Raw genomic sequence first — 144,179 nt, 5'->3', positions numbered from 1 at the left:
AAGAAGTGGCAACATATGACCTTGCCTTATGAAAAAGGGGGTTTTACAGCCCCAGATCTAACACTGTCCTGGAACGCTGCACAGGCCCAACACACCACCCACTGGTACACACACCTAAACCCGCCCCCACACGTTAAAATAGAGAAAATGGCAGGGGATGGTACCAACATTATGACCTTACTATTACACTGCACACTCCACAAGGACACCCCGTTTGACCCAGTGGCCACCACGATCACGGAATGGAACAATATCCTTCACTCTAGTCAAGAGCAGCGCCCATATTATAAGTGGCTCCCCATATGGCAATTTCCCAGACTCCCCCCCACATAAGACCAACATCTCTCTCAACTTTGGGAGAAACTGGGCTATCGGGCCCTGACTGACCTATACCCTGATGGCACATTTGTCACTCCTCAAACATGGCGCCCCGGGCACCCCAACTCTGCGCTTGACCTGCTGCAATACTATAGGCTGAGAGCAGTGATACGGGTAATGTGGCCCTCGTTCCCAGAGGAACCTCCAGACACACCTGAACTCCAATTCATAGCAAACTCCACAGGCGGCAGGGGCATAATATCCTCCCTGTACAAAATGCAGATGGGAAAACTAGAGAATATATCACTCGAACCACGGGAAGCATGGGCCAGGGAGCTTGAAACGGTGATCACTGAAGAAATGTGGAGCAAAATGTGTGCACACACGCGCAAAGTCTCACTTAATGCTAGGTTTCGCTGCATACAATACAAACTTCTCAACAGATTACACACCGCACAGAATAGCGAAATTCACACTTACTTCGACTCATACATGCCCGAAATGTAAATCAGGCGAGGCAGATCATGGGCATGTGTTTTGGTCCTGTGCTGCGCTAAATATGTTTTGGGTGGAGGTGACAAAGGTGCTCTCGGAGATAATCGGGTCCCCAGTAGAGCTGGACCCATTAGCCTTGCTGTTCGGAATCTGGACTGGGAAAAATGAAAGAAAAATGTCAACATTTTTAAATGTAAGTGCTATTGTCGCCAAAAGATGCATATTACAATGTTGGAAGCGCCGTATCCCCCCCCCACCCTCAACATGTGGTTGAAAGCCCTCACCTGGGTACAAATGTGCGAGGAGGAGTACATCGAATCTTTGCCCATGCCATCCCACCCCAAAAATGTGTGGTCAGAATTTTGCAGTTATCTGAACAGCAAAGACGAGATCGAGTGTACCTCCACCCCACTACCAACCCAGTCTAACTCATCATGATAAATGACTCATTCGTGCTATTCCACAATGTCAACCCCCCCCCAATCTGAGCTGTTTGTAATAGTTGTGATGTAATGCATATACGAGCTATTATGATGTTTGCTTGTTTCTGCGCAATCGGGTCTGTACCTGTCTCAACCTTCTGCCAATAAACACATTTTTTTTTTAAAAAAGAAAGGATAAGTGTTCTCCTCACACTACTGTCCACGAAAGTCGCCACTGAAATACAAAATAACCTCTGCTCAAAACACCACCTACCATCTCCTTAATAAATACTTCAACAGCAAATCAGAACTAGCCACATATGTTGTTCAACCCATCTGTATAGAATGTTTATTTTGCACACTGTTAAAACTCATTATATGAGTACAAGAATCTATCTCTGCAAAACATGTTTTTATATGCACTTTATTAAGCTTCATATCAGTTCTAGGCTGCCTCTATGAACCAACAACTAACTATATGTCACAGATGCTTCAACATTACCCATACAACAGAAATAGTATCAAGGGTGTTTATTGTCAGTTCTACAAATAATGTGAGGTTTTGTTAGGATGAACTCCGGCACACCAACGGTCATCCATCTCTCATCTCTCATCTCGCATGTGCGTCCTGCCTCCTTAGTCCAGACTTCCCTATTCCCCTGACTGGAAACTAGAGGTCGGAAACACTTGCTCTCTAGTTCTAGCTGTTGGTGAAGACCAAAAGGCAAAAGCTTTATCTATCTGTTCTCTCTGTGTATTTTCTAAGAATTCTGTAACCTACCACATACCCAGTTTTTTTTCCATGGGATTAGATGGTTCAAGTGTGTCAAGGTCAAGGTCAAAAAGGCTGGTTTACCATCTCTCTCTCAGTCCCTCTCTTTCTCTCCTGTCCCTGATCTGATCTATTCTACGCTCTCTCCTTCTTCCGTCATGCCTTACTCCCTCTGGTCATCTTCCCACTCTCTCCCTTCTGCTACCCCTTCTCTTTTTCTCCCCCTCACACTTTCTGTGTTTCTTTCCTCATCCCTATCCTATCCTCTCTCCTCGCCCCTCTCTTCTCTATTACCTTCTCCCTACCCACTCTCGTATTCACTTCATTTTCTTTTCCCTTCTATGCTCCACTCTTCTATACCCTCTACTCTAATCTTCACTCTTTAGACCTTGCTTCACCTCTCTTCTGACTCCACTGTTCCATCTACACCTCTGTGTATTAATCCTAATACACTCTCTCTCTGCCTATCTCTTCTATCTAACTCCCCTTCTACTTTACTCCCTCTCACCACTACTCCCACTACCACCTTGCACTCTATCCATACCCTCTTACCATACCCCATCTCCTTCTAAATTTCTTTCTTTGTATCACTCACCTTTTACACCCCCTTCTCACACTACACTAAATATAACTGGTACAAGTCTCTCCCACAATGAATACCTCACCTGTACTCTGCTCCAACTCTGCCACCAACTCTTCACCACCCACTCCACCGTCCGTCCGTCCTTTGCCTGGTCTCTCAGTCCATCACCACACCTCCTGACCTCAAACCTTCCTTCCATTTACTCCCTTTTAATAGTGCTCTTATCCTTGTTCTGACTCCCCCACATTGATTCCAGTGCTTACCTAACTCCGTGGGCCAATTCTTTTGAGGTGCTCAGACTGCTCATTTCCCCTGTGGCTTCCATTAGGTGGTGGTGAGTTTAGGTGCCAATTCATTTTGGGTAGAGTTTATATTTCTCTCCTGTTCTCCTGCAGTTTCTCCAGAGTCCCAGTTCCTTGTCTGCTTCTCCACCTGGGGTCTGCCTGAGGTTTGGAGGTCGGGTGTTGGATGTATCATTTCTGTTTGACAGAAATTCCATTCCATTCGTGTTAGTGATTCTACTCCCCTGGCTCAGGTATGGTTTTCTTATATGCTTTCTGGTGCAATCTGGGAGTTGCAGTTCTTAAACAGAAAAGAGAAAACTGTGGGAAGAAATATTACTGGGAGGCATCAAGCAACAGAGGGTGGTACCACCATTAACATTCAAGGTACTTGAGGGGTGGACAAGGACTGGGTTCCCTTTCCTAACTTCCCCATGTCTTCTCCGGGACAGGTCTGCCTCTAACTTGATCACAGGTAGCCCCACTTCCTAAGTTGGGACGGTCCTAGACTTCCCACAACAGGGTCAATTTACATATGACAGCTGTTATATTAGATTAAGGACAAATCAGGTATTAAAGGTGATGACAGTGTGTGGCCATGTATTGTAAGCATTGAAATAGCCCTTACCATATGTAAACATAATATCAAGTAGTTTTATGACTTTCTACAAAAACTCCACCTTAATCGTCACTCAACTATTTCATGCCAGAACTCCTTAGACATTTTATGTATCTGATTAATTTATTTTGAGTGTTAAGGAGTACTTTATCCAAAATAGTGTTTTACAAATTTTTACTTAATCTCCTATATGCGTAATATAGCCCCAGAGAAAATAAATGCCCATTTATAATGTTATGCAACTCTACCTATTAGTTGTTACCTACAGCAGCCACAATGGGGTGCATTACTACTCATGTAAGGCCCAGTACCCAAGTTACATACCCAAACGAATGAACAGACTTAACAGAGGCCACAGAACCATGACCTGGCCAGTAATGCTGGCCCACCAACAAATCTATAACTATTATCACCCCACACAAATTAAAAGGGTGGCAATATCGTTTTTAAAGTTACAAAAACGATGAGGTTCTTGAAAGGTAGAAAAATGGCCACCATAAAACATGAAGATGCAAACTACTAATAGTACCTCATCCATTCCATGGATAAACACCCATTTATAAGCACAAACAATGTGCCACTGTCTGGACATACAGTAGTACTGTCACAAGAGTTGGGTACCTATATGTCCAGCTTGATCATGATATAGGATGGTGAAGTCCTGATAGGAATATTGAGCCCTCCCATCTACAACTTGTCTGGGAATTCCAAGGTCCTGTGGGAGCATTACTTCTAGTTGGACCAAACAGTGTTAGATACCTAAAAGCCCACTGTTCACCTATGCTCAAGATGCTCAAAAGGAAACCAATTACACTCCTGCTTCCAAAGTCCCTAATTAGACAAAGGTTGCCACAACATCTCCTCCCAGGTACTAATACAAAATAACAGCCTCTAAAAAACACACAAACACTTTACTGCAACACAATATATTCTTCCTTTTCTCCAACATACAAAAATGCTAACCAAAACCCACTTCCTAAGGAAATGCCAATATGCAGCTAAAACAAAGAAGAGTCACCTCCTGTAAATCATTAATAGAAAATGTACAAGGAAGAGAAGAACAGCCACCACAAAATAGTTCTTATTCCTCCACCTCTATCAAAAAAGAAATGCAAACAATTAGCTTCCAAAACAATTTCAACTGGATATCAGCCCCCAACACATAGAACCGACATGGAAACCAGATCTTCCAATGTCAATGTGGTCCGAATAAATAATTTAAAAATTAGTTCTACAAAAACTGCTCTTTCATAGAGTCCTCAAAAATCTCATGAGAAAATCTCACAAGTCACGTTACTCACTTGCCAGTTGCCAAAGAAAACAGTTTCAGAAGCAATCATTGACAGCACATTCAAATTAAAAAGATAACCATGTACGCTAGTCTTAAATAAAATTAAACCATGAACAAAATTGGTTAAACTAGACATAACATGCCCAATGTTGATGTAGATAACTTTTGCAACGTATTTACTTATTAGTTTTATTTATTGGATAGTTGTAAGTCGCCTATACAACAAATGGTGTTTCCAATTGCCACAAGACAAAAATTAGGGGGGGCAGGGAGAAAGATAACGGTTCTACTAGGTCTTGTGACATTCGGATTGTGCAAGTGTAGTAACAAGAAGTGTGAGGGAGAGGGGGGAAGTATCAGTAGGGCGAAATGCGAAGTGCTAGGGTGGGAAGGGAAGTGCAGGGTAACGAGGAGAGAGTGCAAGAGAAACGGTAGGTGGAGGAGGGGGGGAGAGGGCCACAGGGGCTAGGCGAGTGCTAAGGGGAGGTCAAGAGGGCAGGTGCCAGGGATTGCACGGGGTGCAGGGAGTGAGGGTCCACATTACAAGTACGAGGAGGGGTGGTGGTCATGGGGGAGGCTGGTGCCCTCAGATGGAACCAGGAAGCCTGTCACTGCGGTAGACAGGGGTCCTAGCTGGGGAGGGGGAGAGGGAAGGAAGAAGAGAAAAGTAGGAACTTAAGGAGATCCGCTCAAGCCTGAGAAGGGCAGGGAGACCATTCCAGAGGGAGGCTCCTGCAGAGGAGAGAGATCTACCCCCCCACTCTCTGCTTACAGAAGCATCTGATCTGCAGAGAGGTGGAGCTAGAAAACCGAAGGGCTCTAGCAGGGAGGTATTTAGGTAGAGAGTTGTAGTTGGATTTTAGGGCTGGAAAGATGCAGTCCCTGGGCTTTAGGCCAATGATAAGTCTTGCAGTCCTATTCTAGATTGGTTAAAGGTGCAAAGGGAGGATACAGGAAGATTGAGGAAGAGGCTGTTGCAGTAGTCCAGCCTAGAGAGGACCAGAACTCTGGAGACAATGAGTTTCTGGGGGAAGGTGAGGAAAGGGAGAATACCTCTGAGACTACCTCTGAGGAGGTGTAGCTGATAGTGGGCCTTCTTGGCAAGGTCTGTGATGTGATGAGAGGAGCGCGAGGAGTCAAAGATGACACCAAGGTTTTTTGCCTCAGAAGAGGGTAAGGGGAGGGGCCCCATGGAAGGCGACCAGCGGTAGGAGGTGTGAGAAACTCATGGTGACAACAAGTAAGACAGACACAAGTGATCACAGTACAAGGGTGTTTACTGAACAATGAATTCTGTATGTGGGCTGGAAAAAATGCCTAATCTTAACCTGAATCTAAGATAGGAGCACGTGTCAGGCATCAAATGAAAAATAAGGCGGTCCTAGTGGCGCTGTCTCAAAACAAAAGGGGCTTATACTAAAAAACCTATTGCCAAACCTCCCAACTAATACAAAAAGGGGTGTGGGATAGTTCTCAAGAAAAGAAAGAAGGGTTTTTAAATAATATGTCAGGATGCAGTAGCCTGGGTCTCCCTTCCCCACGTTTTGGGACAACAGATGCAAGCTTGGAGCACAATACAGCCTTGGGCTTCTCCAGCACGAGACTTGGAGCACAGTATAGTCTCAGGCTTCTCCAGCACGAGACTTGGAGCACAGTACGGTTTCGGGCCTCTCCAGTACGAGACAATAGTTCTGATGGCTGTTCTCAGGACCGTCTCGTTTCCTTAGAAAGTCTCTCGCCTTCGGGCCTGATACATTCAAGCAACAACAAAAACAAAAGTTCCTTTAACAAATTAAAGTTTGTTTGCAATGTTCGCTGGGTGACGGGATCACCCCTAGGTCTCCAATCTTCTTGGAGTCGACCCATCTCAATCGTTTCACGCAGGGTGACGATTTCACCCCTATGCCCCCCTCTTCTGGGTTCTGACTCTTTTTGTATCGTATTCTACAAATATTTCAAAGTTCCTTTATCAAACAACTTTGGGTGACAGCTTCATGCCTGGATCTCCCTTGGTCGGGTCCGGGCCCCTTTTCTCTTTTTTATATCCTCAAGTGATGTTTTCACCCCTGGATCTGCCTCGGTCAGGCTCGGACCTCTCTTGGCTTCATATTCACTTTACTCTCAAGTGTTACAGGATTCACGATCCTTGCTTTCTCTTAATGCAGGATTCACTTCCCTTGCTTTCAAAGTGCTTGTAGATCAAAGTATTTCGATTGTATAGGGATTTTGCTCGACCGTCTGTATGACCAGTTTGACCTATTTCGCTGGCCCTCCTACGGCCTTGTGGTAGATGTAGTTTCTCTTATATGGGGCTCCACAAGAGTCTCTTGAATTAGCACCCACATGTTGCCGCTTTCCCCCTGTATCTGGTCTCCCCTTCACACTTTTAATAGTTCATTCAAAGTTCATCAGCTTTGGTTTAAAAGTTGCCACTTTGCGATTCCTACTCAACACAGCCGGTTCTTATCAGTTCTCCCCTCGACTCACCGGCTGTGATGAACCGCTTGGCTGTTGCCTTTCTGGAGTCAAGGCCGGTACCAGAGGTGCGGGAGCTTCCCTCGCTCTACTTATCGGCATAGGTTTGCCACGTGTACCGTTGACATCTGCTGCAGGACACTTGTGCTATTGTTTGAAGTATTAGGGTCCATTGTTTGTGGTGTATGCGATTGTTTGTGTCGGAAAAGGGGAACGTTTGAATGTCACAGCATCCTACAGAGTCGGAAGGGTAAGAGGTGTTTTATGGGATCATATGCTTCGTATTTGGGCTTGTGGTGCTCTCGGAAGGGTAGGTTTTGGAGGGTTTGTTAAATGGGCGAGAATGATCAGGATGAAGAACAGAATATAGGGTATCATGGGAACGATAGTGTTCTGTCATAGTAGGTTGAGATTTTGGGAAATGACAGTCAGGGGGACAGGATTGGTAGGGTTTGCATGGTAAACGGGAATAGCTGGGGTCATGACATGAACAAAGGGGATTGTGGGAATCATAGTGCTATGTCTGATCAAGTCGGGAATGTAGAAAATGATAGTCAGAGGAATGGAAAGAAGAAGGATATGGATATTCGAATGAAGACCAGTGAAACAAAGATTCTGGGAGTTATGCTTTTTTGGTGTAACCGGGTTTGGGTCCTTAGAGGATTGATTATGTACGAAGGGTTTGTTGGATCTGGGCCGAGAGATCTAACAGGAGAGACGGAGGCAGATGCAATACGTCCACCATGTCCTGGCCACCTGAATAAGGGATTCACAAGATTTTCCTGGAAGAACACCATCAGCTTTCTCACAGAGGGAAGGGGGGGAGCTGTGGTCCCAATATGAAGGATCTCAGTCTTACTGGCATTAAGGCAGAGATCATTGACAGCACACCATGCCTAAACAGCATTCAGCCAGGCAGGGATGAGAGAGAAAGAAGAGGAGGCAGTAGAGGGAAGCTTGAAAGAGAGCAGTGCGTCATCTGCATAACTCTGGAAGTGAGGAGGGAAGTGCCAGGAAATGTAATATCTAGCCAAATAAAATCCCAATAGTCAAGACAAACTAATTTCATTAATACATTTAATACAAACACAGGTCATTCCTTGTGAACTGGATGGTCTCCAGCCAGCCTTCTGACTGGAGATCTCCAAATAGTCCTTTAAGATGAGCAGCAGTACCCTCGAGATAGATTGGGATGCAGATTCATACTCATGCATCAAATAACTATGACAACTGAATAGTTTGGCAAAGGGAGTCCGTTTAATGACAAGTACGTAAAACAGGGAGTACAATGAACACCAGCAACCACTCGATCTTTTCTCTTGCTTCCAACTCCACTTAATTTCAGAAAAACACAGTATTTATAGCAAAAACTCGTCATTATTGACGTGCAATCTTAAAAACCTAACATGCAACGTAATTGGTTATAGGAAGGTAACTTTATCATCGGTACTCTATCTGTATGTGGTAACGGGAAGAGGGGATTGGATAATCAATGTCAGGTGGGGCAACTAAGCCCTTCCATCAAAATGGCCACTATGAACATCAATAAAAGTATGATGTCCCATTGGATCTACTCTCTACAGGACCCTAGATTACTCCGTCCAGTATGATTGGGTTGGCATCAACCCCACTCATACTTTTCCACTTACGTCTAGCAGCATGCAGAATCACCAGCCAGGTGCAGGGATTTTGTCTGCTCCCCAGCTTCCTTCCCATTATGTTACAAGCAATCATCACCTCAGTGATCATGTGTCAATTACTGCTTTTTAGCTTGGCCTTGACTCTGCTTCTTGGTCTGAGAACTTTTAAGGAGTATGGGCATGGCAGTGATCCATGCGCAGGTGTGAAGGTCTCACTCTTCCAGCCTGCCTTGTCACGTGACTAGGACACTGTGAAATTGGCCTCTTCTTCATGAATTTTCGTGTATTTGATTTAATTCTGCCAGTCTTCTACCATCTGTGGTTTATCTTGACCTTTCTGAACAGGATACTCTGTTCTTGTCTCCTTAACTGTATCCACTATTGGCCTTTTCCAACCAGATACAACCATGGCTTCTTGGCATGGTTACCTTCAGCTGAGTTTCTTGATTTGCTTGCTGCAACACTCTTCTCTTGAGACATTTAGTAACCTTTGTTTGATTCTGCTCGTGTCCGTAGTGGAATTATAGTCATGTATAAAGTGCTTTTGAGGTATATATATTTATATGTTGGCACTTGCTGCAATCTATTTACTATTAAGCATAAGCAAGCTTAACGATTTCTTTGCTTCTTGCGTTTTCTTGCATCTGTACAGGCTTAAACTAACTGAATATCTTCATCGTGTATATGGCATACGTTTCTTCATCTTGGGTTCAAGATATCATTTATCCACAGTATCTCCTTTTGACTTTGTTTTCCATCAGCATTTTCTGGTCTTATATCATCTATGTGTGTGTCCGTCCGATGTTTTATGATGTCACTATTCGTCTTCTTTTATTGTCTTCTTGGCTTCTTCATGTATTCCATTCTGACAATGGGTGCTGTTACTCTAATAGGCACTGGCAGAGCCCAACCGCTGCTCTTTGCTGGTTTATTTGTTCTTCATACGTCACATACTTTAGCTGGAAAGTACTGGGTACTACAAAGGGGGTGGCTGGAGTGTGGATGACCCTTTGGCACTTCCTCTTCACTCCCCCCTTTGGGCGTTTCATCGACCACTATCACTTCCTTCTTTGTATCCACTTTAATTTCATCCTCTGGATCTAGACATCTAGGTCTGAAGAAATGCTTCCTTACGGTCCATGTCTTTATGATTCCCTTCAAGTATCCTACTGTTCTCACATGCTCATCTTTGTTCCATGTCATTAGTTGACATTCTCCACTTGGATTGCAATAGATCTACCTTACCACATATTTACATATTTTCTATGTTTTCTAGGATACAGGAACTTTGTTCCTTCTGGTGCATAATTGCTGGCCTTCAGAAGATCTCTTATTTCTTCATCAGTCAGGTCCTTGGGCTTCCATCCTGACTCAACATCAATCATGATTTTCATCCCCATGGCCTTTTTTTGCAGTTTTCTGGCACTGAGAGATTATTAGCTTGATTATACAGAATCCAAGCAATATCATCACCCACAGGGCTCCTAGGAACTTGAATGCATCTGCCATCTATTGTGAAACCCATGAAAACAGTGCTCCAAACCAACTGTCATCATCAACTTCGTCAACTTCATCTATCATCTGATTCTGTAGTTCTGTCACCATACTTATGGCTTCTGTTAATTCTCCGATTTTTGCACAAACGCCTCCATCCATAGCTGTGATCATGTCTAGGACATATCTGTTCTGGAGCGTCATTAGGCGAATTGCTCTTAACTCTTCTTTGATTGCATTAAATCCTTTTATGGCCATGTTGATGATCTGCAGTAACTCCCATCTGGTTATCTGAAACCATTTAGTATTTGCTCCAACCTGAATTCTTGGCATCAGAATTGCCGTGAACACTAAGGTTAAGCTGAACAACCTATGTTAATACGGGATTGCATCAAAGGCTTTTATCGATTTGGCAGAGAAGTAGTTTTCACTCTTCATTCGGCTTATCAGTTCCACAGATCTCTTCTTCCTCAGGTGAGCATCTGCTTTCAGGAAACTGTCAATATTCAGATCACTTCTTGGAATCACCAGTGCTGGAACATGGACATTCACCAATGTACATATACCTCCCCAATTCTTCGGCAATTTGATATATGCTTTGGATCCACACGCCCAATAATGATCCATGATCACTGCAGTTCCATGCATCATTCTTGTAGCATTGAAGATTCATCGACAGTTCTGATTCTCTCCCATTTTTCTTGTGCCATTGTTTCTAAAGCATAGTTTGGAACTATCCAAGGGCACTATCTGCAAGGGTCCTCCTCTGTCTGTGACCCATGTCAGTAGTCTTGCAAGCCTTGGCCATAATGGTTCGCATATGATATGATATGATATGATGATATGATATGATATGGCATTTATAATGCACCGATACACAAGTGTTTCAAGGCGCGATGAGGCAAGGGAGGGGGAACAAGGGGAGGACAGACAATGATCATACTAGGCCAGGTGTCATTCAGATCGCGCAAGTGCATGGGATGGAAGAAAGGGAAAAGTGCATTTTCAATTGTTTCTTTATAGTATCCAATGATCATCCATGCTCTGCAGATCACCACTCCTTTCTCCCATCCTTCTGGAGAAAGCACTGTCCCCCAAATTTGCATTTGACCTCTGTCCTTCCATCTCCGAGCGTCTTCTGTAGATTTTCCTTTGATGTTACATTTTTTGTTTGTTTCTCTTCCGATCTTTGCTCCTTTCACTCCAGGTTTCTCATATCTGATCACAGTGTTCTTCATTTTGCCATTATTTCTCGTCTTTATTCTTGGACATAATCATCTTCATCTGGATCAGTTGCTTCAGTTGCCCATTTGAGCGAAGCATCATGTCCCATGAGCGGACCTCTGGTAGTGCACATTGCTTTATGTGATAGGCAGTGTGCTGTTTTGACATGTATCTCAACAGCTACAAAGATTTGTGACTTCCCCATGCTGTACGGTATGAGTGCACAAACAAAGCATTCTTCATCTGATGTTTGCCTTCCAACTTCCTTCATATGTTGGTATCATATGTTGTTTCCCAAGTGTGCTGTGCTAACTAGGTAATCATTCAGTTTGTTGTTGTCTTCTTGTGTGCTTCTTCTAATTCTTAAGGTCTTTCTGTAGTTTGCTAAAACCGCATCTTTGAACACATCCGTATAGCTTCTTCTGGCTTGTTGATTTATAGGAACATCCATCCTGGTTCCCTGAGTAGTAGAAAGCTCTGTTAGTCCTTCTTTATCCCTATGTCTCTTCCTGATAATGGCTATAAACGGCCATATTGATTATGCTATTATCTTTGCACGTGATTGTTTTGCAAGACTTGAGCTTGAACCTTTCATCACTGGATCAGGTGTGCTCATAGGTGCTGTCTCTGTCTGTTCATTCTCTTAAGTTTTTTGTCTCCTTAAAAGTTCAGCTTCCTCCATTTGTCTCTCATCTTCTTTTAGCGTAAAACTTCTCGTCGTTTTTTGTCCAGGCTTTCCTCATTCTCTGAAATGTGATTCTGTAGACATTGACACTAGACTAGGTGTGTATGTGCCCATTATCTGGGTAGGTTTACCTTTCATCAATCCCTTATCTGATTTACTTTACCGACCCTGTCTCCGGCGTTTCAATTTATTTGTTAACACAAGTGCTGTGTGTGTGTGTGTTATTGTTTATCACATCCATGTCAAGCTCAGTCACTCTATCATTCTTTCTAGAAACTGGAATGACTATGTAAGGTCTTGGCACCTTTGTAGGTCTCAGGTGTACATCATTAGGTGGGTGCACAGGAATCTGAACGCTTTGTGCACCTATAAAAAAATGCATTTCTAATCGTTAATGACAACAGTATGATAATGAACACAATGCATGTGTAAATTATACACTTTTAGGTAATTTTACAGCATTTGTTCCTGGGCCAATATGAATGTCTCTCCTCATGGGGGAGGATTAAGCTGCTGTTCTGGCTTCCCATCTCGATCATCTAAGGAAGCAAAACTAATTATTTTAATACATGCTAAACAGGGTCACTATATCTGGACTCTGCTGTCTCTGCTTGCAGGTCACGAGTGCTGGACCGATTATCCTCTTGGTCCGAATAATAGACTGTCTCTTGGGTCTGGAAACAGTTCTCTTTCCACTAACGAAAGTTCCAAATGAGGCAATAAGTTCAGTAAGTCTTAAATTGCATGTTCCATAAAGACCAATTCCCAGTCTATGCCTCTAATCTGCTTCAATCCAGACGACATGTTGTTTTCTTGTCAGCATAAACAAAAGTTAAGTCCTTGGCAACACCTTCACGATCTGTCCCTCAAAGGTAAGTTTCTACACTCTTCTGTGATTATGATAATGACTGGAAAGTTCGACCTGAATCACAATGCTATGCAGGAGCATATTCAAATGTGTAGTGTTTGCTGGATCTTTGATGAAAGTGAGGACGCCGACATTGGCATGTCTCCCCACAAGGTCTGGAAAGTCTTCAATTAAGCGAAAAAATACAGCATTAGCTAGTCTGTTATTTTCTTGTGATAGGGACATTTGTCTTGCCCTCGCTGTACTCCGGAAGTAAAAGAAACTGTTCTGCAATCACCGTGAGCAGCCTCTTTATTGTCTTTTCGTTTTCAGGATCTTGAAGAAACTCTCTTATGTTCGTGAGCCTTCCCACCAACGACGGGTAGGACCTCAATACTAACTCGAAATAGATCAGAATGTCTTTGGTGAGGTCACTATTGCGTGATACCATAAGTGAGTCCAAACAAGGATTCTGTGGCAAAGGACTCAGGATACTGTATTCTCTTCCAGTTTATATGTCCTTGATCAAAATTTGGCATAGCTTTTCTTATCAAGGCTTCAGTGTGCCTCAAACCAAAGTTCAAAATCAACAAGCTATTTTGTGGCTTATAACTAGGATGCACAGAGTGTTCGTGTTTTGTGTCCCTCTTCCCTTATTTTGCTTAAAAGAAATGTCCAGAACTAAGTCACAACTTTGCACATAAGTTTCTTGCCTTTTGCTTGGCTGGTCATACATCCTTCTTCCTCGTCATGGATCTTGTCTGCACATGCTGTGGTTCTTCCTCGTTGTCTGTAGCCTCTTCATGGTGGGGTACAGGCAGAGGGATTTCCCCGATGTATGGCTTGATGTCACCAAGGAAGATCCAAGCTTTTCTTCCCTGTGACTTGACTGCAGACGGTGTGATGTCCCCTACAATGAACGGGCCGTGGAACCTTGGCTCGTCCCACTTTTTTCTTGTGTGATTCCTCACTAAGACAGTGTCCCAGGGAATAATTGAGGTACACGTAATTCTGAAACTTTATCTGTTGTAGCATCTCCTTCTGTGTTCTGTACTGCCCCATACCTTCTTGTCGTCACTGCAGCTGTCCTGAAATTACAGAAAAACAAGATGTCATGCAATTCAAGTAGTTTTGCATTTCCAATCCTAACACTTCTCCTGTTGGCTGAGCATCACATCTAGTTCTAGTTCGAGGTGTTAACGGCGTCTGCGTCATTCTGCCCGTCAAAATTTCATGCGCCATGAGATGGTGTTCAGAACCAGGTTGGTTTCTGAGTGCATACAGTGCCAGTGGAAGACAGTGTAACCATCCCTTCTTCAGAGTAAGCTTCAATTTAGCTATCCTTTCGTTTAACAAGCCTTTGAGCCTCTCCATATTCCATTCCCTTGAGGATGATATGACGATGAAAACTTGTGCTTTATACCAAGCAACAAGCTGATCTGTTCAAATACTGCATTAACAAAATGAGCACCATTATCTGACCTCATCACATCACACACTCCCCATTTGGGAAACACCTCCCTCACTAGAAATCTGGTTGCACAAGTAGAGTCTGGATGTGTACATGGACCTGCTTCTATCCATCTAGAGAATGAACACACCACAACAATTAACTACCTATACCCATTACATACTTGAATCATATCGACATAATCAATATGCTGAAAAGGCCCATCAGGCCTTGGGATGATTCTTCTAATCACACGTAGTGTATGCCCAACCGTAAACTTCTGATAGATTATGCAATTTATCATAAAAAATGCAACTTGTTCTGCAAAGTTCGGTATAAACTAGTCTTCGGCAATTGTTGCTCCTAGATTCTCTTTTGTTATGTGCGCTGGATAGTGTAACTGTTCCAGTGCTATCTTCAATAAGGCTATAGGCATCACTGCTTTACCAGTGCTGTCTTGTCGCCACAAGAACACCCTCTTCCCTTCCATAGGTTCTTTTCTTCCTGTGGTGCTTCTCCTTGGAGCTCCATTAACTGAGTTTTGGCATGTTGCTATAGCCTTCCTGCTCACTTCGTGCAACAATAATTTTCTCATACACATCAGACATTTCCACATTCATTATTATTTCATCTTCGACTGCCACACTCTTGGCTTCAGTGCCTGCTGCTTGATTTCCATGTGTGATAAAATCTGTCGCTTTCGTGTGGGCTGCACATTTCACGACCGCTATGCCCACTGTGAGCTGTAGTGCCTTAATGAGCCTGTCCAATAAGGTGACATGCTGCACTGGCGTGCCGTCCGCTTGGAGGTAGTCCCTCCTTTTCCAGCACGCTAAGCTTGCATGCACTGTTGATGTCACATAGGCGGAGTCACTGTACACCGTTACTTCCTGATCTGCATGATTCCCAAGTGCGAGTATCAACGCCAATAATTCTGCAGCCTGTGCTGAATAATGAGAGGGTAACCGTGCACTAATGAGTACTCAGAATTCCCCATTCGCCGTATGCTTCATCACAGTGGCACCTGTATATCTTCGTCCATCATTTTGATCGATCCTGGATGAACCATCAATGAAGACGATTTCTCCTTCTGTCAATGCATTTTCTTTCACTGTGGGAATCTCATCATAAAATTCTTCATAGTTTGCGCAATCATGTATTGGCTCTCCTTCAGGGACTGGCTCTGCTATAAACATAGCTGGGTTCACTATTTTGCATCAAACTATTTCAATCGTTGGATTTGATATGACCACTTCATAAGCAGAAGCTCTTTGAGATGTCAATGCGCCTTTCGGTTTCTCTAAAATGACAAATAATGCGTGCTCGACGAATAATATCATTAGGCACCCCATCACAATCGTTGTAGCTTTCTGTATGGTGAACGCTGTGGCAGCAAAACTTTGTTTGCATAGGAAGTGACCTCTCATTACTGGGTCCAAATTCCCACTGTAGTATGCCAGGGGCTTGTACCCCAACGTGGTTTTCTGTGTAAGGACTGCTGTCATAACACTGCCATTCGTGTGTGAAAACAGAGAGATTTCCTCTGCATAATTGGGAATCCCTAAAACTGGTGCTGTGCAAATGGCCTTTTTTAGTTCATCAAACCCTTCCTCCATGGTCTTAGTCCACTTTATTGTTTCTTTTGTTGCCTGTGCTTTCTTTATGGCTTGTAATAAGGGCTTAGTATACGAGCTGTAATCAAAGACCCATGCCCTGATGTAATTGTATAACCCTAGAAAACTCTGAATTTGTTTTATTGTTTGTGGCTTAGCTGTTTTTGAGATGGCTTCAGCTCTTTCAGGGGTAACCCTTTTCCTTTTATGTGAGGTTAGCTGGCCTATGTACAGCACTTCTTGTTGACAATATTCTAACTTCTCTTTGTCAACTTTATATCCTTTCTCAGCAAGTATAGTCAATAGCTGAATGGAATTGCATCTGCACTTTTCCTCTGTTGTGCTGCAAATTAGAATGTCATCCACATATTGCAAGACAACATTCTCTAATGTAATATTGCTTAAGTCCATCTGCAGGACCCTATTGGCAATTGAAGGAGACTCACAATACCCTTGAGGTAGTCTTGTACTTTTCAAACTTGTCTGAACGTAAATGATGTCAAGTCCTGCAAATCCTTGTGCAATGGGATTGAGAAAAATGCATTTTTCAAATCAATCACCATGACATAACGTGCCTCAACAGGTATGTTACACATAATTGTTGGCGGGTTCGGGACTAGAGGGAACTGCGCCTCTACTATCAGGGTTATCGGGCGAAGATATTGTACTAGCCTCCAAGATTCCCCTTCCGTTTTTTCACTGGGTAAACCAATGAATTGCATGATGGTTCTGAGGTCACTAAGATGCCCTGATCCATCATGGCAGAAATTGTCTTAAAAATCCCTTCATCTGCCTCCCTAGACATGGGATACTGTCGTGCTTTTGGCAAAATTGCTCCTGGTTTCAATTTAATCTTCACTTCTCTGACTCCTTTAAGTAAGCCTACGTCATAATGGTCTGTAGTCCATACTGAGACAGGCACCTTTGCCATGTCGTCAATAAAATATTCAGGACGTTTTTGTGCCAACATCATTCTCTGAGGCACTTCTCTTTTAATCATTTCCACCCAATAAATGAGATTTCTCTAAAATGCCATCTCATCTTCACCTATTTGCTTTTCAAATAGATTGTCATCAGTGACGTCAGTCAATCTGTAACCTTCCCCAATGGCGATTATTGCGCACCATTGTCTGCCTTCATCATCACAACCATCAAGCAAAGCCATCTCTCCTTGCACTATGGCTGCTTGTATTGTTAAGGGAAACACTCGTCCCTTTTCCTCATGCATAGGTATTCTTGGTCTGAACAGAAACTCATCTGGGGTTCTCATTGTTTTGTCTGAAAGGCCTGGTAGCCATGACATTAACATGCGCACTTCATGTGCGAATATCTCTAGTTGTTGCCTTCTTCTTTCCATTGGTGTTGTTATGCTGTGGTTAACATGTGGATGCCGTTTTCCAATAAGTTATCAAATGATAAAAAGATGTGTATGGGGTGCTTTCTTATGATTATGGCATGGTGACGCTAACGCACACATGACCGTGCATAAATGGTCACATTGTCTGTTGACATTACTTAAGCGATAGATACAAATCCAGTCAGTCTATCTCATGCTACTGCAGGAGCAATGTGCACAAAGCGTGCTGAGGAGTCTTATGCAGGTAAATAGTAGGGATGTAACGGTATAACGGTATACCGTTAAAGATACCGTGAACCACTTAATTAAACAATAATAACCGTCACATTGTTTATACCGTTATACCGTTCATACCGTAAAGTGTGCTTTTCAATCTGATTTGGAAAGGCTGCAGTAAGCAAGTGCTGCGCAGTCTTGGTCTTGCACTGTTGGATGTGCCGTCTGCCAAGTAGTTTCAGTTGGAGCAGTTTTTAATGCCATTCCATAAACCACACGTGCCTGACACAAAATCAATATGTTAGCAATAGGAAGAATAAATACAGTGCCAAGAAGGAAAAGGGTTTACTTTGGGTTGGCGGCTTTGGGGTTTATATATTTATAATGGATAATGTTCTCTAAACATATGGCAATGGGGGATTTCCCTGGTTCTATCATTGAATTTACATATAATAAGTCATACTGCGAAATTCACTCATCTCTGTGGGTATTCCCTGCTGCCATACCAAAGGGTAATATGTCCGTGATTACTGAACACCTTTTGGCCCGCAAGTCAACTAAAGGCTGTAACGTAAAGAGAGTGCGTCTGTGTGTGTGTGTGTGTGTGTATGTGTGTGTATATGCGCACAAGCCTATACTACCATCAGCCTCCATTGATCGGTGGCATGCAGGTTATCAAGATGGCAACATGTTCATCTTCACCAGTAGCCAGTGGGGGAGCATAAAGCCTAAATGACCACTTAAGAAAAGCTATTCAGTTTGCTTTGCCAGTTGCAGCAGGGCCCCCCTCCTCCTCTCCACACGTGTGTTTGTGTTTGGTGGAAGCAAGGCATTTCAGTGGAAAGTATGTTGAAAAGCCCAATTCTGGCCCTGGGTGCCTGGTTTTGTTTGTGATGCTAAATCTGTCAATTTATGACCTTTTAGAAAATATTTGTTAAGATTATTTAACTCCACCTGCTATACCGCGATAACCATGATTACCGTCATTTGGCAAGAAGGTTATCGTACCGTCATAAAACTAATACTGTGACACCCCTAGTAAATAGGCAGCCACGTTGTACACTATTTAAACTAGCTATTATTGACAGTTTCATGAATGCAACTCTATGATTTCTGTTTTAAACACAGCTTTGCTGTTGTCAGAGGTTTGGCAGCAGCACACTGGCCTGTGTAGGAAATACATTAAGTGGTCAGACATTGGATTTCTTTGAAAAGGCACTTTATCTAACAGTATCTTCTGAATTGGGTGTTACTTTAGAAAGAGGTTTACCTTTTGTGTTTTCTGCAGCTCTGACCACGCTTTTAAACAAGAGGTGTTTGGTACTTAACTAGGTGACCACTGCACTCAACATAGTAGATTGCCAGATCAGCGGTTACCGCTTTTTTACTTACTGTCCACACGGTTTCACAGCTAGGTTGTGGTAGTTGCACTGGTAGTGGAGATTCAGCTTTATGTTGACAAATATGTTGCTAGTAAGGTTTGTGATAATGATTGTCCTGTTGTGAAGTACAGCTGGTACCATCTTGGTTATTAGCCTGGCTAGTCCTTCCATGTGTTGATCGTTTTGTTTTGGGAACGGTGGGTTCCAGCACAGTTTTCCAAAATCTTGGAACACCATATGTTAATGTCATGCTAACTGCCAGGTACATCCATTGACCATATATTTCTTTTGTCTTTTCTTTTTTGAACTACCACCATTATCAACAATCGCGCATTGACATACGTTGATTGCCCCTACGAAGTTTGATGTCTATTGATTTTACAGTTTCTGATTTTGATGGCTTGCACATATAATTATATCTATGTTATAAGGGACCATTTTTATGCTTGCCACAGATGATCAAAATTCTTATGGATCACAGTGATCCGATTGTGGTTTGCAGATTGAATTGATCTATTTCGGACCTTGCGCCCTTTCAAATGTTCTCTACGTATTATACACAGTTGTCTAATTTGACCGGATGAACAACTACGCAGTCTGAAATGCATTGGCACACTGGCAATGACCTGAAATACTTTTTGTTTGAGAAAAAATACAGATTGGGTCTTGAAAAAACACTTGATGCAGTGATTCTTTATAGTGAAACACAGATGAAAAGTACATGAACATTTACAAATGTCTTCTAGCAGTTTGAGCTAGACTAAGGGAGTGCAGCCATGACCGTCAGCTCTCTAGCCTAGGTCTTGTTGTTTCTTATGAAGTGGAAGCACTACCTAAGTCTTCTGAAACGGTGTTAAATATCACGTTTAGTAGAGATTTGTATCAAGTTTATCAAATGCTGTATTTGCTTTTATGGGCATCGTCCATAATAAAGTTCTGAACAGAACAGAACAAAACAAAACATCTAGGTTACTCAATGATTACTGGGCCAATGATTTTAACAATTTTTTTGCCGGGCAGAGATTACCAAGGTTTTGTTTCTTGAATTGTGACTCAAAATCAGTTTGTGACAGAGGTACCGTGTGGTTAAATTGCTGGAGAAAGGTGGTGAAGTCCCACCAAGCGACATTAACAACCATATCTGATCAGATAATGTCAACTCTGATATGAAATAAAAGTTGATCTCTTTTCATAGAGGTGAAAGGCCAAAGTGTTGCCTTTAGTGAGCGATTTAGGCTGCCTCAGGTCATCAAGTATATTGAATAGAGGAGAAGATTATGTAAGTAAAGTATGAGTCTTCGTTTTTGAATTTTTGATAGTTTCTGCCATTTTAAGAACATGCGTATCCTCCAAAGATTTTAATTATTGCCAGTCTATTTTCGGTTGCAGCGTTTTAAGTTTTGATGCTGCTATTACCTTAGCATGCAAACTACAAAGGCTGCTTTGGATTTTTTTTTGTTTGTTTTGTTCTGAGGATGCATTGGGGAGCTAGTGTGTCATAGTTCTCTAATAGGCTGTTACTGAGTGAAGTAAGAGATCGTAGTCTGCTTGCTGTCTAATGGTTGTCAGTTGAAAGGCTAGGGCTATTTGGGCCAGCGTCTACGGGATTACTGACAATTGCAGGCAAAAATGACGCTGCTTGTGAATTGTCTGGGGTAGTTGTCATAAGAATAACATAGCTGAATCACAACATGATCAGTCCAAATCAAGTGTGTAGGGGAGCCTGCTGAGGTATTATGGTCTAACGTAAGAATCCCCCACCCCAATGGTATTTCCCTGCTGATGGGTGAGGCCTATGACATTCTGGTGGAGAACTAAAATAGAGCATATTATCCTATACCTTTGTACAATTACGGTATTATTAAATAACGGAATAGCAATTTGGAATACTTGTGTTAGCACAAAGTTGTTTAGAACTGACCAGGGGCCTGATTTACAAAAGCGTTTCACAAGGGTGCAATCCCATAGAAACACCCTTTGTAAATTAGGTGCCACGTGTTTTGAATTTCCTATACATGATAAGTGATCGGGATTGTATTTGTATTTGTTTATTTATAACGCGCAGACCATCAGGCCCGGGGGCATCAGGGCGCACATATTAAATCTATAACTCATAAAGAAACTGAAGTCTAAATTTAGACGATTACACAGAAACCGGTTAGCCTGATATTGGCCCTGATATATATTAAGCAAGTTTACAGAAATGATTAGGTCATGTTGAGACCATTTCTATTTTTTACTAATAAGAATTGAGGAAGAATATTTTTTAATAATTATTTCATGCTTATTTTAGTCATAATTTGATTTAATGCCCTGTTTTAAATTCTTCATTCTGAATCTACTGTGATTTGAAAGTTTTTTGATGATGCGAAAGGACTGTGTTGAGCGATTCTTGATTACTTACATTAATGAAACTATTTTGTTTAATGGAATTTATTATGGTCTGTTCTAGTTAAACATCTGTATTTATTTAGAATGAATGCAACATTTTCACACGGATACTGTAACTACATTGTGCATACAAATCTCAGCTGGAGAGCTACACATTCCACAGCAATGTCTGAAGCGCATTTTAGGCATGGAATCCTGCGCAGAAAATACATTCTCTGGTGAGAAGAGCGCACACCAGGATTCGAAAGCAAAGCAGTGAGGCCGAAAATGTGCAAACTCAGGGTCAGATGATTGAGGATAAACATAATATCAATGTTTACATTTGCCAACATTATCTTTTTGAATGAAGGAAATCTTAGTTTATATGCTGGAGTATTTTGTGAAAGACGCCTACACTGCCGCCGAGTCCTAGTTAATCTATTCTGAACTACTGCTTTGTGGCCTGAAGGACAACATATCGTTCAGGGTAGAAGACTGCTCTCAATAAGCCATCTTTCTGTAATACAAGGAAACCCTCATTGTGGATTTGCAAGTAGACCACGGTGGCATGCAATCTGCTCTCAATGAAAGAAGTGACGCTAGGGTCACCAGTAATAGAACCACATATTACAGTTGTAGGACCACTTCTTTTAATTGAGTGCTTCAAGCACACCTGTACTGCAGGATCGCATTTTAGCAGCTACGATTCTCCAATGAAATTTGGAAGACTTGACAGCTCGGCACCCTGCTGCCTTCTGAGCATATGCAGTAATATAGAGGCTTGCATTGATTTTCTTTTTTATCCGCCCCCCTTCTTTATGTATGAAGCTCAGGTGCCCCAAAGTTGTTCAAGAATAGGAACGCTGTGTGACCTCGCGCCTGAAATTGAATGCGGTTTCTGCAGGCAAAGGAGCGCTCCCGAATTGTTGTTTTCATTGCATTATTAATGTGTATTTATACAGTACTTCTGTGCTTAGTAGATGATTACAGCAACATATGCAATCACCCAAAAATGTTATCAAAATGCTAATTCGCGGACAGCACGCTTGTTGTAGCTCGTGCCCTTCATATGTAAAGCAATATTGCTTCAAACAGTGAGATTCAATTCTGTGGCACCAGGCGTGCTCTGTGCAGCATGCAAGGTCACGGGCAGGATTTTATTTTGATATCTGAGATTTACATTTAACAAAAAATGGGGAACACAAAGCTCTTTTGAAAGTCAACGAAACATGGCAGGGCCTTATAAAGCTCGCGTCACCAAAAGTGTACTGCCCTGCCCTGCCAATACACGAATAATGCGTGTTTTGAACCTCTTAGCTGGTTTTAAAGGTTCATTAATATAATTATTTTTTAGGAAGACGTATAATGTGATCCGTGGCCAGAAAATGAGGAGGCCTTCGTGCTTATGATAGGTTATTTATAAGGCGCTTAATAGCCAAAGGTTTCTAAGCGCGGTGCCGGGGATCAAACCTCTGTTGCTGCGTGTCGTTTTGCTTCAAGGAGAGCGCGTTGCCACTGAGCTATCCTCCCCGGACCGCTCTGGCGCTTCTCTTGTAGACCTCAGATTCGAATACAAGCACTACCCAAATCTGCCCTTCACCCGGCTCCTAAATTGACTATTATTTTATTAATTCATAGACACCCGTGTTATTTGCTGCGACACAGAAATGCAATATCATGTGCTATACAGTAGACAAGTTGTTATCCGTTTCATAAAAATACATTTGTTGCGTTGTATTAATTTCCCCCCACATTGGATGATATAATTAATGAGGGTCCTTTATACATTCTGCAGAAAATGAGGCGGCCATTTAATATTGAGATCACGACAGTGGGCATAATTCTTCAGATGAAAAACAATTCCAGACATGCACTAAAAGCCTCATTAATGGCAATTAATATGCATGGATTTATTGCTTGGTTTTGGATATGTGGTGATTTGCTTTAGGCGAGCTTTTCATGAGTCCCTTTGAAATGTGTGCATGGTTTAGTTTAAGGCTGAGGTACATTAACGCAGCAAGAGCCGTGGCACGAATCCCGCTCAGCTCAGAGTTAATATATTCAAATATACATGCACTCACATAAATTAACAATTATAAGTGTGTTAGCAAGAGAAACCGATTAACATCCAGTTGTTAAAATGACCACTGGGCGCCGGGATACAGGAGTCTCCTCTAGTAATTTCACTTGTGATGGAAGTTGCCCATTTTTAGAGCTGCTGTAAATGAACGAGGGTCCTGGTAAGTAAACCAGAGCACGGGCGCGCGTTCACGTTTTTGGAACGGAACGCTGATAATTGCATTGGGCGGGAATGCACGTCTGTGATCTGCAGCGATGGTGCACTGACTTGATCCGTTGTGAAATGGACAGCTACCCCTGGAGAGCTGGACTGCGACCACTTCTCTCTTTATCCGGGCCATCCAGTGGGCAGCCTATGGTAAAGACTGTCAATGACTGGTGTTGTGCCAGTAATGGGCAGGCGGCCCAAGGGTGACTGCTCTGAAAGTATTTGGCAACCCCCAGATACACGCATCTGTGCTTCTGCGTGTATGCGACGTGTGTGGCAAATGGGACACCGTCTTCCTGATGCTCTGAGTTATTCATGAGGGAGAGTGCTCAGCTAACCACAACATCCAGCAGATGGCACATGTAACTACAAGCATAGGAAAAGTCAACAGTTTGGGCTTGTCTTTAAGTATGCGATAAGCTTTTGCTAGGCGCTGATATAATGATACTTCCAGACCACAAGATGGGCCATGGTCCGAATACCTGGACATATGACAGCCGTGCTTGGCAAATGCCCATCTAATACCCAAGCACAAGCATCAACTGCTTGCTTTGTTAAAGTTGTTTTTTTAACAGGACTTTAGTGCAAGGAATAGTTAATAGTCAAGTAGTTGAAGGCACACTTGGTTAAGACATGTTTATTACACCAGTAGCCATTTACAGCAGCAACTAAGCCATTCACTGCCAGCAGACTGCTTGGAAAAACACTGGCAGGCTAAAGTTTGATGCTTCTGATTGATACAGCAAGCTCAAAGAGAACCCAGGAGGATGTCTCTTGGGCGGTAAGGGGCAAGCAGTTATGGGAATGGCCGTAGGGTTAACATGGCCAAGGGCAGTCAGTGGGAGGGTAAATAACCAAAACAACAGCCACAAGTTCTGTGTCCCTCCTCACATGTCCCCCAGACCCTTTTCTGCACTTTAACCTGTTCCTCATTCTACATGGTACGCAGGAAATAAATGCTATGTTGTAATAACGGTTGACCCTGTAACCATTTGATGTATGCCTGTAGCCCAAATCTAGATTCACATTCAATGCACTTCAAGAATAAAGCAATACATTAAACGTATACAAGAATACAGCTTGGTTACAAAATAAATGGTATGGTTTGCCGCCTGCAATGCCAAAAGAGTGGGAATTACACTGTTAAACTGTGTGCTGATAACTCAATATAGAGTGTGAATGAACACCCTTATTATCTATCCCCAAAAGATTCATTCCTACATAAGCTGGATCAGTTGGGAATTGATAGACTAATATATACAGATGACCACGTAAACCTATCTTACATCATCGGATTTACAATAGCAGTTAAATACTCTTGATGGCTTGTCCCTGAAAAACGAAACTGTGGCATGGTAGGTTTCACATTACACATCACCTCTTTTCTTTAATGATTTCTAACCAGTGAAACCAAAATGTACCCACCCCCCCAAAACATCTCCTGTTTAAACAACGAGTCCCCTCTGAGTCTGATACACCTCTGCGGATAACTGCGGACTTACCCGTATATCATGCCCACCATCTCCAATAAGTCCTCTTTCCTTACTGCTTTGCTGAAACATAAATTAAATGTCTTTAATATTTGCTTACTGGATGTCATTAGGTATGGAGGTGTCAGACGTTTGGTAGGTTTGGTGATTCAGTGGGTACATTTTGTATGCTTCACTCAGTGCTGTGGAGGAAAAGGGAGTACACCACTCTAGCGGAAAGGTCCTTTTGGTGCTCAGTGGATTCCCTTCGTGAGGATTGATTCCATCCACCTTTACTCTGCATCTACAGGAGTAATTATAATTGTTCTTTATAATGCGCTTAATACCAGAGATTGGCTTCTAAGAGCGGGATCCGGATTCAAACCTGTGTTGTGCTGCGTTGTCTTGCTTCCCCTCAGTACAGGTGGCAACATCGACCCTGGGGAACTTATGATGAAAGAGCTTTTGTGAATTTGTCTAACACCTGTAGAGAGGCTGACGTCCAGTCATTTATAGAGCCCACCCACTCACCTCCGTCATACTTGAAGAATAGCAAGAAAAGCACTGTGCATGAAACCTGGTATCATCCCAATACCCCATTGGAGATATGAGAGACGTTATGCACTCAGACAACCGCATCAAATGTATCAAGTTTGTCGAAGTTGGGACGTATTCCTCAATTGTATAGTGCTAGCCCTCGTCTGTATCGGAACACTTGGCCATCCAGTCAATGGGTAACCATTTTAGAATCGGTCACTTGACTTTTGTTTACCCTTTGTTTCCCTAATTCCTGTTCGTTCCCATTTGTTTTCTTTCTAACAGTACATTGTTTCTCCATTGGCTTAACCTATTGACAGTCCTTAATCACATTACGAAGTTCACCACCCTGACATTTGGTTATTTTTACAACCCTCTGGTTTTGTGCTCCTTAGCTGCCAGACAGAATAAAATGTCTATTGGCAATATTTTACTTACCTGTTTTTTGATTGAGGGTATAATCTGGGCATTTATGCCTTCTTCGTGGCGACTTGGCACAACCCTTGTATGGGGTTTAAAATGTTGCCATTGTGTAAAGATTGGCCCTACCCCACAGTCTGGGTTGACTGCTGTGAGGATGTAGTTGGTAACTTGGCATTCCCATGACCAGGCTGGCTCAGTAACACTTTCCTGAATCGGGTGACATTCCCATTGGAGGGTTATGCACAGGGGGTGAATTTAGGCCCTTATTCGCATTGTTTTCCAATGGGATTTTGTCAACCAACACCTACTAACAATTTCCTTTTCTACATACACCTCTCAAACTCCAAACCAAACACAACCAAAACCTATAGCACAACAAACCACACAAACTTCACTACATCGCAACAACAAAACTATAATACACATAGGCCCTCATTACGACCTTGGCGGAGAACCATGGTGCTATTAGCACCATGGTCCATGGCGCTAAGTTGCCAACTCCGCCATGGTGGTTGGCGGACTTACCGCCCCATTCCGACCTTGGCGGGGCGGTAAGTCCCCAATCCCCATTTACCCTTCCCCATTCCCATTTTTGCCCCATAGGGCATAATGGGAGTGGGGAAGGCGTTAATTACGCCACCGTAAATTACAGTGGCGTAATTAACAACAAGGTCCCTTAGCGCCATGGATTTTAACACCTGCTAAAAGCAGATGTTAAATCCGCCATGGCGCTACGGGAACTCGTACTCAGGCGGTAAGGGTCGGCGAAGTTTACGCCGGCGTAAACCCCTTACCGCCTGGGTCGTAATGAGGGCCATAGTCTTGCACAACAGTACACGACGACTACCGGCCGTAAACACCCCAGGCCAGCCAACGGACCCACCGGGCTGAGGCCGTCAACAGCACATCACTGCTCTCTTGCACTTTTCCTGCTTCCTCCCACTAACTCAACCTCCCCTCCTCTTTCAGAGCCGCCAGAGCGCCAGGGGACCACTCCAGTGGTGATAGTGCGCGGTGCAAATGTCCTTTAACATTAACATTAACATCCCCGAACTGATGCGGTAGCCATGAGTCTGCGACACCACTGTACATAGAAGAACCATAAGTGAAGTTTTACAGATCTGAAGTGACGATGAAGATGAAGATGAGAAGACACATAGATGCAATTAACTCAATCTATGGACATCTAAAGAATGAGAATGTGACTGAAGTGAGAAAGTAAACATATATGTGAATATGAAGAAGAATCAAATACCCTAAGAAGATAACTGACAAGAGATGTAGTAAATGTATATAGGCAGAAACGCAAGGTAGATAAAACAACGTACAAGCTTACTAAAGTAGGAAATAAAACGTGGATATAGCAGCCGTGTTGAGAAAATGGACGTCGGTATGGTGTAATAGTAAGCAAGAAGCCTCGAGAGGAGAACAACCAAGGCTGCAGAGCTGACAGGCACTGAAATACAGATTCGTGCAAGAACAAATGGTATATGATTCAGCTCAGAATCAAGGATGCCACAGCAAGAGGCAGCTCTAAGGCTTGGAATGAGTCAAACAGGATAAGCCACATACGCAGGACTTATTTCTCTTAGATTAAGTAATGGAGTGAACAATTGCAATGCCAATTATTGTTAAATCAAAGATGCAGAAAGCACATGTAGAATTAAGCAACCAAGTCTCCAGTGGACAAGAGGAGTAATAGCACCTAATACAATTGAATCAAATAATCTTAAATGGAAGGGCAAAATTGACAAAATCATGGTCTATTCACACGTGATTCAGGATTGGAAAACAAGGCCTATTTGTAAAGGCTCCAGACGAAGATAACAATGTACCTTTACTCCCTTTAAAGTGCAGAGGAAGCGAACAGTCAGCAAGGCCAACTACAAAGAGGAAGCCTTGGCCTAGTGCCTAACTGATGGGAGATGGTAGGCTAATTAGCTAAGAAAGGCAGTTGTCTGACATTGTTCCCCTTCACCTGGTTGTGTTGCTTACATGCTGCTAACGAGCCAAATGTCCAAGGTTGGTAAAAGAGTGCCAACCAATCATGTGGGCCTATGCAATTGTGGACCATACATTGTTACAGAAGCCTAGCCACTGCTAATATTATGTAATTATCTATATTTTATGTAGTTAGAGGTAGTTCAAGGCTTGCCTACCAGATAAGAGGCATTCAATGATGATGCTAACACATATACAAACTATAAGTATATGTTTTATAAGTAATGTTTCCCTTAACCAACCCCTCTACCCAGTAGGTTTCTACTGTTAGCCACGTAGGATGACATCATAACTGACGTATATCGAGGTATGAAACCCTTTGTGTAACTGAAATGCATAGAGAGTGTGTGAGCTGCAATCTGTTTTTTCCCCAGGTTTCCCTACTCTATTGAACTGACAATAAAGTAGTATTTTGCCCTATTCTTTGAGTCTGTTATGTTATTTGGACCTGCAATAATTTATTGTGGTAATCCCATTCTGCACTTGGAATGGTCCAAGTGCTATTTCACACATCCTTGGAGGCATGATGGAGAAGGCTGACCAGGGTGCTCAGAGGTCTGTTCTAGAAGAAGAAGAAACTCCTGAGGCTATATAGGGCCAAGGGCACTGAGGACTGGAGCAGGGAGTCGATTAATTGTGTGGATTCCCTAATCAATGAGGCTCTGGAGAGAGTTTTGAAAAAGGAAATGGAGCCAATTGCTGAGGTTTTGGAAGCTGTTAAAAGGACCGGTACTAGGATTACCCATTCGTTAAATTGGGTTGGGGATCGATATTGGCAATTTAGGGTATGCTTTCTGTTAAGCCCCAAAAGGAAACACAGTGCATGAGATTTCCTTGTGTTCATCTATCCCACTTAAAGGATGCTTTCTTGAACATCCAGGAAGGATGTGCTTCTTGTACTTTTATGACCCTCTTGCCAGAAAGAGAATACAACATTGTCTGAAAGAGCCTGAATGGCTCCAGGCCCATCCTCAGGGTTTGTCAGGGATTGCTCCCCACCTATTTTCATGGTAATGTGGTATCCCTGTTTAGTGATATTTGGGGACACATATGATGATAAACCTGAGGGAGAGTCCATCGTGGTTAAAATATTATTAGGGATGGTTTGGCAGTCCCCGTTTTTATGTCCTCGGTCTCACGAGACATGGGTCACGGCCAGCTCTGTCACGAGCTTCGACACTCTACTCCCTGATGGTTACAAGATCATCTCGGCACCCAGATCCAACCGTTCTCGAGTGCCTGTAGCCTTGATCTTCCCAGATCTATCAGCCACCTGGTCAGATCACCTCCCTCTTCTCTGAGTGGGTGGACCTCTCCTTCTCTCTCCTGGCCTCGACCACTCAACTCCTCCTTCTTGGTGACTTTAACATCCACCTGGATGCTTCCTGTCACTCCTCTGGACTCTTGCCCGACATCTGCGACTCTCTCTCTCTTTCTATTTTCCTCTCTGGCCCGACTCACTCTCAGGGCACACTCTGGATGTTCAGATCTCCTCAGACCTCCTCCTCTCTATCCCCCTCACCACTCCTCTCTCCTGGGGTGATCACTTTCTCCTTTCCTCCCATCTCTCCATCTCTACCCCTCAGGCCAAGCCAACTACAGCACTGCCACCTACCTTCTCAGTCATCCGACCCATTAAGCGTGTGTCAGTTGAGGCTTTCACTGCCACTTTCTTTCCCCCTTATCCTCCTCCTCTGGCTCTCATCCAGACACAGCCCTTTCCATGCTCCACTCTTCTATATCTGATACTCTTGATGTTCTTGCCCCTGTTATGAGGATACACTTGAAGCCCAAAGCCAAATGCAACTCCTGGTCTGACTCAGACCTCTTCACCCTTGAACGCAAATGCAGGGTGGCTGAGAGGAAATGGCTAGATTCTTGCGCATCCTCTGACAAACTGGCCTGCCGCCTGCTCCAAAGGCAAGACCGGCTCTCTGCCTGCACTAAGAAGAGAGCCCACATCCAAGCCCATGTCTCTGTGGCATCTAACAATTCAGCCAAACTCTTTAAAATCTGCAAGGAGCTGGCCAATCCTTCTGCAGTCTCTACCTCTGCTGTCCCCTCCCAGGCCCTCTGGACAAGCCTGGCTTCTCATGTCATCTCTAAAACACAGGACCTCCTGTCCATCCTCTTGTCCTCTCCTCCTCCTCCCTCTACTCTCTCCTCTACCTCTGGCCCCCCTGTGGCCACCTCTCCTCCCTCTTTCTCTTCCTTGCCTCTGTCCTCCCCTGACAAGCTTTCTAGAGAAGTCCGATCTATACAAGTCTTGTCAAAACAGGTTCTTCCCTGTTCTTCCAAAACCATCAAGGACACATTGACACCCTCGCTCCTGCCCTGGCTGACGTCTGCAACCACTCCTTCACCACTGGAGCCTTTCCTTCCCCCTGAAGCACTCTTTTGTGTACTCTCTTCTCAAAAAACCCTTAGCCGACCCCTCCTGCCTGGGTAACTATCACCCGATCACCATCACTCCTTTCCTATGCAAACTCTTGGAAAAGCTGGACATCTCCCAGCTTCATCTTCACACTGAATCTGTTGGTTGTCTTCAAGACCATCAGTCTGGCTTCAGAGCAGTCAGAAGCACGGAAACTGCTCTCCTGAACATCCGTGAAGACCTGCTCTCTAACCTTGATTCTAATCTCCCCTCTGTCCTCATCTTACTCAATCTCTCTTATGCCTTTGACACGGTCAACCATGCCATCTTGCTCAATCGTCTCTGTGATAACCTGGGTATTGCTGATCAGGCCCTGGCCTGGCTGACCTCGTTCCTCTCTGATTGGCCCTCCCAGGTCCAACTTGGTTCCTTCCTTTCCTCTATCTCACTCTCTACCTGTGGTATACCCCAGGGGTCTAACCTCTCTACCTGGCTGTTCAACCAATACCTGGCACCTCTCGCCTACTGCATTGCTGCTCTCCAAACCTTCAGTGCTATGAGGATTACACTCAGCTCGTTTTCAGGCTCCCCTCTGCCACCTCTTCTCCTTCTCCCATCTCTGACTGTCTGTCTGCTATCCAGGAGTGGTGTGCCGCCAATGATCTCTGCCTTAATGCCAGTAAGACAGAGATTCTCCTCATCGTCACAACTGGTCCCTCCTTTCCTGTCACTCTCTCGCCGGCCTCCTTTGGCCCTTTTCCTGCTCCCACCTGTGAGGCTAAGAACCTCAGGGTCATCTTCGACTCCACACTCTCTTTTTCTCTTCACATCTCTGACGTCTCTAAGAAGTCGCACTACCAACTGCATCTCCTCAGAGGTAATCTTTCTTTCCTCTCCTTCCCCCCAGCTCACTATCTCTATAGTTCTGGTTCTCTCTAGGCTGGACTACTGAAACAGCCTCTTTCTAAATCTGCCTGCTTCTACTCTCCGCCTTCTGCAACTCATCCAGAACAGGACTGCAAGACTTGTCCTTGGACTCAAGCCCAGGTATCGTATCTCTCCAGCACTGAAATCTACTCATTGGCTCCCGGTGGCTGCAAGGATAGGATTAAGTCCAAGACCCTCTGCATTGTCCACAAGGCTTTCTGGGGCCTGGGTCCTCAATACCTCCAACTCTTTTTCATAAATACCTTTCTACTCTAGCTCTTGGCTCCTCCACCTCCAGCTCCCTCAGGGTCAGTCGCTTCTCCAAGCAACATTTTGGTGGTAGATCTCTTTCTTCGGCTGGTGCCTCCCTCTGGAAGAGCCTCCCTGCCTCTCTGAAACTAGAGGAGAACCCTCTCAGGTTCCGGAAACACCTCAAGACCGTCCTCTTTGCTTCTGCCTTCTCTCTTCCTCTCCCCTGCTGATTTCCTGTCTGATACTGCTTTGGTCACCTGGCTACCCTCTGATTTCAGGCCCAGGTCTCTATCCACCCAGTTGCACACCCGCACTGCCTCTCGGCAACCCTTGCACTTGGGTCTGTATCTATAACCCTACAGTCCCCCTACCTGCACTTTTGGACACTATCGCCGGAGCGAAGCGTAGAGGAGCAACAATTCAGTGTGGATCCACAGAGGAATTAATACGCCGCGAGGAATACAGCGTTCCACGTTCCGCCCTAACAAACAAAGGGAATGGCGCTCTGAACCACGCGATTTTGTGTACAAGACGGTCCTACGTCCTGACAAGCCTGGAGCACTACCAACAGAGACACATAGCCTCTATCCTGGCAGAATTTGGAGTCATTATACTCATCTTGGCTCCCAGATGAACAACGTGGCGGCTAACACCACCCTTACATCACTTACAGAGTGAGGAGAATAACGAATACTGTAGCATCAACCATATGATACAGCCAGGAATCACGATGAAAAATGCATAAAATTACCATCTTCACCGTGAAATCAATACAGGGCCACTGTTTCTATTTTCACGGACTGTACAGCAGTACCTTAAAGGAGGATTTGAGCAACCAGCAATCCATCCGTGTTTCTCTTCTTTCTCTTTTGTCCTTGCTAACTTGCAATTGACACCCCCAAGAAGATTGTCCAGAAGAAAGTGGGTAAACGTTTGTAAACACCACTGAAACCGGTCGACACAGAGCCTTAAACAGCTGTTGGTTCATTTTTCCATCTTAAATGCCCCCCTGGGTACTTCATTGGACTAAGGAAGGGGCTATTTTGTCTTCAGCTCATTCTTTGAGTTTTTTTCCAAGATATTTTAGAATGAACATACATTCTTAGATTATCAATCCATAAGGGTTGGGCAATATCCCCATTCCCTGTTCTTCTAAGTTGATGGCTCACATCATTTTTTATTTAAGATCTACACACCCCTAGTCAATTTCTACAGGTCAATAAAGGTGTATAGTTCCACAAGTAGATTGACATAAGGGATCTTATTGCGCTATAGTATCTAGCCCAATTTTTACTGCTCTCATTTAGGACACACTTTATAATCACATAGTGTGCTGTATTCTGACATGAGACCCATCTGAAACTTACATGATAGCCGCATAATTGAATTGGTTAACATTTCCTTTACGTTTTCTGTCCCTATTAGATAAGCAGCACACCAGCGCACAGGGATAGCTTAGCCTTCACATCTATCCTACTGTATCCCTACGTATGCACCACCCACTTTTGAGCCTCACATCCGAATAATTGTGGGATGTTCCCTACCTTGGGACAACCCCATATGTTATTCTTTTTAAGTGAAATGTTTTGTTGCTTCTGAATAACTATTGGTGGGGTAGATATTCAACCTTCTGTGTTTTAGATTAATTGTATGGACACCCTTGCACCTGCCACCTGCTGGCCGCACTTCTTGTTTTTGTTTTGATCCCATGTACAGTACTGCCCCCTCCCTTTCCCCTGGAACTTTCCCCTCCCTGCACTTGCGCGATCTCAATTTCACTTGGCCTTGTAATATCATTGTCTCTGTCCTCCCTCTGTTCCCCCTTCCTTGCCTCGTCGTGCCTAGAAACACTTGTGTGTAGGCGTGTTACAAATTCCATATCATATCATATCACACAGAACCTCCTTATTGTTAGGGAATGTGCCCATTTGCAGCTTTTGGCAGAGTACTCTGACAGTGTTTACCACAGCAAACTTGAAGCAGCTATTCAGTAAGATGTAGGCTGAGTTCCCTCATCCGAGTTGGCCAAAGTCTTCAACCGTTACCAATACAGTGGTTCAGAAGATATTGTATCTTCCTTCAAGCATGGCAGAGGTTTCTCAAAGGGGGTGGACCGGGCCTGGGACACCTGTCTGGACCGTGTCCATAATATGTCAGGTTCTGTTACGATTTTCAATTTGGAAGAGGATGCACATTTTGAGGCACATTTGCTGGACTCTAGAGAGGTTAGGAACTGGGTGCAGAGGGATTTATACTTTCCTAGGAATGCTAATATATTTGGCCAGGAAATATGTAAGGGCATCATGTTTAGTGTCAGTCCCAAGTTGGCAGACCTGGCTGACCTTCTAAGGATTCAATGTAAAACAAAACAAACATTTTTTGAGGAGAGTTTTGTGAAGAACCTGTCTAGAAATGTCAATAGTATCTCAGACACTGATAAATATCAGGTGTCTATGCAAAAGCTCTTCTCTCTGCATGCTGCTTAAGGCCATTTGGGGGGGAGGTTGCTCAGTCAACTGGAGTTCCATGTCGGCATGGCTAGCCCCAAGCAGAGGAACAATGGTCAGGACTTACACTTTCCCAATGCCACCTCTTTCCATCAACAAATGCGCCCTTCAGGGTAAGAGGTTCTAGAGGACATGGTTCCTGAGGGAATTTCTTCCCGGCTTAGAATTTACCTAGGACATCACAATTGCTGCCTTTTGGTGGATGAATTAAACAAACTGGAAACAGTGTTGCATTTTTCTGAGGACTTATAGGTTATTCAGAATGTATGAGGGTTTGTGCTAGTGTTTTCTAAAGTGCCTCTTCAGCACACTTAGACACAGGAGATCACCATCAGCACACTTAGAGACAGGAGATCACCATCATCATGGAATCACACGATCATTTCTCACAAAGTTGCATCCTTTGTTACAGATCCCTTCCTTCCAGGAGTGTTTGCGAGCATGCTCTTCCTTGTATGCAGGAATGACAAGGGCTTTTTTTGGTTATCAATCTACGGAATCTCAACAGATGTCTCATCTGCCATCAATTCCATTTGAGAGGCGTGTTGCATCCAGGAGCTTGGATTGTCAGGTTGGACTTCAGCAGTGCTTACCTAATAATCCTGATATTCAGGAAATTCCTTCAGATCCCTTCGGAGAGGAAGAATTAACAGTTGGCCCCCTCTCCCTTCAAGCTGTCTCAAGTCCCCTGGTGTTTCACAAAACTGTTAACATCAGTGATTAGCTTTCTCAGGGAAAGAGGACTGCTGTTTATTGTTCATGTATATATTGCGCCTTCACAATATGTCACTTCATTTGTTGGGGTTCAGTATAAGCTCTGAGAAGTAGGAGCTGTCTACCACCTAGAGGTTGGTCATTCTAGGATTTCAAGTAGAATATGACCTCCACCTTGAGTCTTCCCAGATCCAGGATACGTACGATTCTAGATAAATGAAAAGTGTGCTGGCCTTGCCAGTGATTTCTCTCAGGTGCGTAGTCAGGGTTCTAGGTTTGCTATCCTAGTCAATTCAAGCTATTCTTCCAATGCATCTTCATTGCATGGCACTTCAGAAACAAAACATTCAGACTCTACGCAGAGGTTTAGAGTTGGGTGTCCCTGGTCCATTCAGGAAACACTTTATCGCATTTGTAAAGATTCTGGTAGGCTCATTTGCTGATTGCAGTTTCCAAAATACAGGCCCGTTGTGCCATAATCCTCCGCATGGACAACATTTTGGCATATAACGAGAATCAGTGATAATCACCAGTTCTGTTAGGATTGTATGTGTTATAATCGCTGGATAAAACACAGAGGGGGACTCAATATTTCTTTTAAATCCCACCATCCCACCATATTTAGGACTGGTGAAATAATATAAACACACTTCAGTCCTAGAATATGTGGGGAAAATGTTGGATAGTTGCTTTAAAAAAACATTGCATGGGGAGGGGAAGGAAATTGGGAGGAGTGTGGAGGGTGATGGGATTGTTTTTTGGTTATTTACTGTATACACTGGAAATGTCAAAAAAATATATGTTTAAAAAAAACAGAAACATACTGCTCAATGTTTATTTCCAGCGATTAAATCACTTGATACCTTATGTTAGTTGGTGGTTCATAGCAGTGAGGACAGCTTGATAAATTTCCAACAGCTCTGCCACCTGGCTACTTTGGGGACCTATTTTGTAACCAGCAAATGGTTCTGGAAGATCATTTAGCAACGCATTCCCAATGCCAACAACCAATTCTTTCTCCCGATCTTCAGTAATATGGTAGAACCACCCATCCACATAAATTGTGGGTATCACCTGACAAGTGTTCTCTTCATATACCTTGTGCGGGGAGACCAGGTATGCCTCCATATTTTCATTGGTGATTAGACATTTTTCCCCAATGCAATGTTCTTCAGCACAATAATGTAAATCTGCCAAACCATGAGCTGTTGCTCTCTTCTTATTTTGACAGAGCCTTGCATCCACAGGAAAGCCCTGCATTAACTGAATCCAAGTTGTAAGTCTTGAATTAGAGGTCTTCCCAGGCCAAATTCTATCATTTGGAGGTATTGTTAGAGTTAGTGGGTGGTCTCTACTATGAAGTGCTCCCCCTAGATAAACGGATGGTAGTTTATCAATGCCCATGTAATTGCCAGAAGTGCTTTCTCACAATCATTCGATTTTATCTTCTACAGAGGATAATAATTTGCTGACGTAGGAGATTACTTTATTGATTTTGTCAAGTATTTGGTATACGTGTCATCAAGAAACTAGACTCTAAGAAATACTCCTCATTCATGAGGGAATTTTGCCTCTTCCTAATCTCACTTCACAGCAGCCTTCAATAAGTGGACCAAAGGTCAATTGATCTCTGCATAATCCCCAATTAATTTTCAACTATAATTAGTTAGTTGAAAAAAAGGCTTTGTAGCTCACTGAAAGTTGTGAGGACCTTTAATTTTAGTACCACCTCGATGTTAGGATCAGGGGGAGAGGTCATGAAGGATCATACAGCACATAGTAATGTAAATCCAAAGCTACATTTATTTAGAAAGTCAAGCAGCTCATATGAACTGGGCAGCACTGGCAGCCAACCGACCCCCTGGAACCTTGCAATGCTCCAGACCTTGCAGTGGTTCCAGGTTCCAGACCCTGACAGGGAAAGTTCACAGCTTTAATGCAACTATAAACCCAACAATTGCAATGATAACTTAAACCATAACATAACTTGAAACACTGCATAATGATACCAATGCAGGTGCAACCATTCCTAACACCTACCTTCCTCCCATTGCTCCCAAAGCATCATTAAACAACAACATTTCTCTTGCATAACACAGCCAGTCTCTCTTTGTTCCAAACACCTCCACCTCTGACCAAAACATATGCTCCCAAATCCTTGATGACCACCTGGGCTCTGAAAAGCTAGAATCACCTTTTCTCACATTGACCAGTAGTTTTATCTTAATCACATCACCAGGTTTGGCCTCAAAGCTTTTATAACAGTTATTTTCATAAAATCTCTTCTTAGCCCTGTAAACGCTGACCACCAGTCTCTCCCTAGCACACTCCACATCCACATTCTCACATCGTGACCTGGCCATCCATCCTGGGCACAAATGGGTATTGGGTTTTCTGCCAAACAGTAATTTAAATGGTGCAATACCCATCACCACATACAGAGCCAACCTATATTGAAATATTCTCTCTATGACAGCTCTTATCCAATCCCCTCCGGTGGCTACTGCAATTCTAATCACATTCATCAATGTGAGGTTAAATCTTTCCACATAACCATTACCTTGGGGGTGGTAAAGAATAGTTGTCACTTGCTGAATCCCATACCTCTCCAAAATCAACTTGAACTCCTTCCAAACCAATTGAGACCCATTGTCTGACAGACAACAGCGAGGAAAACCCTCTTGCCTAAATAAATGCTCCAAGAACCTACCGATACTGCTACTGCTGACCTACTTCAAAACATATACCTCCGGCCATTTGGATAACAGATCCATGATAACCAGAAGATTAGTGTCTTTGGCACCCCTGATGTTGAAGGGACATATCAAATCCAATGAAATTACATTGCATGGGACCTTGGGAATGTCTCTTACCTTCATGGGAGGTGTGTGCACCTTGATTCCTTTGTCCCCACTGAGACACTCTGAGCAGCATTTTACCATTTCTTTCACACACAATTAATTCCTCACCTTCTTGAAAGCATTCACCTTCTCATCACGAAACGCAAATAAATTCTTCTTCACCAAGTCAAGTATCACCTGATAAGAATCATCAGCACAGCATACTGCATCCCATTCACCTCTACTGATACAGTACCAGAAATATTTCTGCAACCTCCCCCTCATCTTCAAAATCCGGCTCACCACATACCTGGTCACGTAATGCAGATCTGGAGAGAGCATCAGCAACGACATTATTCCTACCTTGTATATGCTCCATTCGATACTGTAGGCCTAGTAAACTACTGACCCACTTCATTATCCTTCTGGATACTCCTTCCAAAACCTCCTTTTGAAAAAATACTAATAAAGGGTTTATGATCATGTCTTATTGTGAATTTGCTGCCCCACACACACATTTACCACACACACATTTAAATGTTTTGACCGTGCATGTACAGGCCAACACTCCTTTTTCCACAACAGAATATCTCCCCTCTGCCTTTTATCAAAGTCCTGAAGGTGAAGGCTATGGTCAGTAACTCCCCCTGCCACTCCTGCATCAATACAGCCCCCAAACCAGAGTCACTGGCACACGCATAAATTACAGTTTCCCGTACTTCACAAAACCTGACAACACAGGAGCATTGACGATATGCTGTTTGACAGATTCAAATTCTTGTGAACATAATCCATTCCAATGAAAAATAGCCACCTTCTTTGTTAGTTCCTCATGTTTTTAGTCTTGTCTGAAAGTTTCTCAATCAATTTACTCAAAAATTCGACCAGACCTAGGAAAGAAGCTACATCAGTTTTACTCTTTGGGCAAGCCATGCCCTTGATTGCTTCAACCATGTTTGGGTACTCCCTCCACAGAAATCTCATGCCCCAGATTAGTCACTTTACTCACCCTAAAGGTGCACTTCTATCTGGCGATAGTCAGTCTTGCCTCTTTCAATATTTCCAACACCCTCTTTAGGCGTCCATCATGTTCATCCACATTTACATCACATGCCAATACATCATCTTGATAGAACAAGACCCCATTCTCACTGCCCAGTAACTGGTACATGACATTCTGGAATACACTGACTGCCGATACCAAGCCAAACGGCATCCTTCAGCATCTGAATAGGCCAATGGGTGATATGAAAGATTTGAGGTCCATCGAGTCCTCATGAAACTCAATCTGATGGTAGGCTGCACTGAGATCCAGAACGGAAAACACTCGAGCTCCAGCAATCTCTGCTAAGATATCATGAATCCTAGGCATAGGAAATCTTTCCACCACAACATTGTTATTTACATTCCTCAAGTCTTTGCAAAGTCTTACTGAGCCGTTTGGTTTTCTCACAACAACTATGGTACTAACCTCAATGGAAGACTCAGTCTTCTCCACAATGCCTTCCTTCTCCATTCTGATGATTTCTTCTTCCACTTCATTACGTAATGTCAATGGTACCATCCAAAGCTTGTACAAAATCAGGGTTGCCATTTCTTTATTTAATGCAGTGCACAAAACCATTGAAACATCCCAGTTTCTTTTTTATACTTCAGGATGCTAATCTTCAATTTATGAATTTCCATGGTGACCTCCAGAAACTTGGACAGCAAGAACTTGTTCAGGGTGGCATGCATCCAAACGAATGGCCAGTTCCGCTTGGTCATCCCATGATAACTTTCCTTGCCACATATACTAGACTCATGGCTACTCCCCTTGAACTGTAGTGCAGCATTGAATTGACCCATAATGTTAATGGGTATGTCACCATATGCATTTGATTTTAACTGAGGTTCCTGAGGGGTGCAACAAGTAACTGTATTTCTCCATACCTGTAACCCTGCAAGAGTGTAATCTGCTCCACTGTCCACCAACATGTATACTCCTACTCCATTTATGGAAATCATGGCATACGGTTTGCTTCTCCTCACCCTTCCTGATACTGCTTGTATGGAGTTTATTACCACTTTCCCCATACCTTCATATTCATCCTCTTCATCCTCAAATACTTCTCTGACTTGACTGAAGGATTTAAAGTTCTTGCAACGGCGAGCTACATGTCCTTTCTGTCCACACTCTGGAGACACAATGTGATCTGCTATACAGTCTTTGTCATTGGCCAGGTCGGTAGTACTGCCACACCTATAGTACTCCTAATCTCCTAATCTGTGTAAAATGTGGTTCCTTGGAGGGACCCCATATCTGTCCCAAGTTTCTGTTGCTGCAAGATATGGCATCACACTGTGTTTTTCTTCCTTTCTTTCCATTCTTCCTTCCAGAAGGCATCCATTGTCTCTGAGGCACCTTGGAAGTCTTGTTTATTGCTCCTTCATCGGGACCACCTTTGTCAGAATGAAGTGCTATAATACAGCTTTCAGTGTGTTCTATGCACTTTGCTATTTCAATGGCTCTTGCCAATGTAGGATTGCACTCCTTCCACATCTCCTCTCATATCTTATCATTGGTGCATTTAATCATCAGTTGGTCTCAGAGATGTTCTTCTTGACAATGTGTGAATTGACATTTTACTGCCAAACCCCTCAACACTATGATGAACTATTCAATGGATTCACCCACTTTTTGGTCCCTGGTGGCGAAATGATAATGTGCCAAAATAATGTTCTCCTGCACCTCGTAATGCTTTTCAAGTTTGTCAATAGTCTTTTCATACAGGCCCACATCACCCAAAACAGTTGTTTACGGAAACCTCTTTAATATGTCCTGCCCTGCCGACCCAACACAGTGATATAATAATGCCTCTTTCCTATCATTGGAATAATTGGCCCCAGAAACAGCCAAAACATATTTGGTGAACTCATCTCTCCAATCCACCCATCGTACCTTGGGCTCACCTGGAGAAGGGAGAAAGAAAACGGGCCCAAACATGTTCGCCATCGATTTAATTGTTGGTTATTGGTTGCATGAGCAGTCTGCCTATAGAATGGGGCAGGATGCAAAACTGTAAATTCAAACTTTAACTCAAAATAATGTACTCAAAGGAGCTTCTTGCATGTTCACTTTAGCTGTGCAAGCAATAATCACTAGTAGCACTAATTCAATTGTGGAGCAAGGGAAATAAGAATGCAGTCTCTGTGCTTAATTCACACATTATTGTTACTATATTCCACAAAGTATTGCAAACACTTCACTACATGAACACTCACAGGATGGCAATCTTTATTCCTGAAGCCGTCCCGTGCTCGCCGCAATCGTCACCATGGAGACCAGTATACAATAGATGGAGATTACCTAAAATGGCTGCACACACTGATTACATTCTTAGGTGCTTTCTTCTAATGTTCCTGTTTACTGTGAGCGCGTGCTGCTTGCTCACCAGCTAGAGCCTACTCTGGAAATTTACACGCTCATGCTGCAGTCATTGCGGTTACTTTGCTCTTCACTCCTAAAAGTAATTTGATCCGTGTCGCCGCAGGAGTATCTCAAGCCAATAGCACTTTCACCTTCAAAATGTACAAGCAGATGCGGGCTCATCCGCTATGGGTCTCAACCACTCAAATCATTCAATTTGTTGCTGCCTGAGGCAACTGCTCCTCTCCTCTCCTTTATCCTCATCACCAGTTGTCAAGATTAGGTGGTGAGGTCATCAAGGATCATACAGCAAAGAGTGATGTAAAACCAAAGCTGCATTTATTTAGAAAGTCAAGCAGCTCATATGAACCGTGGCTTCTGGCCAGCACAGGCAGCCAACCGACACCCTCTGGAACCTGGAACCCTGCAATGCTCTAGACCCCCCAGTGGTTCCAGGACCCAGACCCTGACAGGGAAAGCTCACAGCTTTAATGCAACTATAAACCCAACAATTGCAAGGATAACTTAAACCAGGGACGTCATCTAGGGGTCACCAGAGGTCGCAACTGTGACCTCTGAGGTCTCCCTTGCGACCTCGGTGGTCTCCCTTGCAACCTCGGTGGTCTCCCTTGCAACCTCTAAAATAAAAAAAAAGTATATATATATATATATATTTATTTTTGTAATGCAAGCTCCTGGGCTGTGACCAGCACCATGTATGTGGCTCTTTACTTCTTTAGTGGCTGGCTTTCTTGTACAGGCCCCTTAATAATAATAAGAAAATAAGAACAGGAGTGCCACAAGTCTAACACTTTCAGCACTGACCCTAAATAAGAAAGAATAGGAATACCAAATAATGTGTCTTTCTGGAATTCTATACAAAAATTGCTAGACTCAGGCTTATTTCAGGCACACATCAGGGGGTGAGTCACTGATTTAGTCTGTTCTTAAACGCCTCAACTGAGCCTTTCAATCTTCTGAGGTCGATAAATGAGTAGCAACACAGGTTGGGTAATATTGGGTGTATATTTTTTCTATATAGAGCACTTAAGCGTAAGTGCTATATAATAACACATCATTATCATTTGGTCATGGACATCTGCTTGCATTCACAGTAATTTGGTAATATGGGCCTATACACACTGATCGTAATGATCCTAATGGAGATCCATTCTTGTATGAAATGTACATCACATTATAGTGATATCGTAACCATATTATTCGTAGTGTACAATGCCATGTGAGGCCACTTCCTGTTTTTTCAACGGGTGAAAGGTCATGTTCCATCACTTCCCGCGATGTCACTTTGGGGTGGGGTCAAATGACATCACTTCCTGTGATGTCATCAGGGGTCAAGGGACGTGTGATGTAACTTCTGCTACCCCAGGCATTTTGGTGAAATTAAGTCCCTGACTTAAACCATAAAATAACTTGAAACATGGCACAATGATACCAATGCAGGTGCAACCATTCTTAACCCCTCGTTTCCTCCCATTTCTCCCAAAGCATTCCTAATACTCAACCTTCTTGTTTGGGGGATTGAGAGCCTCAGCAGGGATTTCATGACCCAGAAAGTTCTCTCTCGGTTTGCACCATTGTGATTTCTGGAAAGATAATTTCACACCAGCGTTGTGCAGCTGCGCAAGAATATATCAGATGTCTGGCAGATGTTATTTCGAAGTTGAATTTTTTATCAACAGATAATCCACATTTTCTCTTTCAGTCAGATCAGGCATGGATTTGTGAAGGAAGATGTTGAACTAATTTCTTGAATTGATGTATCGGAAGGGTGTCCACATCCAAGAATATTGTTGCCCCCGAAGGTAAGGCCAAGCTTATACTAATCTTCCCTATTCACGGGTATTAGCCAATAACCATTTGTCAGGCCAAGGGCTGAATACACCTTTGATCTTTGGATCTGTGCCTGTCCTTAGTCAATAAAGGAAGAGGTCACCTTGACATATCTACCTATTATTCAACTCTCTCAATTCAGAAAAAGTCTCAATTCTCCATTTGGTTTTAGGATCCTCAGTGCGGGTTGTGAAGTTACTGGAATTGGACAAATTATCGTACAGGATTCCATGTTGTGGATAATCTCTGTGAGTGACTGTACGGACCCAAAAAGTGACTGGTATTGTCTTGCAAACACAGGAGAAATGTCATGGTCCACAGAAATTGTTGTTGAATGAATAGCTGTCACATGAGTCAACTGAGAAGATACTCTGCAATGCCAAGAATATGTGTTTCAGTTGTTGTCATTGTTCATCAATTTCACAGGCACCAGCCAGACTGATCTGTTCTTTGACCATCTGCTGTTAACCTGGAAATACCTCTGGTTTTGATATTTCAGAAGTATTTTTTGTTAGTATTTAACTGGACAGGGATTTTCTTGGATTTAAGATAGCTATTATTAACTCTAAATACTACCTTGTTTTCCCAGCTGTAATGGGTAACATCTTCTACCCCATAAAGGTATGAACAATACACCAGGAAATGTTGTCCCTGTTAGGTAGAAATCTTTTCTGGTTGATTACAGTTGGTCTTGTCGTAATCTTCAGGAATTGGATCTATAATTTTATTTTCTAAATCATTCAAATACTATTAGGAGTTCACTGCCATTCCAATAGAGGTGTCTGAGCTCAAAGTGACACTTTGAGGATCACTGTTATCCATCAATATTCGAATGGTGCTGCAATTTACATCAAGTAGTGGTGTTTGATGTATGGAAACTCCTTGTTGTTGGAGGGTATCATTCAAATTAATAAATGCTTCCTGATTTATCAGGGTTTGTCCTCTCTTGACTTTGATTGGTATTGTAAATTGTTAAGCCTTTCCTGGGAGAGTAACCTCTTCTTTTCCTCGGACCTTAACAGCATAAGGCAACAATTGAGCTTTCTCAACAGTTACCCCCCAAGTCTTGAACAACTTTTATGATGAATAAAATGAAATTAATTGCAAATCGATGGAGAATATGACTACCCAGATAAAATTCAAAAGTGACATCTCTAACAATCCAACCATTATGATCAATAGTTTTATCAGCAATTGCAATTTTTAACATGCATCTGCTAGGCAGTACATGTTTAGAATTTTAAGTTTCTGGACAAACTTCCCATTCGATTTTCAAATTAAAAGAGGGAATGCTCTGATCATTTTCAAGTCACGCAAAAAGTGGTTTTCTTATGCATCTTTTATATACAGGCTTTTTCACTCCATTTATCCCAATGGGGAAGAATGTGTTTTCACCCTGTGAATGGATGCCTGTCAAATTATGAATACTTTTTTCTGGACGTTCTTCTTTGCGGTCCACCTTAGTGTAGAACTTCAAGGTATCCCCTTCCAACGTGGAAGTCCACTTGTTGTTTGGAGAGAGACCCATTTTTAGGGGTTCGGATGAGGCGTCCTCATCCTTCTGTTCTCCTACTGAGATAATGATGATCTTGGGAAACTGATTTTTAAAAAAATGAAATTCAATTTGGCAGGGGCATCGTTCAATCAAGTGACGAGTGCCGTTCGGGCTGATATAATTGGCACTCTTCAGCTTGATGGGATGGTTTGTTTGGGTCAAGAGAACCTGCTTCACACAATAGATCTGAGGGGACAGCCTCTGAAGGAAATTATTCCCAGGTAAACAGGTTGCGCCCTCTGGAACCACAATGATCACTGGATGTTTCAGACAATGGACCTCATGCCGAGTTTGCCGGTCCGGATATAAGAGTGCCGGTAAGCCTACCGGCACCCTTGTTTCCAGGCTGGCAAGCTATGGGGTTGCCTGCCAGAGCTGCTGTGCCCGACAGGTCTGACCATGATGGGCACAGCTTGCCGGTGCTTCTGTGTCCCCACTCCCATATGGGAATGGGGATTAACAAAATTACCAGAGGCTGACTGGACTTGTAAGAGCCCGGTGGCTCCGGGAAGTCAGGTACCAGTAATTGTCTACACCTCCGGCGGCAAATGCCAGTAGCAACGGCAGGCTTACCGCCGGACCCGTAATGAGGTCCAATGTCTTCCAGGGCCTCAACCCCATTGAGGGAAATATTCTTTCCGTCAAAGTTTAGACATTCTCCAGAAGAGGTTTAAGCAGAATTGTATGACTCTTTCCCATTCCTAAATTGCGTTGGACAAAGGTTTGTTTGGACATCAAGGACACCTGTGACCCTGTGTCTACAAGAGCTAATAAATCACACTGACCTTGATTATGAACAGAAACATTGAATCTGCCTTCTTAAGGCTCTAGTTTACAAATAAATTGTGAGTAATTGACAGGTCGACATGAATTATCTTAATATTTATTTCTTGAATTTGACCTTGCGTTCCCACCCTGTATGTACTTCCTTCTTTGAGATCAGGGTCACGTGAGTTGGCTTGGGAACCTGTCTTAAAAAAAAAACACACATTTGGATATAAAATACAGAGTGGGTGTATCCATATACTATTTGCTGTCTTCTCTTTTCAGGACAATCTTCAGAATCCCTTAGGAGGGAGGGTACCTCTACTGTTCTGGACCTTCCTGGTTAATAGTTTCTGAACTGGTGGACTCCAGCCCTTTAAGACAAGGTAGCAATACCCTTGAGATGGATGGGGATGCAGACGTTACTCAAACATCATTAATCAAAACTACTCAGGTAGTTGGCAGAAAGGTATCTGTTTAATATGAATTATCTAAAACAGGGAGTACAATGTACATTAGAGGACGTCTCAGCGTAAGATTTGTCAATGTATCTTTAAAAAAGCATTCTTTTATAGCAAAAATCATCATTGATGACGTTAACCTACGTTTTACTAACATCATCCTATGTGGCAACCTACAAAGACCTAGTGGCAATTGTGATAGGTTCTTAAGGAACCTCTAAGTATATCATCCATACTCGTCTAAGAGAGTGAAGAAAAGTGATAGGTTTCTTAACATCAGGTGGGGCAACTAAGCCCTCTCCTTAAACATGTCACTATGAGCGTCACTAAATACACATCCCATTGGTTACACAAACTATAGGACCCTTAATCACGCGGCCCCCTACCATTGGTTGGTAATCTAACTTCAGGCAGTACTTTTCCACCTATGTTAGCAGCACGCAGGCTGGTCTTCCAGGTGCTGGTGAGCTAGTCTTAACCGTAGCTTTCCACCAATATTCATATATCATCACCTCAGTGGTCTGCTGTCAATTAAGGCTTTGAACTTGCCCTTGGGAGTGTTCTTTTGCTCTGAGAATTCAGGGGAGTGAAAGCACACTCTGCCCTCATGCATAGCTGTGACCATCGTGTTGATCTAACTTCATCTTTCCATGTGACTGAAGACCACAAAATCAAGCTCTAGTGCATTTAAAATACTATTTTCTAATAGATCTCTGACATCTTCCTTGTTTTTGTCCATGCCTTCTGAACAGGAGTTTCGTTCTTTCACAAGATTTGTATCCAATGTCTGTTTATCCCAGTCTGATACAGGCTTGGCTTCTTGGGGCTGATCCAGTCTTGCGTTTCTGAGTTTCACTTTTGTTAATCCAATTTCTTTTATAACTGCGACACACTGGAAAGGCCTACCTTTCTTGTCCAGCACTGCTGTAATATGTAGTGGAAACATCCCTTCTTTACTCAGTTCAATATATATATGTACATGGTGGTGCATGCTGCACTCTATTCACTATAAAGCTAGTCTCAATAATACTTTGCATTCTTGCATTTTTTCGCATCTGTACATGATATCTTCATATTTTCTATAGCATAAGTTTCTTCATCTTGATCCCAAGATGTCATTTATCTTTGATACCTTCTTGATGCATTATAGAATATCTGCATTCTCTTGTCTCTGCATCTCTTCCATGTATGTCAGCTTAGCTTCATGGATGTCACCATTCTTCCCTTGCATTCATTGGTCCTGCTTCTTCCAGGATTTCATTCAAATAGCCATCATACTGTCTCATATGCAGGTTTGGCTTTCTCAGTGGGAACCTTACTTCCAGGATTCTCTTCGGTATCAGTATTTTCACTGGTACCGCACATGTCTCACACTCTGGTTCCCAACATATAGGCAATATGGGTGAAGTGGTAGAGGTGGGGGTACTTGGCTCCTTCTCTACATTTCTCTTTTATCAGATTGGCTTTTGTGTTTTGGGGTTTAGTCACTCTTCTCAGTCCCTATTTTGATACGATTGAATTCAGGCTCTTCTATTTTGACCCACTGTATTTGGAAGGTGTCACAGTGTCACACCATCTCTGAAAGAGAAGACTTTCGTTTGTGGGTTTTCTGGGTTCTTCTCTCTCTCTCTCTCTTTCTCTCTCTCTCTCTCTCTCTCTCTCCTCTCTCAATTGTGACTTTTTATTTTTATTTTCCCATTTACTTTTGGTTCTAGTTCCCAGTGCAAAGAGTTGTTGTGAATGTACGACTGTATCCTTAATTGCTGGGTCTCCACTGTCCTTGATTCTGGGCTCTATTGTCTTGGACCCTAGGAGAAAAAAGAGGGAAGTTGTTTAGGAAATGTGGATTACGAGGGTAAGCATTTTGGAAATGAGGATTTTGAGGGGTTGTTGAATGTATTCGCCACAAGAAATTTGGATCAAGATTTCCCATGTGAACTGTCCATTGATTTTGATTCCCTCCCGGTTATGGGGGAGTGTATCTGTATCCCACGATGCGTCTAGAACCCATATACGTCAAAGAGAGGTCTGTATTTTGGATCATGAGATGAGCATAACTTGATTGGGACTCGGCAGAGGGCCACCTTGTTGGTCATTCTGTTTGGTGGTAAGTGAGGCATGTTTCTACCCTTCTTACTCTATATCCAAAGGACAAACACTCTTCACCACTACCACTTTTGTGGTGGTTGGAATTGTGGGTGAATTGAGAATTTTGGTATTTTGTTTACTTCTGGTAAGTTTTCGAATCTCATAAATCCTTCTAGCTTGAGAAGTCACCCAGTTAAGATTTTGATGAATCAACAACGTCTCTCACTAATTGGGTGAGCAAGTATATTTGAAGAGCATGAACAAATGTGGTAATGATCTCCCTACTGTTGGTGTTTGCCTGGGGAGAAGTCTGTGTGAATGAACGCTTCAACTCCTGTGCAAATTCTCTTATGCAGCTTGACCGTCCTCTTGGGGGGTTCTGTGTGTAGACAAGTGATATTGGTTTAAAATGGTTGATTTATAAGTACCCCATATATTGTGGAAAGAAAGAAGCTGGAAAATTCAGGGAAGGACGCTAATTTTTCATACTCCATGTTATTGACGTTACTCTTTATTCCAAATGGCTCTTTATTCCAAATGACAACCTAATTCATTGATACAATTCTAGATCTACGCACACAGAACATTTTAAAATGTTGTCATAAGGGGTAATTAGTATCTTTGAACCTGAGCTCACGCTCCCTCAGAGTCAGAGCTACTGCTGGAACCCCAATTCCTGTTGTCATCTGGTCCCTCCCTATTATGCTGATTTTTGGAAGGCCTTCTAGTTGCATGGGACACAGGCTCCTTCCTTTGTTCATTTCTTTGGGACTTCTCAGAGTTAGTTTTCCAGGATCCCTTTTAGAGGTTGGATAATAGTGGGTTTCTTACTCTGGGGATTGAAAATAAATACTGTCTCTTCTCTTAGATGACCTAGAAGAGTCCTCACAGTCTACCTGCTGGGAGGAGATGTTTAAAATACCATTTTTGGGCTGAAGAGTTTGTCTTTCTATCTCAGCCACATTGGATGGATGTTTTCTCTCCAGGATCTTTTTCTGCAGTTCTAGGTCTCTAATTTCTTCTTCTTATTTTTCCTCCAGTCCAGATGTATTTTCATTCCACTTCTGCTCCCTCCTGACATGCTAAATGGGGCACCCTCCCCCCTTGCTCCTGTTAAGGGAAAAAGGTAATCAATGTCATATAAGGAAAGCTCAACTTCCTGACCAGACATATTTGGGAGACGGGATGTGAGACACCTCACAACTCCTTGTTTACTAGAGGGCCCAGTCATATTACATCCCTCAGCATGCATATGGGATGTTTTAGGTAAGTGGAATGAGGCCTTTGGCAGAAGGAAACACTGCCCACTATCCAAAGCACTATCCAAAGCACCTGTCTCTTGTGACTGGCCGCCTGGTGGTTGTAAGGTCATTTTAATGGCCCCTTACGTCTTGCTTATTATGTTTATGGTGGACTAATTATTACCTCAAATCACACATACTGGACGGATTAGCTTTCAGCATTATGCAAGGGGAAGTTAACAAGTCCTTTTTAGTTTATAGTTCCTACTGTAAAAGTTCATTCTTGCACTGGCAACTTTGACTTGCGCTAGAATTGTCATGATTTTTCTTTCAACAGTACAGAATTAGTTTTCAGAGAATTCTTTTATTTTCGACTGTCTCTTTCAGGTCAGTCTCTAATTTTTACAATTGGTCTTGTAGGCACAAATTTGTATCTTTCACATAGGCAAGCTCTTGGGAAGAGACCAGACTCAAGCCCCCATTTTCACATGCCTGATTTACTTTTTGGATCAATTGCTCTTTCTCATGAATTAGGGCGGCACATTCTTGTGTGAGCTGATCTTGCTATTGTTTTTTGACACTAAAATTAGGATTAATTTGATCAATTTCAGTTTTGAGACACAACTTCTCAGATAATTAGTTTATTTTCTTTTTAAATTCTATCATTTGTAATTTCAGTGTCATGAGATTGTCCAACAGGCCTTTGTTACAAGCAGTTTGGTTGTTAGATTTCCCCCCAAGTTTATTTTGGGCCGCCATACTTTAATTAAAGGTGTCTTGTAGACTCAAAAACTGTGTCACTTGGTTCGGAGGCTCATCACGATGTGTGTTGATTTCACCTTTGTTTGATCAATTACATTTAGCTGTTGCCATGCAGAAAACTGTCTTTCCTACAGTGCTTCTTGCAACCTCAAATTGTCTTCTAGTATGTCATTACACAACTGCTAGGCACATCAGCAGGAGTTCGGAATATTTCTGGGCCACTTACTGGCACTGATAACCTGGACATCCCTCTCTGCTTACCTGCACTCCACCTATTGAAGGTGAACATACAGATCAGCAGAGAGGGATTAAAGTTTTTGTTCTTTGACTACTGACGTCATATAAAGCCTCTGTAAAGAATTCCTTAATGGGCCTTTTTCATCTCAAATATCTGAACCCAGAGAAGCCATCATTTCTGTCTTCCATATTTCAATATCTGCGGCTATCCAATCCCGTTTCAAATATAACTTTGAAAGAGCATGGGCTTTAACCACAGACAGTTCTATGTCAGACCTCTCTCTGTTTAAAATATAACAATCTGCATCCAAAATTCTCACTAAACAGAAAAATTAAAAGCTTTTTTGCTAAAATGTTACCACTATTACTCAGCCACTTCCAACTCCAAATTTAAACCTTAATCTTTCCTATTTAACTTTAGAGTTCTGTAAACACCTTATTATCTCCTTGTGAGGCTACAGTATCAAAACGTTTTATTTCAAATGCAACAGGATGTCATTACTGCAAGGCATTGGTATCCGATTACACTAGGCCATTATTAAGTGCAGTGAAGGAAGCACAAAGAGGGGAGAAGACATCCAGTGGACAGCAGAAATGATTAAGACATTTAACGAGCTGAAGGAAGCAATATGCACAGCTCTAGTGTTAGGGATCCCAGACTATCAAAAGCAAGTCTTTCTATTCTCACACTCCGATGGAGTAGTTATGACTGCAGTACTGACACAGAAGACCAGCCTGGGGTACAAGCCACTAGCCTGTTACAGTGGGAAAGTAGACACAGTAATGAGAGGACAATATCCATGCAAAAAGGCATTGGCTGCAGCCGCATTGGCAGTGTACAACCCTACGAGTATTACACTGGAATGCAGCACCAGTCGCTATGTGGAGCATGCTGTCTTTGCAATACTGGAAAGACTGAAGAGCACACTGACAACACAGAGGGTTTGGGGGTATGAGGTGTTGCTATCTAACCTAGCTCTCAACATAGTGAGATGCAGACTTGTCAACCCAGTGACCTTTCTCGCCGATGTTTTACAGAAGGGTGACTATGCACACGATGGCACGGCAAACCTAGAAGAATTCAGTGACACTCGCAAGGTACTGGAGGACACCCTTGAGGGAGGAGACATACTTTACATTGACGGGTCTTCAACAATTGACCAAACGACTGGGGAAAGGCATACTGGCACAGCAGTCATGAGACCGAGAGAGGACAGGACAAGTGACGTAGTGACGAGCGAACGTTTGCCATCACATTATTCAGCACATGCATCAGAATTAGTGCCCCTAATATTGGCATTGGAGGGCAGCAGGAAGAAAGAAGTGACAATTTACTCGGATTCAGCCTATGTGACATCCACAGGCTATCATGGTGGATGAGGAGGGGCTTCAGACGTGCTGATGGGTCACCGGTGCAGCACGCACTCCTATTGGGCAGATTGGTAGAGGTAATCGATCTCCCAGAGCGAATAGCAATAGTGAAATGCCAAGCACACATGAAAGGGGAGGATCCTATCTCCATGGGTAACAAAGCAGCATATGCAGAGACAAAATGCACCGCCTATTATGGGGAAATTTTAGAAATGGAGGCTTTGTCCCACACGCACAATTATTCAAGAGGGGTACAATATATTACCAGTGAGACAGATTATGGAGCTGCAGGTAGCTGCACACAGGGAGGAAAGGGGACTGTGGCTAAGGAGGGGATATACAGTGTCTCCAACAGATCCGCTATGGTGGCAAAACAACACAGGGAAGGTGGTAATGCCACTTGCATTATTGCACACAGCACTGACACAATTAGACTATACAACTCATACATGGAAGGAGGTGCTTGCTGCTTATATTGGAGAAACATGGTCTGTCCTAACTTGGAAAAACACATGGTCGAATTCATGATTAATTATTTAGTGTGTAAACAATATACTGCAGGTCATACATGAAGGGTAGATAGAGGAGCCATAACTTGCCTAGTGGATCCATTCCAACACCTGCTCATCGACTATGTCGACATGATCCAAGTCTGCTAAGGGTACCGCTACATGATAGTGGTCGTGTGTCCATTTTCCCGTTGGATTGAGGCCGGTCCTTGTTCCCATCCTGATGCCCTTAGAGCAGCGAAATTCCTGGTCCAGGAGATATTCCCATGATGGGGCGTGTGTGAGGTCCTCTGTTGTGACAATGGCCCTCACTTCACCAATGAGATGTTCCAGCATATTACAACCTTGCTCGGAATGCAACACAAATTCTCCTGTGCCTATCACCCACAAGCAAACAGAATGTTTCACTGCCTCAACGGCCTGCTTAAAGAAGCTATAGCCAAAACTAAAAGGACTTTGAACAAAAACTGGCTACATTGCCTTCCTTTTGCCTTGTTTGCACTGCACAATAAGCCCGGGTCCAACCAACATGTAACCCCACAGGATGGCGCATACAACCTCCCATGGCTCCTTCCACTAGAGCAATAAAGGATGCTGAGAATGTGGCTGATGTATTGGGTCAGTAAATGTATGGGTATAAAACGTCCTTGATTGCTAGTGCCTCTTTTGTTTGTCGCCAGCTGCAAAGACAACAGGAGAGGCCTGAAGCCTGAGAAGAGGGCGACAACATTAAGAGCAACAAGGACTTATTTAAGCAGCCACCGTTCTACCAGGAGATCAGGTTCTCCGGAGGAACTTTTCCCTCAAGTGGGATGCCCCACGGTTTACTGGCTCCCGTATAGTAGAACATGTGACTGAGAGAGCTGTCATACTAGTTGTGAAGAACGTTTGGAATCACCTCAGTGACATCAAGCCCTACAAAGCAGTGCCTCTCCTAGCACCAACATCGACAGGGCCAATGATCCTCAGCAAGAAGAGCAAACAAATAATTCAGAATCAGCACTGCCGAGCAGAAGACACCCAATGGTGCTCGCTGCCGGGCAGCAGAGTTAGGACAAGGACTTCCTACACATCCAGAGTGAGGGTGCACTGTCTGTTTGTCATTTTCCTTTCTGCACATATTCATTGTGAATGTGCAACTGTGTTCATTGCATTTCTTCCATGCTTCCCACTGATCCCCATCCTGAAACATTCCATGGCCAATTTGTCCAATTTGTTAGAAGATCCAACAGACCTCCGGGTGGCATCCTACTGTGTATTACCATGCCTTCATAGCATACCTGGCCAAAGTTTACCCACAACTAGAAGAGGAAACCAATACGTCCTTGCAGTCCTCAGAGACCCTAGAATTAATGCTGTGTGGGAACAACTGTTCATTTTTGCCCCTGTTAAGGATTTTAATCAGGTGACACACACCTTGGTCTCGGGCTAGTATGTAGCGCACAACTGAGATGCTTTTCTCCTTATTTTATGCAGATTCAATTTGAGATGGTACACAACTCGTATCACACCCCCTTTTCAAATACTTCGGGTCACAATAGACCATGAACCATGCTGGTTGGTGAAATACAATATTTATTTATTTTAAAATTCTAAAGAAATCATACAATTGTTAATATGGGGCAGCAATCACCAATGGGGTGATAACTACAAAGAAAATATAGGCAATACACTTGGTTTAACCTTCTAGTGGTACATATACAAAATGCCAGGGAATAGGAGCACTTTTTGATTTAGGAAAGATTTCATCCAAGTTAGGATTTTCCCCTGCAATGTTCCCTCAACCCACAAATAATCAATTCTGAGTGATTATAAAGAAGCAACAGGTAATCAGGAATAAAAGGCAGGAAACAAAATCAAAATACGACCATTCAGTGTTATGAAATGATACTTGGAAATGGACAAATAAATTATTAATGTGTGTTAAAAACCTTGAAACAAATACAATTCCTCACTAAAGCACAATGCAAAGATACTAACAATCACAAGCAATGGATTACCAAGAGCATACAATTCGAAAAACTAGAGGAAAGTACAAAACGGATTGCAGCCAAATGACACCTGTAAAAGTTGCATTTCCTTTCAATTTCCGTGTAAATTTACTCAAACGGTTTCTTTAAAAAATGGGTGAATTATTGCAAATCCTGATGCGGTTTTTAGTCTGGGGAACAGAGGTACATAACAGGGATATTACAGATTTAATTTTGAAAGAAAGGCAAATGTTACATGAAATGAATTATCTAGACTATATTGTTGAAGAGGAACACAGTAAGCACCAAAGTTGATTCGCAAGGTCAACCTTACCACCTCAGTGCTCAACCCCAACAATAAAATATACAGAAATTAGTTGGATTACTCAAAATATAACTAAGGATTTACAGTTTACACCAGACAAAAATGAAAAGAGAGATGGTGCTAGTACTAGAATCAAGGGCAGTGTTGCACAGAACATTCTGACAGTTTTAACAAGTTATCAAGATAAGGATAGGATGGCTTAGAGTGTGGGATAAGGACAAATGCAAGACAAGACAGACTATGGATTTCTATGAGGTAGGGATTATACTTACAGTCCACTTTTAGTTAGGGATTTTTGGACTGTCAACAGGTTCTGGTCACCACACGGCAGCGCGCCTGGCAAAGGACAACTGCACAAAAGACAGCTGGGCAAGGTCGGTTCACAGGATGGTAATTCTGGTCACTGGATGGCACAGGTACTGCTGGATGCAGTTAGTGGGCAGCAATTAGTGGTATCAGAATGCTTCCCAAAGACTACCACAGCTTTCTCCCTTTGGTTATTTGGGATTTTTGAATTAAGGCCTTGCTGGGAAAGTCAGCAATGCTTTGGCCTTGTAGTTGGCCTTGTAGTTGGAATCTGGACTCAGCAGAATGAATGGAACAGGAATGCTGGTGCAGGAAAATCAGGAAGAGTGTCTGTCCAGTCTTGTCAGGGACTCTTATTTATAATGCATAGTGACATCATTAAAGTATATGGCTGGGCAGGTTTAACTACGCACGCCTCTAACCGACTGGATTGGTCAGGGGTGCTAGTCTCCACCTCGCTCTCAAATGGTTGGATTTCAGGATAACTTGTCATATTTATGAGGTGAGTTTTACAATGTTCAAAAACCTCCCACAGTTACTTTAGCTAAAATCCGTTTTTGCCACAAAAGGTACATTTATACAGTTGAAGTCTCTTAGCAACTTACATAAACAGGTTAAACATTTTATGCATAACATTCCATTTCAGCTCTAAATTCTGTGTGACATTGTTTTGTCCAGTTAATACTTTTTAGTAATTTTGAGTATGAAATGTTCGGCTTACAATTCCATAACTTTATATATGTGTGTGGATTATGATAAGGGAGGTAAGTATGAAAATTCACAATGGGATCATGGATACTTTTCTTATAATCCCCTATTCTTTGCATTTTTGTTCCCAAGGTGTCAGTGAATTCTACAATGTCTCAAATTATACCCCACAAAATCACTTTTAAACTGCAAAATTTAACATTTTTACAAAGTCTTGCTGCAGAGATAAACGTATTTACATTTTTATTAATCAATAGTCTTTGGAAACAAATGGCAGTCCTTTGTCCGTCACTGGACCATTTTTTTCCCTCTTCAGCTGCCACCAACTGTCATGTCCTCCAGAGCTAGGTGGGGGTTTCCCAGCTTGATTGAAGGTTTATTCCCCTTCCCTACTTCTCACTTCCTTGTCCTGGGAGTTCCATTGTCAGGGGGCTCAGCCCAGACCAGATTCTGTCCAACCTAATAATTATCACTGGGGTGTTAGTATCTGCTGAGAGTTTTTTGGTGGTTCCCTTTTCTTGGGGGAAGCCTTAGCTCTGCCAACCGGAATAACCTGTTTTTGAGAGCTTGCAAAATGTAGCCAATGTGGTTTAAAACTTTTATTTCCTTATATTTGGTCCTGAGTTAAAACAAGGCTGTGGAATAAAATAGCCCATATGCGTTTCCCAGCAGTCAACCCCCCCAAATCCGGTTTTTCTATCTAGATTCCCACACTGTTTTGCAGCCATAGTTATTTTCTTGTGGGCAGTGGTTTATTTGAAGTACAGATGCCCTGAAATTGACAAAGCCCAGATAGCTGGAGTTTCTTTGAACTACTGATCTTTGATACTTTGTAAAAAATGAACGCGTTGAATGCGGGAAAAAGTTTCTTGGTTGATTTTTCACTGAGTTGGTTTGACAGGGCCTGTCAATTATAAATCATACTTGGTTTTGCTGAAGCACAATGGGTTATACCGGGCATGGCAGGGCCTTATTAATAACAGTAGTTTAAGGAAGAGCAGATGAAAATAGCGTCAGCAGCATTATTTTAAAGGTGAAAAAGTTTCCTTTTTAAGGCGATTTTGGGCTGGCAGCAAAGCAACGCTGCATTTTCACTTTATTCCATTTGTATATGTCAGAACACACTGGAACGCTCCTTCAACGTGTCCCCTTGTTCCATCCTGCCCAATGTTTGCTTGGCAAGATGGTGCAGCCATCTTTTTGTTGCTGCAAAACGCAGTTTTGAGGCCATGGAGCTCACAGAAGCCAGCACAGCTATTTTGCTGTTTCTGCTGAAATGCAGCTTTATGATGTGGGGAAGCACAGCTGAGTTGGGTCAATATATCCCACACATCGACAGACGACATTATCCACAGGGCCTGAATTAACATAATACTAATACATTAACGCTCATTTTTGTGCATTTCAGGCAGGCAACTTAAATCTTCAAGCTGAAGCTGCACCAGGATCCAAGCAGCACAGGTAATAGAGACGGTTATTAAAAAAATGCTCATCTTCTCTCTAATTTCCAAGTGGGGTCTTTGCTTTCCTTTTTGGACAAATATCTCTTGTTACTAATGTTACCACTGTATCCCCTACTAACATTACCCCAACCTAAGCAGCTGGAACGACAATGTCAGGTGCACAGTGGAGAACTGTAAGCACAGTAAGGAGAGGTAAGTGCAGTGCTGATACAGACATGTGAGGTGTGGACCTATATCTCACCGACACTGCTCGAGTGTTTAACAATATGTCTTTGCAAGCACATGACCAAAGTAGGTAAAGAAACCATCGGGGAGAGCTGATATGTCTGCTCACTAATCCTGTATGACATGTATGCCTGCAGAACGTTTATAGCAACTGAAATACCAGCAGCAAGAGCACAATGCCTTATGTAACTATCCATGGTTACAATCTGAGGAAGATTCCAAGGGAAAACAGCAACATTGAGATGGATGTCCAAGGAATCGTTCCCCCATGGAGACAGTTATATAAAAACACTTTACATAATGAACAATTTATTACTGGCAATTAGACCAGGCTATACAATACATAATTGACAGCCCACAGAAAGGAGAGATACAAACAAAAACACTGAAGGAGTTACCCTGCCTGAAGAGGAGGGAGGGTCAAGTAAATAGGAGGACCAGGATGTTGGTAAAGACCACAAATGCTTGTGTATGGCCAAGTATACACAGCAGAAGGATGGAAAGAGGGAGTAGTAGGAAGCAAAACACACACCCTAGTACAAGCACATGTAAGCACAGTGCAAGGAGAAAACAACAACTGACTGAAAGAATGGGATGCAAGCACCAAGTTGCTCACCTGAGTGGACAACGAAGCTGGACCAATACCTATAATCCACTGAAGAAACCAGCATTATGTTACCAGAATGACAGTGCAGTAATGGTTGGAGAAAATACAGAGTGTAGCTAGACAGAAAAGCATCCAGCAATGAAGGTTGGCATGGCAGTATTAATGGATCACTATTGGGTATGTGCATCCAAGACATACGAGAGGCTGCTACCCAACTGGGGAGGAATTTGCTTGTTGGTGCACATCAATGTGCCAGCACTGGAAGTGCCACAGAAGGACGTGAAAATAGACAACTTCCCTAAAATGGATACTAATAAGAGAAAGAAGAGATCAATAGAATTGGATGAAAAGGGAAGAAAGAAATGGTCAGTAGAAGTCAGTAGAATGAGAAGAGACAACTATTTCTCATAAGAGTCAGAAGCATCATAGACGATGGACCACCTGAGCACCGGTTGTTCAGCTGGACAGAGATGTGCTTTGTCATTAGTTCCAGCTGTCCAGACATATACAAACGCAAAATGGTTGCAGATAACAAGATGGAATCTGATGCAGACGATAAACTCTACAGTAAATGGCTTCAATGCGTTAAAAGAGGAGTTCCGAGCAGGAAGGTAAATGGCACTCCAGAACAGATATGTTCTAGATCTTCTCATAGCAATGGAAGGAGGAGATTGCACCTAGATAAAGAGTTCCTGTTGCACGTTCATGCCTGCAAATGACGCAGAGAATGCACACTGACAGAAGTGGTGATAAGGTTATCGAACATGCACGCAAAGATGGAGAAGGAAGCCAAAGGAACTGGAAAGGACCAGAGCTGGTTGTCATACATATGGTCATGGATGCCAACATGGTTAGCAGGCAGACTGAAAGTATTAGTAGTAGCACTAATAGCAGTACTAGTGGGACTGTGTGTGGTTAAGATCTGCATTACACAATGTCACAAAACTACTGAAAAGACAATAGGGATGAAGGTGTAAGGGGATGTGAACATGGAAGAAGAAAAGGACAAGATAGTGGAAGAAAGAAATAACCTGAGAGCAAGAATAAAGGAATGCCCACTGTTCCCGACTGAGATTATAACATTCGACAATCCCTTTAATAAAAATAGATACTACAGGTAATGGGTAGGGCACAACCTGAGGGAGACTGTAGCTCCATGACCTTTAGTTTTGATGACCATACAAAATACTATGGACATCTTGGAGGAGTAACAAAGATATGGCTACCCAAAGAAAGCATGATGAAGTATGGAGGTTTGGTCAACAGGTCGACCAGAAAGGGGACTGAAGAGAGGTTCCCTGTAATGCCCCCCCCCATGAACATGACGGCACGAAGAGTCAAAAAACACACAAAGTCACTCAGTATTCAGAGAGCCTCCAGGAGGACCAGTGCCTGACACGTATGCAAAAAGATATTGGGCCTCATAACGAGGTGGGCGGTAAGGGATTACCGGCACCGGTAAGGAGACCGGTGCGGGTAATCCCTTACCGCCCTACTACGAGGTGCCTTAGCGGGTCCCTCCAGTAACATACGGGACCCGTTAAGGGACCTTGAAGCTAATAACGCAATTTGCTGTACCGTTATTAGCACCTTCCCCATTCCCATTGAGCCCTTTGAGGGCTCAAATGGGAATGGGAAATGGCTTTTTCAATGGGGACTTACTGGTCCCGCTAATGTCGGACTACACTGGTAAGTCCCCATTGAACGAGACCGGTGCCGAACATGTTATTGGTGGCAGTCATGGCGCAAATAGCGCCATGACTACCACCAATCTCGTAATGAGGCCCATTCCATTAAGCAGCCATTTAAACCATATCCAATACCTGTCTTTATGGATACAGGTGTTCAAAATTGGTCATGGACCCAAATACTTCAAAGGATGATGTTGACTAATGCTGAGAAAACCAATGTGCTGACGTCATTAGTGATACTACAACATTAGTCACAAAGTACACTCTCAGCCATGCACAAAGTTACACAAACACACACATGAATAAACAAATAACATGCTTCCAGAGTTCTGTAGATAGAAGACAGATACATATACATAATGTCAAAAGCTTTTATTATTTTTCTCATTAGCCACGTGCAGAAACGCTGAATGCAAGGCAACAAAGAGATGCAGAGCAAGCTTGCAGATGCTTACGGTAACTAACCTTATGGAACTACAAGATCACATAAGGAGCCTGGAAGGACCAAATACGACTAACCTATGGAAAACATAGCATGGTACAGATATGTTGAAATCATAGCATAAGAATAACAAGGATCACATAAGGCCACAGGCCGCAGGACAAGAGACAAAGGAAAGCAGAATCAGACTGCACAGAACAGCAAGCCAGGCCTTGCAGCCAAAGTCAGAGACAAGCAACACATTCCAGACTTAGAATGACAAGTTGCCATCTGCAGAAAATTTGAATTAATCCTCATAAATTTCAGACCAGAAGCGCTCGATTTCGTGGTCCTCAACCACGTGATGTGACCGAGCTAGACAATGGTTATTCACCCACGGTGGGAAGACGAACAGTTCTCAGCAACACAGACATGAAGTGACACATGAACTTGTTAACAACTCTCACAGGCAAAAGTGGTACTGCTTACAGATACATTGGGACCACATAGTCATTCTCATCACCTAGAAGAGGTGCACAGAGCGCTGTGAACAGAGATGGGTCCCAGACCTGGAGAGACCAGTTCCAGGCAAAGAGGGGACCGAAATACAGGGGTTGAATTTCAACGGACAACGGCCAATGGTAATCCTGTGACCCTGCAACAATGTAGTAGATCGTTTCTTGGGCAGGGGCCAGGCCAGCCACGTGATATGCGGGGGCCAATCAACCAAAATCCAAAGGGGCAATCTGTAAGGTATACCACTCCGATCTCCCAACCAGAAAGAGTGATACGTTTTTCGGTGAAGGGCCCATGTTGTGATGCTACTTTGTCACAAAATGGCCCGACACATTCTTGGGAGCGGTGACTCTGGAGATTTTTTAATGTCCTGTAAGATCCTTGTCGGTTTTTGTAATAAACGACAGTTCTAATTTGCCCATGGCTGGGTCCTCCGTTTGTTACTGGGGGAGGGTTGTTGGGCCGTGGGAGTTGAACATGTAAGCTCGTAGTAGCCCCCAGACATCTGGCATACCATTGATTTATTAGGTGTGGAATAGCAAATTACTACTTTTCATACCCAGACAAGAAGTACAAAACGTCAATAAAAGATGCACTAAATGTAGGCAAAAACAATACATGTTATATATGTTATACCTTATGTATTAACAATAAAACCGTTAAAATATTAATATTATCTTACATCATATTCATTTTCATTTGATAGATGTTCATGTTCACATAATTTCTTTTGTTTAATCTGTATCCGAATTGTTACAACTAAATATTACAGATTGCTAAATAAAACACATTGATATATACTGCATAATTTCGTGATAACACATTTTGTCCAGTGTGACTTTTGCTGTGTAATTTCATATTAATACTTTTTGTCCAATATGGATTTAGCTATATTCCAGAATCTCATTAGATCTATGCTTATCAGAATAGTATTTGCCTGAATGTTGTGCCCATTTGCCCAATAGCTTGTATCTTTCCTTCTTTAACCTAAGGCATAGGGCCTCATTACACGGTAGGCGGTGGACCAAGGTGCTAATAGCACCTTGGTCCATGCCGGTAAAATACCGGCACCGCCTTGGTGGAAAGGGGAATTACCGCCCTATTCCAAGGTTGGCGGGGCGGTAATTCCCCCTTCCACCATTGCCCTTCCCCATTCCCATTTTTGCCCCATAGGGCATAATGGGAATGGGGAAGGTGCTAATTACGGTACCGCAAATGTGCGGTGCCGTAATTAGCACCAAGGTCCCTTAGCGGGTTGGTTTTTAACGCCTGCTAAAAGCAGGCGTTAAAGTACCAACCCGCTAAGGGACCTCGTAGTAAGGCGGTAAGGGTGAACGGTCACTGGTACCATTACCGGTGACCGTTAATCCTTACCGCCTACCGTGTAATGAAATATTTGTCAGAGACTTTCATAAGTGGTAGGCTCTAAACAGAGTCAACACATTCTCTTGTCTCGCTGCAATTTAATTCGTGGACCTGTTACTGCAAGGTGCAGCCATTGGTTCAGTCTTACTAATAATGAGAACATCCTCAGTAAGGGACACGCGGCCTCATTACGAGTTTGGTGGTATCTGCTGAGATACCACCAAACCATATTACTGTTACTGTCACTCGGTCTAGCTGTTCCAGCAGTAGGTTCTTGTGCTGTTAGCAGGGGATTATCCTGTTTCGAGGAGTCTATGTCAGTCCCTGCAGTACTAGTATTCTTTTGTATCACCTGTGGGGACTCTTGTTCTGTGTTTATTATTAAATCATCTGGTATATTCTCCAGCCCAACAAGCTCATCCAATATCTCTCCAATAAATTATGTTCATTTTAGGATGGTAGTCTGTCTGTCAAGAGTCTGCCCTTCTCCCTGAAGAGAACAAAGATTGGGCAGACTGGTTGAAATAATTCAAAACAGACGGTCACTTTGCTACAAGGGTTTATAAACATCTGGCTAAATACAAAGAGGTTAATGGGAATCTGCTAGACAAATGGTCAGAAGTCATAGGTTCAGCAATGAGTGAATGTAGTTGTGACAGTGTATGCATGAATGTTAGCTTGACTTCTCTAAACCTAGGAGAACGAGTTAGTCAGATAAAACCTTTGAACCGAGAGTACTGACACAACACCTCTATGGAATGGGTTTACTAAACTCTGAAATGTGTTGGAGATGCAAGGACATGGTGGGATCGTTTGAACATGTAATGTGGGAGTGCAGCGGATTGAGGGTATTCTGCAAAGGGGTTACATTAACTATGAAAAAAGTTATGATGCTAGAAATTGATTATGATTTCACTACAATTGTCCTGGGAGAGGAGGATTTGATTGCAGATTTGTCTAACCCACAAAGATGTTGGTTCCTCAGGGCGTCATTATCTGCAGAGAAAATTAGACTACGTGACTGGAAAGGTGATCAAGTGCCTTCCACCTCAGCTACATTGGAGGACTTACCAAGAATGTCTTTAATAGAGAGGTTGATTATGTACAGGAATAAGAAAGGCAACCTTTACGAAGAAATTTGGGAGAGGTTTATGGAGTTGTAGATGAAAGCTTTGCACCAAAAGGTAATGATATGAGTTAAGATATATTGAGATTGTAGAGTCTGATATTTTTATGTTCACTATTCTTCTGAAAGAGAGGGTGGGACGGGGATGGGTATTATCTTTGTGTTAAATCTTGTTTAAAGTGTTGGCATGCATTTGGTGTTTTACTAACAATCAAAATGTGAAAACAAAAAGGAATCTGCCCTTCTAGTAAGTATACTATGTTTAGCAATAAGCATTCTATATTGGTCAAAACAACATAGTGATATCTTTCTGTCTTTTTTGAGGACCCATACAGATGTCCATTAATGTTCTTCCCCACTTCTCAGGCTCCATCAGGCACTTGCTCATTTGCTGGTGTCTCTCATGTAAGAGGGCTGTCTCTGTATTACTGAATTCCTGTTTGGATGGAGAACATGGACCAAGGGCTAGACTGTGACTTAAATTCTCAAATGATTTAGAGAATGCACGTGGGTCCATATCGAGGCAATTTGTATGAGGCGGGAAAGCAGTTAAAACATCCATTGATCATTTAAAATCAGTATTCCCTTTTTGTAAACTCAGACACAGATCAAGGAGCAAGTTGTTTTCAATAACTGATGTAGCCGTGGTATTAGTCGTATGTTCCGTGCTCCTGACTTCTGTATTGATCACATTTTCAATTGCTGTGTTTGCAACTGAATTACTCATGGGAGCTTCATTTAACTTAAAGAAGACAGTGGCCCTCATTACAAGTCAGGCGGTGGACCATGGTGGTACTAGCACCATGGTCCTTGCCGGATTCCACCATGGTGCATGGCGGAATTCCCGCCCCATTCCAAGGTGAGTGGGGCGGTAATTCCCCATTCACCATTTGCCCTTCCCCATTCCCATTTTTGCCCCATAGGGCATAATGGGGATGGGGAAGGCGCTAATTACGGCACCGTAAATTACGGTGCCGTAATTAGCACCAAGGTCGCTTAGCGCCTTGGACTTTAACGCCTGCAAAAAGCAGGCGTTAAAGTGTGAATCAGGCGTTAAGGGTTAACGGCGCCGACGGCACCGTTAAACCCTTAACGCCTGACTTGTAATGAAGGCCAGTGATTTTCCCTGAAGTAGCCTTCAGTGTTTGCATCACATGCCGATTCGTGGCGCTGTTCAGGCCTGAATCGGTTTAGCAGGTTATAGGTAATGTATCGCAGCTGTCAAACTCCTGCTATTAATGTGTGCTCTTACATTGTCACCAAATGGAAACAACTCTTAGTGCTTACCAGCTCATGTTTACAATTAAACTCTGATGGTTAGAAGGCCATTGAGTTCAGTTCCCATCCGCGTTTGGCAGCCAGAAGACTGCCTACTGTACTTGTCAGCACTTCACGCGCGCTTTTGCGGAGGTACTGGCTTTTGAGGCATACCTTCCAAAGAAAATACAAATTAATATTAAAGCTTCCAAATGTAACAATGGGAACAGGGCAGCCTCCAGACGCTGACTGCCCTTGCCAGCACTCAAGAATAGGAAATACCTTAATTGAAGACTTTCATTTAAACCCTAATCATCACAGGTCAAGAGGCTTTTTTATCTGTAAAATCAGTAGCCCCTGTAACATACAGGCCACATTGTATTTGTAACGTACACACACAATTGTATTTTGGTTCAGTGAAAACCAAGGTCATTCATTCCTTTCCATTAAGCAGAGACCAGTAAGGCCTGCACTAAGTTAAATTCTTATGGAGGAGGAATTCTAAGTTTTCTTTCAGGGTAGCAATTCAATTACATTTAAGGTATCTTTAATGGACCCTGGGTAGCAGGACTGTGGACAGGATGGCCACTCTACTGGCTCCCTCTGGTAAATCTCTACACTCTGCCTGGACATCAGCACAGGGTAATCAGTGACTCTTGGGAACCAAATACAGCTGAATGCAATCTAGCTCTGCTCCTCAGCACTGCACTTTCTTCAGCTTCCGTACCAACCCCAAAATGACTTTGAACCCTATCGTTCAGAATGCCTTCTTTCTATCTTCAGTTAGAAATCACTCTGTCTCCGTAGATGATCCTTTGTATTCCTGGTGGGCATCATCTCTTTCCGTTCATAATGTCCACAAATCTCTCCCTTTTCTGCTTAGAGTTGGAATTATTAAAGGGCCTAACCCTTCGTATGAGACATTTGAGATAAAATGCTTTCCTATCTTTTTGCTATATTAATTGGATACTCAGACTGCACGACAGCTCACCAGATTACACTCCATATACCTCATTGGCTAAGTGTGTGGGAATCATTTGGCGATAGGATGATTCCTCAAATATCTGCCTCCCTTTCACTGGAAAAGAGATCACAAGTTCCCTTTCAACCCTCCTCACAGCAAAAACGCATCACCAAGAAGAGAATTGGGCTAAATAAGTATAACATTATTAAACCAACATTTCATAATACTTCCACCTCCTTACAAATAACAGCATTAAACCTTTCAAAGTCAGTTGCTTCCTGAGATGTGTCTTAGACTGTGCTAGGATTAATAGACGCCAACATATCTAACGAAATGTTATTCTAAAATATGCCGGTATCACTAACAAACTAACATATTTTGAAAATCCGTTTCCTGGAAATCACAGTCATATTTTCTGTTTTTATCTAGTTAACATAGTTGAAAGGTCATGCTGGATTATATGTCTGGAAAACATCCCTTTTTAAATGTGCTGCATTTTCATTTCAGCTTATTGACATGGCCCAATGCCAAATCATTATTCCAAACAAAAGCCACAAGCCTCTTTGTGTGAAGATTAATACATAAATACGTAAATAAATAAGGTTCATTAGTTCCATAGCTGTAACACTCACCTTTAAACCTTCAGAATATCAACATTATAATTTCCCAGAAATTGGTACGGAAATGTAGCAAATAAGCATTTGGTTTTCTGGGTCTCTTAAGAAGCGATAATATGCACTTTACATTATTGCTGAAGTATGCCAGGTTGTAACAATGGTTACCTTGTGATAATGGAATAATAAAGGAAAACTCACTTGAAATCATGTTCACTGGAGGGGCCACAAGTTTGATTTGTCTGCATATTTTTTCCTTCAGGATATTTGGTTTACTGGCTGGTTTCAGAGGAGTTGTACAGCTGAATTATATGCCTAGATAGTATGAACACAGCTAATCTTCTCAGAATATACAAGAATTTAGAATTCCTATTCTGAATTCAAGATCTCAAAAATATCTTGGAGTTTTTGCAAGCTAGTTACGTATTTTGCTGAAATATGACCTTTTCTGTCCTGTGGGAATGATTGTCTTGCCTGGAAGGCGTGATCTGTCATTTGCAAAGCATATATGCAACGTTCTCTTTTTAGCAATTAGGTTTTTGGTCCAATGTAAAATATTGAATATCTGTTTCACACATCAATTAATATATTTACAGAATACATAATGAAGAACGTCTTAATTTTGCAGACGTTTATTGAAATCAAATCTTGGAATAATGGCCTTATAGCAGATATTGCTAATCATTAGCTGTGGTCACTTTATAAAGCATATTTTTCTTATAGAAAAATGACTGGTAATTTTATTTTGCTTGGCCTTGTTGTACTAACTGCTTGCCGATGCATTCTTTTGACCTATTATTTAACGTAAGATCTGGTCGAAAATTGAAGGTCCCGTTTGGAAAACGGTGCTAGGTTTGCCCAAATCATCAGCTATCCCAGCCATCAGAAGAGAGCTGGGGCTTGTCTATTTGGTATCAACGATAGACCAAAGTGCTATGCGTCTATACAGAAGAACCATCATGTCGGACACCCTACCCATCTTTAATATCTTACGTGACGAAATGGAAACAGGCAAATGTGTGGCTCTGAAGAATTGGGTACAAGCTAGAAAGGACGATCTGGCAAAAATTGAATGCTCTGAAGAAGACCTGAAAGAAAACCCCGATCGCATTAAAAGGAAAATGGAAGAAATGGATTGGATCTGGACCACAGAGAAAGTGGCGGGGTACAAACTGCTAAGCCACCTGCCTCCAACATTTAACAAGGCGAAACAACCCTTGAAGTCTTGTGCCAAGTTTCCGGATAAGAAACTGAGAAGTACGATCATGAGAGCAAGATTCAACCTGATGCCAACTAGAGAGATCTTAACGATCAGAGGCGACTTACCCGAAAAGCGATGTCGCCTATGTAAAAAGGACTCATCCATTGAAACGTTGCAGCACCTCGTGACAGAGTGTGAAACCACAAAGAAAAACAGAAACATCTACCTCCCTCCGCTGGCGGAAATCCTCTGGATTTTCAAAACAGACGAGCTGTGGAAGAGATTGATTTCTGGTGAGAACACGAGATGGACTCAAGCTCTGGGCAAACTTATTGAACTTGCATTTGAGTTGATAACCCGCACTCGGTCCGATGATGAGAACACTGTGAGATTCGAAAAACGGCAAAACAAAGAAAACCCAAGAAAATGTTTTGGTCAGGCCATCTGGGGTGAGGTTTTCGAACTTCTATGTTTTCGTCTGTCTTTTTACGGCAAGACGATCTGGACGATGTGAACCTTTGACAAAACTTAGTTGTAACTGAGTAAAGTTCAAATAAAAATAAAAAAAATAAATAAAAAGGTGTCTTTGACATGGTCACCTACCCCCTCAATGGGGTCTTCCTCATCAACTTCACCCTTTCCATCATCATCTTCAACCTCATGCCTGTTGTCACTTTCCTCTTTGGGTGGGTGAGAGCACAAACATAGTTGCCACTGTCTATGCACAAAGGGAATAGGTAAATCATGAACACCGCTTATACCAGTATCATATCTATCCGCACTGTCTCTATAAAACTTGGCAGTATGTCGTGGGAGGAGCTGTGAACCACGGGAATGGTTAAATCATTCTATGGCCTAAGAAAAATGACTGCTGATATACATAATGGACAATGATGTGGCATAAGTACATTCTTCAATGAAAAGAGTCAGCGTGTGCATGAAAATGGTGTGTGATAGACATGGGAGAGTACACAATGGGCAATTGTTGCCCCAACCAGGTACTGTGGTATTACCTTTTGGGTTCCATACCTGTGGGTCAAATCACTCCAGCAGATGTACATGCACATTTTTCTATGAGATTCTACATATTAATATCCATATTTAGGTTTCTATGGTCCCTGCACTACTCATGAGAGTATGTCACCATGTCATTGTTGTGTCTCTGACAGCCTGCATTCCATGTAGCTGGGTGGTATGATGTCATGACATTGGAGGGCTGGCATGCTATAAACAAAGACCATCCAGTTGTGCTGTGTTCTGCTAGTCACTTCACTGCATATAATTTTATGTTGGTAGATGATTATTGAACAGCAGGTTGCCAAGGACAGTCAACACACAGAGTGATTTTGCATGTCAAATGACAGCTGCAGGCCCCTGTTTAACTTTTACTTGGAGTGGATATTCAATCACAGCATGAGATTTCGGGACTATGCTGTGTGGTTGGGCATGATAGTAATGTTGCATTTTTCATACCCGTCACCCTGCCATGTGTGTCTGTTTCTCCACATCCATGGAAGCAAAGAACAGACAACGTTTCCTTCCCTGTGCTTCAGGCCCCATGTTTTGTGGTATCAAGCAAAGTGTACAGATAATTGAGGCCATAGTGTGCTGTATGCTCATGATATAGGGACAACACTGGAGAGGGATACATGTTCTAGACATGACAGTAGTACAGCACCAAGGTGGGTTTGTATTTTGCATGCAATTGTGCATGAGACAAATGTTCTTGCCCACTCGCACACATGGCAAATCACATCATGTGCTATATTCAGCTACAAGCCCAGTTCCCTTTCCTCCAATTCCCTCGAGGCTGTTGACGTCAATAATGCTCAGTGCATGCTCCTACGAGTACTGGAAGTTCAGAGGGGTGGTGGTGAACCACATCCTGTGGATAGGATCTTTCTGAGGTCATTGAAGTCCAGCTTTTAACACAGCTCTTCTGGTCCTGCCAGCGCAATATATGTAGCTCACCCTGCTTGGGGTTGTCGCCGCAGCATTCACATTATTCAAGATTATGTTTCTCAGTTTGTTGCGCTGGTTTGAGTGCCTTTTTATGACACTTAGTTTTGCAGTTTATCACCTCCTTACAACGCCCTCCACCACCACCTTGAGCTTAGCCTCTGAGCACTTTGGGCATGTTCCTCTTGAGCCTAGTGGCTGTCTGATTATGTGTGGCAAAGACGGGGGCATGCTGGCTAGGCAGAGAGAGAGAGAGACAGAGGATCTGGCTGCAAGAGCAGGGAATTGCCCAAGAGACTTGTGTTTCACTGGGGCTGACTGAGGATGGGGCTGGGGTGACTCAGAGGGAGCCGGGGTCAGATAGTGGAGATAGGAGCAAAGGAGGAAACAGGGTTGAGGAGTAGGACAGGAACGTAGATGGCCATTGTAGTCATGGAGGGGGAAGAGCAGTCAGGAAAAGTAACAGCAGTCATGGAGGGGTCAGAGCCAACAAACAGGGTTGTGCATCAGTCAAAGAGTTGGAGGGCATCAGGGTGGGGCCAGAGCTGTCAGAAAGGGCAGTGAAGGAAGCAGTAGGGAGGAAGAAGAGCATTCAAGCAGGGCTACACACAGTCAGTCGGTGCAAGTGCAGTCAGAGGTATGATCAGGGGCAAGGAGGTTGTAGCATCAGTCAAAGAGGGGTGAACAAGGGCATGGAGAGAACATTAGTTAAGGCGTGGTGATTGAACGGGGTACAGAGGAGGCGGCAGACAGTAGTGAGGGATGCACAGGTGCAGGTACACAGTGGATTGAATTAGGTTCACGAGACATTAAATGAAGATAGTCTGCAGGGGTTGGCATTTGCAGTGGCTGGTGCTGGTAGGTAGGGTTTCAAAAAAATGTCATGGTGAAACCAACAGCAAGATCCTGCTATATATGTACATTTTAGCCTTGCACAGACCTGAAAGGAGAAGTGATGCATTACAGTAATTGAGTGCAGATTGTACACATAGAATGACCATGGGGCCTCATTACGAGTTCGTCGGTAACCAGGTGGTTTTACTGCCTCGGTTAACGCCGGACTCGTATTACCATTCCGCCTCCGTGATTCCCGGAATTACGGGGGCATTACAACCCTATCCTATAGGACTCAATGGGAATGGGGATCATAGAACACCGGCACCATCTCGTGATGGTGCCGGTGTTTCCTCGTCCGCCTGCAGGAGGGCGGTGGTAAACCCGCCAGGTCAGACCTGGCGGGAACGCCACCTCCCGCCTGCAGGACTCGGGATCGGCCGGTCCGTAATTAACAGTGGCGGCGGGTTGTTGCTTCCATAGATATACAGCATCAGGCATGAGCATATCAAAATCATGTATTAACACATTGCAGACACATAGGTGGATTCGCTAATCCTTTTTTGAGTGGATTTAACCCTCTCCTAAAAAAGACCACCAATGTCCATTATAAGAATCAATTTATTAGACCATAATAAGGTCTAGATAAGAACAAAAGATGCAATGTTTATGATTTAAAACGGAGATGAGCACAGCCTGAACTTTCAATTTTAGTGTTTGAATTAAAGTGACAGAAACTTTGCATTCACAATGAATAATAGTACATCTGAATTGACCATCTTGAGTTTGCTTATTCTCCATTATGATGGCCTTCCCTATCAGTCATATCTATATTACATTGGAAGGCGTTGGATAACCATAACAATCTAACCAATACAGAGAGATACACAGAAAACATGTTTTGGGTAAGCCGCAAATGTACCTGGAAATGTGATTGCTGTCTGGAAGACACTGGGCCTCATTCCGAGTACGGCGCTAACCAATGGCGCTATTAACGCCTTGGTTGACGCCGTACCCGGACCGGCAGCGCCTTGGTGGTTGGCGGAATTACCGCCCCATTCCAAGGTTGGCGGGGCGGTAATTCCCCAATCCCCATTTACCCTTCCCCATTCCCATTCTTGCCCCATAGGGCATAATGGGAGTGGGGAAGGCGTCAATTACGCCACCGTAAATTACGGTGGCGTAATTAACATCAAGGTCCCTTAGCGCCATGGTATTTAACGCCTGCTAAAAGCAGGTGTTGAAAGCACCATGGCGCTAAGGGAACTCGGAGTATGGCGGTAAGGGATTACCGCCACCGCTCTCGTTAGCGGTGGCCGCTATCCCTTACCGCCATACTCGGAATGAGGCCCACTGTGTTAAAGAATAGATTATTGTCATAAGGTTAGATAGCAAAATTGCCCAATAGAGAACTGAAATGGGCCTAGTTTACCAATTGTGGTTCTATGTTGATTCCCCAAAAATTATCTTGATTCAAATGCAAAACCTTTCCATGTAACAATTTTCTGAATGCAAAGCAATCTAATCAGAAAATAGATTCTTAAAAAGTGTCATGTAATGTTGCTAAAGGTGGTCCAGACTAACATTTGTTTGCACTTAATAAAGGGAAGAGCCTGAGAAATCATTTAGTAAATTCCTTGTAAAGATAAGATGGGTGTACAAAATATCTCACTGAACCAGCAATGACAACTGAGGATTTCCAGTGGTACTAGCTGTTATTCCTAGCTTTCCCTTTGGTACCATTGGCATGCCCTTGCGACCCCCACACAGGCGGTAAGAGATCAGAGCAACCATGCTAGCGAAATAAGGAAACCATCTTCCTTGTGCCATGCCCTTGGTACCCTTGCAGAAAAGGTTGCAATAACATGCTATATAGAGGAAGCCCACAGACTCCGTCAAGCCTTTTCTTACCCATACACTGAGTATGCGTAGAAAACAAGTTTGTAGAGCCTGTCAACCAACTGAGACTGGGAGAAATAATGTTTCTGTTCTTTCTGTGTGAAAAGAGGGATTCTTTTATTCTGGGCATGATAGTGAAACCCTTTTAGTTCTTGCTGTGTGGACATTCTATTTTCGTTCCTTCTACTCTCTGAAAAGAGCACAGAACCCGTTGAACCTCGCTACTAATTGAGAAGCGCCTCTCTCCAGACTATGCTCAGACTCAAGGTCGGACTGGCCCCTCAGCCTTTCGGCCCGTGGCCGGGCTGAAATTGTCCCTGGTGAGTGGGGGCCGTTTTCTGGCCATGCCTGGGCCGGTTTGGGAGAAAACAAATTGGAAAAAAAAAATCTTTTCAAATTTTTTTTTTTCAAAAAGCCTTTCATCCATCTTAGGTCGATAAATGAGTACCAAAACAGGTTGGGTGATATCGTATGCATATTTGTTCTATTAAAAATAATTTAAAGGCATGGTCTAGTAAAAAATTTTATTGTCCCTACGGGTCGGCCATGTTTTTTTAAGCCTAAGTGGCTCGATTTTAGAAAACTTTCCTATGGACCTTACCCGAGTTTTCGTCCATTAAACGCACGCGAAAACAAGCACCAGGGAGCCGCCATTTTCTGATAATCCTATCAGTTCCCCCATCGCCCTGGCTGACCTGCTTTTGCGGCACTAAATCAATTCCCCCGCCCCTGAGCCTGACATTATCCAAACATTCATATTCCCCGCCTCTCTCTGTGACATTACTGTGCTGCGTAGGCAAACGCGCCCAGTCGTCTTCTACGCGACTCCACACAGAACCCGGAAACCAACACAGACCATCTCACAACACAGCGTGCCACAATTCGGAATATGAAACTGTACTTTAAAATCAAACAGCAACACGGTACATTTGGTAAAGTACATTTATTTTACATTAAATGTTTAGAGAATATTCAGCAATTGCCATATGAACTCCGAAAGCCATTTATTTTCTTTTATCTGTATCCGCCATGGTACACAGGCTGTTGCTTTTCGTTAAAAGAAGCACTTTGGAAGCACGGTGAACCGCAAGGCTGTTCCATCAACTAGACACTAGTCCATCGTAAAGGTCGATATGTTGCTTCTAGCCACTAGTACAGCGTAAGGGCATGTGGGCCCTTGGCGATCGTCCCATAAAATTGTGAGTGTGCTCCAGTTGTTCACACGAAGCTGCAGGTGTCTACTGTAAAAGCCATCGGCTGGTGTCTCAAACCGATGGCAGTAGCAGAAGGGGAGCAAATACCTGTTATGAAAACAAAAACATTATAATTAGTCTCGCCAGCCGATCTTCATTAATATTACTTATTTTATTTATTACAGCCGATCAGAAACTATTTGCTTGCAAGGATCGTTCAATGGAGTATGTTCGGCTCTAAAATCAATGCGAAAAGTAACGAAATAAATCGAGGCCAACACACAATGATAAACGACAGTTAGTCTACATGCGTGAGGAATGATATGATATATGATATGGCATTTGTAACGCGCCTATACTCAAGTGTTTCTAGGCGCGACGAGGCAGGTGGGGAACAAGGGCAGACAGACAACGATCCTACTAGGCCAGGTGTCTTTCTGATCGCGTGTGGGGAAGGGGGGAGGGGGGGAAAAGTGCTGTACATGGTTAGTTGAATACAAATGAAATAATAGGGCCAGCTGGTGGCAAGTGCAAGGTAAATGCCGGGAGAAGGGGCTGAAGGATACAGAGACAGTCCCGTAGTGTAGGTAGGCAGTGCAGGGAAGAGTGGCTGGGCCAAGGACCGAGATCGGTGAGACCAGTGGACCTGCATGCCCATGTGCCCACTACGAACACGTTTTCCTTGCTTTTCCTAGCTCTTCATTCATTCATTTATTCATGCATCCATTCATTAAATCTTCATTCCGGTATAGAAGCGTGTAAACATTTACTTACATTATATTTGAAATTTCCATTGTGTCTCTTCGTAATGCAGTCTGTAAAACGGACCGTGCTCTTGACAACGATTTTTCGTATACTGAACTAAAATGAAACTCGGTCTAGTTTCTGAATTTTCTGCCTTATCGTCTCTTACGTTATTGCGCACCCCCTTCAAATGTAGTTCTTTCAGCATGGTCCCTGTCTCAAGGTCAAAAAACAATAGACCTTTATACTTCCAGTGCGACTTGTGGGCCTCATATGGGTGCGAGCTGAAAATCAAAGCAGCTGTCCTTCGCATTCTTTATTTGCAACATCACGTAGTATAGGCATCTGTGAGAACTTGAAGTTTAGAATCCGTCTATGTAGTGCCCCTCAATGTGCAAATGCGAACTGGCTTCTCTCCCAAATGCCACGGCCCGCTTGGCTGGCGCGTTCTAAGTGCCCCAATTTTGTCCCCGTTGTCTGCGAGCTTTGCAGCCCAAATTGAGACATTTAATTTTTGGCGGAAGGTCAGGGAAAGTATAAAGTACCACAGGAGTTGAGTTAAAAGTGAGATTTATTGTTTGTTTGTTTGTTTTATTATTTGCAATACGCAAGCCTCCCCTCCGTTAACAGTGCACAGCATTTACATTTACATGAGATGAGACATGAGAAAAATATATACATACACATATATGAGGTGAATAGAGAGAATTCAAAGATGACACCCAGCTTGTTCGCCACCCATGATGGTGAAGGTAGGGGTTAAGGTTACAGGTACACTGTACAATAACATTTATTTACCAAAAGGCAATCGTATTGCAGTTATTTAAACCGGGATTTGTACTTCACAATCAGCTGTGCTTCGGGTGGGCATGGCACAGTCGCAATGTTCGGTGGCAATGGATCACTGCTCTGCACAGAAACGTCCAAAATTCCATATCTGTGCTTCTCTAACACAGCAACAATAAGGCCTTTCACAAAGTCGAACTGCGTTTCATCATAGACTGGTTTGATCACCCATTGCTTACTTCGTTTTGAAAACACCTTAGTGTAGCGAGGCATCCTTACTTTACCCCTAGTCCTAGATTGTTCACGTCTGACATTGCTGCTATGGGCCAAGACCGCTAGTAGAGTGCGATGTTTCATGCCCCGAAAGTTAAAATGCAAGTGCTTTGGACTGTACTTTAGGCACATATTGTGGAACACCTCCAAATCTCCTGTGTGACAGAATTCTGTCAGTCCTCTCAAATCTCTTGATAGAGTTTTGTCGAAAATAATCTTCTCATTGGCTTTGTGTGTCGGTGAAGATGGAATCAACCACTTCTTCTTCCGTGCCTCCTCTGGGGACAAAGGGCCATGTTCACATTGGTGGAAATGTTGATTTGCTGTCCAGCGGTGGACGTTGGTACAGTGGTGCATCAGTGACCGCCATTTTTCAAGTAGTATTTCCACTGACCCTTCGCAAGTTTTTGAGCTCCACCAAAGATGGTTGGTGATAGAATGGGACCACTGCAAAATACTTTCAAAACCTTTTTTTTTCCCTGCAGCCGAGATTTTCTTATTGATTGATTTAGCAAGATGCCATACGTCAAATTGATATTTAATATGTGGGAACTGCTCTCTCATTGTCTTGGCAATTGAAACGTGTCTATCCGTGGCTATGAGGTTGATGTGAATTCCCCTTGATTGTAGATATTCCACTGATTTTATAAATCCTAGTTTCTCCATGGCCACTGACGATGTACATTGTGTTACCTGCACGACCACCGAACTCACAATTTTCTTACTATCCATGTCCTGAAAGTGGTAGGTGCAGTACTTGGCAGAAAATCCAGGGCTGTCGCACTGTCCATCGCCGGCTAGCCTGAATCGTTTGCCTTCGAATGTACTTGCTAGAGACAATTGTTCAATTTTCCAAGCATCACTAATGGCCGGAAACAGATAATCACGTTGGTATATGTAGTACAGCGCTTTAGAAATGAAATGGAGTCCCACAAACTGAAAGAAAGCCTCTAACTTTCTAAAACTGGAGCCACTAAAAAGTGATGAAGCTGCACACAGTTGATTGCCTGCTGGCAGTTTCCCCAGCATCGGTTGTGCAGACCATGAGAACCTATGATTTAATCTACAGGCGACATTTATTTTGACGTTACTGCCTTTTATTTGACGAGTCACATTAATCAATGGCTTCCCACATACTTTCCCTCTAATGGAATGCACACATTTCAGCGTACTTATAATTTCCATCAAACAACTGTCGAATACAATGTATTTGCTCTCTTTCATTAGACTGTCATCCTGCGTCAACGTTGTTTCGGCCTGTGTCGTTGTGGAGACTTCAACACATTGGAAAGTAATATCGCTGATATCAAGTTCTGATGCGTCTATGGATGCTGCGGCTGGTTCATTCTCTGTCATTTCGACACATATTACTTCAACATTGATGGGAGAACACAACAATGTCGACAGGTTTTTTGGTGGCAAATTTTTGGCGGGTGTAGATTGTGTGAATTGATCTGCAACTACTTCAGAGCTATCTTCAATACATTCAATAACATCTTCTTGTGGTGGTGCGGTCGCACTGTAGCTATGGTCCAATGCAACTTTGCTGTAGTCTCCAAACACAGTTAATTCATGTTCTGGCCATTGGACATGAGCATCTCGAGCCTGAACACGCCTCGCCTCAATTAATAGTTCCTCCATAGTGTACACGGTCTGGCAAGACACATCTCTGATTCGCTTCACTGTCTGTGTATGTATAGTTCTGACACCCACGGGTAACTGGAGGAGAGATTGGAAAAGGGATGTTCAGTTTAAACACAAGATAAAGTGTAGTACAATTGACTGGAAAAAAACATAAAATAGTCCCCAGCACAAAATTTTTTTTAAAGTTATGAACTGTTTGTAACTAACCTTTTTTTGTTTTTTTTTCTTTGCAACTTTTTTGACTCGACCTTCAACATCTGCACGCTGTAGCTCCGATTCGTTTCCGCATGTCCTCCCTTCCTCTTGCACTGCAACGACTATATTTTCTGTATCCGCATAGACAGCACGGAATGAGGCTCCATCGTCTCCCTGAAACATAGTACTTTCATTACTATGTATCAAAATATTGTTAGCATAAAACACACGTGAGGACGAACACACGGGTACATCTCAATAGCCAAACACGATTTAAACATTGTGTGCAACAATCAAACGACAAGTATTCGACCAGTGATGATCTATTTCGATGGAGCTGTCAGTATCCATAACTCTGGCTCTGCATGGACTGCCATGAATGGTTGTATTGGAGAGGAGGCATCCGCATCTCCCTGAAACACAGTACTTGCATTGGTATGCTTTTCAATATTGGAAACACAACACACACTTGGGGTCAACGGCACAGGTACATATAAAGAGATAACCACAAATGATGCATTGTCCAAAAGAATCCAGGAAAATCTAAATATGATCACATTTCATCGACTTATTTCTCCGATTCCTTTACATCTGCATCATCTAAATGAGATGTTGTGATTGTGGTGGAAGCTCCGTCGTCTCCCTGAAACACAGTACTTGGATTAGTATGGTTTTCAATATTGGAAACATAACACACACTTGGGGTCGAACGCACAGGTACATATAAAGAGATAACCGCAAATGATGCATTGTCCAAAATAATCAAGGAAAATCTAAATATGATCACATTTCATCGACTTATTTCTCCGATTTATTTACATCTGCATCATCTAAATTGGATGTTGTGATTGTAGTGGAAGCTTCGTCGTCTCCCTGAAACACAGCACTTGCGTTAATAGGGAAGAAAGTATAGCAAATGGAATCACGTTATATGATCACCCATGATGGAGCTGTCATTATCCATACCTCGTGCTGCTGAAGAATATCTATGGATGTTGCAAATGTAGTGCGCACTTCCGAAAGCTGTTGCGCCGATTCGTATACGCATGGTCCCGCTTCCACTTCCCCTGGAATTACTTGAATGTCAGGCTCTGCATCAAGTGCAGGGGTTGACGCTCCATCAACTGCCTGAAACATAGTACTTGCATTAGTGAGGATTACAATAGTGAAAACATAACACACACCTGGGATCGACAGCACAGGTACATATCAACGGCTAACCACGAATGAAACATTGTGTGGAACAATCAAACGACAAGAATTCCAGCTCTGATGATGACGCTCGATGGAGCTGTCAGTATCCATACCTCCTGCTGGTGAAGAACATCTAGAAATGTTGTAGATGTGGCGGACGCTTCAGCATCTCCCTGAAAGACAGTACTTGCATTAGTATGGATAACACTAATTATAACTGAAAACAAACACCAGTGGACGATAACTAAGGTGTATATCAATTGGAAAGCACTAACCAAACATTTGGTAAAATAATTACACGATAAAATAAAACTATTACTTGACATGCATAAAACAAGTCTGTAGTGGATTAGCCTAGTAAGATTACCTGATACGCGCTAGAAGTGGTTGATAACTGCGACCACGTCAAGGGTGTAGAATGTTCTTGCTTCAGATTCAAGGGATAGTCAAGAAGTTGTAAAGGTAAATTAATGATTGATAATGAAATGCCAATATTAAAAATAGCCATGTAAGGCGACAGAATACTTGAAAAATGCTCAATACAGTACAGTTCCCTGTTCCCATATATATACATTGCGTTTGTGGGTTATGAAATCGAAAAAGAATATATTGATAAATGTCATTATTCAAAAAACTATTCACTCATATCAATATCGAAATTATTACAAGGGATAGAACACCTACAATATCAATTAATCCGTTCGGATACCTACACACTACCGCAAGGCCTAAAGCTAAATCCGGACACTTGACTCACCGGTGGCGGAATGTGGACGAATAGAGTGGGAATAGCGTTTTCGAGCAATTTCCGTGTCGTTCGCCGTTTATTCTTCTTTGTTACCCAAGATGTTGTGTACATGTCCAAGGAAAAGTGCCGGCTGCAGATGCGGTATCGATCACCCCTCTTGTCCTGTAAGACTTGTTGGACTCTACTTTCCAGCTCATCCAGTGGATATCCGCAATGTCTGACCCATTCTCTTATTCGATCAACAGTTTTTGGGAATACATGCATTTTAGTGCCTTCAGATTTTGCATGGGTCTTCGAAGGGCAACCGCTAATCGAACAGGCAGGCATTGTTGATAAATCTGAAAAGTAAATATCAACATTATTATACAATCTTCAAGAATAAAGATTTGATACAAAAGTAAATGAATCATACAATGATCAGTGCAAGGTTTGTTTTGGTCGCAGGAACTATACCAGTTCATTATGTGCGGCTTAGTATTTGCATAAGTTGCAGAAATGTATAAATGATGTGACTAAAATCTGAACATGTGACTCATCCCTTGGATGTTCTGTATTGCACGAGAAGGAAACATGCTTACATTATAGACTGGACCCCCGAAGGATGCAATTCGATGACAATAGACACAGATGAAAATAAATAGATCTATTGATAGCATAGCAATGGAAACTCAAGTCAATAGCAATGAGACCAATGAACATAGCACTATTGTGTACTCAACTCGCAAATAGATAGAAATTAAAAAATCTGCGAAATATGACTAGGATACATGGCCTTACCTTGACCAACAAACAGTTGGATTCAGCAAGCAGAGCAGTATGTTGCAGGAGAATAGGTGGGTGGCCACAGGTAGCACACTGATGGGTTTGCTCTAAGCGGTCACAGAAGTTCACGGATAGCACGACGACGAGCAGATTAGCGTAGATCTCAGTGGTTGCCAGGTAACACGTTCAGGAGTTGACTTGCAAAGCACAAAGATGTTCTCATGAGACATATCAAGTGGTTTATAAAGTATTAGAAACAGGGGTGTGTTTGTGAATGAATGACGTATGTATGTCGTGGTTTTAGGGGGGCGGCCTGCTTCAAGGGGAGGCCTGGCTGGAGACACGGGGTCTGAGGAGGCCATGTGACCGATGGCCCCTTGGCGTGGGATACCTTTTGAAGTGTACATGTAGTTTGGCACCTTGGCCTTTCGCGCCCCTGACAGTGCGCATCCCCTGGCGCGAACCGCCTTTGATAGAGGATGGTGGGATGGATGGGCCTGGGGCGTGCAGATAAGGCACAGGAAGACTGCTGAATGGAGACACACTTATGTGGATTGCAGGGGGGCGGCCTGCTTCAAGGGGAGGCCTGGCTGGAGACACGGGGTCTGAGGAGGCCATGTGACCAATGGCCCCTTGGCGTGGGATACCTTTTGAAATGTACATGTAGTTTGGCACCTTGGCCTTTCGCGCCCCTGACAGCGCGCATCCACTGGCGCGAACCGCCTTTGATAGAGGGTGGGTGGGATGGATGGGCCTGGGGCGTGCAGATAAGGCACAGGAAGACTGCTGAATGGAGACACACTTATGTGGATTGCAGGGGGGCGGCCTGCTTCAAGGGGAGGCCTGGCTGGAGACACGGGGTCTGAGGAGGCCATGTGACCGATGGCCCCTTGGCGTGGGATACCTTTTGAAGTGTACATGTAGTTTGGCACCTTGGCCTTTCGCGCCCCTGACAGCGCGCATCCACTGGCATGAACCGCCTTTGATAGAGGGTGGGTGGGATGGATGGGCCTGGGGCATGCAGATAAGGCACAGGAAGACTGCTGAATGGAGACACACTTATGTGGATTGCAGGGGGGCGGCCTGCTTTAAGGGGAGGCCTGGCTGGAGACACGGGGTCTGAGGAGGCCATGTGACCGATGGCCCCTTGGCGTGGGATACCTTTTGAAGTGTACATGTAGTTTGGCACCTTGGCCTTTCGTGCCCCTGACAGCGCGCATCCACTGGCGCGAACCGCCTTTGATAGAGGGTGGGTGGGATGGATGGGCCTGGGGCGTGCAGATAAGGCACAGGAAGACTGCTGAATGGAGACACACTTATGTGGATTGCAGGGCAGCGGCCTGCTTCAAGGGGAGGCCTGGCTGGAGACACGGGGTCTGAGGAGGCCATGTGATCGATGGCCCCTTGGCGTGTGATACCTTTTGAAGTGTACATGTAGTTTGGCACCTTGGCCTTTCGCGCCCCTGACAGCCCCCCATGCCAGCGCTCATCCACTGGCGCGAACCGCCTTTATATCAATATATAGTATATCGCCTTTATATCAATGATAGCATATCGTTGCTTATCAATAACAAATGCCACATACCGGAGATTCTTCCGAGCACAGACCCACACTTCAACCGGTGTATTATAGTGGTCAAGACCCTAAGGCCTTTATAATCCAATGGTAATTGTTAGTATAGATATATGTGTGACTTTTATAGAGACATAACCTACTGAAAGACTTTGAACAAGTGTTATTTAGTGCATGCATTATCGAGAATATGTTATGAAAGCTTAGATAGATAGTGACCACCCTGCTTCACAGCGACCAGACCTTCACCCATTCGGAGCATAGATGTCTCACGTCCATCCTTGAATGGAGACACACTTGATTCATTTAAAAAATCGAAACAACCGTTGTTAAAATATATGTGGTGTTTTATTTTGTATCTTATTTTCATGACACAAAAATACAAGACTTTAAAGATTATACAGGTCAGGTTGCAGCACAGCGAGAGAAAATCCCCTGTACTGACCGCTGTTACTCGGGAACGTTTCTCTAATGGCACGAACGGCACAGGCCGGTATCACTTTTCGAACGCGGTGTCCAAGCCTCCCGTGGAGCCACCATGTAAAGGAACGATAGGCCACCAGCCTGTACCACCTGTGAAAAGGAACGAAACAAACTGTTTTTAAATGACCAAGATAAGTTTAATAAACGTTTGTTGTCAATGACAATTCTTGTAACTAATGGCATTCTGCACGGACAAATGCTATCTAGACAATGCACACTATTGAACGACTTACATGCGTTACAATGATATGTAGATGTCATTTTGGATATAGTAGAAGAACATGAAATAGGAGTGGCATGACAAGCAGAGTATACTTACTCGTTACTCGGATTACAAGGATGAACAGTTGCGCGAAGTTTGTGCATAAGCACCATCATTATTCTCAACACGGCCCGTGTGAGGCAGGCTGCCCTGAAGTCTGGCAGCTCAGTGATGCATTGCGGTCGTGGCTCGCCTTCCGAAATGTAGGCCAGGCATCCCGAGTTTTCTCGGCAGCAGCAGTTCTCGTCCTCAGTTGGCATAAGCTCGCACCGATTGCATGTGCACCAGGTGGAGACGCCGTCCATGCGACTAGGCCCAGGCTCTTCATCTGTTAATTCGTCCTGCCAACTGCCGTCCGAATCCCCATCGTTTTCGCGTGCTTCCCTTTCCAGTAGTTCCTCCTCGGTATACTCGGGCTCGTACATGCAGGGCATTATTGTAGCCATTGTGTGTTAAACAAACTAAAATAATTTATAGCGGTGGTACTGGTATCTGTTCACACGGGCTACAAGCGGCGAAGGTAGCTGACCAGAGCACTGAAACGAGTCACAGAATACTCAAAGTAACACAGAGAGAGGAATGGAATCGAAAATCTGCTGCTGTGTGTTGTGAAACGGTCTGTTTATACTTATTTCCATGGCGACACGTCATTAGCTGAAGCGCAGCGAATATTGACACAAGACGTGCTTTGGCGTTGGGAAATGGGCGGTACGAGTCTGCTGATGACAGGCTCAGGGGCGGGGGATTTGATTTAGTGCCGCAAAAGCAGGTCCGCCAGGGCGATTGGGGAAATGATAGGATTATCAGAAAATGGCGGCTCCCTGGTGCTTGTTTTCGCGTGCGTTTAATGGACGAAAACTCGGGTAAGGTCCATAGGAAAGTTTTCTAAAATCGAGCCACTTAGGCTTAAAAAAACATGGCCGACCCGTAGGGACAATACAAATTTTTACTAGACCATGCCTTTAAGCATAAGTAACATATTATCATTTGGCCTTGGACGTCTGCTTGGATTCACAGTGATTTAGTGTACTTAGGAACAATGCTTTTTGATGCCACTTCCTGTTTTGTCAAGGGGTGAAAGGTCGTGTTTCATCGCTTCCATTGATGTCACTTTGGGGTGTGGTCAAATGACATCACTTCTGGTGATGTCATCAGAGGTCAAGGGTCGTGAGGCGAGGGGAGGGCCACTTTTTTGAGGCGAGGGGTGGGCCCCTTTTTTTTGTGTGACCGAGCCTATTTCTTGTCCCAGTCCGACCCTGCCCAGACTATCCTCATGGGGGGAAGTCTGAAGCGGCTGACATAGTCAGCACAGCTTGACCTCCCCCGGTAGTAGTAGACAGTCTTTGAGCTCCCGATTTTCATTCATTTATCGGAGTTGCCTGTTAACCCATAAGGGGAGCGCTGGATTTATTTTTGGAGACTCTTGGGACTTCTTTTGTGCAAGCCTACCTGAAGCGTGTGCATGCTGACTGCTGTGCATTCTGAGCCCTCAGGATTGCTGTGTGGAAGGCACAATGTGGCATCGGATATTGAGAACTGCACTGCCACACACATGTATGACTTAAGGAGTAACAATGGGAAGGAGCCAACTGGAGTTTGACATAGACCTTTTTCAGTCTGCATGGGCCCTGCAACTACCTGCCTCGCCATTGGTGCCCCCTCCCGTCCTCTTTCCATTCCTCTTGGCAAGTCAAATAAAGCAGTCCCAAATGCTAAAATCACAGCTTTTTTTCAGCAAGACAAACATTGCCACTGCTGAGATTCATCTAATCCATGGGACCAATCCTTCACCGGCAGAGGTAGATACAGTTCAAGTACCTTCTTTTAGCAGTGCAACTAAGAATAATTCTGTCCAGGATGAGAACCTCCTGGATGTAGTGGACTGCATGCTGGCACAGGAAGTTATAGCAACCGTGGATGATTCTTTTGACAATACACTGCCACTCTTTGGAGAGTCCTCTCTTAATGTGGAAGGCAGATTTCATGTGGCGTCACCTCGCCCCAGGTATAGTCCAGGCTTCGCGTCACTCATACATCAATCTAATGATGCTGATGTTAACTAAGGCCTTAAACTGCGTTCTCTCTTAATTTGTTGCTCTATACGACAACCTGCTCTCTGAAGTAAAAATAAACTCTTCTAAATTGGAAGTCATTAAAAACAAACTAGAACACTTTGAGAGGCGAGGGAACATTACAATTCTTGTTCGAGGGCCTCTGGCACCACCACATAAATAAGTTAAAAGATGGATCTTCTGGACAAGGAGCGTGTTCTGAGACCAAAGAAGCAGTGGTGCACAAGAATTGAAGAATAGAAACAACTGCTCTCAAAAAAATGCAACAGATGTGGCGACCTGGGAGCGAGTCATTGGGAGAAACATGGCAGAAGAGGCAGAAATGGCTGTAAGAGTGACACCTGTTAATCTGGTTTCTCTGTCCGCCCACTCCAGTGGCTCTAACTCCTTCAGTTATCATCATTGAGGATTCAGCTCAGCGGGCAGTACCATCAGCCATTGAGGAGCAGTCTGCCATGCCTATATCATGCCACTTTGCTAACACCCTGAAAAGCAAGGGGAATAAAGCTCAAACTCAACAACTGAAGAAATCAAAGAATATGAAGTAAGGCAAAAGAAAATTAATCAGGGACATTCTTAAGAAATATGAAGTCTACCGGATTCTCCAAAACAACAGTAATCCCCCTGGTTCCTAGTATGGCCTGCGCCCTAGATCTAGAGCGGGCCTCAAAGCCTGTGAGCTCTGTAACCTTGTTTCACTACCCTTGACTGCGCCGGTCATTAAGGGTTTAGGTGGAAGACGGCAGAAGAGTCCTTGGCAGGAGAAAAGAGTGGGGATCCCCAACGGGGGCCACCGTCCCAGACTGAGCTTGGTAAATATAGTTTTTTGGAGATATTTACTAGAAAAAGGCATAGTCTGGCGCATTCATTAGATTCCATAGACAAATTGGAACACACATCTACTCTGGATAAGCCTCAAGTCACTAAATCCAATGGCAACAGTCTCTGGTGGCATTCGTCCAGTGTACAGTATTCTGAGAGGGGCCCATTCTTCAACTTTAACAGAAAAAGGGACTATACTAAATGATACCATGAGACACAGTGCTGAATCCGTACACACAGATCATAATACCTCTATACCTCTAAGATCTTTGTACTCCGGGGGCTGGAACAAAACCCCCAAAACAGATTCTCGAGATATACAAAGTTACTCCAACCGCCATCCTGTAAGAGAAAAAACGAATTTACTTCTACTCTAATCCATTTCTGCTGAAGGTGGGGATCTCACCTTAAATAGGGCGAGCATATTAGCACTATTTGCTGAGATCCCTAATTTGAGAGCAATCACTTCTTTGGAGATAGATTGAGATGATTTTTTGCAAGATGATCGGATGGACAGAGTCATCTTGGAAATAGGCTCTAAAACTGGCCATGAGGTACTTTTGAAGGAAGTACCCACTCTGTGCCAATTGGGTTTTGACATGCAACCCTATAAGCCAGAACAAAACTTTGAACATCAAAAAAACAAGTCCTAAGGGAGGAAAACAACTCCCCTTTTGCTGCTTGTTTCTGTAGACACTTCGTCTCAGGGTCAGAGGAATGTTGCGTGGTCCTCTACGAGCAGAAAAGCTTCATGGGCTAATGATGATTGGGCCTGGATGGCGGGGACATGAACTTGACCTCAGCCTCTCAACAGCCTTCAGAAAGGGTCCTCTAGCCCCCTGAGATGACTTGAAAGTGGCCTCTTTGAACACTAGAGGCCACTCTTCATTGTTTACAAATATAGAGACTGTTAATAAACTAAGGGACTATGGGCCTCATCATGAGTTTGGTGGTAACCCTTAAATGCGGTGGTAGTGCTATTACTGCTGCATTTAAGGGTCCGCCAGATCATGGCCTTCGGCGGATTTCACCCAAGCTCTCAGCTGGGGGGAAATATGCAGCATAATTGCTGATTTTCGGCGTTATTACCATCGGCGGGAAATCCCCCGGCGGTAATAGCACAAATTTTCCCCATTGGGCCCAATGGGGAATGAGGAATTCCCAAATGGTCCTAATGGGTATTGGGCACAAACCGTTCTAACAAACCCGTGATCCGGCGATAATAGCGCCAGGGGTTTGGCGGTAGGGCTATTAGCACCAGCGGTAATACCGCCGGCATTACCGCCGAACTCATGATGAGGCCCTATAATATCTTCCTGCTGCAAGAGACCTGGCTCATTGAGAAACCATTGATGGATTGCTACAAAATTGATGCATAATGAGCTGTGAAACATCTTAAGGGGTGCCCGTTTGGTGGCCTCTTGACCGCAGCATAATCGAGCAGGTCTATTCTTTGGCTTTGTGAATTGATCGTTCATACTGGGGCCATAGCAACGGAACTTGAAGTACTCTGCAAGTCAATATTTACACCTATGTTAGTCATCAACATCTATTGGCATGAGGTGGCTCCCCCCTTGGGCCCCTTTCTTGATGGCCTTATGGTCTTTCTCTATAACTGGTGGGAGAAAGTCAATTTTGGTGGTTTTGTACTTTGTGTAGGGGACCTTAATTTATCATGTTTTGAGGGGAGTGATTCAAACCCATTGTGATTGAGTCATCACAACACACCAGCAAAGTAAACAATGGCTGTAGATGGTCAGATTTCCTTACATTGTTAGGCCTTCAAAGGTTTAATGGTAAGGTTACTGGCAATGAACATATGCAGGATACATGGGTTAGGAGGAATAAGGTGTTGTTATTGATTATATGTACACTGACTCTACGCTCTACTCAATAAGTGACAACGTCTGTGTTAAGAACACTACAGTCAGAGACCACAACATCCTGGCCACCACATTTTCTGTTGAACGGAGGGAAGAAATACATTCCGACTTCCCTGAGGTAACAGTAAATCCGGCGGTAAATAGAATAAGGTGGGACAGTTGGAAAATGGCACGACTGAATTTAGAACTAGATAAGATCTTTGAGGATTGTTTCCTTCAATGGAAGTATTTGACATTCACAGTAGATTAGTTCCACCTCTACTTAGCTGGTCTAATTGATGGAACATTCCATCCTACTGGTTTGGCAAGGCTGATAAAAGCTTGATTCATGCTTGTGGCAAAGGAGGTATCTCTTAAATGCAGATATTAGCAACATTAAGGGGCTTCAGCTCTTCCAAATTGCTTGCAAGTTTAGGATTGGGAAAGCTGAACTCTCTTACAACTACTGGGTAAATACTTCCTGAGCCGCAAGTCTTCAAAGAGAGGGAGAACTCATAATTGAACTCCTTAGAACCAAAGCTTCCTCGGGTTTTTGGACTTTGATTAATGCAGTGAGATGTTCACAAATCTCAACTTAATCCCATTCCTGAGGTCGTCTGGGTCAACCACTTCACTTCTATATATGCCAGGGATGATGGCGTCTTTACATGGCCACCTAGAACAGACATCTGTAAACCGAATGCATGTGAGTCCACTCAGGAGGAAGTAGAAGACTGTATTAAGAGGGCTAGTAGATTAAGGGCGGGGGGGGGGGCAAAAAGGCTTACTAACTTGTTGTTTGAGTCAGATATGGAAAAATGAGCTCTTAAATTGAGTATGTTATTAAATGACATCATGAGGACAGGAATATTCCCAGAGGGCTAGTCTACCTCCTTCGTGTTTCCTATGCATAAAAAAGGATTGAGAATGGAGCCAACAAATTACCATCCCATCAGGATAATGGATGCTGACTTGAAAACCTTTGCATCAGTAATGCTCTCACATTTGTGACTATAGGCCAACGAAAGCTGGTAGGTAAAAAAGATGTCAGACAAGCTCCTGGAAAAATCAGCAGACTGGCCTAAATGGATACTTCGTCAAATGTCTCCAGGAGTCTGCATGGATATGTGACATCAATTATTCTTTCTAATGCTTTTTATTTGGTAAGCCGCTCACTTCTTTGGACCAAGCTGTACTCTTGGGGAATCCCAGACGGCTTCCTTAAGATTCTAGTGCAATTCAAATATCCAGGTGCGTCTCAAATTAGAGGGAGCCCTGTCAAGGAAAATGTACACATCTTCTGGTTTAAGACATGGTTGCATTTTGGAACCCTCTCATTTTACCCTTTACGTTTGAGACCTGGAGGACTATTTAATTAAGGAAGCCTTTGCACCTCCAAGACCAGGTGACACTAAAATTACTTTAATGGCGTACGCCGACAGTTTTCTCCTATTCCATCTTACACCTCTCGGACAGCAAAGACTGATTGACACCTTCTCCAGGTACGCGGAAACAAATCGCATAAAGGTAATTCTAACTAAAATGAGGGTGATGCATTTTTCTGTCTCCCATAAGCACTGGAAGCACGCCTGGTTTATGAATAAAACAAAGTTGCTTTATTTGCATACTATGATCTATTTGGGATTCCCCATTCTGGATTGCCCCAGTAAATCTTACTTAATGGATTTCCGAATGAAAAAGTCATTAGTGCTCATTAGACAGTTGATAAAGATTGGATCCCAATACAGGAGATTTTCTGTCCAGCCAATGCTTAAGTTCTATTATCTATGCTTAAATTATCCTAAATTGTTATATGGGGGTGGACATTTTTCCTTCTTGAATTCTTGGTAAACGTCCTCTTTTTGTGGGGCTCATCTGGAGAAAAGCCAAGAATTGAATACCCATATCGTTCATAAGATACAAGCTGGGACTGAAATCACGTACAGCACGTGCAGACTGCAGAATTCTTTCATTGTACCGGCCCTTGATAGATCCCTCTAAGGATACCCTCTATGATAATCTGCAAGAGTACATGTTACATTAAAGGGAGAATTGTCTCAAGGATCTTGAGGCTTATTGTAATAATTTGCTTCAGGAACTGGGTTTTCCGAAGTGTAAAAGAAAGGGCGAAAAAAGTGCACGATTCAAAGCAAATAAATGCTCCACATCCCTGAAAATCCAGTGTATAGTAAAGTCTGTAAAGGCAGACCCAGCAGCTATCAGCACAACCCTGGAGTAATTGTAGTTGTATAATAAGTCCGGCCTGCTCCTAGCGGGATGGTTGGGGTTTTAGGTGAGTCTGGGTATCCCCCACACTTACGAGGTGAGTCTGGGTATCCGCCGCACTTACCAGGTGAGTCATACCAGGTTGTGTAAGCTCTATGGACGTGCATACCGGAAATGATAGCAGAGTTTCTGGAAGCTGAGGGCCTGTTGTGCTCTCCTTTTGCCTCCACAGTGTGGAGTTTTTGGAGGCAAAGTACCTGGGACCCTGAACGCGCCTATTTTATGGTTTCAAGGTGGTTTGTACCATTTATACTCAGTGGTCATGATCTAACATGGGGATGGGTTTCCAACTAGGTGACATGGACTATTCTGCTCTGGGCCAGGAACGTACAGGCTCCTCTATGTTTGGCAAGATGAAGGTGTTTCAGGATGTCATTGTGGAGAACCTTGTGGTGGGATTATGTAATTTAGAGGTGACAGTTTTTCAATACTTTCATCTCAAATGATAGGTTCAATATTAGCTAAACATTTGCTCAGTCACTGGAGTATGTATTCATTTTCTTTAGCATTATGTGCAGCAGTCCTGTAGTGAAAGAGGCATTGCAGAGGGTGTACAGAGGTAGCGTGAGCGTGTCAAAATGATTATTCACAAATATTGAAGGACAGGAATTGCTTTGTGTTTCTGATCCCTTGTTATTTTCGAGGGAGTGAGGGGAGATTGCGTATATGCTGTGAAGAAGGCTAATGAGTTGGTTTCGGAGTTGCTGTGTAGATTGGGCAGTTGCAGATTCCCTACTTTGACTCTGATGTTCTTATTTTGCTCAAGAAGAAGGATGTAATGTGTTTTATTGAGTAATTTGTCATATCATTGCATTTTGTTTTTGGGTAGGTTTCACCGGTTCATCCGATATATTGCACCCCTTATAAGCTGTTGAGATAACAGCAGGTCTCATAGTGGAGTTCAGTGTCTGTAGGCGGATGGAGCAGATATCAGTGTAAAAGTAAAAGCGACTGGAAATGGATTACACCAGCAAGGAGGGTGGGGTGGGGAGACCGGCGAGCTTTAATCACTAGCACAGTTTACATTTTACCAATGGTCTTTTAAGTGGGTGGGTCCAACCAATAGCTAATTCTAATTTAAGAGAATCATTCACTGAAGGATGTGTTGCTTAACCTGTTAGACCATCAAATTCATTCCATAAGGCACAGGGAATACCTGGGTGATTTGTGGTCATCCTGGACTGCCCTATTGCAACCCCCTTCTAAAACACTTCCATTCGCCTCATCACATTTTTCTACCCATCCATCCATTATCTCATCCCTACCCCTTTTACCAGTTTTTTGGTTGCCGTGCATTTGGTGACGCTAGCCCCATCTTTTTGGCAAAGGATTGGTATCACAAAAGAGAGAAGCGAGGATGGTAGGAAAAAGGATATCTTGTTAGCATGGTAACTGCCAATGCTCAGGCATGAATTCACTGCATCACAACGTGTTCATTTCTCTCTCATTTAGCCATATAAACCAAAAAGGGGATGTATTTTCATGATTGTGCTAATCACAAGTCTTTTTGGCAGCAGAGTTATACTTCATTTGCTGGTATTCAGTCCCACCCCTCTAAGGGAGCATTTCCAAGCGCTAACATGACCACGCAAAGGCACATACCTGTGAAACATTGTGGACCTGTGATGTACATTAATCTGGGAGCTGTTTTGCCTGATTCTAAGATGGCTGCCTAGTCTCAGTGTTTTAAGATGTTGAGGTTGGCACATGATCTCTCCTGGTGTTCCCCAGCCTGAGAAGTAGGAGGGAACATCAGAACACTTGAGCTAGCCTCACCCCTCGGGTGAATAGAGCAAGTAAGTGCTTAGCCGTTGTTTCAGCACTCAGCCCCCTTTTTCACCCCTTTTCTCAGCCCCATCCCCATTTACACCTCTTTTTCTGGACCCCCTCCCCATTTACACCCCTTTTCTTGTCCAGTGTAGTATGTTGCTTGCACCAGCTACCTGGGTGGAATGGAACCTGGAGTGCCCTGAGATTACACAAGTGACCGTTGCTCATCCAGGTAAAAGTATGCCTACTACCTGTTCTCCCTCTTACTTACTAGCCTGATACCTGAAATGTATTAAAGAACCTATTCCTTTTGTACTTGCATGTCCCAGTGTTCCTTGAGTCCTTACTGCCTCCGCCGGTAACTACACCCACCAGGCTGCCTTTTTCATCCCTTTATCTTGGTCTGCAGTCCATCTTATTCATGCCTTTTCTTGGCCCCTATCCCCCTTTTCACCCTTTTCTCAGTCCCAGCCTCATTGTGTACCCCTTTTCTCAGCCTAAGCCCCCCCTCCCTTTTACCACTTTTCTCTGGCCTAACCCCCGCTCAACCCCTTTTCTCAGCCTCCAGACCCTTTTTTCAGCTCCAACCCCCATTTCCAGCATTTAATTCGACCCCAACCCCCATTTTCACCCCTTTTCTCTGCCCAGTCCTCTTCTTCACCTCTGTTCTCATCCCCAAGCCCTTTTCATCCCTTTTCTTGGCCACAGCCCCGTTTCCCACCTTTCCTTGCACCCAACCCCCATTTTCTTGAACCCCAGCCCATTTACTCTAATGCAGTCACTTTTTCTATGCCCTCCTTATTTTGCACTGCCATTAATCTGGCTTGGTGTTCTTTTAGACATAAGTGCCAGGCCAGACCCCGTTGCCTCTTTTACAGGCCCCCCCACACCACCCAGGTCCTTGTTTGTGCTCCCCCACCACCTTGACCCTCCTTTGTGCTAACCGCAACCCCAATCCTATGTTGTGCACCCCAAACACTCTGACCCTCTTGTGCTTACCCAAAACCCTCCTCTGAGTCCCTCCTCTGCTCTCCCTGTTACCTTCTGTCGCTCTATTTTTCTCCCTTTCAACCCCTCTCTCTCACTGTCTCTTTCCCTCTCACTGGCCCTCTTGTGGCCATCACTCTCTCTCTGTCCTCCCGACCTTCTTTTGTGATCCCAGTCCCTGACCCTTGTTTGTGCTCCGCCGCCACCCGACCCTCGTTTGTGCTTATCTGTAACACCCACCCTGTTCTGTGCTCCCCCCTGCACAGACCCTCGTTTGTGCTCTCCAAGCCCTGATCCTCATTTGTTCAACCCCCACCACCCTGACTCTTTGTTGTGCTTACTTTCAACTACTGACTCACTTGTGCTCCCCCAACCCCAGACCCTCTTTTGAGCTCCACCACCACCCTGAACCTCTTTTGTGCACCCCAGTCCATGGTTCTCGTTGGTGGTCCCCCATGACCCCTACCATCTTTTGTGCTTACCCTGAAAACCCAAACCCTATTTTATGCTTCCTCTGCTCTCTGTCCCTCTTGTGATTCCCCACAACCACCCTATCAGCCTCTCTATCTCACTCACCCTCTCTCGCTCTCTTACCAATTCCCTTGCTGTCTTTTTTCTCCCGTCACCCCGAGCCTATCTCACTCTCTCTCGCTGTCTTTCCCTCTCACTAACCCCCCCAAGTCCATCTCTCTCTGTCTCTCCCCCTCTATGCGCTCCCAACCCGCTTGTGTGCTCCCTCAGCCCGATCATCTTTTGTGCTTACCCCAACTGACCCTTGTGTGTGCTACCACAGCGCCCTGATCCTCCTCTGTGCTCCCTCCTGCACCCTGACCCAACCCTCTTTACGCTCCCAACAGCCAGACTCTCTTACCCCTTTTTGCCCACATCCTACCTCTCTACCACCAGCCCTCCTTACTTCAACCCTGCCTACCCCGACCAACAGACCAACCCTAACTCACACATTCCTATCCTGCCCACCGTTGACCTCCTGTCCAAAGTCACCCTGCACCCCCCCACCTTAGCTCACGGCTGCTCCACCATTCCAGCTAACCCCTGAAATCACCACAATTACTTTAAATGTCCCACACATGGCTGTACGTTAGCGTTTGCTGACACGACTTTAGTAATAGAATTTGTTAAATTACTATGATACAACACAGTGAAGAGGAGTCTTTCTACAAAGTATATAACTGATGGTATGTGTCTGCAAACCGTTGCCCAAGTATTTAGTACATTCTTACTTATGAATGTAAAATGCAATAAACAACTTCAAACTCCAAAACTATTGGCTTTGCCAATGCTGGCTTCTTTTGATTTAACACTTAATGTGCCCTAAAAACCATACCCCCACTGCCATTCTCTGCAGACTGGGTGGTGGTTCTTTCTGCAGCTGCCAGTGATTCTAGCCCTTGTGACTTGTATCAGGAGTCGGCATGTTTCTTCTCTCCTTACTTTGCCTTGCTTTTGTCCCAACACACATGCAACGCAAGGTGGCACACACCGATCGTGATAACACTGAACGAATTCAGCAGATTTGTTTACATCACACATATAAGTTGAGTTAAGCGAATGGCTGTTTTTCCTTAAATTGCGAACTTAAAAAATATACATCAGTAACAAAACTCAAATCGTGTTCAGCAAAGGCAACACGCTGAGAGACATCGTTTTATAGCGTTGCACAAAGCTGTCCAAGCCACTTTAGCAGTTGCTTTGCGAAAGTGTGTTTTAAGGAGCTACTTAACTGCGGACAGGTCCTGATGGAGAGGTGGAGTTCTGTGCCCGGCTACACGATTTCCGAGTAGCTTGGCACAGCTCACAGAGAGGCCCGCTAAAGTGCAGCCTGTGAATAATGCATGGGTTCGTTCCACTCTGTCTGTGATATGCTCTGCCCATAACGCCGTTCATTAATCTATATGGCAGAACCATTGGAGCCGGTCGATGTGGCGAGCGATAATTAGCAATTGATTAGCACTGGCGCAGCCAAATTAAAATACACCTTCCGTTCCTGAGTTCTTCATCATGGAATGCGTTTCTTCGCGAACACGAAACGTATTTAATTGTAAATATGTTGACTCTTAAGAGAGGAAAATAGAGTTTCTTGATCAGTGGAATGTTTGCCAGCACGTCAGCAAAACGTAACAGGAAATGGTTCTATGCCTGGTGTACAGGAAGAACACCAGCTCGTTTCAAAGGCCACTTAACACTTAACACACTGCATGTGCGCCCTAGTTATCTATTTACTTATGAGAATTGTGAGCCCGTATGTGAATGCGTGCATTTATTACATTTTAAGTACAGCTTTGCTTCTTGTGAGACGCAGTTCAAGGTGCAGCATTTTAAGGGTGCATACATTTGTCATAACCATTTGGTAGGATATTTATAGGAACATGTGTTGAATGTTTTACAGCCACGTGCATTGATAATGTTTTAGGTCAGATTTTCAATAACTCTCTCCAGGCTGCCAAGGTACATTTCAATTCAGTAAAAACAGAGTGGCTTTTATGTTTTGATTCCGACTTTGCATGTAGGCTTTTAGTGGGACAATACGATTCTGTGGATCAATTCATAAAGAATCGGCCATTTTTATAGGTAAGCTACGCATTTCATAGGGGCGTATGCCACGGCACAGGGAGTGGTTGCTGCTCCCCTTCGAATAATTTAATGATGAGTGCCTGTGCTGGACACTTAGGGCCTGATTCATACAAATGTTTTAACATGGGGAAGTCCCATTGAAAACATTTTGTAAATCAGGCCCTTATTTATATGCTGCCAGCGCTCACGTGGGAGCAGGCCGTGCATTTCACCATGGCCGGCCATGTAGGGCCTTTCTTCGTGAAATGTAAACCATAGCAAAACAATTTTTCTACCCTACATTTCTATCCCTCAAAAGAGGGATAGAATTGCAGGAATGGGCAGCAACGGTTCTCAATGCTTATGTCCTGTTAAAATAAGTAATGCATAGGTGTTATATATAGGCATATCTTGGATTATCACTTGTGTATCAAATACTGTTATAAATATCAGTTGCTCTTTATGTACTTATTCAAATACGCTGTAGCTAACTGTTAACATAAACATGTTTTGGGTGCTGTTAATTGTATTGGTAAACATGTTTTGGTAGGTGCCGAACTTTAGCTCTACACTTGTTATTAGTTTGCTAGCTGAAAGCCTAGTAGCATCATGACATGTTGTGTGGTTTCTAGGGTAACATAGTTTCTAACCAATGTGTATATGAATGAGGGCTTGTTGAGAGTCCACTTTGTCAGTTTACAACTTAAACAGCAGGGCCTCCTTTTGACGATAAATATTTCTTAATAATTTACCTGCTTCCTGTGAATTACTCCAGATACTTCTGAATGGTGATAAGCTGAACCCGAGGGAGGTCCTCCAGGTTCCACTTTCCTTCTGCATCTGCGGTTCATGATCCTCCTGCTGCTGTACTCCTCTGCTGTGTTCGCTTTATTATTCCTCTTTCCGTTCCTTTGCTCGCCTGATCCTTTGCCTCATCCGCTTGAGAGTGATCCCTGGACTTGCTGCACCTTCCCCTCATGGGTATCAGCGTTTGGGAGAGAGAAAAGGACCTCTCGTTGGCTGCCTATCACCTGATCATGCTCCTCACATGCACTGGGAGTGCTTCCGCTAGTAGAGTGGGGTCACCTTCTGACTTTGGAAGATACACTATTAGTGTAGCCTTTTCCCTTTGCCTGGACGTTACATTTGCCACTGTTTCCTGCGCTGCAGCGCTTCCTTGCATGATACATCCACTGTTTCCCAGGCATCCATGCCATTAGCGTGGCCTCAAGTCTCTCCACGCTGAGGTGAAAGGCACTTCTATGCTACTGTTGCCCAGGCAGTCACGTGATTTCACTCTCTCTCTGTGCCAGAGCAGAGGAATTGCTAGTGCTGGTATGGTTTGTTTTGTCTTCACTTCCACGTTACTCTGCATGCCATACTTTGGTTTGAAGCTTCTTGTATCGATCTTCTTTACTGATTAAGTGTTGGAACCACTTCTAAACCTTGGCGGTAAGCCCCCCAGCCTCTGCATGACTGTGTCTCCAGCTTCTCTGGAACTCACTCCGTTGTGTGATTGACGTGGCTACTATTTATGTACTACACATTTGGCCCTGGAACAAACACCCGTTGTGTGATTGATGTGACAACTATTAAGTACTGCACATTTTGCAAAGTATTGGTAGTCTGCTGCTATTAATCCAAGTTTCCAAGTGTTGAAACAGCCATAACAGTCATGAGTAACTCACCACCCCAGTTTCTTACATCCCCTGGTGAGCGCATTGTTCCCTGGGACACCTGGAGGTTTGACTTTGTTGGCTATGTCACAGCCATTCATGGTCCAAATTTCAACATGGAATATTGCAGAGATCTTCTCATGCACTGTTTGGTTTATGAGGGAAGGAGGATTCTTAAATGCTTTCCTGATTTTGCAAGCACCACAAAAGGTGCTGGTGAAGGAGTGGCGAATCCCTTTACATATGATGTAATTATTAGAAAATTGGATAAACATTATGAGAAAAAACTAAGCATTATTCTTCGACGTTACCATTTGAGCATTAGAGAGCATGCCAAGGATGAATCTATTGAGAATTTCATTACTGATTTGAGGGAACTTGCTAATAAGTGCAATTTTGGATCATCTTCTGATGAACGCCTCAGGGACCAGTTATTGCTGAAAGTAAAGAAAGCAAAGAAAAGAGAGGAGATTTGGGCCTGAGGCGATTTGAGTCTGCAGGAAGCATTACACATTGCAAAAAGACTGAAACACGTTAATATGTGTGAAATAACTGGATTGAAAGGAGGACAAAGAACATGTAAATGCTGCATCTTCACACAAAGACAAAAAGCCCTTCAAAAAGAAAATTATGGTGCCTACTAGACAATTTTTCAAGAAGGATGAGCATGAGGAGATCCCAGATTACAAAAAAGGACATAAGTCCTCACCCAGTTTGGTTTCCAAGAAATGTTTTATATGTGGTAGTTTATCTCGCATGGCTAATAATCCAGAGTGTGCAGGCCATCGAGCGCAATGTAACACATATGGCAGGTAACGTAATTTCTTGCGATGCTGTCTGAATGTGTACTGCATGGTGGTTGAGGAGAATTGTGAAAATGCTGAGTTTGAATACATGGAGGATGCAGGCTCAGATGGTGAAAACTGTGGCGTGAGCTGGTCAGTGTGTGAGATGGGCCCATCCGAGGGTCTAGACAAAAAACACATTCCATTGTTCTGATAAATGGTGTAGAAGTGAGACTCTGAGTTAGACTATACAATTATTAATAGAGAGACATGGCAAAATAAATTCCCTAACGTTGGTTTAAAGCCTTCTGGCATCAAAGCAAGTTCTTGTGGAGGAGTAAACATTACTGTGGTGGGTTGTTTTCTAGCTGAATCTTGAAAGCAAAAATAAATCTAACCAAGTAAAAATGTATTTGTCAGGTAGGGGTGGATGCCTGTTGGGTTGGAAGCAGCAAATTGACATAGGACGAATGATTGACCCAAAAACTCCTGTCAGTGTTCCCACTATTGCGCCAACCGATGAAAGTAATGTGTCTGACGTCTTCAGAGAGAATCTTAGATGGCTCAAAGGTGGATGTCATAAGTTTAGACTAAAAAAGGCTGCTGTCCTGGTAGCGAGCAAAATGAGAGGTGTTAAAGAAAATATAATGGAATTGGTAGAGGCGACTGAATGGTGCTCACCTGTTGGTATAGTTATAAAACCCAATGGTACTGCATGACTGTGTGTAGACTTAAGAGCTCTCAATAAGAATGTGATTGTTGAAAGGTTTCCATTACCAAATATTGGGGAACTGGTTAGTCTCTCTGCAGGTGCAAATGTGTTTTCTACGCTCTAGGTGAAAAGATCTTTTTCAATAGATCTTTTCACCCGAAACAATGATCTAAAAGACCACTATGTTACCACATGGAGCAGTCTTTCTAAATTGAATTGTTACACCCCTGCTGTACATGAGTGCGTGCAGGGGCTGACAGGCATGTCAGGACCTGGAAGCACAGGACGAGGAGAACGGGTAAGTGTGTAGGTGCTTGTGTGTTGGTTTGTGAGAGCTGAAAATGCCCAATCAAGTTCCAGAGAACTATTTGACATACTTTGCGAGCTGGAGTTGCCTGCCTCTACTCATGGCCACTCTATTAAATACCAGCAATGGTGCTCCAATGTTCAAAACGCCCTAGCTGACAAAATCACTCTCCTCCAGAGCAAAATTGAAATCAAGAAAACAAAACTCAACCATGACTCCCCCCACATAGCTAATGCCCCCACCACAGGGAAACAAGTTGCACACAAATGTGCTTTCACACTTTTGACTACATCTGAAACTATAACAATCATCAAAGGTTTAAAACCATCAAGATGCAAATGCAACACTTTATCAAAGAATGTGCCAATGAGCTGGCACCCTTTATCAGCACACTCATTCATCCATAGCCCATTTGCCACTAGCAAAGTACCCGACAATTTAAAAGAAGCCTGTGTAATACTGCTGCTAAAAAAAAAATACTTTAGACCTCAACATTCCAACTAACCTCCGACCCATCACCACAGTGCCATTCTTACTAAAAATCCTTGACTATGTAGTTTACTTACAGATCCAAAAATTCTTGGAATCTAACAATCTCTTAGGCCTGAGACAGTCTGGCTTCCATCCTGGCCATGGAACAGAAACTGCACTCTTGGATCTAAAAACACAAATGGACCAGTTCAAGGATAAAGGGGACCTCTGCATCCACCTCTTGCTTGACCTATCCGCAGCATTTCATTTGGTCAACCACAAAATCATTTGCCACCATCTAGCTATAGCAGCTAATTTCTCCCCGAAAGCCATCGAATGGATTGAATCATTTCTCTCCAATCATATTATGAGGGTCTTCTCTGCATCGTCAGCAGCCCCCCGAATCCCAGTCTCTCATGTGGTGTACCACAAGGCTCCTGTGTGTCGTCCACATTATATAACATATTCACAAAGCTCCTCTTCAACAAATTAGACAAAATTGGTGTCACGTATACTAATTATGCAGATGACACCCCGATACTTCTACCTATCACAGGATGTTATGACGCTGACGCAAATACTCTCATAAAAAAAAAAAAATCTACCTCACTATCCAGGCTTGGATGGCACAAAACAAGTTATGTCTCAACAATGAGAAAACTGAGTTAATCATGATTGGGAGCAAATCCAAACTAAACAACTTACCACAACTCTATAAATCCTTTAACATCGACGTCAATACTATCGATGTTACTGGTGGGAGATAAAACACTTAGGGGTCTACATCGACTCTACACTTGCCCTAACAAGACAGTTCAATGCCACTGTGTCGTCTGCCGCATATATGTCCAAACTAATCAGATCCAGCAGACCATTCCTTTCCACAAACAATTGCATTATGCTGGCTAGAGCGCTCATCCTCTCCAGGATTGATTACTGCAATTCCCTCTTTGCAGGAACCAATACTAGAAACATTAGCAAACTCCAAGTCTTACAAAACAACGCAATTAGAGCAACATTAGATGTACCTAAACACAAACACATCTCGTCAACTAGACGCTACATTCACTGGCTCCCAGTCCAAGTATTACATTTAAAGTCCTTTCACTCACCCACAAATGCCTGTCGAACACCACACCCAGTAAACCTTAGTAATCAAATGGCTAAAACCCAATCCAACAGACCTACTTGGGCCTTTTACTCCAACCTAATCTCTATTCCGAGATTCAAGAGACAGAAAGCTGGCGGATATAGCTATCCAGTGGTCGCTGCTTAACAGTGGAATACCCTGCCATCATCACTGAGGAATGACACATACTTGTGGTCATTTCAGAAAGGCTTAAAACATTGCTTTTGAACCAAGACTCCATTAACAGCCATCGAGTAAAAGCTCAAAAAACCTTTATTTAATATAGGTATCAATTTGCAGAATCATGCAAATCCTGTAAATCTTTCAACAAAGTAAAGCCTGTACATTGTGTGTAAATCTATGTACATTTCACTTCAGTCCTCAAACAATGTATGATAATGCATGCTTATGCCTGGAATGAATGCAAGACCTGACTGTAACTATCTATTCCATGTGATTTACCTGTATAAGATTAAATCTATGCCTGTAACCAATCTCTTAAATTCAAGCACCTAGATACCTCTATGTTATGTGCGCTTTATAAATGCTCAAATAAATAAATAAATAAAGATTGATGTGACTACTTTTTATGTACTACTCATTTGGCCCTGGAACACACACCCGTTGTGTGATTGATGTGACTACTATTATTTAATGCACACTTGGCAACGTATTGGTTGTCTGCTGCTATTAATCCAAGTTTCCAAGTGTTGAAACAGCCACAACAGTCACGAGTAACTCACCACCCCAGTTTCTTACATCCCCTGGTGAGCGCATTGTTCCCTGGGACACCTGGAGGTTTGACTTTGTTGGCTAAGTCACAGCCATTCATGTTCCAAATTTCAACATTTAGCATTGCAGAGATCTTCTCATGCACTGTTTGGGTTATGAGGGAAGGAGGATTCTTAAATGCTTTCCTGATTTTGCAAGCACCACACAAGGTGCTGGTGAAGGAGTGGCGAATCCCTTTACATATGATGTAATTATTAGAACATTGGATAAACATTATGAGAAAAAACTAAGCATTATTCTTCAACGTTATCATTTTAGCATTAGAGAGCATGCCAAGGATGAATCCATTGATAATTTCATTACTGATTTGAGGGAACTTGCTAATAAGTGCAATTTTGGATCATCTTCTGATGAACGCCTCAGGGACCTGTTCTTGCTGAAAGTAAAGAAAGTAAAGAAAAGAGAGGAGATTTGGGCCTGAGGCGTTTTGAGTCTGCAGGAAGCATTACACATTGCAAAAAGTCTGGAACACGTTAATATGTGTGAAATAACTGGATTGAAAGGAGGACAACGAACATGTAAATGCTGCATCTTCACACAAAGACAAAAAAGCCCTTCAAAAAGAAAATCAGGGTGCCTAATAGACAATTTTTCAAGAAGGATGAGCATGAGGAGATCCCAGATTACAAAAAAGGACATAAGTCCTCACCCAGTTTGGTTTCCAAGAAATGTTTTATATGTGGTATTTTATCTCGCTTGGCTAATAATCCAGAGTGTGCAGGCCATCGAGCGCAATGTAACACATGTGTCAGATAATCCACCAGGGGGCGCAGAGCATGGCAGCCTGAGCCAGCGTCTCCTCACTCAGGCTGAATCATTTTGAAATAAAGCAGTTTTAACAGCAATTCTGCCCTTCACCTTCCTCTGTTTCTGCTCCCCAACTACTGGGGCTCCTCCGACGGCACTTCCAGCAAGAATCGGGTCCACCTGGTGGGGTTTTCAGATCAAGCCTTGGGGCGGCCTCCTCCTGCTCTGCTGTCCGGTCCTTCACGGGATCCTTCCTGCTTTGTGGACGTCCAGATCAGGGTCCGGCCCTCCTGCCGTGACTCGCCCAGCGCCAGCTGCAGCTCCTGGGACCATCCCTCGGCTCCTTCCCATCCTGGGTCCTGGTGGGAACGGGACAGCTCTGTGTGCCTTCACACTGCCTCCAGCGTCCCTCCTTCATTACCCGGTGTCATGCTGAATCCTCAACCGTCCGTGGAGCCGATGTCTGATATGTCTACTGTGGCTCTGTGACAGCTCTGTGTGCCTCCACACTGCCTCCGGTGCACCTCCTTCATCACCCGGTGTCCTGCTGAATCCTCAGCCATCTGTGGAGCCGAGGTCTGGATCAGTCTACTGCAGCTCCTGGGGCTTCCGTTCGGCTCTTGCCCTTCTTGTGTCCAGGCGGAGACAGGGCGGCTCTGCGTGCGTGCCCCCACAGTCGCTCCAGAGCACCCCACTTTTGCATTGGCCCTCCGAGCTCTGGCGAGATCGCGGCGGTCTGGGGTGCCGCCATCTTGACACTGACCCGCTTCCTCCATTCCTCTGTGCTCAGGTACGGTCGAGCCTCCTATTTCTCTGCCCCACTTCTGTTCCTACTGTGCTCCCCCCGGAGTACGGCTTTCTGTATGGCTTTCTGTGTCCTGGGGTTTAAGCTGCAGTCTGATTTCCCGGCATCTACACTCATCTGCTGCAGCCCTTTGGAGCCTCCATTTGATTTTCTCCTCCTGTTCGCGACGAGGACGAAACGACTCTGAGTGCACTCTCACCGACACCCGAACCCTCCGCCCCGGCTCTCCGAGTCCTTGCCGGTTCTCGGCAGCCCAGAGTTCCACCTTCCTTGTCTTGCCCGCCTCCTCCACTCCTCCTCGAGTAAGAGCAGATCCAGCTTGCCTCATTCTCCGCTCCACCCCTGCTCCTACGGTCCTCCGGCCACTCGGCTGCAGATTACGACTGGACGTGGCTTCCCCCTCGATTTTCTTCCTACCTTGGGCTGCTTTGCCATCTGGGGCACTTCTACAACCATCTTCCTCTGCTGCAGCAAGTCCTCCCACTGGTGCCTCCTTTCCATCTTCTACGACAGCTGACAATCCTCCTGCCCAGGGGTTACAGGACACTTGCAGTCCCTGTAGGGTTGTGGCTGCCTACGGTACCTCTATTTTACGGCCTCCCTGCATTTGACCAACATAGCTGACCGGAACCCCCCCTACTACTACAACCATCTTCCTTTGTGGCTGCAAGTCCTCCCACTGGTGCCATCTTTTCATCTTCTACGACAGCTGGCAATCCTCCCGCCCAGGCATTGGTTGAGGTTACAGAACATTGCTGCACCAGCCATCTAACTTAACTCTTATTTTCTCCTGATACCTCTGCTCTTTTCCTAGCCTCATTCCCTGCTGTCCCCTTGTTCTAATGTGACTCCAGCTTCCTTAGCTCCCTGTACCTCTCCATTCACCTGGATACGTGATTTCCTCCCTTGGCGCCTCCACACTGCACCTGGTGCCACTGCTGAACTAACGCGCTTTCATCTTCCACGGATCCTCGATCCACGGTGCCACTACACTCCCCCTCTAAATGTGTATCCAGCCACCTACGCCTCCTGCACTTTTACCATTCAGGTGCAGCCGCCCAAATTTACATCCTCACTATCCTGCCTCAAGCACCTGGTCTCCTCTAATACTGATTCGAGTGCCTGCTCCCTCTGACTCTATCGGTTCCAGCCGACCACTCTCATAACTGGACCCGCGACCTCCTTACAGCTGCCCAAAATCGCTACCTCTTTCCCCTACCTCAGGCACCTGGTCTCCTCCAACTACAGTTTCGAGTAACTGCTCCCTCTGTCTCTACTGCTTCCTGCTGGCCATCTCTCATCACGGGACCCAAGACCACCTTTGGCGCCATCCTGCACCCACTCTTGTTACTATCCTCTCCCATCCTACACTTTGGTCCTACATTGCTCACTACCCCCCTCTCTGTAACTACCACACTGCTCTCTACCCCTGATGCGATCTTCCTTAACCCCTCTCAACCTCCCTACCCCCCTCTCTCCACCCTTCCACCTTCTCCTTTCCATCCTACTCTCCTCTGTCCTCCTAATGCCTAGTCCTTTTCACTTTCCTCACCCCCACTCCTCCCCGTCATTCTCCTTCCTTTTTTCACCGCCCACCCTAACCTCCTTTACACCCCTACTGCCAGACACTCTGTCCTCATGAACAGTGCTCTCTGGAATGCCAGATCCATCTGTAATAAAACCACAGCAATCCATGACTTATTCTTTCGCCTTAACCTTCACTTCCTCTGCCTAACTGAAACCTGGATTCCCCCTCATAACACCTCTGTCTCTGCCTCCTTAAAGACCTCCTCTTCCTCCTTCATTCACACCCCCACCCCCCTGGCCGTGGTGGAGGCTTTGGTCTCCTCCACCACCCCAAATTCATCTCCTCCTCTTCTTCTCCAACTCTCCCTTCTTTCCCTTCCTTTGAATTCCTCTACAAGTCCTTCTCCTCTCCCTACCCTATTTCTTTCCTGATCATCTATCGTCCCCCTGGCCCTCTCTCTTCCTTCCATGAAGACCTTGATCAGCTCTGCTTACTTATCTCTCCCTCCCCCACTCCTCTAACAGTACTTGGCGACTTTAATATTCATCTTCCTTCTCCCCCTCAATCTTCTCCCCTCTTCTCCATCCTTGATCTTACCCCCTCTCCCCCTTCCTTCATCCCCTACTCACTCCTCTGGCTCCACTCTTGACCTCATCTTCAATTCTTCCCATCACTCTTCTCCTGTCTCTTCTCTTCCTGTTTATCTCTCAGACCATGCCTTACTCTCATTCTCCCTCTCTCCTCTCTGACACTCCCCTGCTGCTAATCCCTCCCCTCCAATCTACTCACGTTGTGACTTTCGCGACTTCGATGCTACCCTCTTTTTCGACACCTGCTCTTCTTCTCTTCCTTCTCTCCAAGACTTTGCTCTATTCTCTGCTGATGATGCTCTATCCTCCCTTTCATCCTCTATCTCCTCTGCCCTTGATCAACTTCACCCTCTTTCTCTCTTCAGGCCTACCCGGAAACCTTCTCAACCCTGGCTTACTTCCCATCCCCTCTCTACGCGGCGCTTTCTCCGACAGTTGGAAAGACTCTGGATCAAAACCCCTTTGCTTGCTAATCAAACCTCCTACTTCTCTTACCATGCACTATACAACTCTTGTCTTGCAGCAGCCAAATCCTCCTACTACTCTATCCTTCTCCAGTCTCAAGCCTCCAACCCTCGTCGGATATTTCAAACTCTCTCTCGTCTTCTCTCTCCTCCTACTCCTAATCCCTCATCCAATTCCACACTTTCTCCTTCTGACTTTGCCAACTTCTTCTCCTCCAAAATCCTCACCCTCTGGCAAAAAATCAACTCCTTCTCTGACTCCCCTTCCCCTCCTCCTCTCCTCCCCTCTCACCTCCACCTTCCTTCATGTCCATCTTCTCACCTGTTTCCCCTTCTGAAGTCCCCTCCCTTCTATCCAAAGCCCACGCCACGTCTGCCCCTTCTGACCCTCTACCATCCGTTCTTATCCCTAAGATCTACCCTCTTCTTATCCATACCTTACCACTTTCTTTAACTCCTGCCTCCCCTCATCAACCTTTCGCTCTGCTTTCAAAAATGCAACGATTATTCCTATTCTAAAGAAACCCTCTGCCGATCCACTTCTCACTGCTAACTACAGACCTATCTCTCTTCTACCTTTCCTTTCTAAGCTTCTTGAGCGCCTTGCCTACTCTCAGCTCTCATCCTTTGTCACTACTTCTTCTCTCGTTCCTCCCTTCCAATCTGGCTTCTGTCCCAAACATTCCACAGAAACTGCTCTCACCTCTATCCTTAACTCTCTCCTCTCTGCTCGACATGCCAAGTAATCCTCTACCCTTATTCTCCTTGATCTCTCTACAGCTTTCGACACTGTCGATCATCCACTTCTGCTCCACACTCTTTCCTCCTTCGGTTTTAAAAGCCCTGTTCCAAAATGGCTATCCTCCTACCTCTCCTCCTGTTCCTTCGCTGTATCATGGGGAGGCCAGACCTCTTCCTCCTTCCCTCTTATCTACGGTGTTCCTCAAGGTTCTGTACTTGGTCCTTTCCTCTTCTCTCTTTACACCTCCCTCATTGCCCCAGTTATCTCCTCGTTTGGCATCTCCCACCATTCCTATGCTGACGATACTCAACTCTTCCTCTCTTTCTTCTCCTTCTCAACTGACCTTCACCTTAAGCTCTCCTCCTGTCTCACTGCTATCAAGAACTGGATGTCCTCCCGCTTTCTCTCTCTTAATACCGATAAAACCGAAGTCCTTTTCTTCCCCTCTAATTCTCGTCCCCCTCTCTCTCCTCCCCCTTTCATTAACTTTCCTCCCTCCAATCTCCCTATCCCTCTCCATGCCCGTAACTTAGGCGTTCGCTTTGACTCCTCTCTCACCTTCTCACAACACATTTCACTCACCTCTCGCTCCTGCCGATACCACCTCTACAATATTTGCAAAATCCGTCCCTCCTTCACATTCCACGCCACCAAACTTCTAATTTCCTCTCTCATCTTTTCCCGCCTCTTCTACTTCTGCTTTGGACTTCCCACATCTCATTTTGTCTCTCTTAAATCCATATACCACTCTGCTGTTCGTACCCTTTGTCTCCTTACCTCCCGTGACTCCATCTCTTCCTCGCTCTCTTACCTGGGATGGCTACCATTCCACTTACAGCTAAAATTTCACTTTCTCTGCCTTGTCTTCAAATCCCTCCATGGTCTTGCTCCTCTGTACCTCTCCTCCTTCTACTCCCCCTCCCGTTCCCTTCGTTCTGCTGACCATTTCCTTCTCACTGTATCTCCATCCCCTTGCGCTTCCTCCCATTTCCGCTCCTTCCAACTCCTTGCACCTCTGCACTGGAACTCACTCCCTGTCACAATTCGCTCTACCACGACCTTCACCTCATTTCACACTTCCCTTAAATCCCTCCTCCTCCATTCTCCTCCTTAAACCCCCCCTGCCCTCTCTCCTCCCCCCTCTCCCTTCTTCTGATTTCTCCCCCCTCCTGCTCTTCCCCTCTATGCCACGCCCCCTCCCCACCCAGTCCCACTCCCCCCTTCAGTTAATTGCTCTTTGTACTGTTTTGTCGAATGATTCATGACATAATTGCTCCCACTGTTATTTTGTTGTTGTTATCTTGTATTATGTTGTTCCAATGTACAGCGCCTTGGCGTAAAGCGCTCTATAAATAAATAAATCAATCAATCAATCAATCAATCAATAACGTAATTTCTTGCGATGCTGTCAAAATGTGTACTGCGAGGAGGTTGATGAGATTTGTGAGAATGCTGAGTTTGAATACATGGAGGATGCAGGCTCAGATGGTGAAAACAGTGGCATGAGCTGGTCAGTGTGTGAGATGGGCCCATCCGAGGGTCTAGACAAAAAAACACATTCCATTGTTCTGATAAATGGTGTAGAAGTGAGAATGCTGATAGACTCTGAGTTAGACTATACAATTATTAATAGAGAGGCATGGCAAAGTAAACTCTCTAACATTAGTTGAAAGCCTTCTGACATCAAAGCAAGTTCTTGTGGAGGAGTAAAGATTATTATGGTGGGTTGTTGTCTAGCAAAATCTCGAAAGCAAAAATAAATCTACCAAAGTAAAAATGTATGTCTCAAGTGGGGGTGGATGCCTGTTGGGTTGGAAGCAGCAAAGCGACATGGGACTAATGATTGACACAAAAACTCCTGTCTGTGTTCCCACCATTGCGCCAACCCTTGAAAGTAATGTGTCTGACGTCTTTAGAGAGAATCTTGGATGTCTCAAAGGGAGATTTCATAAGATTAGACTAAAAAAGGGTGCTGTCCTCGTAGCGAGCAAAATGACACTTCTTGCCTATTGCTCTTAGGCAAGAAGTGTCTAAAGAAATTAAAAGATTGATTAAAGAAAATATTATGGGATTGGTAGAGGCGGCTGAATGGTGCTCCCCTGTTGGTATAGTTATGAAACCAAATGGTACTGCATGACTGTGGGCCTCATTACACGGATGGCGGTAAGGATTTACCGGTACCGGTAAAATACCGGTACCGGTAAATCCTTACCGCCTTACTACGAGGTCCCTTTGCGGGTTGGGGGATTTAACGCCAGCTTTTTGCAGGCGTTAAAAACCAACCCGTAAAGGGACCCAGGGAGCTAATTACGGTACCGCAATTTGCGGTACCGCAATTAGCGCCTTCCCCATTCCCATTATGCCCTATGGGGCAAAAATGGGAATGTGGAAGGGCAATGGTGGAAGGGGGAATTACCGCCCCGCCAACCTTGGAATGGGGCGGTAATTCCCCTTTCCGCCAAGGCGGTGCCGGTATTTTAGCGGCATGAACCATGGCGCTAATAGCGCCATGGTTCTCCGCCATCCGTGTAATGAGGCCCTGTGTGTAGACTTAAGAGCTCTCAGTAAGAATTTGATTATTGAACGGTTTCCATTACCAAATATTGGGGAACTGGTCAGTCTCTCTGCAGGTGCCAAGGTATTTTCTACGCTCTAGTGAAAAGATCTTTTCAATAGATCTTTTCACCCAAAAAAAGATTTAGAAAGACCACTCTGTGGTCGCATGGAGCGGTCTTTCTAAATGGAACTGTCACACCCCTGCAGCATACCAGTGTGCGCAGGGGCTGACAGGCATGTTGGGACCCGGAAGCACAGGACGAGGAGAACGGATAAGTGTGTGGGTGCGTGAGTGTTGGTTTGCATGTTGTGTGTCTGTATATGTTTTGGTTTGGAGGAGCGTGGGTGGGGAGGAGGCTGGGGTTGAAATCCCACGGTGGGGGTGCGGGTGGAGGGAAACAGTGGGTGGTGAAATCCCCCAAATAATTAAAGAAAAAGAAAAAAAATGCATTTTAAATGTCTCATGAGAAAAATACCTTTACAATGCTGTTTTTACGATCAAAAGAAAATCGGGCATTGTAAATCAGTCTTTTTCTCTTGAGACTTTTTTTTGTCCCTGGCCGTGCGCAGTATAAGGTCTCTGACACAGTAGTTCATAATACGTGCAATAAATGGTCGAGGGTAGTCCCCTGGCTTAGGCTTCGCAGCCAGTGCCCTGTGCACTTGTTTAACTGTGAAATTAAGTGACCAGCCGGGGTTGTCCAAAAGCTCATGGAGTAAGTCCTCCACTGCTGACTCCATGTGCGTCCTCAGGTATCCCAATAATGTGAATGTTATTTTGATTGAAACGGGACTCCAGGTACTGGCACTTCAGTTTCATTTGTTTCATATGCCTGGTCAATGAAGAGACAGCTGTATGTAGACCCGCAACTGTGTCCTCAGTTGCACCTATTTGTCCCACCGCCTCTGTTATGTGATGCGTTGCATTCTCCAGCTGGGCATGAATAGATGACACATTGGCAGAGATGCTGTCCAGTTTTACATTCACAGACACAAAACACTGCTGCATCGTTTGCAGCATGCACTGCAGATCGGCTGAGCCTGAAGAGATGACAGGGGCCTGAGTATTATCCGCAGTGGCATCAGATAGGCACGGAGCAGGTTTTGCAAACTTATCCATTCCATCCCCTTTCTTGGTGCCAGCAACTTTTGTCATGCTGGATTTTACAGGTCTCAGGATAGGGAGGATAAATGGGGTGAGCCCCAGACACACCACTGGTAGGACTCCCCACACAGTGCCAGGGAGCCCTCGCTGTGCACAACAGAGGCTTCCTAGCAGCAAAGAGACTATCTAGCCCAGGCAGTGAGTATGTGACCTCTAATAGGGCAGTACCTCCAGCGCAGGTCGCAGGGCCTCCAAATGTCTCACACCTCCTCTCCTGTAAATATGATCATGGAGCGGGCCCTAGTTGCAGACAAGGCCAGCAGGCACTACTGCAATCCCAAACAAGCTGCAAACATTACAGTCACTATGTCTGGGTGTCCTCATAAGCACATCCAGCAAGTCACAACACTGCGGGTAGACCAGCCTCCCCAGAAGCAGGCCACAGGGGGCTGTCAACTCATTTAGCATTCATTTTGGGGAAGGTGGACAGTAATAGTACTGCACTCGTGAGTATCCCGGGCAGCATCACCTGCCAGCTCCAGGATCCATTGCAGAGCTCTGCGCAGGGATGGAATGTGAGCTCCTGATGTCTGGGGACAGTGCATGTCTTTAAATGTCCCACCCAGTGAAACTGGCAGATCAAGGAGTCAGTGTGGCCACGCAGACCATTATATCAAAGCTGGGCCAAGCAGCTGTCCCACCCACTGCAGCACTGGCCTCGCAGGCTCCTCCCCCGGCCAGCACTCATGTCAGAGGAACCAGTAAAGCACCCTTTAGTCACACAGGATCTAATAGGCAGTCTGCAACACCAGAAACCCCTCATGCCAACAAAGCATGCACCGCTGGTATACGCAGAAGTGTTCTTGGCCCATCCTACCAGCCAGGGAGATTGTCACGCTCTTCAATTGCTCAGCGTTCCAAGGTGAACTCTGCAACACTCGGACCAAGCCAAAAGCTGTTAAGGATTTCAATCAGGTGACACAAACCTTAGTCTCGGCCCAGTATGCAGCGCACGACTGAAACGCTTATCTTTTTATATTGATTCAATATTGAGATGGTACACCACTCATATCACACCCCCTTTTCAAATACCCCGGGTCACGATGGACCATGAACCAGGCTGGTTGGTAAAATACAATATTTATTTATTTATTTTAAAATTCCACAGAAATCATACACTTTTTAATATGGGGCAGCAATCACCAATGGGGTGATAATTACAATGGGAATGTGAGCAATGCACTGGGTTTAACTTTCATGGGGAACATATACACAGCACAGCAGAATAGGAGCACTTTTTGATTTACGACAGATATAACCCAAGTTAGAATTTCCCCCTGCAATGTTCCCTCAACCCACAAATAATCCATTCTGAGTGCATACACAGAAGCAGCAGGTAATCAGGAATGAGAGGCAAGAAACGGAATCTAAATCTGACCTTCCCTCCCCAAACAAGAGAGAAAAACGGATTTCAAACCCCTTGCAATGTGATGAAATGACACTCAGAAATTGACATGTAATTAATGAATGTGTGTTAAAAACCTTGAAGTAAATATAATTCCTCACTAAAGCAACACTGGAAAGACACTAACCATCACAAAGAATGGATTACCAAAAGCATACTGTTCGAAAATGAGTGGCAAGTTTAAAACTTGCAGCAAATGACAAGTTGAAAACTTCTTAATTTTGCAATTCCCGCCTGAAATTACCCAAACGGTTTTTAATAAAAACAGGTGAAATACACTGATTTGGAGTGCATTTTTTTGGTTGGGAAATAGTTATAGATCACAGGTACAATATGGATTGAATGCGTTATGAAAGATCCAGAAAGGTGCACTTTGAGTCAAATGAAGGCGCGAAAATAGGAAAGGAAATCAGTTGTAGCAAGAACAGTTTTACTTTACACTACAGTGTTCAAGCTAGGCCACCAAAGAGGGACACAGTAAGAGTCAGGGTTGATTCACGACTTCAACCCCGACACCCCAGTGCCCAACCCTGGCGGAACCAGTCTGAACACTCGAAATAGGACTAATGGCTTAGGACTACACAAGGCAAAATTACTAAAGAGATGGCACTAGCACTTGAAATCAAAGGCATGTTTCATAAATAATACAGACAGTTTTAACAGGATATCAGGGTCAGAATAGGATGGCTTAGAGAAGGGAACTAAGGACAAAGCAAGGCAAGGTATACTATGGATTTCTATGGGTTTCTATTGGTACTCATGGTCCACTTTAGTTTAGGATTTGTGAACCGTCAGCGTTCTGGTCACCACACGGATCGGGTCTAACAAAGGACAGCCGGACAAAAACAGCGGGACAGGATCAGCTGGGCTGGTTTTGGGAAACCAAATGACAGTTCTAGTCAAAGAATACTAAAGATCAAGTTGGATGGCAGGATGGCAGGATGCATGCAGTTAGTGGTAACAGGATGCTTCCCAAAAACACCACAGCTTTCCCCTTTGGTTATTTGGGAGTTTTAGGTGGATTTCAAAATTTAGGCCTTGCTGGAAGGGTCAGCAATGCTTGGCCTGGTAGTTGGATCTGGAATCTGGATCAGTGCAAGATGATGGAAACAGGAACAGGACACCGCGCAGGATATCAGGAAGACAGTCTTTCTGGAGTCCTGTCAGGGATCCTTTATACAGAGCATGGTGACATCATTGACTATATTGCTGGGCCGGCTTAGCTAAGCACACCTTTAAACAACTGGATTGGACAATCAATGTTGGTTGCCTGCCCTGGGTTGTACCCAGTTTATGAGGTTGTATTTATGATGGAAAAATACTTCCCACAGACCTTTTTGCCTCAATTCTGTCATATCAGTATTTACACTTTTCTACAATGGTGGCACATTAATAAATTGCATAATCAGGTCACATATTTTATGTAAAGGACAGCCGTCCAATCCTGCAATCTGTGAGACATTATTTTGGATGGTTACTACTTTTTGATCATTTTAAGCATGACAAGTTCGGCCTAAAATTCCATAACTTTATACATATGTGGGGTTGACCATAAGGTATGTAAGTATACAAATTTACATTTGGGACATGTATACTTTTCTGATAATCTGCAATATTTTGTTACTTCTGTTCCCTACGCAGCAATGAAACCTATGACGTCTTAAAAGAAAGGCTACGAAATGACTTCTAAACAGTGAAACATTTACATTTTTCCAAAGACCTGCTGCAGAGATAAAATTCTTTACATCTTTATTCATGCATAGTCCTTAGCACCAAATGGCAATCGTTTGTAAGCCATATATGGTCTTAGCTGGCAAGCAAACCCCCTGAACAGCAGGGTCGCCATGGAGATCTTCCTTGGAGCTCCTTGCAGAAATCACAATCACAAGCGACATTCTGCTCACATCTCCTTGTCCCAGAAATCTCATTGCCAGTGAGCTCAGCAGAGACAAGATTCTTCCCCACCCTGTAATTATCCTGGGGTTGTTATTCTCTGCTGAGAGTTTTTATGATAGTCCCCTTCCCCTTGGGGGAAGTTTCAGCCTGCCATCTGGAATAACTTGTTTCTTTTTAGCTAGCAAATTTAGCCCAGTTGGTTAAAAATTTTCATTTCCTGATTTTTGGGTCCTGAATTTAACAAAGTTAAGGAATAAAATTAGCTCATGTGTGTACTTTCCCCAGCAACAAAACCTCTTCACATTGCTAAATAAGGCAGACTTTTCTTCAACAGTTTACCTTTTAAATGGGCATTTTTTTCATTTAGTTTTGCAAAAGCCAATTTTTTCCACATGTGTTGAAAACTGCTAGCATTTCCTTTCAAATTCGAATTTGCCAGCTCCCTCAGATGCCCACACTGTCTTTGCATTTATAATCATTTGCTTGAATGCAGCAGTTTTATCTGAAGCATAGATACATTGGGCCTCATTACGCGGTAGGAGGTAGCCATGGTGCTACCCCCTTACCGCATTCCGTGTCCGGGTTCCCGAAATAGGGACTTACCGGGTCATTCCAACCTTGGAGGACCTGGTAAGTCCCCATTCTGGGAACCATTCCCCATTCCCATTCGAGCCCCCATAGGGCTCAATGGGAATGGGGATGGAGCTAATAACGGCACCGCAATTTGCGGTACCGTTATTAGCTATGAAGTCCCTTAACGGGTCCCATCCATAATGCCTGGTAACACCAGGTGTTGAGGAAGGGACCTGCTAAGGGACCTTGGAATAGGGTGGTAAGGGATTACCGGCACCGGTGACCTTACCGGTGCCGGTAATCCCTTACTACCTACCGCGTAATGAGGCCCACTAACACTGACCTGGCTCAGAGAGTTACACAGTCTCTTTGAACGGCTGAGCCTGGATACTTTTGGATAGAAATAAACGTGTGTTCACGTGCGGGTGAAAGTGAAGTTGCTTATTGATTTCTCTCAGAGTTGGTTTGACTTGGCCAGTCACTCAGGAATTATGCCTGGTTTTGGTGAAGCACAGTGAAATATCCTGGGCATGACAGGGCCTTTTTAATCACAGTGCTTTCAAATGAACAGATGGAATTGGCATGCATCAAAGCAGCATTTTTAAAGGGTGAAAATGTTTCATTTTGATGGGGAATTTTGGTTTTTCCGTCAGGCAGTGCTGTCTTCTCACTTCATTCCATTTATTTTTTAGAACACACTGGCACGCTCCTTCAGTGTGTCCCCTTGTTCTTCCTTCAGTGTGTCCCCTTGTTCTATCCGGTCTGAATTGTGCTTGGCAGGACGGTGCAGTCATCTTTTTGTTTATGCCAAAATGCAGTTTTGAGGTCCTGGTGCGCACAGGAGCCAGCGCAGCTGGGTTGCCATTTCTTGCGCAAATGCAGCTTGGTAATGTGGTGAAATACTGTTTAGTGGGTCAATATATCCCACCAAGCTGCACATACCGTAACTCAGCTCCCCCTGCACCGCAGAGAACCGTTGTACTATTGGGTCATGCTCAGCTCCTTTCTAAAGCAGAAGGTTGGCAAACAGCTGAATGCAATGGTGGTGGGCCAATGTTATATTAGGAGAAACCCACACACCTCACAGAGCTTAAAATCAATCCGCCATCTTGGCTTGGTTCTCAACAGCGCCCCCGAATTACTTTATTTTCATGAGTTTCTATTATAAAGTGCACAATGCAATGAATAAATACAATCATTAAAAATGACACAACATACTCACAAAATTATACTTTTTCTGTCTATCAACAAATTATAATAAGTCCTAAAATCAAAACACAATTGGATTTGTCATGCAGCGTGATCATATTTTAAGCTAAGGCATCAGAGAAATTAGGCTCCTCCACCCAGGTTCATTAGGATGAATCTTAGCTTCTTCTGCCTTGCTACAAACAAGGACAGGGCAAAATTCTTAAAGGGATCACAGTTGTTTATAGCCTTGCATAGACTTACTGCATCCCTTACATTTCTTATTCCTCATTCCTTAAATAAAGGATTAAGCCATCAGTGCTTTGGCTTCTGGTAAAGAGGACACCCCAATAAGAACTGGGATACCGGTCTGTCATGTAAAAGACCAGGGGTCTGCAACCTTTGACACTACAGATGTTTTGGACTATGACTATGATGATCCCTCACCATTGATTAGGCAGACTTTGGCTGATGGTAGTTGTAGTCCAAAACATCTGGTGGGCCAAAGGTTGCAGATGCCTATAGTAGACAGTATTGACATTTCTCAGAGCGGTTACTCCCCCACCTTGAAGTGAAGGCTTGAATAGGGAAAATCCATAGCCTTGATTTCACTAGGAGGGAATGTTACTGGATTTCCAACAGTTAAAGGTAAATCTAAAAGCCACAAATGCATTTAAGCTCCACGTAGTCTTTTGACATGCGAGCGCCAACACTGATCGCCCAAGACTCATATATAGCTCACTCTTTATATGCCTCTTTCAAAAAGATTTTGCCATACGTTTCATAACAGCTAAGATTATCTCATAGCTCAGACAGATGACGAATACGTAGCATTGATTTAACATATTTTGGAATCAGGATAAACCTCCCACACCAGACTTTTCCAGGAGGACTTGAAGGTTCTCTCAATTCCAAATCTTTACTCAACATATGAGCAATTCCATTTAATCCCAGCTCCATTCTAGTTGGCAGTGACAGGGAGCTAAATGGAAACCTTACTAATCTTTAAGATTTTTCTTAATTTTGTTTCCAAAATGTTGATGTTACTATGCCTCCATAATACAGAACCATATATGTTAGCGGATATTGCTTGTGCCTTATAACCCTACAAAGCACTCAATAATAATCTCCATACTGTTTTGAAAATGTTAACAGTGCATCTCCCCTACAAGCTCTGCGTTCATGTATTTGCGTCTTCCAATTGATTGGGCTATCAATTCTAATTGCTAGGAAATCCTATGTTTCAATTATTTCTATGATTTTTCCTTACCTTTGGCTTTGCAATATTCAGTTTAATACCTCTCTCTTTGGCCCAGTTGTTGAACGTTACAATTTGCAGCTGTAAGCCAATCAGAGTTTTAAATATTAAAATTAAAATGGTATCATTGGCATAGAGAAGGGCTGTCACCCTTTGTCCCACCCATGCTTGGTGCATCCATTTGTCCCGGGAGGATAGCTCAGCAGCAACATGCTTCGCTTGAAAGCAAAACAGCACGAAGCAACACAGGTTCGATCCCGGGTTTGTGCTTAGAAACCTCTGGGTATTTAAGCGCGTTATAAATACGCAGCTAAGACAACCAACACAACTAAAACAAACAATTCCTGTAACAGCGCCTCGATGCCTGCGGGCTGTGTGAGCACTTTTAAAATGCAAATAAATAAATAAATCCACATCCAATTTCGTAATACCATCAATTAGACCATTAATAACCAGAAAAAGCAGCGAGGGAGATAATACACATCCATGCCTAATACAGATATTAATATTAAATGGTGGACTTTATCACTTGTCTTGGCCTCCTAATTCATTTACATAATTCCCTGAATGCTATGAGCTAATCATTGCAATAAGGTTACCCGGAATTTTTGTTGCTGAAGGACAGACCATAACTTAAAACCAAATCAAAGACTGTTTGTAAATCTATCAAGGCTAAATAAATTGGCTCCCTTTTGAGTAAAACAAATGTATACAACATGAATAAAAGCCTAAATGATTGATCGATGTTCAAACTATCTTTCCTAATTCGGGTTTCACAGGGAAAACAGCGTGTTTATAAAGCACTACTCTTCCAGGTGGTTCTGAGTCAGCTTACTAAAAATCTTGACTAATGAATCTAACAACAACATAGAATGGTAATTTGGAGTGGGATTCGGTGCACATTTTTCATATATTGTACACATTGTCATAGTATTCCAGCCACTGCTTTTCTGTTATGCTATGAACTGGCACAGAGTCACACTCTGCCATGCCCTTGTATACTAATGGCCAGATTCCTATCTTATTGTTTGGTTTTGAGGCCTTTACTAAGCTGGCCATGATGTCTGACTAAACTCGTTTTTCTTTCTTATTAGTTCCTTATTGGCAAATTGGCAACGTTGTTTCTCTATTCCCACTATCCTTTTTAGTTCATAATGCAAATTCTTTTTCACCAATCTACATTCTGCATCCGACCACTATTCTTTTATATGTATCTCTTTTCACCCTGTAATTTATTGGCCAGTTGGGTAACACACCGTTTTGTCAAACTGACAACCCTATTATGAAATCCCATGGGGTTAGCAGGCAAAGCATGGTGGGAAAAACTAACAAGAATAGGAAGAAAATGAGTACTCAAAGCTGGAATATTCCATTTTTCATTTGATTTAGACCACTGAAATCTCATTGGAATTCTTTATTCCCCTTCTGCCTCCTGAATTCTATTTGAATCCATATGGGATAGTTAAAGTACAGAGAAGGAGGGCATGGCCACTCTCAACCCGCTTCACAACTCTAACACTTGTTACATATCTCCAATAAAACGAATCAACAAGTATGTAATCTCCATGGGAAGATTTATGTTGTATTCTATATGTCGGGTGGGCAGGATAATCCTCTTTGAACCTTTCATTACACGCCCTTAATCGAAAGGATGCCAAATGTCTAGACCGTATTAGAGTGTTTACGAGTGTTTACCTTTACAAAGTCTGTCTACCATGCCTGCCGCTTTACTGCGGGAGGAGGAGCCTGCTGATTACAAAAACACCCAACAAATGGAGCGTGGTGGACGGTGTCAGAGTGTTTATGGAGTGTTTACCTTTACAAAGTCTGTCTATCGTGGCTGCCACTTTACTGTGGGAAGAGGAGCCAGCTGATTACAAAAACACCCCTCCGTCAGAGTGTTTACCTGTGGGCACTTAAGCAGACCACCAACCTGAATAATTCATATAGATGGATTAAGGCTGTGTCCGTTCTTCTTGGGAGTTGTTTGAAGTTGAACTCTTGAAGGCGCAGTGATTGTAAGGATAGATACATGCAATTCTAGAGATATGCAAGTGAAACTGATACTTTCCTCTTCAGTTATAAGTGTGTCAGACACACCGGCTACACATATGACCCAGGCTGTGCCCCCAAAAATATTGACAGGCCAAGCAAACATTTCTGCCTACCATTGTATAGCAATGTGACCAATAAAAGGGGAATGACTTTTTAAAAAAGCATTGTTCTGGGCACCCAATATAGTGACAATGGTAACGAGTAAAAGGAAAAAGGCTGTAACACCTATCCAGGCTCTGGTACAAGTAACCCCTGAGGACCTTGAACTGGTAGAGCTGCAAAAGATCTACGATCTGCACTGCCAGACCCAAAACGGTGGCTTGGAAGAACCCAGAAACATTGAATCTTCAGGGCCCTTTGGACAAATGGATCGAGAGCCACACTGACAATTGGATGATTCAAGAAGGTACTTTTTCACCTGATCATGGCCCTAAAAGCACGAGGGAAGTAGGGAACAACCAGAGATCCACTGGCATCCTTAGTGGCCGTAGGCATATTTTGGCACAAAACTCCAGAAGCATGGAGCAACTACTAGAAGGTATAGATACTAAGAAATGTAAGACCAGGAAGATGAAAGTAGTAGATATCTACCCAACTCCCAATGGCCCATTTTTGGATCGGGCAAACATCTTGGAACTTATACGCCAAATACTGCAACTTAGAGTGGTTTGCTCTGGAGACTTATTGGGCCTGGCTTCATATTGTTTCACCGACTGTGTATGAACTAATCCTCCACTACTCAATACAGTTTATGACCCTTGGCTACGAATTTAAGAGATTTGAGGAAACAATGGTACCAGGAAGGAAATTGCAAGACAAGATAGAGAAAAGGGAAAAAAGTTGTGTCTTAACGGAAGTGGACATAGAAAGAATCATAAGAAGGGTGGTTGGGCGATTAACGTGGTTCCTACCGACAGTAATGATGAACTGTATGGAGAAGATTTAAAGGACGTCGAATGACTCCGACCCCATACTCTTGATTTGCACTTTCCTTCCTGGAACACCAGGGGACACAACTCCTTTTTAAGAATTGGCGAGGATTTAAGACAAATACTAAAAGCTGAAATGTCTGCACTACAGGAGACAAGGCTGTAAAATGAAGCCGTATTCAATGGCTATCATGTGCTATATAGGTCTGCAAAAAAGAATGCGATGGGAAGACAATAAGGAGGTTTAGTACTGGGGGCCATTAATGCTCGTGGCTAACAGAGATTCCAAATATAACTCATCCATACATCATTGTGGGATACATAGTAACTAAGAGGATGGGGGTGGCCCGAGAGGTCCTGCAAATAAATATTTACAGCCCACCCGGTAATGGTGAAACAGAGATGATCATTGAAACGTGTGAGGATATTATTGCAAACTGGCTTCAAGGCCATCAATCGTGGACTTATATAATAATGGGGGATTTCAATGATCAGAGACCTTGTGACACAGAAAAAATATATAGGAATAAACATGGGGTGGAGGCTGTCCCCCCTTATGGAAATAGCAAACCTAATACATCAGACCAATGGGTAGGCTTTATAGAAACCCATGGTCTATATCAATTATATACCCCCAAGATTAATGATTCTGTCCCTGCATATACTTAGAGTAATGGAAGAACCTCCTCTTGGCTGTATTATTGCTTAGTTCCTTGTCCTATCTATACAGAGATTATGGAATTTGAACTATTCCCGGTAAAGAGCAGTGACCATGTTATTGCCAAATTCACACTTAAGCACGAGGGACCCAAGAAGGGCAGACTCAAAGGGATAAGGGGGGGTTGGCCTCGGCTTACCTGGAGAACAGCTGTCATGATATATCCATTGTGAGCCTTTTGGGCTTCATAATAAAACCTTAGGCATCGAAAGCCCTGGGCCCAGATGGGATCCCAAATATAATGATGAAGGCTGACCCAGAATTGTGGGCCAAAATACCAAATGTGGAATTCTATAACATATTGAAGACGGGTATGGTACCCCAAAGATGGAAGGAGTCTATTTTGATCCCAATATACAAAAAGGGACATAGAGGATGTGTCTATCATTGCCAACAGTCAGTAGTTAGTTGGGTCCTCTCTAAGTTATTTGATCGAACATTGATGGTAAACATCAACCACTGGATTTAGCAAAAATGTATACTAAAGGACCAACAGTTAGGATTCAGAAGGGGTTATAGCACACTCTGAAATCTATGGATACTGAAATATCTTGAAAGAAGAGCTAAAGTGAGTGGAAACACTCCACCATATGTCTGCTTTGTAGATTACAAAACAGCTTTTGACCTGGTCATAAGAGCCCAGTTGTGGTGTAAATTGGCAAAGTGGGGCATGGATAATCCTCCCTTGCATCTACTAAAGAGCCTGCATTAAGGAACAACTGTGAATATAAGGCTGAACCAAGAGGGAGATCGAAGTAAGAACATTGCTACTAACCATGGTTTGAAGGAGGGTAGTGCATTGGCACTTTTGCTTTATAATGTATATGTAGCTGATTTGAATGAATATATGATGGAGTGCCAGAAACCCCCCCCCCGCATAGGTCCGCTGACTTATGCGGATGATACCTTTCTGTTGGATGCAACCCCCAAAGGCCTCCAATGCCCCATGACCTTGTTGCAAAGATACTCTGAGGAAACTGGCCTAGTCGTCAATCAAAAGAAGACTAACATTATGGTCTTCCAAAGTAAAAAGCAAGAGAAAACAAACTTTGGTTGGAGGATTGGTGACCAGCCCATTGATGTGGTGGAGAGCTATGTGTACTTGGGTTCCCCGTTTTTTTTTTCTGACAAGGGTGAAAGACTGGGATGGGTAGTGGCAAACAAGACTGTAAAGAAGTTGAACACTTTCAGAACTATATAAAGCATAGAGGAGGCTACTCTACTGAATGCTTATTGAAGATGTATAATGTTAGCATATTGGCAGGGATACTTTACCGTCTTGAGATATACATGGATAGAGAAACTGTATAGCTTACAGCCCTAGAAGAAAAGATATGGAGGGGAGCCTTGGGGTGGCCCAAGTGCACCCCTGTTGAAGCAATACAAAGCAAATTAGGGCAAGAGTAAATGTATACCATATAATACCACTTTTGGAGGTGATAGACAATGCAGCAGGACAGTAACATCTATTTCGGTGGCTTCTTTGACATCACACCACTAGAAACAAATAAGAAACTGTACATGAAAAAAGCCACGGAACTGGTCACATTGATCAATGCATATATTTTTAAAGATTAAAGCACGCTCCAGGAAATCAGAACTTTTCACTCTTGAGCTTAGAACAGTTTAGTAAAGACCATTGAAAAGGAGTAAAGTACAATATACATAAAATCAACAAATACAATTAAAAAAAGACCGATGGCAGATGGGGAGCAGGTGCAAGTGGATCTTGGTAACCTGGCCTAAGCCCCGCCCACCCGGTGCCTTCCTGGTTGCCAATCTTTTTACCTACTGAAGGAGCCCTCCAGCCTCTTTTTCTTTTCAGATTGGGAGCAGGTGCAAGTGGTTCTTGGTCACCTGGCCTAAGCCCTGCCGACCTGTTGCCTTCCTGGTTGCCACTCTTTTTCCCCAATTATCAAGCCCTGCCCACCTGGTGCCTTCCTGGTTGCTGCTCGTTTTCCCTACTTAAGGAGCCCTCCAGCCTGTTTTCCTTTGCAGATGGGGAGCAGGTGCAAGTGGATCTTGGTCAGCTGGCCTAAGCCCCACCCACCTGGTGCCTTCCTGGTTGCTGCTCTTTTTCCCCACTTAGTAAGCCCCGCCCACCTGTTGCCTTCCTGCTTGCTGCTCTCTTTCCCTACTTAAGGAGCCCTCCAGCCTCTTTTCCTTTGCAGATGGGGAGCAGGTGCAATTGATCTTGGTCACCTGGCCTAAGCACTGCCCACCTTCGTAGCCCTGCCTCTTCCTTCCTGCTCTTAACTCTTAGACCGATGGCATCTTTTACCCGGTCATCTGAAGTGAAGGGTAGTCAAAGAAAAGGGGAATTTCTGTTTGGACCTGTTCGTACCAGGAGGATCCGGGCCGAACCCCTGCTCAGACAGCAGGTAAGCATGCACCAACATGTGTTTACTCCCTCTGTCCCCAGAGGCCATCCCCACCCTTCTGCCCCCGCCCCCTGTGATGTTCCCTTGTGCCCCCCTTCTCGCACACAGGTGTTGCCTACTTCTGCAGGAATCTGTCCTGATACATTCTGGTTTCACCATTACCATCTTGTGGCCAATGCAGGATTTGACTTTTATGACTTCATTGATTCATGATGAGTCACCTTTCTCATGGACGCCCTGAATCATGCTGTTGCCATCTTCATCTTGTATCCAGGCTTGCAAAATTATGTGTTACTACTGACTTCTCCAATTGTATTCGCTCTCCCCTCTTGCTTCTCCGCTCTTTTTGACTGCTTACTCTCTGATCTCTCCTCCTCTCCCTTTCTCCCTTTTCCTATCCCCCCCTTACTTTCTCCTATGCACTTACTCTATCAGAATTGTCCCAGGACCTTGTATGATAGCAACCTTGTCTGTCTCCTCCCCCTCCCCTTAATTGTCCCCGCTCCAGCACTAACTGAAATGTCATCAGGCCTAGTATGATAGTCGCTTGTTCCTCCCCTCCCTTTCTGCACCCCTCTCCCTCACCTTTTGTTTTCTACGGCTCTACCAGAAATTCCCTCAGGCCTAGTACGGTAGTCGCCTGTCTGTTTTCATTTCCTTCCCACTCTCCCCTTCCCTTCCTTATCTATGTCTTGCACTATCTGAAATGTCGTCAGGCCGAGTACGATAGTTAATTTCACATCTTTACTGTTCATGGCCTGTAAGAATGTCAGTGCATTTTCCCTTGTTCCCTGCCTTGCCTTGAAGCGCTTTGAAACACATTGGGGGTCATTCCAAGGTTGGTGCTAAGGGAACGATGCCGGTAAAAGAATACTGGCATCGATTACCGCTACGGGCCATTCTGACCAGCCTGACCGCTATTAACGGCATCGTAAAGTACAGTGCCATTAATAGCGGTCTGGGTACGGGCAGGCGACCCACCATGCCGGCAATAGAGGCATGCTGTAAACTGGAGTAGATCACAAGCGAAGCGGACATGCAAATAATGGCCACATGAAGGTGGAAAAAGTGCTTACCGGCACACTGTGAATAACGGCACCGCCGACCTACCGTAAAAGGCCTTGAGCAGTGTGCCCAACTTCCACGGGTGCACACAATCAGAACAGGTGGATGCAATGGAGTCTGGGCCGATACAAAAGGAGCACACCCACACACCACACCCCCTCCCACACCAAGATGATTCCAATAGTAGTAGAATGACTGGAGCTGGAGGACATGCTTGCAGTGCCACAACATCAACAACAACAACAACAGCCGGCACCACAGAGGAGACGCAGGAGGAGAAGGAGGGTGAGACAGGCCCAGCATGCCCCACCAGTGCAGCCACCATTACCACGCCAGCAGCCCCCAATCCCTCGCATCAGAGCCAGTCCTTTCAACCTAACCCCTGAGCAGATCCACACCCTGTACCATCTGGACCTGGAAACCATCACCACCATAGTGGACCTGATACATGACAACATAGTCAGCCTCATTGAAATACGCACCGCCATCCCCCCTCTACTGAAGGTAGTGTCTGTGCTCCACTTCCTTGCCACAGGCACCTACCAGCACACAGTGGGGCAAATGCATGGCATATCACCACCCTTATTTTCTCGTATTCTGAACCAAGTGCTGGATACCCTCCTCAAGCACACAAGGGACTACATATCCCTACCATGGACTCCCCAGCAGATATTTGATACAAAAGTCGCCTTCCATGCACTGATAGGCATGCCAAATTGTGTAGGTGCCCTCGACGGCACCCACTTCCAGTTGGTGGTCCCGCATGCCATGGAGGTGGTGTACCACAAACAATACCACTCCATCAATATGCAGATGGTATGCGCCGCCAGCAAGATCATCACACTTTGTTGTGCCTGATATCCCGGATCAACTCATGACTCTATGGTGCTGCGGAACTCCACGCTACCACGCTTCATGGAGCGACATGCTGGACGACGTGCCTGTCTGCTTGGTAAATTGCATGACCAGCACATGGCATTGAAATGGGGGGAGAGATGCACACACCACTCTGTGTCATTGGTGTGGTGACTGTACGATGTGCACATCATCAAACACTGTGCCCCAAAGCATCACAAATGGTACATGACACCCAAATCCCATAGGAATGAAGTAAGGTTGACACCTATCACTACATGACTAACAGGAAACCACCCCACATCCCACAACATGTACACCACTCATCTGCAGCCCTCACCCTCCGTAACGCCATCCTGCACCATGTAGTGCATATGCACTATGTTGCTGTCTCCAGCATATCACCACGCAGGACAAGCATCCCTGTGAGTGTATCAAACTGAACCAACTGGGGTATCCACTGTCTGGCACAGGGCCGGCACACCCACAGGAGTGCTGCATGTCACCATGGGAATGATCAGCGCTGATTGCCCAATATTGCACAGACTACTGCCAACGCACCCTCTAAGTAAATCTCACAGAACACAACACATCACAATAATGTCACGAACACAGTTGCATGCGTACACGATGCATGTGCAACAAAATGTCAGTGCACACCATGTACCTTCTTGAAGATGCAACCCACACCATTAGTTCATGCCACAGGACACATTGAGGGGCTGGAGATGGCGTAAATACATCCATGAACATGTGCATGTGGGCAACGATAAACTGAAGGCATGTGTGACTAGTGCAGCTGTCCATCATGGATTGACTAACATTTACCTTTTATTGCCTCTCATGCAGATGATAGTGGCTATCCCTTGAAGCCGTGGCTCCTCATGATGAAGGGGAAGAAGAAGATGTGGGTGGACATCATTGCGGTGCCGATGCACAGGAGGGACGTGCTGTGCGCCAGTCAGTGATTGCACAATATTTCTGACACACATGGCAGCATGGGTGTGGGGGTACATGTACACTATGCACTGTAAAACAATAAATAACACATGCGCAATGAAGAATGTCCACTCAGCACTTGTTTTCTACACAACGGGTGTATTAATTTTAACAATGTAATTGTAAGTGTAAGTGCAAAATCCCTCCACCACCCTCACCTCCACCCTACCCCCACAACTCCCCCACACACCCTCATCCCCTCTCCCCCCCAACTCCCCCACACACCCTCAACCCCCTCCGCCTCCACCTCCCCCCACAACTCCCCCACGCTCCCATCCCCCCACTCCCCCACAACTCTCCCACACCCCCCACAACTCCCTCACACCCCCTCACCCACCTCCCCCCACAACTCCCCCACACAAGTCCCATTGCATCCCCAAAGTCTACATGAGGCTGCCCTGAAAATTAATCGGCACTCCCTGGTCCAGGGGGCAGCATGTCTTGCCGGCACTGGGTACAGGCCGACCTGCGGCGGAGCGGGCTTGTTTGTGTAGAACTGGAGGAAGACGGTGTGGCCTGCTGCTGTGGTTGTGTGGCGGGATGCCCTGCCTCCATGGCATCCGCTATGCAGCCTAACACCTGCCGGAGAGCCGAGACCTCCTTGCAGAGGCGGCTGGTGTTGTCAGAGAATGATCTCACCATGGATGCAGTGTTGTCCGTGATGGACCTGCCTAGTGCGGCTAAATCCTGACGCCACTCCTCTCTGGCCAGCCTGTTGGCCTGGACAAACTCACACACAAGAGCAGTCAGCAGATCAGACCGCTGCGGCCCTGCGGGTGCACCTGTGGAGGTAGTCAGCCGCTGGCTATCCTGCCCAGCCTGCTCAGCCGCCCTAGCGCCGAAAATTGGACTGAAGTGTCCCTCTGTCTGCTCATGACCAGACTGCTCCGGGGTGGTGGCGTGCTCTGTATCGAGCGACGATACTTGGGGGGGTGCCGGTGGAGTTGGGGTATGGACCACCTCCGAAACATCATCCTCCATGGGGACCCAGATGTCGTCCTGTGTGTCCTCCACAGTCAGGGGTGCCATGGCTGCCACCTCCCCAGGCAAACTCGACTCCTCTGATTGTGGTGCCTCGCATGTATCATCAGGCTGACCAATGGGTGGTGGTGCTCCACCCTCCACGGGCCTTGGTGGCACTGGTGCAATGGGCACCTTGGGTGGCTTGCATGTTGGTACACAGCGCCCCCTGGGTTGTCCTCTCGAGGTTGAAAGCCGGTTTGCTGTCATCCCGGGACCTCTTCTGGGGTGTGGCCTGTGCAGGGGTTGCGTCCTGCCCAGTGCCTGTGGGGGTCGAAGAGAGGGACGGCATGATTGATGTTTTGATAGGCATCATACATACATTAGGACAATTGCTCATCCACACAATTGGGGGTAATAGGCATTTGTGTTTGGATGAGCACGTTCTGTGATACATCGGTGCCTTTAACGGCATGGAACAAAATACCTTACCGGCATGGCGTAAAGCTTGTGCCCGCGAAGTCGTAATAGTCCTCTATTAGCGGACTGGTGACAGCCCAGACACGCTATTTACGGCATGCCGGTAAGGAACGTTACTTACCTCCAAACTCGAAATGAGGGCCATTGTGTATAGGCGCTATATAAATAAACTATCATATCATATTATACCTTCTGTGAAATTGGAGACGAGTGTAAATTTAAATACAAATCATTAAAATGGAAGTACTATCTCAGTTTTGAGCACATAATGAATAGTCTTCAAATGATGGAATGCCAAAGCCATGCTATTTGTAGGACATAGGGGGCCTCATTACGAGGTTGGCGGTAAGGCAAAAACGATGCCGGTATGATAATACCGGCATCGTTTACCGCTCCGCTGTATTCCGACCCGCAAACCCGGTATTAGCGGCACCCTAAATAACGGTGTCGCTAATAGCGGCATAGGTGCGTACATGCGCCCCTTCAGGGAGCAAATACCAGCATGCCGGTAATAGGGGGAAATTTCAACCCACACAGACATGTAAATACCGGCATCGCGAAGCCAGTAATCACGGGCTGCACAATGCCGGCCATACAGGCATCGCGGACCACCCGCAAACAGCAATCAGGATACAAGGCAACTGCCACATGTGCACACAATCCCCACAGGTGGAGGCAATGGAGGCTGGGCCAGTACAAAATGAGCACACCCACAAACCACACTCCTTCCAACACCAAAATGCTACCACTAGCTGTTGCAATCATGGCACTGGAGGACATGCCCAAACTGATACAACTACAGCAACAACAGCAACAAGAACAACAACTACAGCAGCAATAACAGGCAGCACAGAGGAGACGCAGGAGGAGAAGGAGGGTGAGACAGGCCAAGCAATTACCATCAGCGCAGGCAGCAGTGCCTCGTAGGTAACCACCAATTCCTCGCACCAGACCCAGCCCTTTCAACCTAACCCCTGAGCAGATCCACACCTTGTACCGGTTGGACCGTGACACCATCACCACCATAGTGGACATGATAAACAATGACATTGCCAGCCTCATAGAAATACACACTGCCATCCCCTCGCTACTAAAGGTGGTGTCTGTGCTACACTTCCTGGCCACAGACACCTACCAACACACAGTGGGCCAGCTGCATGGCATTTCACAACCACTATTTTCACGCATGCTGAACCAACTGCTGGATGCCCTCCTTAAGCACGCTAGCACCCACATATCCCTACCACGGACTGCCCAGGAGATAGCCGAAATCAAAGTAGGCTTCCATGCACTGGCAGGCATGCCCAAATGTGTTGGTGCACCCATGTGGAATTAGTAGTCCCTCATGCCATTGAGGCAGTGTACCGCAATCTCAAGCTATACCACTCCATCAATGTGCAAATGGTATGTGACTCCAGCAAGATCATCACCCATTGCTGCACCCGATTTCCTGGATCAACACATGATGCCATGGTACTGCGCAACTCCACGCTACCCCGTCACATGGAGCGATATGCTGGACCACGTGCCTGGCTGCTTGGTGAGTTGCACAACTGTCCCATGGTTGTGCTGTGGGGTACTGACGTGTGGGGATGCAGGGGGGGTACTGCACCTGGGTGGGAAAAGGGGGGGAATACTGCACCTGGGTGGCAATAGCCAGTGATTGGAGAATGCATGCAGAGCTAAACACTCCTCACCTGAACCAGTCAAACATGACACATCACTGGGCCACATATCACAAATAATGCATATGGATGACAACAAGTAAGAGGCACAACCAGGCCACCATGGTGGTGGCAAGCAATGCATGACTGAACAGAATGGCAACTGTGGCAATGTGGCTAGTGTAACCATGCATAGTGAAGAATATACAGCATGAATTGGAGGCTAAACATTGTCGCTCTACCACAGCACATCTGCCTCAGCATGCATGATTACACCCTGCATCATCTATTGAACGCCATCCAGACTACCACACCTCATTACAGTATACATTGCATCTAGGTGACTATTTTGTATACGTACAGGGACATGTGCATGCCCACACTAAATAGCTGCCACCATAACTGTGCTCCCTGAAGGTGGCAGTTCAGAGTGACACACACCTATTTTTATCTGCTTGCAGGTGATGGAGGATATCCCTTGAGACCGTGGCTACTTACCCCTGTGCGGAACCTGCAGAACAGCCATAAAGAGGAGTACAATCGTGTGCACGCCCCTACCCTTGTTGTGATTGAGCAGACCTTTGGCCTGTTGAAGGCGCGGTTCCGCTGCCTAAGCAGGTCTGGTGGGGCACTCCTATATAGGCCTGAGAAGGTGGTAAAGATCACCATGGCCTGTGTCATGCTGCACAACATGTGCGTCCGGAGGAATGTACCACTGCCACCTGACATTGACATGCATGGGCCGGGTGAGGAGGAAGGGGATGGAGCCCCTATGGGGGCTCAAATGGGAATGGGGAAGGGTCTTGGTGAATGGGGAATTACCGCTCCACCAACCTTGGAATGGGGCGGTAATTCCCTCATTCACCAAGGCAGACTCCGTAAAATACCGGCAGCAACCATGGCGCTAATAGTGCTATGGTTACCGCGTCCGTGTAATGAGGCCCAATGTAAATCAATGAAGATATAGGGCCTCATTACGACCCTGGCGGTAGGGGGTTAACGGCATCAGTAGAGCTGCTGGTGCCGTTAACCCCCTACTGCCTCATTACGAAGTCCGCTCGCGGGACCCGCTAAGGATGCCTGGTTTTACTAGACGTCCTTAGCGGGTCCCGCAAGCGGTCCTGCATGCTAACAACTGGCCCATCGTTAACGGGCCGGTTGTTAGCATGCTCCCCATTCCCATTGAGCCCTACTGGGGCTCAAATGGGAATGGGGATGGACCGGGTCCGGGTTCCTTGAATGGGGAAATACCAGGCCCTCCAAGGTCGGAATGGCCCGGTATTTCCCCATTCAGTGAACCCGGACCCGGGTTTGGGGGTAGCCATGCCCTTACTAAGGGCATGGCTACCTCCAAACTCGTAATGAAGCCCATAGTGTTAATTTAAACAAATAAATGGGCCTCATTATGAGTATGGCAGTAGGGGGTTAACGGCACCGGTAAGGATGCCGGTGCTGTTAACCCCCCACCGCCGCATTCCAAGGTCCCTTAGCGGGTCCCACTAGGGCCGGCTGGTTTTACCAGCCACCCTTAGCGGGACCCGCTAAGGGACCAGGGAGCTCATAACGTTATTAGCTCCTTCCCTATTCCCATTAAGCCCAACGGGGGCTCGAATGGGAATGGGGAATGGTTTTCAGAATGGGGACTTACCGAGTCCTCCAAGGTTGGAATGACCCGGTAAGTCCCCATTCCGACTACCCGGACCCGGACACGGGTTTGGAGGCAGCCATGGTGCTAATAGCAAATTAGATATAGGGGGTCATTACGAGTTAGGCGTTAAGGGGTTAACGCCACCATCAACCCCTTAACGCCTCATTACAAGACTCTCGCAGGAACCCGCTAAGGGTGCCTGGATTTACCAGGTGCCCTTAGCGGGCCCCGCGAGCAGACCAGGGTGCTAACAAAGGGCCTGTTAGTAATGGGCCCGTTGTTAGCACCCTCCCCATTCCCATTGAGCCCTATGGGGACTCGAATGGGAATGGGGAGGTACCGGGTCCGGGTTCCTTAAATGAGGAATTACCTGGTCCTCCAAAGCTGGAATGGCCCGGTAATTCCTCATTTAAGGAACCCGGACCTGGTTCCCGGTAAGGGGGTAGCCATGACGCTAATAGCGGCATGGTTATCCCCTAACTCGTAATGACCCCCATAATATGCATTTGTGCTATTTAGGAATCAGGCAACCACACATATTAAATAAATGTGCTGTGGCTAAAGTTATTGTAGGTTTTTGTAACTTGTGTTTCAACTTTTGCCTAAACTGCATTAGATGAAAAATGATTAATGAGTTGTGCCTATTAGGGACATGCATTCTTAAGCTTTGGGAAATGTGTCCTTATGTGGAATGACTGTTTGAGAGCAGAGCACCATAACGGCCTATATCCCTCGTGTTGAACTCACAAAAAATACAAAACAAAATATAGCCAAAAAGATAATTTTCATGATGAGGTTTGCCAGACTGGTAATCATTGCCCATTAAATCTGATAGCAGAAGTCTCACCTTCCATCAATGTGCCTTTGAAGAATAGGTGTCCATTGTATAAAGTGAAATAGAAGGTCAGGGACTGCTTTTCCGTGCACAGAATAGCCAGTTATAAGCATGCCCCTGCCAAATAAAATGAAGTAAATTGCAAAACCACCAATTCCCATGAATTAAAGAGATGGAGGAGATAACAGATAATCGGAAATATAATTAAAAGTCCAGATGCCTGTTGGTAAGTGGCTTCTGAAACTTAGGGTAAGAGAAACGAGTGAAATTAAATGGTTTCATGTTTCAATAGTAAAACGTGCATTCAAATCTAAGAGGCTGTTTTAAAACATTTGAAAACATGCATTAGAAAACCTACTATAATATCTGCTGTAATTTCTGAAATACACGTAGAAAAACAGAAGATGTCAGCTTGTTCAGAAAAGGTAGCATGATTTGCATATACCATTTCAAATCAAATTTAACCTCATTTTAGGTTATAAACTGATCATACTCCATTCTTTGGCATTTGACATGGTAAAGAGCCCTGCCGAATTGCATTCAGTAACCGAGACTGAACAACACATGAATAATGATATGATATGATATGATATGGCATTTATAACGCGCCTATACACAAGTGTTTCAAGGCGCGACGAGGCAAGGGAGGGGAAACAGAGGGAAGACAGAGACAACTATCCTACTTGTCCAGGTGAAATTGAGATTGCGCAGGTGCAGGGGAGGGGCGAAGAGAGGGGGCAGTGCGGTACGTAGGGTAACAGTAAAATAATTAAGGCCATAAATAATAAATAAAGTGTGGCCAGCTGGTGGCAAGTGCAAGGGTAAGTCTGATCTGCTCTCCAACTTCGCCAGTCAAATCATATAAAATCCTACAACTCATACAAAGTGGAGCTAAATGCATTTAGCGCTATTTCTTCCACTCAGCCTGACCTGAAAAATAATCCCTATGACTGTAGCTTTATTTTCCCTATGCTGAATGGAAGCCTACAATCTCCAGCATAGTCATTAATGAGAACTTACAAAAAATCTCATAAAGACACAAAGTGAAATGAAATGCATGACAAGGTTATTGTTTCACACAGCTTGTTCTGTATCCCCTTAATTACTAATCACCCAACAATCACACCTAAACAGCTTCTTAAAATCTGATATACCTTTTTTTATGTGCCACAGAAATGGTGACTGCCTTTTTACCTTTTCTCATCTCTAATTTATTTATTTAATTTACTTCTAAAGTGCTAAGACAGTGGCCTGGAGGCATAAGAGCGCTGACATAAATACAATAAAAACAGAGAGGCCTAAGGAGAAACCTGAGAGAAACTAGTGGAGGCCAAGGATCCATTCACTCAGAAAGAAAGGTTTTCAAGACACGCTTGAACCTTGGAAGACTGGCACACAGCCTCAAATCAGGCAGAAGAGTATTCCACAAGTGAGGAATTGCGGCTGGGAAGCATCCATTTTGCACCTGTACCAGTTTGGCTTTTGGGGTGAAAAGAAACCCTTTGTTATTGGATCTTAGATTATGCTTGTTAGATAGCCACTTCAACCCTGCTGCCATATAAGAAGGGCTTATTCCATACATGCAAGCATGTGCAAAGCAAAGGGTAAGAAACTTGATTCTCTTTGTATTGGGGAGCCAATGTATTGCTCTGCGTGCTGTTGAGATATGATCTGTTTTACGCATACCCATAACGACCCTCACTGCGTTTTCCTGGACAACTTTCAGACAATTGAGTTCTCCTTTGCCTACCCCAAGTAGACTGCTGGCAAAGAAGTCTGAGCAGCTCCCAATGATCGCGCTGGATAGGGTGGCACAACTGGAGGCCTCAAGGAATGGGCTGATTTGTGCCAAAAGTGTAATGTAGTATGTTGAGTTAGACACTAGGCTGCTGATAAGGGACCTCATTGAGAGCTCTTGGTCAATAGTGACTCCCAAGATTTTTACTTTTTTCACAGTGGGGAGCAGACAGTTTGCGATTTGAAAGAATTAAGAGGAATGATCAAGTTGGCGCCTTTTTGGGCCGGTGCCCAGGATAATAATCTCAGTTTTTTAGTTATTCAGGGCTAGGCTATTATACCGCTTCCAGAGCTGGATTTGGTTGTATGTGGCATTAATGATCTCAGTGTCTTTGGAGTGGTCACCTGAAAAAGGCAAAAGACACAGTATCGTCAGCATAGTTGCCATAGCACTTCCTGTTTTAAACGATCCGCCTCTGAGACACGTTAAAAAGATAAAATCTCAATGGTAGGGCCTGTTCAGCTCTGCTGTTTGCATTTGAGGGAAGAGGTTAGAACAGGGAGGGGGCATTGGCCTTTGTCCCTTGTCCAAATGTTAAATACACCTCTGATTACACTCTTTAGAAAATATTGAAATGCTGCTTTTTAATTATAAAAGATGTATACCTTTTTATACTTTGCCCACAACATTATAAAAACGCTCTTCTTTTTTGTTATTTTACGGGTATTCATGTTTCATTCCCGGCACTGCCTAAACACCCATCACCCAGGATTTACATCCTACTTTCCAAACAAATCCAACAACATGCATGACATATTCTGTTTGCATGCAAACTCTGTAATGTTACTCAAAAAGAATGAAGTTATCAAGTCAGTACCTATCAGTTTGAATCTTGACATGTTCTGGCAGAGTAGACTAGGCTTCCAAACAAAGATACATTCTATTTAAATCAGAGCCCCACTGGTAAGTATGCATGAGAAAATCTGAAACTGTTCAATACTTGCCAACCTAGCCCTATCATTTTCAGGTAGGGCCTTGGACCAGCTCAGTGAGGTGTAGCTTGATTCGCTAGGCGTAGCAAGTAAGTCACCCACATCTGGGCAAATACACATTCACTTAGGGAGACAAATGGAAGCCAACATGCATTGGCAAAGCCAACAGCTTGGGCTTTTGATTAGGCATGGATAGACATTTGCCAGGCACTGCCATAAGGGTACCACATAAGGGTACCACCTGGCCATAACATGACAACAACTGTAAAATGGTGCCAGTGACTGGCCATATAATGGCATTGCCTGGAAAATGTCTGCTACCACCTATACACATGCCAAAACTGATGGAGTGTGATTGTTTGTTTAAGACAGGACTTCAGTGCAAGTCACAGAGGCATTGCCAAATATATTGCTTATAAAATCAAATGGCTGAAGAAACACATTAAGAGAATGTTACTACACCAGGAGCTCATTTACAGAGGCAATTAAGTAATTAAACTTGATAAACTTGATAAAGCTTGCTCAAAGAGTTCTAGAAAGGTTAGGTTTTGGTGGTGAGGCATTAACATAGCCATGGCTAGTCATGACTAGTCACTAGGTAGGTAGATGACCAGACACACCCATAGAATGTGTGTTTCTCCTCACATTTTATCGCCATCCTATCTGTGTTCCACTGCATCCGTTCTGATTGTACCTAATAGGTAAAAGGTCTCTGAATCAGTTAGAATCACTGTCATTGCTCTGGCCAGCCTTGTTTGCATATCAGCCTTGACCCTGTCATATCAGAAGGCCGTCCTAAACTGCTGGACCACAGGGCCTAATAATCCATGTGGTTTCTTGTGTTCCAGTGCAGATGGAACATGGCCTAGCAATTGAGATTGAACTGCACCTTTTGGTCGCAGCATCTAAAGTCATTTGCTAATGGCACAGACATACTACAGAATTATGGCATGGAATGTTGTGCAGAGCAACGGTAGTGGTAATATTTAATTCAAGCCTTGCATATATCACTTTTTGATTTTACTACACTCTCCCCTCCAGAATTAAATTTGTTTTCCTACCAACCTTATCTTTTCACTTGTACTCAAGTAGGTAATGCAGCAGAATATATACTTTGAATGTAATTTGTAAGGGCCACCAGTCAGTTGACGCGCCTTCTGCAGAAATCTGTGTTCAAGTAACTTTACCTGTCATTTATATTGTTTGATATAATTAACAATTTTATTAAGCATGATGTGAAAAACCACTATATTCCCACAAAAAATAAACATACTTTAAATTACAGAAACCACAATTGTGATTTTAGGTTTGAGAAAACAGGTGCAGGCAGCCTGTTTGAATAAGTGTGCTACCTCACTAAGAGGTGTTAATGGCCCTCCATCTCCCTTGTCATTTCTGCTTTCATGGCTGTGGGGCATAAATCATTGTCTAAGGCAAGAAAACAATTCCTGGCTGGGCCTCCTGCAGTTCAGCCTCTCAGAATGATGTCTCTGAGATTGCTGATTAATGTTTAGACATCCACCCCCCCCAGCCCCCCTTAGTTACTAGTGGTGTATAACACCACAAACATGGCCTCCTTTCTAGGGGGGGCCAGGGGCTGGCATTGGGGGGGGCTGGCCCTCCTGGCCCCCCTGTTGGAGCTGGGCCTGGGCGGAAAGCAAACAAATCATTTCCTAGCTTGGTTTGCTGAAAATCCATATAGTAGTTCTTTTAAGATTAGGTTGAGAGAAGTCTGCTACCTGCACCAACATCTTTTAGATATGTTTCATGTTGCATTGTTGGAACAGAACTTTTCTTTTTTCAAAACCTACCATAGTGCTTTCTAAGGTTCAGGAAACATTTATCTATAACCATTTATAATGGGGTAGACATGCCGTTGTTCAATACGTTTTTTCTTTGTAATATAGTTTGAAAAACTGCACGCTGGCAGGAACCAGCGAGAAGAGGTTTCAGTGTCATTGAGGTGCCAGTGTAGATGCATTGGTGTAACATAACATGTGAGGGCCCCTTGTGAGCCATGCGAGAGGCACCCCCAAAGTTCCTCAACAAATTACAGGCTGCACCACGCTCTGGGCCAGCCTGAACCAACACCCATTCTCAATAATGATGCTGCTGCAGGGGAAGACAAAAACTGCCCTGGAAGAGAGATGTATGCATGTTTTTCGATTGAATGTTAAATATTTCACTTAGGGTAGAAACAAGTGTGCAGTGCTTTGCACCTGGCATCCAAATGTACCAGCCACCTCTGTGTGTGGCCAGTAACACTATACGCAGTAAGATTAGCATACAAAAACATATTCATGCTAGCTCTGCCAATATATGCTAGGATCCCTATGTAAGAGCAAACTCCTGTTGACTTGCATGTACGTTAGTAAAAATCTCATGCAGCAGGAAGAAAACATGTTATTGCTGGCTGCACAAATGCTTCCCACCCCACCATGTAAGAACACTCCATGTTGACTTTCCATATAACGCCAGTAGAAAAAAACATGCCTCAGTAAGGGAACATCATCTCCTTGCTGACTACACAAATACTGCCCTAGCTCCCCACCATGCAAGATCATTCAGCACGTTCATTTTGCTCTTCGTGCCAGTAAAAAAAAGCCATGCCTTAGTCAGAAAACACCATCTCCTTACTAGCGGTACAAATAATCCCCCCACCAAATAAGAACACACGTTATGTTCACTTTGTTACACCAGGAAACATGCAATGCCAGAGTGAGGAAACATTTCCTGGCTGACTGCACAAATGACGCCCCCACATAAGAACACACATCATGCCGGGCGCGCCTTGCCCTAAATGGGAGTAAAATGCCAGGCCAGAGTAACACAACGTCTAGACTGCTTGACCCACTGAAAACACTATCCAACCCCTTCTCCATGTAATGACACTCATACACTTGGTTTCGCCCAAAAATGCCATTTCACTGTAAGAAAACATCAATGCTCCAATGACTCTGGGGCCAGACTCACAGACACACACAGACACACACACACAAACACACACACACACGTATTCCCATTCACCCTGCATTCACTCACCCAAACTGTCTCTCTCACTCAATCATTAACTTGAGCACCCAAAACATTCACACTCCCATCTCATTCACATGTGCACTCACACCGATACATACACACCATTCACACTGAACTCACACTCATAGGTGCACTCACACAAACACTTATATCTCAGAGCCGGACCTACAACAAACTTTTACAAATGCCATACTCCACTTACCCACTCTTGGTGCTGTTCCAAGATGTCTCTGTGGAAGACATTAGATCTACTAATCTCACGCCTGTTGTTTCTGCAGGAGACCGATACCCAACCATGGCCATCGATGCTTGTGTAGACTCTTTGGACCAATCATCACTAAATTAGTAAATGCTTCATTTCGGGACCGTATTGATCCCAACAATTTATTACAAGTCTTTTGAAGAAACCGAATGTAGACACCAAGGACTGTGCCAAATATTGCCCGATTTCTAAAACTCAGTCCATGCTAAAAGTATTTGATAAAGCAGCCTCTATTCAATTGTAAACTTTTTTTTAGGTATTAGTTAGAAGATCTTTGCTACGAGACTACCAGTCAGGTTTCCGCCCCCAAAGAGCAACAGAAGGTATTCCCGATCTCCTGATGTATGTGAATCTGTCAGTTGCATAGGCACGCTGGACCATGCAATCCTTTTCCAGCGATTCCAACAAATTATATGTGCCTTGGAGAAAGCCGCCATGTTGTTAACATCTTTCCTGAATGGTATGATATATCTGGTTAAATTAGGCAATTTGGTTTCAGACCCAGTCGCAACCAAGTTTGGTGTCCCACCAGAGGCATTGCTGGAGGGGGTGCTGAGGATCTATAGCCCTGGGTCTTTTGGTTGCAGCCCCGGATAGAAGCTCAGGGGCTTCAACCAAAAGGCTAGCTAGCCCTGAGTCCTGACGGTCCAGACATTAGGATAGCCCAGATCTTTTCCAGACCTGGCAACACCCCTGTGTCCCACAGAGAGCGTGCATTTCCCCAGTCTTACTCAATTTGCATGCTAAACCTTTGCCTGACCTATTGCTCAGAGTAGAATTTCAGAACTATGCAGATGATACTCAGATTGTCTTTAAACAGGACACAACCTTCAGTTCAATCACAGGACAATTCAAGACATTTTTCTATCAACGGAATCCTGGGTTTTTTCGAACTGGCTGGCGTTGAATGAAGAAAAAAGGAAGATTCTACTCGTTAGTCCATCTTCACATTATCCTAAAGCACTAAAAGCCCATAAGCCTATCCAGACTTCTTCTTCTTGACTTGTGCCTCTCCATGACCTCTCACCTCACCCAGACACTTCAGTTAACCAATTTTCAACTGATGCTGGTCAGTGCAAGGGTGAAAGGGGGACAGCTGTACATCTGAAATGGCTATGGGCCTCATTACGAGGTGAGAGTTAAGGATTACCAGCACCGGTAAGGGCACCTCGTAGTAAGGAGGTAATCCCTTACCTCCTTACTACGAGTTCCCTTTGCGGGTCCTTCCTTAACATCTGGTTTTTGCAGGAGTTAAGGATGGGACCCGCAAAGTGACTCTAGGGCTAATAACGGTACCGCAATTTGCGGTACCGTTATTAGCGCCTTCCCCATTCCTATTTAGCCCTATAGGGGCTCAAATGGGAATGGGGAATGGCCCTGGTGAATGGGGAAGTACCGGTCCCTCGGACCTCGGAATGGACCGGTAATTGCTCCATTCACCAGGGTGGAGTCGGAAGGGTTTTGGAGGCAGCCATGGAGCTAATAGCTCCATGGCTGCCTCCAACCTCGTAATGAGGCCCAATATGCTTTACAAGGGACCATTTACAAGATGCTTGAAGGCTTTGGGAATTTCTGATAGTTTTGACTTTCCTTGTATACAAGATGATAATGAAGACAAGGAAATTATATGGACTGGAAGATAAGCATAGCTGCACATTTTGTGTGCTGCATTATGCACAATGCAATTTTTTTTATAATAAGGAAAAAAAGGCCAGTTTTAAAGGGAAATCGTGACATTATCATGAAATATATTGCCGTAGGCTGTTAAATATACCTTTGCCAGGAGACAGAGATGCTCCTTCTCAGAAAAGAGGGACCCTGTTTTCTGCTGTCTGTATTACAGTGACACAATGAGCATCCTACTCCTACTTGAGGTCTTTATTTCAAGTGCAGCGCATCAGGGTTTACACCACACTACATGCTTTCTTCCTTGTATCTGCCCCAAAAGATCTTCTACATCCCATTCCCTTATCCACTTCCTTGGGCCCAGTCCCTCATGCTCTTCATCATCACAGTCCTCCATGCCCTTTCCTAATATCATTCCCTCATCCTCTTCCTCAGTCCAGTCCCTCATGATTTTCCTCATCCCATTCTCTCATGCTCTTCCAGCTGATCATACTCTCCTTTTTCCCAGTCACTCATCCTTTTACTTGTCCCAGTTTCTCACCCTCTCCCTCGTCCTAGTCCGGCATGCTCTTCCTCACCCCATTCCGTCATGCTTTCCCTTGTCTCAGTCCTTCATGATCTTCCTTATCTCATTCTCTCATGCTCTTCCTCATTCCAGTCTCTAATGATTTGCCTCACCCCAGTCTGACATGGTATTCATTGTCCCAGTCATTCATGCTCTTCCTCATCTCAGTGCCTCATGCTTTTCATTGTCCTAGCCCCTCAGGTTTCTCCGATTCTTAGCCACCATGCTCTTTTTGACCTTATTTGTTCATGTTCTTGCTTGTCCAAGTCCCTCATGCTCTTCCTCTTCACAGTCACTCCTGCCCGTCCTCTCCTCAGTCCCTCATGCTCTTCCTTATATCAGTCCCTCATGCTCTTTATAGTCCCAGTTCTGCATTATCATCCTCTTCCCAACCCTTCATGTGCATCCTCACCCCAGTCCATCATGCTCTTCCTTGTCCCAGACCCTCATCCTCTTCCTTGTCTCAGTGTTTGGATCAGCGGTCCACTGGTATACAGGGTCCCAAATGTGTTAGCATCCTCTTTCATACATTGTCAATGTAAGTGATGGTCTGTTAGTAGTGATGTGAATTAGACCTCTGGTGACCTTGAACCCTTGCCCTAAAAGAAAATGACTTCCATTCAAAGGTAACATTACAAAATCCCTTTCCGAACCAAAGGGGCTTCCTATTGTATCACTCACCCTGTCTAACAAATCTGAGAGCTTTGCTCAGAGAAGGGTCTCTCAAGGATTCAATGTGAAATGTAGTTCATGGAGCTATCAAAAAAATGGACAGTAGTGTCTCTACTTATATCATGCTTCTCAGCCTTTTCCTGCTATGGATAGGAGGATGCAGCCTGTCTCTGGATATTTAAGATTTTCACATTTCATCTCAGACACTCGTCTTTCTGAAAGATTTGCCATGACATCAAGTTGGTATATTTTAAAGTTATTCATAATAACAAACAGTTTCCATGTTATTTAACCATCACAAATAAAACAAGCAACCAGGCTGATGCGGCTTCTTTAACAAAAGATATCCACCTTTCAAGAATTCATTCTTCACAAGACAATACTATACATTGGCATTTGCAATTTGTACTTCTAGTTACTTAAATTAATTTACAACATCTGTGTCTGCTGTACACAAGTGTATTTCGGGTGTTGTGTTGCTAAAAAATTGCCTTGCCATGTGCTGTGTTCATGCTGAACAAATCACTGATCTAACCAGATTCATGCTGCTGACAGACTCTCAATTTCAAGCCCTGAAATAATGTAGAGTTATCTGTTTCAAACAAAATGAAATGCAGCACTCTTGTTGTCCCTTAATCTAGAATATGGGACATCCAACCAAAATGCTAAATTGCTTTTTTGTTTCTGTTCTAATTTTAGTGTTCCAGCTAATCGAATACAGATTGCCAAATGCTTGCTTGTTTCTCTTTGAAAAATGTAAATTATTCATTCAATTAGCACGTGTGTGCTCTAACCAATGGTTCTAAAGAATAGCTTGTTGTATCTGTACAGGCATCAGAGTGAAGAGGATAGAGGGCTTGCAGCCTCAGCCAAAATAATTCCTTCAGAATCCAGCTCAACTTCTACAAAATTAAAAACATGGGAATGTTCCAGGTCTCTTAGCCCATGCTCGGAACTGCGTCAGATTGAGAAGCTTGTGACAAGGCCAGCCTGTAAATACAATCCATGAACATGAAAGAGAGTGTGACACAACAAATGTTGAGATTGAACTAGTGCGGAGGCACCTATAGATAAACACAGTTCCCTAGTGTACTTGCTGCCATTAATGCCAAAAATAAAATGAATTAAATAAATGAAAATGTATAAGATATAGTCTAGCTGTTGGGGCACCCATAGTTCACTGGCTTTGCCTGTAAGCCCCACCCCCCACTGAGGGTGTACTGGAGCATAGGAGTGCCAGCTTAAAACCTGCACCGGGAGGACCTTGCAGCAAAGCCGCTGCACAAAGGGCACCGCTGTTGGGGCTGTTAGGGCTGTCAAGGCTGAAGAGCATGCTACTTGTGTATGTGGATGCTTTTATTCAACTTATTCGGTAAGAACCAAGGCAGACTCTGCTCTTGATTTTGGACCCAGACACCTAGTCATCATAGTGTGAGCTTCCTGAAAAGTGGTTTGATTATCTTTGAGAGAGGGTCTACCAAGATCTTTAAGAGCGGGTCTACCAAGAGGCTAACAAGTAGCACTGGTGGCTGAATATTAGTTTGCTGGATGCCTAGGAGGGGGCCGGGGTAGGACTAAGAGTGCATCCTAGTAACTGTTAATTGTACAAGCCCTAGATGATTCATGGTGCATCACTACTTGGAGATGATTTTGTTCAGCTAGGCGGAAGCGGAGGGTAGTCGGACTAAGAACCTCAAGCAATCGTGCGTTACTTGCACTAGCTACGGGCGTGGCCAGCGCGCATGGAGTAAAGACGTGAACCCACAGGGCTCCCGTCCATGATCCTGCAACAGATCCTGTAGCAGTGGATAAAGAGTCATCTAAACACAATCAAAAGCAAATAAGGACAGTTGAACCTCTTTCCTACCTTCCGGAGCCCTTCCGAATGAAAAACGGACCAGGGAGGCCGCGGTGACGGCCGTCTTGCGAGGCCCCCTGCGCCCTCCAAAATGGCGGCGAAGGCTCCTCCGAGCACTTAGGGCGAGAAGAGTTTGGCAGACCGTTGCCCTCGTCCCTGGCACTTAGGGGACCGACAGTGCCTCTGAACTCAAACAACTCAGCAGAGGCAGGCTCACAAATCTTTGAGCTTGAGTCGCATGAAACTCAGCTCTACCGCTGCTCCCCCACCCACACGGAATCCCAGGACCGGCTTGCAGAGGGGAAGCCGCCGAGCAGTGTGCCACGAACTGGACAGTGACAGAGTCCCGGCATCTGGGGGCAGTGAGCAGGGCCAACCGGGTCCATAGAATGGAGGAGCTCCCCGAGCCGTAGACACGCCCTGAGGCACCGGGCTTCAAGTAAGGAGATTGCGGACCGGTGGGAGGCGTCGGGAGTCAGCGGCGCCTCTGAGGAGCCCTGCTGAGAGAAGCAAACCCAGACTGCAAGTACCCAGGGACTCGGGCCGCCAGAAGCAGAGAAGGGCACTTAGCCCCAGATTGGCACCCTCACACGCTGCTATCACGCTCCCCTGGATGCTTACGAGACAGCGCACATCGTGGCCCTTGGGGACTAGACCTTGCGCCTCACCACACCACCTCACTGATACAGGCGGGTGGCTGCCGTCCCTCGCCCCCAGCGTGGCTACTAACACCCTTGAGACGGCAGACACGAGACGACACCCCTGGGGGACCGGGCAGCCCCGCCGAGTGCACGTATAATGGCACCCTGCGAACATCCATCTCTCAGCCAGTGCCCAGATCCCCGACACACGCTTGGTAGTCCTGGCTAAAGACAAGAACACAGCGGTCATTGCAGGATAGAAATGAGCCCTCATAAAACAGCCACAGTAACCAAGTGGTGGTGAACTTATTACGCCACCAATCACCTTCCAGAAAGCAAAACCTGCATCTGTTGCTGCAGCTTCCACTACAACAAATGGACAGATAGCGGGTGCAATCAAGGCCACCCCGCTTACCAAACCAGCTGCCATAGTTGACTGGAACCCTGTGGGGGCCCGGACCCCTCGGGGGAGCTTGAACTCAGGCAAGATAGAAGCAGCCTGGCATAAACGTGACACGGATCTGCTCGACCAAACGCAGGAACCCAAGTGTCCCCCCACGTGAGCACTCTCGCTCGCACACTGTAATCCAGAGACCCAGGGCCACCCTCTGGAATCATTCACCCGAACCAACTGCCCCCCGAGACGCCCACTACAATAACAACAGACCTGGTCACTCAGATCCCGAACTCCCAGGGCGCTGCCCGCCCCTTAGTCACAACTAATCAGGAAATTGGGGACCACATCCCCCTACAGAAGAGGCAGCTGGCCCTGCAGTCAGCTCTCATGACAGTACGACAACACTGCATCAAGCGAAAGCCATTGCAGCGATCTAAGCAAGACACTGCAAGATGTCCACAAGGAATAAACCCAAATCAATGACGATAATGGACTCCTTCACGGCAGCTAGACCCAAGCAACAAACCCACCAAGAGACTAGCACACAGACGAAGTCACCCCCGCCTGAAGATGATCCCAAGGACACACAGATACTGCAGGTCATCGCAGCACTCCGAACATTTATTGACACTAAAATAGATTAAGTCAAAGCTGACATGCAGCTTATGTGGAAAGACGCCTGCAACCTCACTGAAAGAGTGACCAAGGCGGAAGCAAACCTACAGGATACCACAGAGTCCACCATGGAATTGAAGACTAAGGTCCACGAACTATAAAGGCAGGTTGCAAGACCAGAAGCAAGATCGGAGGAGGCGGAGGGGAGGGCCTGACGTAATAATATATGCATACTGGGAATTCCGGAGGACTTGGAGGGAACCAACCAGTCTGAATATACGTGGAATCCATGATACTACAGGAAATCGGGCCCGGCAGACTCACTCAGGGATTCTCAGTCGAGAGAGCCCACAGATCCCTCCAAAAAAGGCCCCACCAGGATCGCAACCGCGTCCAATGATCGCAAAGATTTTCGAGACAGGGAAACAATACTCAAGTTCTCGAGAGAGGGAGGCGAGATCAAACGGAATGACTCCAAGATCGTCATGTATCCTGATTACCCCCGCCAATGTACAACACGCTAGAAACTCATTCATACCAATCAAAGCTAGATTGCGAAAACTCAATCTTAAATACATGCTGCTATACCCCTCACACCTCAAGATACTCTACAAGGGAAAAGCGGTCTTCCTGGAAACCCTGGCCGCAGCCAACATGTGGCTGGAGCACAATAACTTGGCCGAAGGCGAAATACACACCTTAAGAACTGAAGGCCTAAACTCGAATCACTGATCCCTCAAACAGACAACTTCAAGATCTGACACACCATGACATCGAACTTAAAAGACGACCCTCCGCTACGACGATAGATTGCGCCACCACAGACGGGAGCTCATGTGACCACACATGGGCACTGCTACAACCCACCCCACCGTAACCTGTGCCGGCCTGTGGCCAGCACTACATTTGCATCAAACGACATGGATAGGCCCACAAGATGCAGAAACCCCCGAGCGTTGCCACCCCAATGCAACTGATGGGGGCAGTTCACAGTTGGTTTACTTTGTTAACCCACTCACCAGAGTGGAAGTTGAAAAAGTTAAAATGTCTCTGAGATGTAAAGTAGCACCTTCAACGAGGACACAGGGGAGAGAGGTGGGTGAATCGGCACTAGGCAGCCTGGAGGGAGGCATCCGAGCTCCCTGACCATTTTGCAAGAGGAGAGGGGCAACAAGGAACGAACACTAGAATTCTTCCCCAAACTATCATGGCCACACGCATCAAGGTTTTGACCGGGAATGTGAGGGAACTGGGTACCTACCTCTGCCAAAATAGGATTAAATCCTACCTGCATAGGAAGACGATCGGACTGGCCCTATTGCATGAAACCCATCTAACGAAGGAATCCACCGCAACGCTACAAACGCACTGGGGTGGGCAGGGATTCAGTGCCACATACTCCAATTACGCCAGAGGGGTGTTCACATGGATCAACCCCCAAATCCCCTTCCAACTAACCAGGATGAATCAGATCCAGAGGGAAGGTATGTGATATTGTGGGGTCATATTGAGCAAACTGAAATATGAATTGTGAACTCATTACTCCCCAACAACAACATACCAGCACACTTAAACCTGATGTACACCAAGGTCACACAATATAGGCACGGATTCTTCATCTGGGGGGGTGATTTCAATTGCATCAGCAACCCAGAACTTGACAGGTCCACACCTCTGCCCGGCAGTCCACCAGCGTCTACCATGGTGCTGAATATTATGCTATGCTGAATCGCCTGGATCTAGTGGACGTCTGGCGAGAGCTACACCCAGATGACCGGGGCTACTCCTTTTTCTCACCCCCACACAACCTTCACACCAGGATTGACTATGATTTCACTGGTAGAGAAAACCTGCCCCAGATTGACACAGCACAATACCTGGGTCGGACCATCTCTGACCACTCACCATTAACAGTAGAGTGGAGCATCACAGGACCCAGACACCCAATACCCACATGGAGAATGCCCACGGAAGCGTTAAAAGATCCGGTATTCAGGGAAAACCTCAGAGATTCCCTAGAGAACTATATAGCAAAGAACGTGGGCAGTGTGGATCACCTAAGTACAATATGGGATGCTCTGAAGGTGGTTATACGGGGAGAAATCATAGCAAAGGCTGGAGACATCAGGAAACATCTACAATCTGAGCTAGAACAGTGGGAAAATGAAATGGAGAAGCTGGAGTCCGACACCCAGGGCACCCAGCAAGAAGAAGACAAACTCAAGCAAATCAGAACCGAATGCAAAAAGGCCTGGGACAGACTAGCCAAGTTTGACTACACCCCCAGAACCAATGGGGCGCATACCAAAGTAGAGAAGCCCAACAGATTATTAGCCTGGTTGTGCAAGAAAGAACACCCCAAGCACATAACCAGAGCCCTGAAAAGTAGAGATGGCACGCTGCATCAAACCTGTCAGGGCTGGGCCACGTGTTGGGGCCAAAAGGCAGATTGCAGCCACTGTGGGGGCTGCAGAAGGGGTGAGAGCCCCCCCAAAAAGCCCTACCAAGTACTCAAGGCGGGTTCTCCATCCCTTTTGCAGAAAGAAGTCCCTGGGATGGAGAACCGCCTTGGAACTACATTTCCCAGCAGGCCGTGCCTTGCACGAG

This window comes from Ambystoma mexicanum, chromosome 4p, assembly GCF_040938575.1.
Source record: "Ambystoma mexicanum isolate Mex_15411 chromosome 4p, UKY_AmexF1_1, whole genome shotgun sequence".
NCBI lineage: Eukaryota > Metazoa > Chordata > Amphibia > Caudata > Ambystomatidae > Ambystoma > Ambystoma mexicanum.
This window is presented reverse-complemented; position numbering follows the sequence as displayed.